This window comes from Salvelinus alpinus, chromosome 29 (genome assembly GCF_045679555.1).
Source record: "Salvelinus alpinus chromosome 29, SLU_Salpinus.1, whole genome shotgun sequence".
Classification (NCBI taxonomy): domain Eukaryota; kingdom Metazoa; phylum Chordata; class Actinopteri; order Salmoniformes; family Salmonidae; genus Salvelinus; species Salvelinus alpinus.
In genome coordinates this window covers 37,823,758-37,929,860 of record NC_092114.1, presented here as the reverse complement: position 1 = coordinate 37,929,860, position 106,103 = coordinate 37,823,758, and the positions used below count along the sequence as shown (strand labels likewise).

The following is a 106,103-nucleotide window of genomic DNA, read 5'->3' as shown; positions in this document are numbered from 1 at the left end:
TGAAGTGTTGATAAAACATGTTTACTGGAGAACTGAGACGAAGTAGAGACTCTGGACAGGGTGGATGAGGTTTAATTAAATGCAATTTATTCAGAGGTAAAGATATCTGAAATAGCGTGCACGGACCCTTTTCATCAAGCTCAAATGGAACTATCCGAAAGAAGCCCAGATAACAGAGTGCATATACATTTTATACAGTACAGAAAGTAGGTTGAGTCTGGAAGTTCTGGTCCTCTGGTTGGTTCTGATGAGTTGGGCGAGGTCTCCTTCAGGCCAGTATCACTGTCCCATTGGCTCTGAGTAGAGTTCTTTGTCTTCAGAAATGTTCAGCTAAAACAGGAGATTAGGTGTGTGCGTAGATGTTCCTATTTTGACATTTCTGTGTGTCTCTGTAAAATGTTCAGACTGAAGAGGAGTTTTTGTGTGTGCGAAGATGTTCCTGTCTTATCTGTGTTTATGAAAGGTTTACGTCAGCCCTCTGTCCTTGGGTATGTGTGTGTCTCAGTTTCTCGTGATATGCAGTACCAGGCACCACTTTTCTTATCAGTCTTTATGAAAAGGCCTGTGTCAGCCATCTGTCTCTGGGTGTGTGTGGGTCTCCGTATCTGCTATGAGTTTGTGAGAAACCCTGTTTGGAAAGAAGTTAGTTATAACAATGTATTAGCAAATATGCTTGTGTTATAATAAATGATATTTATTACAAATCCCCCTCTTCACGTCTCATAAGAGACGTGACAAACGCTAGGACAAAAGCTACAAGTGGCAAAAAATAGAGTAAACTTTATCAGAAGATAAAGTTTTGATTCCCCCTCTTCACGTCTCCAAAGAGACGTGACATAAACTTAGGTAAAAGTAAGAAAAGCAAAAGTAAACAACCAGGGAAACTTTCTCAGAGAGAAAGTTTTATTCCCCCTCTTCACGTCTCACAAGAGACGTGACATAACCTTAAGCGAATCCAGGCACAAGAAGGGAAACTTTTTCCAGAAGAAAAAGTTTCATATTCCCTCTCTTCACGTCTCCTAAGAGACGTGACATAAACTAGGTAAAAGTAAGAAAAGCAAAAGTAAACAACCAGGGAAACTTTCTCAGAGAGAAAGTTTTATTCCCCCTCTTCACGTCTCACAAGAGACGTGACATAACCTTAAGCGAATCCAGGCACAAGAAGGGAAACTTTTTCCAGAAGAAAAAGTTTCATATTCCCTCTCTTCACGTCTCCTAAGAGACGTGACATAAACTAGGTAAAAGTAAGAAAAGCAAAAGTAAACAACCAGGGAAACTTTCTCAGAGAGAAAGTTTTAATTCCCCCTCTTCACGTCTCACAAGAGACGTGACATAAACTATGTAAAAGTAAGAAAAGCAAAAGTAAACAACCAGGGAAACTTTCTCAGAGAGAAAGTTTTAATTCCCCCTCTTCACGTCTCACCAGAGACGTGACAAAAGCTATGAATGGCGTTTAATTAGTCATCAGTCCAATAGCCTGGCTCAGCATCCTCCAGGGCAAGCATAGGAAACATCTGTCCCTTCTCTGCCTGGTTGGGATCAATAGCAGTAGTTATGATCCTAGTGGTCAGCGTTCGAATACATGGAATGCAGCAGCATCCACAAAGCACCAGTATCGCAGTGAAGACAGATATAGATACCAGTATGGAGGAAACAAGCATCTTATATTTCCCAAACGCATCCATCCAAGAGTCCCACATAGAGGTGTCAACCCCGGAGTGGTGCTTCATCTTCTCATTAAGTATACGAAGACCCTCTAAGGCAACAGTAAGACTACCATCAGTTGCTGTGTTATTGGGAATGAAAGTACAACATTGCTCCCCGAACATGGCACAAACACCTCCGCGTTCAGCCAACAACATATCCACCGCGATTCTATTTTGTAATGCCATCAGGGATGTAGCTGCCAATTGTCCATGGACCGCCTCGAAACCTTGTTGAGTCCAATTACCTAATTTTTTAACCAAAAAACGAGAAAATGTTAAACCCTCAGGTCCATCCCTCTATACAACCTGTACCGGGTGGGCTCGTCGCCACCCGGGAACTTCAAACCTTCACAACAGGGAGGACAAACATCACTTTTTATTCATTCGACAACCTCTACTACAGCAAACCAAGGGTCCTCCTCTGTCAGGCCCACTCTCCTGCGAAAGCTTGATTCCGTATCAGCCTCTCCAACTGGAGCATCAAGCAACGGCATCATACCAGAGGTCCTTGCCCCATCTGTAACAGACTTCTTCAAACAAGGTATGATACAGGTAGCACAGCACATGAGCATAAGAAAAACAACAACTAGAGTCAGAAATCCAGTAACCATCATTGTAGTGCCAGTAACCATCATTGTAGTGCACTTACCAAACCAACCACCCAGCCAGGGGAACAGTCCACTCTCCTCCACACCTGCAAGACCCTCCATCTCCACCGATAACCTTGCCAACCCACTCAGAGCTTTTTGAAATGCTCCCATCCGGACTAGTATTGTTAGGGACAAACGTGCAACACTGTTCTCCAATCATTTTACATACACCTCCCTGGTTGGCCAGTATCATGTCTAGTGCTAGCCTATTCTGTCTAGCAGTTCGAGAGGTGGCATCCAATTGTTCAGCCATCCCCCTAAGTGCAGTGTGGGTGTAGTTGACAAATCATTGTTGATTATATTAAAGATAATTGATCCAGGCATTTTGTTTAGTATCACCAATAGCTGGGCCAATGGTGGGCATCAGATGCCACAGACCATCATTTCTGTTTAATGCCTGGAATTCGTGGGGGGACCCCTATTGGGACCCCCAACAGGTTGGTGTGGATGTTATCTGTACCCTCGGACCAAGGAGCGTCACGGCTCTGCCATCTCCTGGGTTGGTTCCGAGCCTCTGTGTCATGTGCAGCTCTCAGAAGTTGGTCAGCTGTAACCTCAATAATAGGCAATGGTGTTATCAGACTGGCCAAAGCACATGTGCCCTGACAATCTCCTTTCAAAATGGGGTCAATCGCCTGGCAGGTCCACACATCCACCATACATCAGCAACACCTCCAGTTAATAGTGGCATTGGTGATGCAGGTAGCAGTAGGGAGCCTCCCATAGTCTATACCCCTACCTGTACCAGTGTTACAGCTGTAATATCCCCCATATGCCTTAACCCCCCATGGTGTCTTCTGGGGAGGGACTTCTGTCCCAGATTGGAGAGCTTAGGTGGTGGTGTGGGACTTGGTCTTGAAGTGGTGGAGGAGGCCGGCTGAATCCCTGGTCCGTTGGAACTGGTGGTGGTTCTGGCAGCACTGTGATGGTAACATCCCCATCGTATCCTAAACAGACAGCTCAGGACCAGAAGCAGTCCTGTAAAGCCCCATCCTCTCCCAGAGAACACATCATCAGCTAGAGATCAAGCAACACTTTCACTTCTATGAACGTACACAGTGAGGAAAGGTCGGGGTCAGGGAATTCTTCATTAAGGAGTTGACCCCTGAGCTTTATTAGCAACAGTTCTTCTCCTTAACTCTGTGATCATTCGGCAGTGTCAGTGTGTCTCACCCTCCAAGTGCGATATGCCCCCAGGTCGAGTGAATCACCTTCTCCTTTAATTCATCTGTAACGCATAAAATCCTGGACATACAGGTTTGGTTAACCACCAGTTTCTCATTTGTTTTATCTGATTATATATTTAACTTCTATACCTATTTGTTAGCTATAATTATTATTATAATTTTTTTTATTTTTATAATTAGTTTATTATCCAATAGGCCCCATCCTATCCTAGACCACAATGTACCCATCCCCCTCTTGATACCTGGCTCTAGCCAGGTAACAACCTTACCTATTCTAAATAATGACTTAGATAAGAATAGTAAAATATTCTTATGTTCTACATTATCATGTAGGAGCGCCCCTTTCATGTCTCCATTCAGTAACTGTTATCTACCCATTCTGTTATCCATGTCCTGGCGCCCCTTCCGAAACTCCCCTCTCTGCTCTCAAACCTTCAAGGTCTCAGCAGTGTAGGGAGGGCCTGTCTGTCTGCCCTTTCCCTTATCTGTCTGTAACAACTGTTTTGTTTCCAAATTTTAACTAAATGTCTCACTGTTTGGCTTCATCTAAACTCATGGATTTTTAGAAAAACATGTCTATGGTGGCAATTTCTAGAGTCCTTACATATTAATTTACCTCAAAACCAGTATACCAAATGACCACAAATGCATTATCTACATGACCATCCCCCGAAGCTGATCAGACTTCAAGAGACAGCCATGATGCAGGTCAAAGGTTACAACACCCCCTTACATTCGTGTTCCATACCATGTCTAGACCTATTAAAGAACCCCTTATCTTTAAAAATTAAACATTTCCTTGTCTAATTAAAACTCAGAAAATAAAACTCTGAATATTCCATATATGAGTGTGCCCCTTTAAGATACCTTGTCTCTGGGAACATGTAAATCCCCTTAACCCAAACGTTTACTACAAACAAAACATAATTACATAGTTATACCTGTCACAAGAATTTAAAACATGGCCAAGAGGATTAAGTCCTCACCACATTAAAGCTCAGGCTTGGACTTAGGTACCGAGCGGCGACCAGTTAAAAAATAGTTATTAACCTGACCCGGATTTGCCAATTCAGCACGAGCTCCCGAATGATCAAGCTCAGTTTAATTCCGATGCTACCTAGAAGGGTGTCCGAGGCGTGTACGAGGTTGCCAACAACTTACATCTTCAACTTACACTAACTTCTAGTCCCGGACACTGATACAAACTTGAACAGACACTTCAATCTTATGGATACTCCTAGTTCTAGCAACTAGCCCCATTTCTAAGATGTGTCATTACTTCTCACTTATCTTACGGATACTCCTAGTTGCAACTAGCCCCGTTTCTAAGATATATCAGAATAAATGGCAGATATCTTTACACAAGTGCCTTCACATGTAAATACTTTATACCCTGCCATTGGACCTTGTGAATCTGTTTGGAGAGAGCTGCAGAAAGTTCCGTCAGTTTTCTCACATAGTCAGACATTGCAATTTGTTGTACATCAAGAGCGGGCATATGACCTCCCTCTCTTGGTGTACCACACATCTATCTTAGCCTTCAAAGTCTGATTGGCCCTCCCACGAGGTCTTGAGATTGGGGCCTGTACATTTATATTGTTCCTTTCCCCCTGCCCTGTCCTGTATTTTTTGTTCTAGGTATTCATTGAACTCTAGTTTTGGGCCATTAGCGGCTGCCATGGTAAATTTCAGGATCAGGTTTGACTATCTTAGTGCACTTAGCCCGTCACTGGCCGAGGCCAGCAATGTATTCTCGGTGCTGACACCGACTTATCTCTGGTGCCCCACACTCGTACACAAAGAATTATTTACAGCAGTTATTACTGTTAAACAGATTTTGTTAATCGAGTTGTTATATATTTTCCCAGAAGGTATCAGAATCGCCCTTCTGGAACAATATATCTACGAACTCAAGCGCTGCTAAAATAATTATCAATTCAATTATAGGAATTATTTTGCAAAAGTTATCAGCGTTTTTCAGTTTTTCGAGTTGTTATATATTTTCCCAGAAGGTATCAGAATCGCCCTTCGGGAACAATATATCAACGAACTCAAGCGCTGCTAAAATAATTATCAATTCAATTATATGAATTATTTTGCAAAGGTTATCAGCGTTTTTCAGTTTTCCGAGTTGCCATATATTTTCCCAGAAGGTATCAGAATCGCCCTTCGGGAACAATATATCTACGAACTCAAGCGCTGCTAAAATAATTATCAATTCAATTGTAGGAATTATTTTGCAAAAGTTATCAGCGTTTTTCAGTTTTTCGAGTTGTTATATATTTTCCCAGAAGGTATCAGAATCGCCCTTCGGGAACAATATATCTACGAACTCAAGCGCTGCTAAAATAATTATCAATTCAATTGTAGGAATTATTTTGCAAAAGTTATCAGCGTTTTTCAGTTTTTCGAGTTGTTATATATTTTCCCAGAAGGTATCAGAATCGCCCTTCAGGAACAATATATCTACGAACTCAAGCGCTGCTAAAATAATTATCAATTCAATTTTAGGAATTATGGAAATACCAACATCACAATAGAGGAAAAATACAAGTCAGTTTTCAGCTCGGCGGCTGCACCACGGGCCAAAAGAAAACTCAGCTGTCCTCCCAAAAGTTATCAACTAGTGAGTCTCGTGAAAAGGCCAATCTTACACAACATTTCAAATTAACATTTCCACATTTAGTTTTATTACATAACAACACTAACACATTGATCGCAGGTTAAGTTCTTCACAGTGCATTTAGTTAAGTGCCACGTCAACCATTTGCCCGACTATCTGAACTTGTATTTTTGTTTTATTTTGTTGATTCCCCCTAGGTAACTTCCAAGTGTTTTAACCAATCAAATGTTGTTAAGTCTGGGGAACCTTTTCTAGACTTGGATTCTCACGGAATTCTCACTCAACCCGACTGTCTGAATCTTTTTATCAAGTCAGTTACAATTATCTTCTACCCGACTATGTGGATTTATCACAACACCCATTTACTTAGATTCTCACGGCTTCTACCCGACTATATGAATCTGAGTCTCACGGCTTCTACCCGACTATGTGACTCTCTATATCTCAGATATCTTTACATGTTTACTTTTACATTTACAATAGACATTTATCATAAATTTGACAGTAACCCATACTCAACCTCAGTACTTCTGATCTTTAATTTGGATTTTCCTAATATACAATATGCAGATTTTTGATTTAACAGGTTTCTGCTTACCTTTGTTTTGTAGGCCTTATAGATCAGTTTCCTGAGGTGAGCTAGATTCCCGGCTGCTCCTTCGACAGGTCACCCTTCCTTTCTGATCCGTCTCTCACTTGTCTCTTTTCTCTATCAACTTTTTATGGACCGAATTCAGAGAAGAAAACCATCCTCTGCTACCATTTGTTGATAAAACATGTTTACTGGAGAACTGAGACGAAGTAGAGACTCTGGACAGGGTGGATGAGGTTTAATTAAATGCAATTTATTCAGAGGTAAAGATATCTGAAATAGCGTGCACGGACCCTTTTCATCAAGCTCAAATGGAACTATCCGAAAGAAGCCCAGATAACAGAGTGCATATACATTTTATACAGTACAGAAAGTAGGTTGAGTCTGGAAGTTCTGGTCCTCTGGTTGGTTCTGATGAGTTGGGCGAGGTCTCCTTCAGGCCAGTATCACTGTCCCATTGGCTCTGAGTAGAGTTCTTTGTCTTCAGAAATGTTCAGCTAAAACAGGAGATTAGGTGTGTGCGTAGATGTTCCTATTTTGACATTTCTGTGTGTCTCTGTAAAATGTTCAGACTGAAGAGGAGTTTTTGTGTGTGCGAAGATGTTCCTGTCTTATCTGTGTTTATGAAAGGTTTACGTCAGCCCTCTGTCCTTGGGTATGTGTGTGTCTCAGTTTCTCGTGATATGCAGTACCAGGCACCACTTTTCTTATCAGTCTTTATGAAAAGGCCTGTGTCAGCCATCTGTCTCTGGGTGTGTGTGGGTCTCCGTATCTGCTATGAGTTTGTGAGAAACCCTGTTTGGAAAGAAGTTAGTTATAACAATGTATTAGCAAATATGCTTGTGTTATAATAAATGATATTTATTACAGAAGCTAGCCATAATAAGGATTAGGGACAATAGTGGAATTTGCGGTTTGCTTTCAAGATAAAAGTATGTCATTGACAGTGAAGCAAATGAATACAAATAGAATTATGCCATACCTTTATTTTGAAGGCTAACCGCAGAGTTCACTATTGTGGCTAATCCTTATTGTCAATCAAATAAGAACTGTTTTATAAATTAGGGTTATTTTAGATGACACCTAGCTATATAGTTAGCTAGCTAATGATAGTTACTGAAACAGATTGTCGTTTTGCTATGTTTTCGGGAAAGAACATAAACTCAGCAAAAAAAGAAACGTACCTTTTTCAGGACCCTGTCTTTCAAAGATAATTTGTAAAAAATCAAATGACTTCACAGACTTTCATTCTAAAGGGTTTAAACACTGTTTCCCATGCTTAAGTTGCTGCAGGGGGTGCTGAGATGTTGGCCGGGATAGGGGTAGCCAGGTGGAAAGCATGGTCAGCCGTAGAAAAATGCATATCGAAATTATTGATTATCGTAGATTTATCGGTGGTGACAGTGTTTCCTATCCTCGGTGCAGCTGGGAGGAGGTGCTCTTATTCTCCATGGACTTTGCACATTTCTGTTTGAAAAGTTAGCCTTAGCTTTCCTAAGTGACTGAGTATATTGGTTCCTGACTTCCCTGAAAAGTTCCATATCGCGGGGGCTATTCGATGCTAATGCAGAATGCCGCAGGATGTTTTTGTGCTGGTCAAGGGCAGTCAAGTCTGGGGTGAACGAAGGGCTATATCTGTTCTTAGTTCAATTTTTTTTTAATGGGGCATGCTTATTTAAGATGGAGAGGAAAGCACTTTTGAAGAGCAACCAGGCATCCTCTACTGACGGGATGAGGTCAATATCCTTCCAGGATACTCGGGCCAGGTCGATTTAGAAAGGCCTGCTTGCAGAAGTATTTTAGGGAGCGTTTGACAGTGATGAGGGGTGGTCGTTTTACCGCGGACCCATTACATCGCTGAGATCATGGTTGAAGACAGCAGAGGTGTATTTAGAGGGCAAGTTGGTCAGGATGATATCTAAGAGCGTGCCCATGGTTACAGATTTAGGGTTGTACCTGTTAGGTTTCTTGATAATTTGTGTGAGATTGAGGGCATCTAGCTTAGATTGTAGGACGGCCGGGGTGTTAAGCATGTCCCAGTTTAGGTCACCTAACAGTACGATCTCTGAAGATAGATGGGTAGCGATCAATTCACATATGGTGTCCAGGGCACAGCTGGGAACTAAAGGGGGTCTATAACAAGCGGCAATGGTGAGAGACTTGTTTCTGGAAAGGTGGATTTTTAAAAGTAGAAGCTCGATTTGTTTGGGCACAGACCTGGATAGTATGACAGAACTCTGCAGGCTATCTTTGCAGTAGATTGCAACTCCACCCCCTTTGGCAGTTCTATCTTGTCAGAAAATGTTATAGTTAGGGATGGAAATTTAAGGAGTTTTGGTGGCCTTCCTAAGACAGGATTCAGAGGTGGATTCAGAGGTGGATTTTTTTTTTAGGACATCCGGGTTGGCAGATTGCGCTAAAGCAGTGAATAAAACAAATTTAGGGAGGAGGCTTCTGATGTTGACATGCATGAAACCAATGCTTTTACGGTTACAGAAGTCAACAATTGAGCGCGCCTGGGGAATGGGAGGGATGCTGGAGGCTGCAGGACCTGGGTTAACCTCTACATCAACAGAGGAGGAGTAGGATAAGAGTATGGCTAAAATAACTGGTCGTCTAGTGCTTTCGGAACAGAGAGTAAAAGGAGCAGATGTCTGGGCGCGGAAGAATAGATTCAAGGCATAATGTACAGACAAGGGTATGGTAGGATGTGAGTACTAGAGGTCGACAGATTAATCGGAATGGCCGATTTAATTAGGGCCGATTTCAAGTTTTCATAACAATCGGAAATTTGTATTTTTGGACACCGATTTGGCAGATTTTTAAATATGGACACTACGCTGACAGACACAGCAAACCTTCTTGCCACAGCTCGCATTGATGTGCCATCCTGGATGAGCTGCACTACCTGAGCCAATTGTGTGGGTTGTAGACTCCGTCTCATGCTACCACTAGAGTGAGAGCACCACCATTATTCAAAAGTGACCAAAACATCAGCCAGGAAGCATAGGAACTGGTATGTGGTCACCACCTGCAGAATCACTCCTTTATTGGGGGTGTCTTGCTAATTGCCTATAATTTCCACCTTTTGTCTATTCCATTTGCACAACAGCATGTGAAATTTATTGTCAATCAGTGTTGCTTCCTAAGTGGACAGTTTGATTTCACAGAAGTGTGATTGACTTGGAGTTACATTGTGTTGTTTAAGTGTTCCCTTTATTTTTTTGAGCAGTGTATATATTTTTTAACACCTTTATTTATCCTTTATTTAACTAGGCAAGTCAGTTAAGAACACATTCTTATTTTCAATGACGGCCTAGGAACGGTGGGTTAACTGCCTTGTTCAGGGGTAGAATGACAGCTTTTTACCTTGTCAGCTCGGGGATTCAATCTTGCAACCTTACAGTTAACTAGTCCAACGCTCTAACCACCTGATTACATTGCACTCCACGAGGAGACTGCCTGTTACGCGAATGCAGTAAGAAGCCAAGTTGCTAGCTAGCATTAAACTTATCTTTTAAAAAACAATCAATCAATCATAATCACTAGTTAACTACACATGGTTGATGATATTGCTAGTTTATCTAGCGTGTCCTGCGTTGCATATAATCGATGCGGTGCGTATTCGCGAAAAAGGACTGTCTTGCTCCAATGTGTACCTAACCATAAACATCAATGCCTTTCTTAAAATCAATACACAGAAGTATATATTTTTAAACCTGCATATTTTGCTGAAAGAAATCCACGTTAGCAGGCAATATTAACCAGGTGAAATTGTGTCACTTCTCTTGCGTTCATTGCACGCAGAGTCAGTGTATATGCAACAATTTGGGCCGCCTAATTTGCCAGAATTTTACGTAATTATGACATAACATTGAAGGCTGTGCAATGTAACAGGAATATTTAGACTTATGGATGCCACCCGATAGATAAAATACGGAACGGTTCCGTATTTCACTGAAAGAATAAAGGTCTTGTTTGAGATGATAGTTTCCGGATTCGACCATATTAATGACCTAAGGCTCGTATTTCTGTGTTATTATGTTATAATTAAGTCTATGATTTGATAGAGCAGTCTGACTGAGCGATGGTAGGCACCAGCAGGCTCGAAAGCATTTATTCAAACAGCACTTTCGTGCGTTTTGCCAGCAGCTCGTCGCTGTTCTTCAAGCATTGAGCTGTTTATGACTTTAAGCCCATCAACTCCCGAGATTAGGCTGGTGTAACCGATGTGAAATGGCTAGCTAGTTAGCGGAGTGCGCGCTAATAGCGTTTCAAACGTCACTCGCTCTGAGACTTGGAGTGGTTGTTCCCCTTGCTCTGCAAGGGCCGCGGCATTTGTGGAGCGATGGGTAACGCTGCTTCGAGGGTACTGGTTCGAGCCCAGGTTAGGGCGAGGAGAGGGACGGAAGCTATACTGTTACACTTGCAATACTAAAGTGCCTATAAGAACATCCAATAGTCAAAGGTATATGAAATACAAATCGTATAGAGAGAAATTGTCCTATAATTCCTATAATAACTACAACCTAAAACTTCTTACCTGGGAATATTGAAGACTTTTACTTCTCCAACACTTTGTTTTTGCATTATTAAACCAAATTGAACATGTTTCATTTTATTTGAGGCTAAATAGATTTTATTGGTGTATTATATTAAGTTAAAATAAGTGTTCATTCAGTATTGTTGTAATTGTCATTATTACAAATATATATATATTTTTAAATCGGCCGATTAATCGGTATCGGCGTTGAAAAATCATAATCGGTCGACCTCTAGTGAGTACAGTGGAGGTAAGCCTAGGCATTGAGTGACGATGAGAGGTTTTGTCTCTAGAGGCACCATTTAAGCCAGGTGAGGTCACCGCATGTGTGGGGGGTGGAACAAAAGGGCTAGCTTAGGCATATTGAGCAGGGCTAGAGGCTTTACAGTGAAATAAGACAAAAATCACTAACCAAAACAGCAATAGACAAGTCATATTGACATTAGGGGGAGGCATGTGTAGCCGAGTGATCATAGGGTCCAGTGAGTAGCTAGGCGAGCAGGAGGCACGGCGATTGACATCTAGCAGATGGGCCTCAGGGGGACGTCGCAACGGGAGAGCCTGTTGAAACCCCCTCGGACAGTTACGTCGGCAGACCAGTCGTGGTGGATCGGCGGGGCTCCGTGTCGGCAGCAAAGGGTCCAGGCCAATTTGCAAAAGAGTTATTGAAGCCCAGGAATTGTCTGATGGATCTCTTCGGGTCGTCGGGAGATGGGCCTAGCTCGAGGCTAACTGGTGCTTGCTTCGGGACAGAGACATTAGCCAGGAGTAGCCACTCGGATAGCAGCTAGCTAGCTGCGATGATCCAGAGTAAAGGTTCAGAGCTTGCGGTAGGAATCCGGGGATGTGGTAGAGAAAAGCAGTCCGATATGCTCTGGGTTGATATCGTGCTGTGCAGACTGGCAGGAATTGACCGGGCTGAGGCTGGCAGATGTCCGAGTTAACGGTGATGACCGCTAGCAGAGGCTAACTGACTAGTAGCTAGTTAGCTGGCTAGCTCCTGAAGGGGGTTCCGGTTCTAAACTATAAAAAAAATAGCAGATCCATACCACATTGGATGAGGTGGGTTGCAGGAGAGTATGTTCAGTCCGTAGATGGAAATTGAGATTAAAAATATAAAAAATGTATACGAAGAAAAACTATATATACACGGGACAAGACAATGAAAACAGACATCCCACTGCTACGCCATCTTGGGGTATTGTGTGTATTAAAAAAAGAAAAAGAAAGAAAAGTAATTTAGAATAAGGCTGTAAAGTAACAAAATGTGGAAACGGGAGGGGTCTGAATACTTTCCGAATGCACTGTAGTCACCTGTCATGAGATGTGAATGTCAGATACTGCTGCCTTGTTCCATGTCACTCTGTCTTCATGTTCAACAAGAAATCTCCAGGAGAGTCGCTTAGTGATTCAAATAACTTTTAAGTATTTTTTTGACAATCTTGTCACTAGTTGAAAGCCTTGTGATTACGACATCAGCTTAAACAGCTTTTAACACAGAAATTGCATTGAATATCAAGGTAGTATGGAGTTGTAGTAATCGGCTCTTTGAAATGATAAACCTGTTATCCAAACAGGAATGCAAACAGGAATGCAACTGTGCCAAGCATCATAATGAACAGATCAAGGGATGATTGACTGTTCACCCAGCACCAAATCTGTAATGGCAAGACCATGTCTCAGCATTTTATGCCAATATACCAATAATAAGTTGGTTTACAAGTTGGAGTGGTCAGAAGTATGTTGAATAAATGCAGTTTCTCTCCCTTAGAAGCCATTAAAAAGCAATCAATAGTCTTGTCTACAACGCCAATTTCAGTCAAATCGTTTTAGCAGATTTCTGGCTTTTGAACTATGTAGTCATTTTACAATCTCTATGGCATCTGGCTGCATTGCCCATTGTTCACTGGCAAACAAAACATGTTGGCACATATTTCCATATTTTCCCCTCCAATTTAATTTAGGATATATTTACTTTCACTAATTTTATGGAGACTAAATTGGCCATCGGAGACTAGACACAAACACACCTCTTCTCCAATTTGGTTCCTAGCAGCAGGTACAGCTACTCTTATCTGATGTTTTGGCTGCTGGAGAAGTGCCAGTTCCTCAGAACTGTGACAGCTGGCAGATGGTGACGATTGCCACAGACGAGATGAATAGACAGCTCTGTAATTAGGCAGAGGCAGATGCACCACTCCAGCTAAGCTCTGAGGGAAAAAACCCATCATCGCAGCACTGCTGCCTGCTGTGCCAGTTTTTCAGAAAGGTCATTTAGAATGCAGTGTTGATATCGCTCTAAAATTATGTTGTCTAGGTCTCACTGATACCTCTGAAATGAATGAAGTGGAGGACATTGGAGTGGCAGATTACATGTAGCCTTATGCTATTTCTCATGGAATATCTACTGGCTGCAGATTGCACAGATATCAATTTTGGAGTCATAGAAGTTTTGGGATATTTTCCCATCCTCCCAGTCTTTTTCCCCCATGAGTCAACAGAAATGAAATCAAACCATAAGCCTTTGTTGTGCCAGATGGTATTGTTTCCTCAGTCACTACCAACATGTTTATTATTGGTTTTAGAAAGGTAAAAGGCTCTGGACATTCATGTCTCATTTTTCACTCTCCCTCAAGCACTTTTCTTTCAGTCACAACATAAGTTTGTGGGTTCTATAGTCCACACTGAAAACCTGTTCTCTTTTATGAGCAGCTGTGCACTCATGAGCAGTTTGGCCTGCTGCTTTTGATTTAATAAGTAGGCTATTTCATGACATCAATTGTATTTCCATTCCCATTTAACTGCTTCAGTTGGGGGTCACCTCACCCTAGTCTTGAGTTACCCCTCCAGAAATAGCGCCCCAACCCCTCTGTCTCAAGGGAGCATCTTTGACCTATTCCAACCATGGTCACATATAGAGTTGTGAATCTGCTTAGCGCTGTGCTGGGGTTTGTGTGTTTGTTTTTAAAACCGAACTCTTAATGAAGGACCCAATTGGGGCTAACGGCATTTGTCTCCCTTAATTCACGCAGGATGCACCTGGCCACTGTCCCAGAGTGCAACCTGCTCTAGTGACCAAATGCAAACTCAATCTCTTTTATGAGACATGGAAATAAATCACCTTTCCATTCTGGACCCATGCTACTACTATCACAACCAGGGGTTGGAACCAAAATAATTTTTCAATCGCTTCGTTCTGAACAGAAACGTTATTTATTTTTTTGTTTCTGTTCCACTGTTTCCGAACAGCAAAATAAAGTTCTGAACTGGTTGGAACCCCAAAAAAGTACCTGGTTTATGTCGTTCCTTTTTTAAGTCTAAGCCTTTAGGGGGGACGGGACTTTCGTTTACGGTTTTGATTCTGTTACTCTAATAATTTTTATTTTCTGTTCCCTAAACCGGTTCCAAAACCTGACTACTGCTAATGAATGGGGGGGGAAACTACCGGTATATGATAAGAGTAATGGGAGTCGTGCATGCCTGTCCACATTCACTCCCACAAAACAGTTGACTGACTAGTAGTACAATAACCTCTAAACACATTTACTGAATATCCTACCCAAGAATTTGTTTCTCCCAAGACCATTGAATATTGGCACCTCTTGGCTAGAGCGGAGTTGTTCATTCAACGTTAGGCCTATACAGTGAATAATATGCTGGAAAGTTGGCAGAAACACCTCTGTGCCAAGCTTTTCGGGAAGAAAAAATTAGGGTGGATTAGGATCTGAAAGATCTCCCCAAGTGCACATAATTTTGCAAATAATTGTTTATGTTTTTGATGTTCTTGCCTTTCAGAGACGCAAGAGACTTCACCGCTTACTCAAGCTCAGATCAGATACGGTAAGATAAAAGCTGTCACTAAAATTATGAATAAAATGTTTTTTTGTACCATAGAGATATTTATAGCTCAAAAGTTTTCAGTGGGATCAGAGGTCTACCCTTCCGTAGCCACATTATACACCTTGGAAATGAGTCTCTAATTGTCTTATCAGCTTTGTTTCCCAGTCGCTCTACCCTAGTGCTATTTATCTTAAAATAACCAACAATATAGTGTGTGTGTGTGTGTGTGTAGGGAAATGTTTGAGTCAGCCATTGAAAATGACAGTCAGTGTCAGCTTTCGAACAGTGGTACTGAGCTAGTTTTTGCCAAGTTGTCTGACAGTATAGAAATTGTCAGTAGTACATTGCCCCCATAAACATACAGTACACGCAGGCACAAACAAGCATGTGGGAGTCACTTAGTGACAGGGTAGTGTCAGTCACTCGCATCACTCAACAGGAACATTCCTATTCACATGATGGAGACAACTCCCAAGACAGATTGATTTTAGCAGCAAACTATAAGAATATTTTTATTTTTAATATTATTTACAATTTTGCTTTCAGTGCTCCTACACAATGCAATCCCCTTCATTGGTTTTGGCTTCCTGGACAATGCCATCATGATTGCGGCAGTAAGTGGTATGACTTTTTTAGGTGGTTGAATTTACATATTGTTTAGTTTTAAATTAGCATTTGAAATGTATTTTGTATTTCACATTGTAGATGGTCTATGGGAGGATAAATGGGAGCATTGAGATTTGTTTTGTTTTTGAAAGTCAACATGAATATCTAACACCAAGAAACAATTGTCAATGTAATATTTCTGCTTTTGACTTTTAGGGAACCCAGATTGAGTTGTCTATAGGGGTCACCTTTGGACTATCGACCATGGCAGGTAAGACTGATTGTGATCTGAAACATTGAAATGTAGCAGCAGCTCCCTCAATGGACATTGGTCGACTTGGAATACTTCAACATTCTGAGTGGTGCAGCGGTGTAAGGCATTGCATCTCAGTATAAGAGGCGTCACTTCTGTCCCTGGTTCGAATCCAGGCTGTATCACATCCGGCCATGATTGGGAGTCCCAAAGGGTGGCGCACAATTGGCCCAGCATCGTCCGGGTTTGGCCGGGGTAGGCCGTCATTGTAAATAAGAATTTGTTTTTAACTGACTTGCCTAGTTAAATAAAGGTTAAATAAAATGTAAAAAAACAGCCTTACAGGGGTCAGTTATCTTACAGTATAACCAAAAGAGCAAAATAAACAGTCTAGACAGCCTCTTACCAACGGGGTACATTAACTGTTGCTATGGATACCACATCAAAAGATACCCCTATCCTGATTTCAGAGTGAAACCAGAAGTACATATTGGGTTACCATCTGATTTGGAAGGTGATGATGGTATACCCAGTCTAGTAAATTCCACATCCTGTGACAGTAGATGGCATTCATTTTACCCTCCACTGTGGGGCCTGATGGATTTTGTAGGCTCCTTTTTTGGAAGCATGTAGGCTACTGTCCCTGAATGGAGTTCTTCAAATGGCAAATACTTTTGTTTACTTGATGTCTGCTTTTTCCATTGAGGGCTACGGCAGCTATTACAATTGGGATAAAGTATCTCCGGAGAATTGTGGGATGCTTTTGTTTAGGCAGTAGACTAATATGTTTCCCTCATGCCAAATGAATCTGTATTTAACTGATTGAGCACATCTGATCAGTCCCAGACAACTGCTTTTGCAAGGCTTTGGATTCGTTAGCCTGAGATACTCACATTTTGCTTATGCTCCCCAAAAATACTTTTCAGTACACAAAAACAAATTTCGGGATGCAACACTAGTGTGTGGAACCGAATTCCTGGACCACTCTTGCACCTTGGGGTTCACTTTTGCATTATCACCACTATCCAAGAAATACGGTTCAATCAGTGAGTACAAGAACATATAGATTCTTGCCAAATCCAATTCTCATAGTCAGCGCTGTCTAATGCTGGCTCATGTTAATACATATCGATCTAGTTGAATGCATTGTGCTTGAAATTGGCTCATCTCATCCATAATTTACCAAGTGCTATTATATAGTGCCACTACACATCCTCACCACAGTGCAATTTATGGTTGCTCCTTATCCCAGTGTGATGCACAAGCTGCGTTTTCACGATGCTGTCAGGGTTTAAAGCAGCCAGATCTAAGTAGTTCCTTGGGCTGGTCAATATTGTGGCTGACTTTTGAGAGCTCCCTGATGCTAATGAAATGGAGTGATAATACAATTCAGTACACTGATCTAATTGCAAACTGTAGAGACAGTAGCTGAACTTTTTTAAGTGTCAACAGCCTCTCAGCATTGTTACATGTTTAAACAAAGATCAGAAGAACAGGAGCAGTTGTATTGAAAAAGATTGAACTGATTTTGAGAATCATTTGGTTGAAAGACTATGCATAAACCCGTTATTCCCCTTCTGTTACAGCTGCAGCTCTTGGGAACCTGGTTTCAGACCTGGCTGGACTTGGGTAAGAGGACCAACCACTCCTCCGTTAGTTCTATCACAGTCTAAATATTAGACCTATCAAAGCCGTGCAAGTACTTCAGGGGTGGGGGTCACACGTTACTGGGTAGACTGGTATGATTATGAAATTAGTGTGTGAATTTATTTTCCGTGAAAATTTGACCTTGAAATGGAAGGGTAATAAAAAAAAATGTACATGACTACCATAGCTGGGTTTCTTATATTGTCCTTCTGTTGGCAGTCTTGCAGGATACGTGGAAATCCTAGCTTCCAGGCTAGGGATGCAGGTTCCTGACTTGACCCCCAAGCAGGCAGACATGTGGCAGACCAGGGTTAGCTCCCACATGGTGAGTGTTTAGAAATGATCTTTATGGGCTGGCCTAGTACTGGACTAAAAATCTAAATCTGGTTATGAGAAACTGGCCATATATAAATTGAGATATTTAGAGGATGGCTGGGTTACTAGTTATCCATGTTCAAAGAGTTATGATAACCTAATAGACATGCATTCTTCTCAGGGAAAAGGCATTGGAGTCACAATCGGATGCATTCTCGGAATGTTCCCCCTGCTATTCCTAGGGGATGATGAAGATGAGCACAAGAAAAAAGAAGCACAAACAAACACCCCAAACTCTTAACAGCATGGTAACAATCTTTTTGGTCTCGAGTCAATTGCAACAAGCATCATCAGCATGATTTTAGTTGATCTCTATCTCTGAAAACCTTCTCTATTTCATTATATATGCCATTTACCAGACGCTTTTATCCAGTGACTTAGTCATGGGTGCATACATTTTACGTACGGATGGTCCCGGTAATCAAACCCACTATTCTGGCATTGCAAGCGCTATGCTCTACCAACTGAGCTACCAGATAATCTTCTGAAAATGTATTATGAGCCATTAGGCTTATAAAGTAGTTGCATTTGATGGCAAGGTATTTTCGCAGGATGGATTTCGTTGAACATTTGTTTGAGATTAAGTTAAATCAATGTACACTACCGGTCATAAGTTTTAGAACACCTACTCATTCAAAGGTTTTTATTTTTACTATTTTCTACATTGTAGAATAAGAGTGAAGACATCAAAACTATGAAATAACACATATGGAATCATGTGGTAACCAAAAAAGTGTTATATATTTTATATTTGAGATTCTTCAAAGTAGCCACCCTTTGCCTTGATGCACACTCTTGGCATTCTCTCAATCAGCTTCACAGTCTTGAAGGAGTTCCCAGATATGCTGAGCACATGTTGGCTGCTTTTCCTTCACTCTGCAGTCCGACTCATCCCAAACCATCTCAATTTGGTTTAGGTCAGGGGATTGTGGAGACCAGGTCATCTGATGCAGCACTCACTCCATCACTCTCGTTCTTGGTCAAATAACCCTTACACAGCTTAGAGGTGTGTTGGGTCATTGTCATGTTGAAAAACAAATGATAGTCCCACTAAGTCCAAACCAGATGGGATGGCGTATCGCTGCAGAATGCTGTGGCAGCCATGCTGATTTAGTGTGCCTTGATTTGTAAATAAATCACTGACAGTGTCACCAGCAAAGCCCCCCACATTATAACACCTCCTCCTCCATACTTTACAGTGGGAAATACACATGTGGAGATCATCCGTTCACCCACACCTCGTCTCACAAAGACACAGCGGTTGGAACCAAAAATCTCCAATTTAGACTTCAGACCAAAGGACACATTTCCACCGGTCTAATGTCCATTGCTCGTGTTTCTTGGCCCAAGCAAGTATTCTTCTTATTGATGTCCTTTTAGTAGTGGTTTTTCAATTTGACCATGAAGGCCTGATTCACACAGTCTCCTCTGAATTCTTGATGTTGAGATGTCTGTTACTTGTGACTGAAGCATTTATTTGGGCTGCAATTTCTGAGGCTGGTAATTCTAATGAACTTATCCTCTGCAGCAGAGGTAACTCTGGGTCTTCCATTCCTGTGGCGGTTCTCATGGGAGACAGTTTCATGATGGCTCTTGATGGGTTTTTGCGACTGCACTTGAAGAAACATTCAGTTCTTGACATTTTCCGTATTGACTGACCTACATGTCTTAAAGTAATTATGGACTGTCGTTTCTCTTTGCTTATTTGAGCTGTTCTTGCCATAATATGGATTTGGTCTTTTACCAAATAGGGCTATCTTCTGTATACCCCCCTACCTTGTCACAACACAAGTGATTGGCTTAAACGCATTTAGGAAAGAAATTCCACAAATTAACTTTTAATAAGGCACACCTGTTAATTTAAATGCATTCCAGGTGACAACCTCATGAAGCTGGTTGAGAGAATACCAAAAGTATGCAACGCTGTCATCAAGGAAAAGGGTGGCTACTTTGAAGAATCTAAAATCTATATTTTGATTTGTTTAACACTTTAGTGTTGATGTCTTCACTATTATTCTACAATGTAGAAAATAGTAAAAATAAAGAAAAACCCTTGAATGAGTAGGTGTTCTAAAACTTTTGACAGGTAGTGTATGTGATCATCATGAGTCATTGCAAGTTACTCATAGACTCGTCCCTGTTGGCCCACTGATGGACTACACTGCAGTCAATTGGTTTACATTTATCATGGAGTTGTATCATGGAGTTGGAAGCTGAAATGAAAACACAAATCATGTTGTCAGTCTTCAAGTTTCACAATTTTGGCAAAAGATAAAACCAAGGAACACGTAAACTGCTACCTCAATGGTATTTTATTTTTGTTCTGATTGAAACATCAACAGGTTGAACTAGCTTGTACATCAAAGGATACGTCTTTTGTTTTCTGTACAATATATGATTTATTGATTTTGTTTATCAACAAGGAAAAAGGGATTACTTTATCATTTGAAAATCAGGTCACGAATGCTGTTTTATAGCACTACTAACCCAGTTTTTCAGATGCAAAGTTGCAAACATACCTGTACTATACACACACTACATTGAGTATGCATAATGCCTTGGGTTCCTAGGATGTCAACATCTTAAATTGGCTATCTATTATGCTAACTATTGCTAACTAGCCTTCACAATTATTTTAGCAAAGCCTATACCTTTGAAGTGCCTCAAGTTTATTTTTATTTATTTTTTGACCTTTTTAAAAACAAGCACACAGATTTTATTTTGTGAAAAAGTATTTAACTTCATGTTTGAAAGCGTCATTTTTAGTATGTAAATGTTAATCTGCTTTATTTTGGAGAAATTAAGGAAACCGTTTCTGAAGAAAGCTGATCAATTAAGCGTAAATCTGCACTCACTACAGTATGTGTTCTAAAACAGGTTGGATTTATGTACACAGAAGACGAGCAATACAATGTTTCTTAAAATGCAATTACTGCACTTATTATTTTGTTGCCAATATTATAGACTTTTTGTAGGATAGCTACGAATTTGTTTATCTGAGACAACCATTTACTTATTGTGGCCTAAAATCAGATTTTTTTTAATAGATGTAATCAAACTAGTCATATTTGTGTGAAAGGATATTCTTTGTTTTCTGTCTATTTGAATATCGGTATTCGTTTTCTCAGTTTGCCTTTTCTGATTTCAGTAAATGTGGTACTTAAACTGGAATGCCCCTCACCACACTGCTGTATTTCCTCATGAATTGTAATGAATGTTCATAATGACCCGTATTATTTAAACTATTACTGCTGTTGTCAGCAATGTACTTCGATGTAAAAACACTGTTGCAGCACAACCAGACTAATAAGAAAGTGTGCACCAAGGTGTAACAAATGGTTTGACAGTTTTTGTTTGAAAGCAATGAATGTTGTGGGTGAGGTAGTATTTCTGCAGTTTGGGCTTGATCTCTCTACATCCTTCTCTTTAGCACTAATCGCCATGCACAATTTCCTCACCTCTGCCCTCTGGTGGCTGAAACATTTTTATTTGCCTCAGCTCATTCTCCCTACTGCTATTCCTCCTGGCGTTCTCTGGTCTTGCTTGTTGCACCAATTTCCCCTCCTGTGGAATCTTTGTGTTTGCCTGATTTCCATCAATTATCTGAACAGCCATCTCCCCGTCCTTGCTATCCAACTCTTCGCTCTCCCTTATTGGTTATTGCTCCACCATGATATCTCAGTAGATCTCTCCTCCTTGTATCATGTTTTTTTCTTTGTCCCCATTAATGAACATGCAAGAAAGTATCATGCTAATAAAAGAACTACCGGCATTCATTTAAACAAATATGGACTTATCATCCAATGCTCTTCCCCACTACCATGTGCATAAAATGTATCTATGCTGCCATGTTTGCATTTTAAAATGTATACTTATACCATTGAAGAGAAAATACTTGTGTAAAAAGACTGATTGCTCTTGTATTTTGCAACAATGATTTAATAAAACATGCAAGCAATGTTTTACGGTTCTATTACTTTTTATAAAACTGTTCTGTCCTGCCTCCCCCATCCCTGCTTTGTGCCTGTGGCCTGTGCAAATGCAGGCTAAAGGGGTAACACCTTGCGATCTTGTTAAGGAACATTTGGCGTAATGGCTAAGGGGTTGGGAGTAGCTGGACCTAAGTTTTAGTCCTGGTTGGGGCCACCCCCCGAATGCTCTACAGTATTTTACAGGTGCTTAGTCAATACAAATGAGAATAAAAATACTAACTTCTGTAATAACATTAAGTGAACAGGTCGCTAGACACGTGTTCCTTCAAAAATATACCTTTGCTAACCAAGTTTTTCTTTGAACTTGTATTTTGTTTTTACTAACAGTTCCTAACAATCTTTAGTTCATTGAACAGCTAGACGAGTTACTTAATTTCCCCCCCTTGTGTCACCAGGTTTTTCTTTCAACTAGTATTTTGTTTTTATTACTGGTGTTGCCAACAAGAACGCAGGCGCATCTGTCAATTGTCCCATTGGGTAAAGGAAAAGTTTAGAATCAACCAACTGCTAATATCAATTCACAAAGAAATTAGCAGGGGAGGGATGAGACTGAACAAGTATGTACAGTACACGGCAATAAATGTTGGTGTTCAAAATGGTGTCTGTGTGAAGTATAAGCGATACTAGAATGTTTGTGTGCCTGGTTTTCCTTCACGAGAAAGAGGTAAACATACTAAATGTTTTGTAGAGGATCTAAAGCCCTTTAAATACCTTTCCAGTGGGTTGTATTGTATCCTGTACATGTTGGGCATATTCCAAGACACAATTAAAACAAATACTGTACCAGTAAAATGTTGGCTGAAGCTCCTGATGACCGCTTGAGCCTCCAGGAACTCCTTTCCCCTTTTACTACCAATTTCATACACCAGCTTGTCCAGGTCCATGGGGGTTGTAGAGAAGGATGGATGATTCCACCCCCAATTTCTCAAGCTGGATGATCTTGATAGAAGCCAATGCGAATTAGACGATATATTGGGGTTGTAAAGAGAGAGGTTGCAGAAGTTAATGGATGTATTTCTTCTTTCTTCAAAACATGGGGTGTATAGAACAAATATAATGAATTGAAAGTATCTATGGACCTTTATAATATTTCACTGCACAGTGCCTGATGCGAGTCCCACCATATGTCGTCTCATATGTCGTCGTACACTTTCTCACCTTGATTTCATTATTCCTTTTACATTCATTTGTCTTTTTATTTTCATTGGTCTGTCCTTATCAAACTCCAGACTATTGTTGCACTGCTCTGCCTCCTTTCTCAATTCCTCTTTCTTATCTTCAGAAATGGTGGCCCATCTCCCTGCAATCTGTTGCAGACTTCCTGGCATGCAACATGAGAGATTGAAGTAGGCTACATTAATAATACCTGCACTACAATGCAATTATGTGCAATGTGAAAATATATATTCATATTCAATGTGGTCGTCATTTGAGTGAATGTTAACTTTTCGTAAAGGTAACTGGAGGTCTTGTACCAAAGGGCAACCACATTTGACATTTTTAGGATAAAAACACAAACCTCCTTGTTGCATGAAGTCACTCCAAAGGATATTGTAGGCTGTTAGTCTTTTACTCGTGTGCAACTTATTTTTGGTGCCAGTGTGCACAACGCTCCTGTGGTTACGGACCCAGTTCTGATACACAAGAACAAAATATTACACCTACTACAAATGCACAAAAAACATTTTTTACATGTGTAATATAAAACGCAATTAGTCTTATGGATAAAATAGTTCCACGTTAAAACCAAATAAACACAGCAATATTTCATTTTCTGTTCTGTCTTGTTGCATATGTATTGTTATTCCACAGTTTTGTTCAATGCACAATAGGTACCTCTACTACTGGCTGGCTTAGACCTGTGCCTCTCTTGCTTCCATAACCAAGGAGGACCCTCTGCTTGTCACCCCCCTCTGGACGAGGGCCAGTGAAGGGAAATCTTAACGCTACAGCATACAATGACATTCTAGCTGATTCTGTGCTTCCAACTTTGTGGCAAGAGTTTGGGGAATGCCCTTTCCTGTTTCAGCATCACAATGCCCCCGTGCACAAAGCGAGGTCCGTATAGAAATGGTTTGTCGAGATCGGTGTGGAAGAACTTAACTGGCCTGCACAAAGCCCTGACCTCAACGAACACCTTTGCGATTAATTGGAACGCCGACTGTGAGTCAGGCCTAATCGCCCAACATCAGTGCCTGACCTCACTAATGCTCTTGTGGCTGAATGTTCCAACATCTAGTGGAAAGCCTTCCCAGAAGAGTGGAGGCTTATATAGCAGCAAACGGGGGACCAACTCCATATTAATACCCATGATTTTGGAAAGAGATTTTCGATGAGCAGGTGTCCACATACTTTGGTAATGTAGAGTATATCGTGAATAAGTTCGAGATATGATTTTTAGGCCGTATCACCCAGCCTTACAATAGCCCTTGCTACCAAGACATTACAGGTGCTTGATCATAAAATTAAACAAGAAAATTAAAAAAAGACCAAACTCAAGCTCTAAACAACCATTTATCCATTGAACATTTAGACTTTGAATGAATTGACAAATATTCTGTAAATACATAGCCGACTCTAGTAGAACATATATCTTAACCTGTCTTTTAACCATAGCCTAATAAAAAAGAAAATCAGTCTGCAAGTTTTACATGTATTTAACTGACTCACATGAGCTTCAAAAACATGTATAAATAACTTATTAGCATATTACCTACACAAATAACAACAATCATGTTCAATCTTGTTACAAAGGACTTAAGCTCAGCTGTCTTGTAGAACATGTAGCAGGACCAATGAACATTTGAAAGTGACCAAATGGATATTTACCAGTATCAAAGGATATGGCCTTTGGGAAACAGCAAGTAATAATGCAAATAATGTATCTGGTATATACACTGACAAAAATATAACCGCAACATGTAAAGTTTTGGTACCATGTTTCATGAGCTGAATTAAAAGATTCCAGAAATGTTCCTTTCACACAAAAAGGTTATTTCTCTCAAATTTTGCACACAAATTTCTTTACATCCCTGTTAGTGAGTATTTCTCCTTTGCCAAGATAATCCATCCACCTGACAGGTGTGGCATATCAAGAAGCTGATTAAACAGCATGATCATTACACAGGTGCACCTGTGTAAAAGGCCACTCTAAAAGGTGCAGTTTTGTCACGACACAATGCCACAGATGTCTCAAGTTGAGGCAGCGTGCAATTGGCATGCTGACTGCAAGAATGTCCACCAGAACTGTTGCCAGAGAATTGAATGTTCATTTCTCTACCATAAGCCGCCTCCAACGTTGATTTAGAAAATCCGGCAGTACGTCCAACCGGTCTCACAACCATAGACCACGTGTAACCACGCCAGCCCAGGTCCTCCACATCCGGCTTCTTCTTTATTTCTGTCTGTAATAAAGCCCTTTTGTGGGGAAAACTCATTCTGATTGGCTGGACCTGGTTCCCCAGTGGGTGGGCCTATGCCCTCCCATGGCTGCGCCCCTGCCCAGTTGTGAAATCCATAGATTAGGGCCTAGTTTATTTATTTAAATTGACTGATTTCCTTATGAACTGTAACTCAGTAAAATCTTTGAAATTGTTGCATGTTGCGTTTATATTTTTGTTCAGTATAATTAGTTTTACTTATGATCTCTCCAACCATGTGTGTCTTTTATGACCAACTGAACACAATCATTACAGTTTCATCTCTCACTTGGTGTTCTACAGTTTGCATTGCATTTGGATTAGATTTATTCACTGTCAGTCATGTAGGCTAAAAGCAGGTTCATTTTCAGAAAGCAAAATAACGTTAAAAAATAACGTAAAACTGGGAGGTAAAATATGTCTAAAAAACACAATACATTTTCTGTTGCAAAATGTTTCGCTATGGTGTACTCAGGTGAAAACACACATGGGTTGTGTTCAAAGTGTTTCCACTGCTCTTTATTTTTCCTATTCTAGTAAAATGCTGCTTCTCTCTCTCAGTGAATAAGCAAATGGGTCCTTGTGAGAGAGGCAGCTGAAATATTCACTCAATGGGGGCATTGGTTTCCCATAGCATTGCGTGTGTTGGTAGAATCACAGGTTTGATGGACTAAAGTTCCAAACTGTTACTGAGGATATATCACTGTAATCATTTTTGTCAGCTTTACAAGAATGTAATGAAAAAAACTACAGCGCAAAGATCCAACACTGCAGATAATGGTTCATATGTTTTGTATAGTTACATAGCCTATGACTTAGGCTACAGTACATCTGTAACAAATGTGTTCCTCGACAAGTGTTTGAGTACAGTAAGGTAAGATATCCTGCAAAATGTACTCATCATACTGTATGTTGTAATGCTGGGAGAGCCTCTCAATGCATACAATCTGGAGCACTTCCGGGCTCTGGCTGGGCCACTCAAGGACATTCAGAGACTTGTCCCAAAGCCACTCCTGTGTTGTCTTGGCTGTGTGCTTAGGGTCGTTGTCCTGTTTGAAGGTGAACCTTCGCCCCAGTCTGAGGTCTTGAGTGCTCTGGAGCAAGTTTTCATCGAGGATCTCTCTCTGTCAGAGTGACCATCGGGTTCTTGGTCACCTCCCTGACCAAGGCCCTTTTCCCCCGATTGCTCAGTTTGGCCGGGAAGCCAGCTCTAGGAAGTCTCCACACTTCTTCCATTCCATTTAAGAATGATGGAGGCCACTGTGTTCTTAGGGAACTTCAATGCTGCAGAAATGTTTTGGTACCCTTCCCCAGATCTGTGCCTTGACATAATCCTGTCTCGGAACTCTACGTACAATTCCTTCGACCTCATGGCTTGGTTTTTGCTCTGACATGCACTGTCAACTGTGGGACCTTATATAGACCGGTGTGTTTTTCAAAATCACGTCCAATCAATTGAATTTACCACAGGTGGACTCCAATCTAGTTGTAAAAACATCTCAAGGATGAGTCTCATAGCAAACGGTCTGAATACTTATGTAAATAAGGTATTTCTGTTTTTTATTTTTAAGAAATTGGCAAAAATTTCTAAAAACCTGTTTTCGCTTTGTCATTATTGGGTAATATATTGTGTGTAGATTGATGAGGAAAATGTTTTATTTCAGAATAAGGCTGTAACATAATAAAATGTGGGGAAAGTACTTATCCCAAATACTTATCAAACTGTCCCTGTTCTATCTCTGTACCCCTTCACCCAGAGGGATTGGCTGAAGTTACATAAATTCTATATAAATAGTACCACTTTTTATATTTCATTTATCAATTATTTATATACAGTACATATCAATCACAAATACATTGATCATGCATAAAAGCCATTGCGATATCCTTGCGACAAGTTCCCCATTTGAACGTTGTGCAAAGTCCTGTGTGAAGTCTGCTTCCTCACTCACATGTTCAGTTCTCTAGTCAGACACACACAGCTGCCCCAGTCATAAAGGCTTTGAGGCTGGGAGAGTGTGAGCTGTTGAGGGTGACCGCCATGCTCCCAGAATATAGCATCACTATGGCCAGATGTTCTCCTGTCCCCAGAGAGTTTCAGTGAGCTTAGAGCACATGGCTTCAGTATTAGCAACATCATGAAGAGCAGTGTGGTTGTTACTGACCAGGAGCATATGCTTGAGCTCATTAACCACCACATCATTAAGACTCAGCCACGCCTCCTTGTCCATCCAACACTTCACTAATCTCCCTGCCCTTCTAACATGCTGACCAGACCGGATACGTCACGTGCACGAGCGTCGCAAAATAAATTTAGAAATCCATGTTATTCAATTATTGCACCCACACTGCTCGCGAGCGTCTGCGTTGCCAAGGGCTAAAATAGAACTCCTTTCTATTTCTGACGCAGATCGCGCTGAAAGTCCTGCCTCTCCCATCTCCTCATTGGTTTATAGAAGCAGGTACCCACGTGCCATCTCCTCATTGGTTATACCCACATGGGTAATTGAAAGACGAACTGTTTTCCCGGTAGTTGTGGTAATACTATGAAAGTTTAGATGCCGATCACCATATAAGTTCAATGATGAAAAAGCCTGGAAGGAGGAGAGATGACTAGAAACGATTCGGTTGGCAGTTTTATGTGTGGATTAATTTGTCGGAGTAGAGGACCTTGTGCAGTTCAGGTAAAATAACAACTCAATGTTTATATCCCAGGACAAATTAGCTAGCAAGTGCAAGCTAACTAGCTAAATTGCCATACATGTTTTAATGCTTTTCGACCTGTCCCCAAATTAATGTCATTGGTTCAGAGTTTGTTTTGATATTTTAACCTGCGTGTCGTGATCGCGTTTGGTGTGGGGGGACAAAATAAATGTATGCACGATAGCGCACGCCCAGTTTGGGTTCGGTGTGATGCAACTAGTCCTGATGCTCCTCCCTCTATTTCTCCCGCCCCGCTACACAGCTTCTCCCTGCAAGCGGTCACTGAGTCTGAGGTGAAAAAGGAGCTTCTTAAACTTCACCCTAATAAAAACATCTGGGTCAGATGGTTTAGATCCTTTCTTCTTTAAGGTTGCAGCCCATGTCACCACCGAGCCTCTCTCTCCTCTCTGGGGAGGTTCCCAGTGTTTCGAAGGCAGCCACAGTGCGTCCTTTATTTAAAGGGGAGATCAAGCTTTGATCCTAACTGTTATAGGCCAATTTCTATCTTGCCCTGTTTATCTAAAGTGTTGGAAAAACTCAATAAACAACTGACTGGCTTTCTTGGTGTCTATAGTATTCTCTCTGATATGCAATCTGGTTTCCGCTCTGGTTCTGGATGTGTCACTGCAACTTTAAAGATCCTAAATGATGTCACAACTGCCCTTGACTCTAAGGAATGTTGTGCTGCTATCTTTATTGACTAGGTCAAAGCTTTTGATATGGTAGACCATTCCATTCTTGTGGGTTGGTTAAGGAGTATTGGTGTCTCTGAGGGGTCTTTGGCCTGGTTTGCTAACTACCTCTAAAAGAGTGCAATGTGTAAAGTCAGAATCAAGCAATCAATCAATCAAATGTATTTATAAAGCCCTTCTTCTTACATCAGCCGATGTCACAAAGTGCTACACAGAAACCCAGCCTAAAACCCAAAGCAGCAAGCAATGCAGATGTAGAAGCATGGTGGCTAGGAACAACTCCTTAGAAAGGCAGGAACCTAGGAAGAAACCTAGAGAGGAACCAGGCTCTGAGGGGTGGCTAGTCTTCTGGCTGTGCCGGGTGGAGATTATAACAGTACATGGCCAAGATGTTCAAACATTCATAGATGACCAGCAGGGTCAAATAATAATAATCACAGTGGTTGTAGAGGGTGAAACAGGTCAGCACCTCAGGAGTAGGTAGGAGATACCTACTACAACCCTCATCCTACACATACAGCACCCGTTCTGCCAGTCACATTCTGATAAAGGTCCTCAAAGCACACACATTCCGGGGTCGCACGTCTTTTCAGTTCGCTGCAGCTAGCGACTGGAACAAGCTGCAAAAAAACATTCAAAACTGGACAGTTTTATCATCTCCATCTCACATTCAAAGACACAATCATGGACACTCTTGTTGACACTATCGCTCTTTGTAAAACTTCATTTCCCCAAACCACCAGATTTCATACAATAACCCTAGCCCAGCCTTAACGTATGGTGGGTCGCGACGTGTCAGAGTAAATTTATAATTATTTCATGAATTACTGGAATTGATTTGGCCAAGTGCTTCTGCGCTCTCTGTTTAGTGCGCTCTCTGCTTAGCTGCGGTCTCATCAGTTTGTTAGCGGTGCGCATATGAGGGAGATGTCCGTGTGCTTCCCGGTTTACCGGATCTTTTTCTTGAAGATCACTCCGCGACACACGCAATGTTGCCAACTTAGCGACTTTGTCGCTATATTTAGCAAGTATTCAGACCCCTCTAGCGACACATTTTCAAAACATCACCTAGCGACAAATCTAGCGACTTTTTCTGGTGTTATTGGAGAATGACGTGAAAGCTCAACGAGCAGCAGGTGCTGCCGTGGGCCCCACCTCCGACCCAAAGCACTCACAGGGGGCCCAGTCCTCGCGCAGCAGTCCCTCCCAGCTGCAGTCAGAGCAGGAGATGTTCACCCCTCCGCATCCAGACTGCAAATGAATCGTGGATGCGGGAAGCCGCCGCTGGCTGATCCCGCCCTGGCTTACATTCAGGGCGGGATGTAAATGTAAAATGTTCTTTGTCTAAAATAAATCACTGCACAAAAATAAATCACTGCATTTGACTCACACAGCCTCAGTCACTTACTCACCTTGTCCACTGTGTGTGTGCCTGAGTTCATTTGTAGTTCTAAACATATTTAGGGTGTTTTTTACTCACTATTTGTCTCTCCCACGACGTTATTCCTCTCTCCTACAACGTCCATCACAATTACATGCACAGGGCCAATTATGCAAATTAGGTGATAACGTCATTTAGCGACCTTTAGGACAGCCAATAATAGCTACTTTCCTTACAACACTGCACTTGACATTCCCACCTGCCGCTGTCATCAAATTGAGTCATGTTAGCCACAAGTTCTGACTGAGCTCAATTGTCATGAAACGAGTTTGGTAAACCCATGGAGTTCTATCAGAACCGGACAGAATGCTTCAGGAAACAGTGCTTCATCAGTGGAAAGGTAAGTCAGCTAGCAAGGCATTGTTGTCATTTTATAACAGGTGATGATAAGCACAAATAAGCAGCAACATATCTTTTAGGAGTAACACGTTACTGTCGCCATGATTGTTGATATGTTGACTCCTAATAATACTAATGATGATAATTAGAGTTATGGTTTTTGTTATCCTTCAGTGGAATGCCAGAAGACTTACTGCTAACGGTTAGGAGTTTAACAAATATGCAATTGATTCAGAGATCAAACCTGATGTGATATGTGTTCAAGTAACATGGCTTCACACCTCACACTGGCTTCTAACTATATTACATCTATGTGTGAAGGTAATGGAATTAATGATTCTACTGTTGGAAGTGATCATTTCCTGATTTGGTGTACCATGAACATTGATGCTACTATCATTGCTTAAAGTCTGTTGGAGAGTTGTCTTTAGAGAGGCCGGTTGATGTAAACTCAGCAAAAAAAGAAACGTCCTCTCACTGTCAACTGCATTTATTTTCAGCAAACTTAACGTGTAAATATTTGTATGAACATAAGATTCAACAACTCAGACGTAAACTGAACAAGTTCCACAGACATGTAACTAATAGAAATGGAATAATGTGTCCCTGATCAAAGGGAAGATCAAAATCAAAAGTAACAGTACTGCAGTGCATCTCCTCCTCATGGACTGCACCAGATTTGCCAGTTCTTGCTGTGAGATGTTACCCACTCTTCCACCAAGGCACCTGCAAGTTCCCAGACATTTCTGGGGGGAATGGCCCTCACCCTCCGATCCAACAGGTCTCAGACGTGCTCAATGGGTTTGAGATCCGGGCTCTTCGCTGGCCATGGCAGAACACTGACATTCCTGTCTTGCAGGAAATCATGCACAGAACGAGCAGTATGGCTGGTGGCATTGTCATGCTGGAGGGTCATGTCAGGATGAGCCTGTAGGAAGGGTACCACATGAGGGAGGAGGATGTCTTCCCTGTAACGCACAGCGTTGAGATTGCCTGCAATGACAACAGGCTCAGTCTGATGATGCTGCGACAAACCGCCCCACACCATGACGGACCCTCCACCTCCAAATCGATCCCACTCCAGAGTACAGGCCTCTGTGTAACACTCATTCCTTCTACGATAAAAGCAAATCCGACCATCACCCCTGGTGAGACAAAACCATGACTCGTCAGTGAAGAGCACTTTTTGCCAGTTTTGTCTGGTCCAGCAACGGTGGGTTTGTGCCCATAGGCGACATTGTTGACAGTGATGTCTGGTGAGGACCTGCCTTATAACAGGCCTACAAGCCCTCAGTCCAGCCTCTCTCAGCCTATTGCGGACAGTCTGAGCACTGATGGAGGGATTGTGCGTTCCTGGTGTAACTCGGGCAGTTGTTGTTGTCATCCTGTACCTGTCCCGCAGGTGTGATGTTCGCATGTACCGATCCTGTGCGGGAGTTGTTACACATGGTCTGCTACTGTGAGGACGATCAGCTGTCCGTCCTGTCTCCCTGTAGGGCTGTCGTAGGCGTCTCACAGTTCGGACATTGCAATTTATTGCCCTGGCCACATCTGCAGTCCTCATGCCTCCTTGCAGCATGCCTAAGGCACGTTCACGCAGATGAGCAGGGACCCTAGGCATCTTTCTTTTGGTGTTTTTCCCAGAGTCAGTAGAAAGGCCTCTTTAGTGTCCTAAGTTTTCATAACTGTGACATGAATTGCCTACCGCCTGTAAGCTGTTAGTGTCTTATAGACCATTCCACAGGTGCATGTTTATTAATTGTTTATGGTTCATTGAACAAGCATGGGAAACAGTGTTTAAACCCTTCACAATGAAGATCTGTGAAGTTATTTGGATTTGATGAGGTCATACATGTTCTCCTGGGATTATTTAATAAGATTTGGAGTGAGGGGGTTATACCTTCGGGTTGGAAACGTGCAGTAATATTACCTTTAGTGAAGCCTGGTAAGGACCCTTCATGTGCTGATAGTTATAGACCAATAGCACTGACCTCTAACTTGTGTAAACTGATGGAAAAGATGATTGTCATATTTCCTGGAACATGGAGATTTATTGAGTCAATGTCAAAGTGGATTCCGTAAAGGTAGATATACTTTGGATGCATTAGTAAAGGTGAGCAATGAAGTTGAAAAAACTCTGTTCATGAAAGAATGAATGGTTACTGTCTTTTTTTTGCCATTGAAAAGGCTTATGACACTATGTCGAGAGAAGGTCTACTGATTAAGATGGAAAGACTTGGTGTTGGTGGGAGATTATATAACTGGGTTTTGGCCTTCTTATTTAAATCGCTCTTTTCGAGTTAAAATAGAACCCATTTTATCTGATGCCTATGGAGTTGACAATGTTATTCCTCAAGGCATTGCTATCAGTCCTATTTTGTTCAACATTATGATTAATGATGTGTTTTCGAATGTAGGTAGGGGTATTGGGGCTTCCCTATGGAGCTATTTGGAAGAGCGGAAGGAATGTCATGTGATTAAATCTATTCAACAAGCTATAGTGGATGTTGAAAGATGGTTAATTGACTGGGGTTTTAAATTGTCTGTGGCGAAGTCTTCTTGTATGTTCTTCTCAAAGAAGAAAGTCGCTGATAATATACAGTTGTTTCTGTATGGACAGCCTATGGGGAGGGTTTCTGAGTACAAATACTTGGGTCTATGGTTCAATGAGCGATATACATGGAAAGATCATGTCATAAATGTTGAAACAAAGTGTAAGGAGGTGGTGAATGTTATACGCTCGGTCTCTGGTTATGAATGGGGTGCTGACAGACAATCGTTGATGGATATTTATAGATCTCTGATCAGGATGACAATTGATTTTGAGTGTATGGTTTATGGAACAACGGCAAAGACTTGGCTTCAGAGGCATCATCCAGTATCCAGTATCCAGTATCCAGCTTTAAGGATATGTATTAGTGCATTTAAATCAACATCTGTATGTGCCTTACTAGTGGAGGCAGGTGAGATGCCTTTGGATATACAGTACCAGTCATGTTTGGACACACCTACTCATTCAAGGGTTTTTCTTTACATTTACTATTTTCTACATTGTAGAATGCCAAAAGTGTGCAAAGCTGTCATCAAGTCAAAGGGTGGCTACTTTGAAGAAATTCAAATATAAAATATATTTTGATTTATTTAACACTTTTTTGGTTACTACATGATTCCATGTGTGTTATTTCATAGTTTTGATGTCTTCACTATTAATCTACAATGTAGAAAATAGTAAAAATAAAGAAAAACCCTGGAATGAAACTTTTGACTGGTACTGTACGGCATAAAAAAAATGTAATTAGCTTATTGGGTAAGGTTGAAAGGCTGTGAGGTTGTGCATCCCACTGCTACTGTTCTAGATGACTGTTGGGAATATACTAGTAGGCAAGACAGTGGTTTTGGTTGGACAGTTGGAAAGCTTGCTGATGAGAGTGGTTTGAGGGAGTTGGAAGATGGCCCTTCTGTGGTGATAGGGGACGTTCCTCCATGGTTACTCCTAGATCCTGTTGTTGATCTAACCTCGGTAGAGGAAAATAAAGATGGTCAGAAGTCAGTGATATAAGGAAACAGGTTGACAATTACATTGGTAAAAGTTATGTTTTTTTACTGCTTTTCCAGATAGTGGGCGCATAAGAGCAGTCATTTACATTCCTTGAATTGATGTTAATATATGTAGAAGACCAACAGATTAACTTTCAGTATACTCAGTTGAACTGTTGGTGATAGTAGTTTCCCTCCAGTGGGTGGAGGATGTACAACATGTTAGAATTATAGTATGCTCAGATTCTCTGTCATATTTGAATAGTTTATCATCTGGTAAATCTAATAGCAGTTACCTACTATTGGAGGTATTAATGTTATTATGGAGAATTGAGAGACTGGGTCTAGTAGTGAGATTCTGCTGGGTCCCAGCACATTCGGGTGTGGAAGGGAATGAAGTTGTAGACCATTTGGCCAAAATAGCTTTGAAACAAGATATAATTTACATGAATGTTCCACGGTGTAGAAGTGAGGCCAAATGTAAGATCAGAGCCATTTTGATAGATGTGTGGCAGAAGAGATGGGACTCTGAGCCCAAGGGCAGGCATTTATATGCCCTCCAAAGAAAGGTCAGTGGACCAATATTCAAAGGTCCGATTAGGAAGGAAGAGGTGGTGTTTGCTCGATTAGGACATTGTACATTAAACTTGTCATTACATCTGGTTGGCAAGCATGTTAATGTGTTTTGTCTGGAGTGTATGGTGGATTGAAACAGTGGAGCATGTGCAATATTGTTGTAAGTGTTGAAGAGAGGGAAAGATTGATGTTGGAAGGGATTTGGGGGAGGGTCTATTAGAAGTTAGTAGGGCTGTTTTTTATTTTATACTTCTGAGTTAAGTAGGAGGATTTAGAAATGTTGTAAACCGTGATTGACCACACACTCCAGCACAGTAGGTGTCGGCATACGCCTTGTTTGCGGACTGCCATTATATCATAGAAGAAGCCGTGTGGTCTGCCGAAAACTCACGCGAAGAAGAAGCTGCACGTTGTTAACGTGATAGTGTAGTAGCAGAGAATTTGTGACTACGTTTTAGACCGTAGCTCTGGCCACAACAATATAGCTGAAATTGATTGATTATACGATGGAAAGCGACACCGAGATGGAGGACTTCGATAGCAGCGAGGAGGGAAGCAATTGGTCTGATGATAGTTACCTTGCAGACGAAGACTTCAGCTTCGACTATCAGGAGGGAGTGGATCCACACGAGGACACGTAAGTAGGAATAATCACTCCCAGAGCGCATACTGTATGTACCCAGTCAACACACCGGGGGGCCGAAATCTCACCGAAACAGTCAGAACCATTTTACCACAGAGAGAACAATGAGAGATTTTACCCGATCTATACATGTGAAAGAATCCGCTTGGCATTTCCACTGGAAGCCAGTGGGAGAAGATCGATAAGGCCGCCGACATTCTGCACATTTTCTAATCGATTAAACATTTGATGCCAATACAGTTTTCTGTTCCCAAAACTATAATCTGTTACAAACAGTGTGGACTATGTTTAGTAGATTTGACCCTTTGCCATTGTTTAGAGTCGCGCAAAGGCAAATTGAGTTATTGCGCTCTTCAGAGTAGGCGTTCCCTAACAGAAATATGCAAACGTTTGTTAGAACGCGCCAATAGGATCTCGCTAGCTCGTGCTTGACTCTGCCCACCTCCTTGCCTGTTCTGCCCACTAGGATTAATTTGTTCACATTGGAAACGACAAACCATCTTGAGTAGGTGTGTCCAATCTTTTGCTGGTACTGTACATCAAAGGGAGATTTGCTTCCTTTGGAAGACCTGGAGAGAGAATTCCAACAGTCAACCATTTATGTTTGAGTCGTTGTGTGTATAGCAATCTATATAGCTTGGTAGCGTTAGCCAATTTGTCAGGCAATGTTTTTTTTGCATTGTCACTAAAGGATGGTTGGCAATTATGCAGGAATTTTGCAAACACCTTCCCATTCAATCAATCAATCAAATGTATTTATAAAGCTCTTCTTACATCAGCTGATGTCACAAAGTTCTGTACAGAAACCCAGCCTAAAACCCCAAACAGCAAGCAATATGCAGGTGTAGAAGCACGGTGGCTAGGAAAAACTCCCTAGAAAGGCCAGAACCTAGGAAGAAACCTAGAGAGGAACCAGGCTATGAGGGGTGGCCAGTCCTCTTCTGGCTGTGCCGGTTGGAGATTATAACAGAACATGGCCAAGATGTTAAAATGTTCATAGATGACCAGCAGGGTCAAATAATAATAATCACAGTGGTTGTAGAGGGTGCAACAGGTCAGCACCTCAGGAGTAAATGTCAGTTGGATTTTCATAGCCGATCATTCAGATTATCTCTACCCCTCCTGCGGTCTCTAGAGAGTTGAAAACAACAGGTCTGGGACAGGTAGCACGTCCGGTGAACAGGTCAGGGTTCCATAGCCGCAGGCAGAACAGTTGAAACTGGAGCAGCAGCACGACCAGGTGGACTGGGGACAGCAAGGAGTTATCAGGCAAGGTAGTCCTGAGGCATGGTCCTAGGGCTCAGGTCCTCCGAGAAAGAGAGAGAAAAAAATAGAAAATTAGAGAGAGCGTACTTAAATTCACACAGGACACCGAATAAGACAGGAGAAATACTCCAGATATAACAGACTGACCCTAGCCCACCGACACATAAACTATTGCAGCATAAATACTGGAGGCTGAGACAGGAGGGGTCGGGAGACACTATGGCCCCGTCCGATCATACCCACGGACAGGGCCAAACAGGCAGGTTATAACCCCACCCACTTTGCCAAAGCACAGCCCCCACACCACTAGAGGGATATCTTCAACCACCAACTTACCATCCTGAGACAAGGCTGAATATAGCCCACGAAGATATCCCCCACGGCACCCAAGGGGGTGGGCGCCATAAAAGTTGGAGACTTTTATCTCCCTCAACAACTTTAAAAATCTGCTATCCGAGCAGCTAACCGATCGCTGCAGCTGTACATAGTCCATCTGTAAACTACCCACCCAATTTACCTACCTCACCCCCCATACTGCTTTTATTTATTTACTTTTCTGCTCTTTTGCACACCAGTACCAGTATCTCTTCTTGCACATGATCATCTGATGATTTATCACTCCAGTGTTAATCTGCTAAATTGTAATTATTCGATTTATTGCCTACCTCATGCCTTTTGCACACATTGTATATAGATTCTCTTTTTTTCTACCATGTTATTGACTTGTTTATTGTTTACTCCATGTGTAACTCTGTGTTGTCTGTTCACACTGCTATGCTTTATCTTGGCCAGGTCGCAGTTGCAAATGAGAACTTGTTCTCAACTAGCCTACCTGGTTAAATAAAGGTGAAAAATAAATAAATAAAAAAATAAAAAAACCCGGACAGGAAGATCTTATCAGTGACGCACCCCTCCTAGGGACAGCATGGAAGAGCACCAGTAAGCCAGTGACTCAGCCCCTGTAATAGGGTTTGAGGCAGAGAATCCCAATGGAGAGAGGGGAACCGGCCAGGCAGAGACAGTAATGGCGGTTCTTTGCTCCAGTGCCTTTCCGTTCACCTTCACACTCCTGGGCCAGACAACACTCAATCATAGGACCTACTGAAGATATGAGTCTTCAATAAAGACTTGAAAGGTCAAGAACGAGTCTGCGTCTCTCACATGGATAGGCAGACCATTCCATAAAAATGGAGCTCTATAGGAGAAAGCCCTGCCTCCAGCTGTTTACTTAGAAATTCTAGGGACAGTAAGGAGGCCTGCGTCTTGTGACCGTAGCGTACCTGTAGGTATGTACGGCAGGACCAAAATCGGAAAGATGGGTAGGAGTAAGCCCATGTAATGCTTTGTAGGTTAGCAGTACAACCTTAATCAGCCCTTGCCTTAACAGGAAGCCAGTGTAGAGAGACTAGCAATGGAGTAATATGATCACATTTTTTTGGTTCTAGTCAGGATTCTAGCAGCCGTGTTTAGCACTAACTGAGGTTTATTTACAGCTTTATCCGGGTAGCCGGAAAGCAGCGCATTGCAGTAGTCTAACCTAGAAGTGACAAAAGCATGGATACATTTTTCTGTATCATTTTTGGAAAGAAAGTTTCTGATTTTTGCATTGTTACGTAGATGGAAAAAAGCTGTCCTTGAAACAGTCTTGATATGTTCGTCAAAAGAGAGATCAGGGTCCAGAATAACGCCGAGGTCCTTCACAGTTTTATTTGAGACGACTGTACAACCATCAAGATTAATTGTCATATTCAACAGAAAATCTCTTTGTTTCTTGGGACCTAGAACTTGCATCTCTGTTTTGTCCGAGTTTAAAAGTAGAGCATTTGCCACCATCCACTTCCTTATGTCTGAAACACAGGCTTCCAGGGAGGGCAATTTTGGGGCTTCACCATGTTTCATCGAAATGTACAGCTGTGTGTCTTCCGCAAAGCAGTGAAAGTTAACATGTTTCTGAATGACATCACCAAGAGGTAAAATATATAGTGAAAACAATAGTGGTCTTAAAACAGAGCCTTGAGGAACACCGAAATTTACAGTTGATTTGTCAGAGGATAAACTATACACAGAGACAAACTGATATCTTTCCGACAGATAAGATCTAAACCAGGCCAGAACTTGTCCGTGTAGACCAATTTGGGTTTCCAATCTCTCCAAAAGAATGTGGTGATCGATGGTATCAAAAGCAGCACTAAGGTCCAGGAGCACGAGGACAGATGCAGAGCCTCGGTCTGACGCCATTAAAAGGTAATTTACCACCTTCAAGTGCAGCCTCAGTGCTATGACGGGGTCTAAAACTTGACTGAAGTTATTCCATAAAAAATCTGCTGTTTCCATCTACAATAGTCATTTACAACATTAACAATGTCTACACTGTATTTCTGATCAATTTGATGTTATTTCAATGGGGGGGAAAATGTGCTTTTCTTTAAAAAACAAGGATATTTCTAAGTGACCCCAAACTTTTGAACGGTAGTGTATATTTTGCTCAAATATATGTTTTGTACTTTAGTGTGTGGACTTTGGTGTATTTATACCTGGAATATCGCTTTAACAGGAAAAGTAAAAACATCGCTGGAGTCTATTTATTTATGCCCTATGGGACTCCCAATCACGGACGGTTGTGATACAGCCTGGAATTTAACCAGGGTCTGTAGTGACGCCTCTAGCGCTGAGATGCAGTGCCTTAAACCGCTACGCCACTCGGGAGCCCCATTTTAAAAGAAGACAGACTGCGGATCTGACTTTTCTGGACCCCACTTCCCGGCGGCTGGGGCTTTTGCGCATGTGCAGGATTCTCTACTTTGCACATATTCTCTGCGCTATACGTAGAGAATCTCGCTAATTTCTCTCATTCAATCGTGATTTGTGAATGACGATTATTCAAATTTTTTCTGGTGAAACATGCAGCATCTGCATATCAACCAGATGATGTTAATAAACTGTAGCATAGTCTACCTGTATTTAGTTAGTTTAGTTTAAATCAAAGCACATCTTTTGCCTAGTGGAGTAGAGGATCCTGCACATGCGCAGAGGCTTCGGGAGCTTTAGCAGTCGGGAGGAAAGGTCCAGAAAAGTCAGATCCGCAGCCACTCCATTAAAAAGATCTGAAATCAAAATGACATACTTGAAAATTAATTCTCATTTCTCAGGTTTTTATTACATTTTTTAGAAACTATTTGACAGACATATTTCTCAGTTTGTAAACCTAACAGATTGATGTTAGACGGTGGGTGTCGGCCACATTGAATTGACATGAAATGTTGAATGTGGAACCATGTAGACGACAGCAGTAGGAGATGGTAAATTAATTGTGTTCTGTTGTCTAGTCCTAAGTAATAGTGTTGACTTAGTGAATTGCATTATTGTAAACATGTTCATATTTATCTTCATAGTCTTGATTGGGAAGAGGACTCAAATGAATCAGCAGGCGACACACCACCCAGAGTCACACCAAGGAAAGAAAGCCAATCTGAGAGCGGGGTAAAGTGTTCTGATTCTCCAGAAGAACCATGGTTACCATGCAAAGGTTCACAGTCAACAAGGACATCAAGGTATTTACAAACTTTCATAATCCATCAGTGTTTCCGCTATAGTCATTTAGCTGCAGTCATCGATATTTGACTCGCTGTATTTTTCTATTATCAAGACACCTGCTGATAACTCTTAACTTGTTAGGACAGGTCATGAGGTGTCCTAAGTATCTGTAGACTAGGTGTGACTCTTATGACTAAAGAGACTTCATGCATAGTTTTTATTTTTACCCATAAGAGTAGGAGTAAAATGTCTATTCTCAGCACTTACAACCAAAAATCTGAAATGGCCTGCCTGTGTAAATGAAGACAAATCTGAGACCATATTCAGCCTTAGGTGTCTTAGAGCCAATATGCCTATAGAAAGTCTACACCCCCTTTCAACATTTCACCGTTTGTTGCCGAATAGCCTGGAATTAAAATACTTTAAAATAGTGTTCCCATTGATCTACACATCCCACCCCACAACTTCCAAGTGAAACATATATTCATATATATATATATTTTTTTATCTATAAAAAACAAAAGACTGAAATAGCTTAGTATGATAAGTGTCCCCCCCTTGTCATAGTAATCCTACATTTTCTTGGGCGTAACCAATCACCTTCAAAATCACACACCAAGTTAACTGGCCTACACCTGTGTTAAATTGTAGTGATTCACATTATTTCAGGAGTTCCTGTATGTTCCTTCTGCTGGGTAGTGAATTGCAAAACAAACACTCAACCATGAGCACCAAGGAGCTTTTAATAGAACTCCAGGACAAAGTGGTGGAAAGGCACAGGTTCCTTGAATATCACTTGGAGCACGATCAAAACGATTATTAATAAATGGAAGGTGTGTGGCACCACCAAGACCCTGCGTAGATCAGGCCATGCCTCCAAAATGGATGACAGAGCAAGTAGGAAACTGATCAGAGAGACTACCAAGAGTCCAACGGCAACTTTGAAAGAGCTACAGGCTTTTATGGCCAAGATTGGTCACAGTGTGCATGTCAAATCAAATTTTGTTGGTCACATACACATATTTTGCAAATGTTATTGCGGGTGTAGCGAAATGCTTGTGTTCTTAGCTCCAATAGTGCAGTAGTATCTCACAATACACACATCTAAAAGTAAAATAACGTAATTAAGAAATATATAAATATTATATTGAGCAATGCCAGTGGCATTGACTAAAATACAGTAGAATAGAATACAGTATATACATATGAGATGAGTAAAGCAGTACGTAAACATATTAAAGTGACTAGTGTTCCATTATTAAAGTGGCCAGTGATGCCAACTCTATGTATATAGGGCAGCAGCCTCTAAGGTGCAGGGTTGCATAACCGGGTGGAAGCCGGCAAGTGAAGGCTGTTTAATAGTCTGATGGCCTTGAGATAGAAGCTGTTTTTCAGTCTCTCGGTCCCAGCTTTGATGCATCTGTACTAACCTCACCTTCTGGATGATAGCGGGGTGAGCAGGCTGTGGCTCGGGTGGTTGATGTCCTTGATGATCTTTTTGGCCTTCCTGTGACATCTGGTGCTGTAGGTGTCCTGGAGGACAGGTAGTTTGCCCCTGGTGATGCGTTGGGCAGACTGCACCATCCGTTGCGGGTGGTGCAGTTGCCGTACCAGGCGGTGATTCAGCCTGACAGGATGCTATCAATTGTGCATCTGTAAAAGTTTTAGGGGCCTAGCCAAATCTCTTCAAACTCGTGATTTGTAGAGGTGCTGTTGCATCTTCTTCACCACACTGTCTGTGTGGGTGGACCATTTCAGTCTGTCTGTGATGTGTACGCAGAGGAACTTTCCACCTTCTCCACTGCGGTCCCGTCGATGGGGATAGGGGGGTGCTCCCTCTGCTGTTTCCTGAAGTCCACGATCAGCTCCTTTGTTTTGTTGATGTTGAGAGGTTATTTTCCTTGCCCCACTCTGCCAGGGCCCTCACCTCCTCCCTGTAGGCTGTCTCGTCATTGTTGGTAATCAGGCCTACTACTTTTGTGTCGTCTGCAAACTTGATTATTGAGTTGGAGGCGTGCGTGGCCACGCAGTCATGGGTAAACAGGGAGTACAGGAGGGGGCTAATCACACACCCTTGTGGGGCCCCTGTGTTGAGGATCAGCGAAGTGGAGGCGTTGTTTCCTACCTTCACCACCTGGGGGTGGTCCGTCTGGAAGTTCAGGACCCAGTTGCACAGGGCGGGGTTCAGACCCAGGGCCCGGAGCTTAATAATGAGCTTGGAGCATACTTTGGTGTTGAATGCTGAGCTATAGTCAATGAACAGCATTCTTACATAGGTAGTCCTCTTGTCCAGTGCGATGGCGATTGCATCGTCTGTGGCTCTATTGGGGCGGTAAGCAAATTGAAGTGGGTCTAGGGTGTATGGTAGAGGTGATATGATCCTTAACTAGCCTCTCAAAGCACTTCATGATGACGTAAGTGAGTGCTATGGGGCAATAGTCATTTATTTCAGTTACCTTTGCTTTCTTGGGTACAGGAACAATGGTGGACATCTTGAAGCAAGTGGGGACAGCGGACTGGAATAGGGAAGAGATTGAATATGTACGTAAACACTAGTGATGCACTGATATGACATTTTTGTCCGATACCGATATCCAATATTGTCCTTGCCCCAAACAAAACGGTACCGATAACCAATATTTAACATTTTAGCAGCCTTTTTATGCATTCTAGTACAGTTAAATAGTTAAAACACACACATGGACGCAGTGGTCTAAGGCACTGCATCTTAGTGCAAGAGGCATCACTACAGTCTCTGGTTAGAATCCAGGCTGTATCACATCCGTCGTCCGGGGTAGGCCGTCATTGTAAATATGAATTTGTTCTTAACTGACTTGCCTAGTTAAATAAAGGTTACACACACACCACACTGACCAAAAAGTAATTTTGTTGGCATTTACATATGTCCCCATTACCAGTAAAAGATCATCAAAACCTATTTCTTTCACGTATTTGCTGTGCTGTTTCGTTGTTCAGTCGTTTCATTTCTATGGAACGCCGTTTGGGTCTTTGCATGTCAAAAAAGATACACGTCAAATAACACTATTTGTCATGTCAAATAAGCTTGTTGACCAATCAGGACCTGAATATTTTTTTACATAGTTATTACACATTGATTACACAATCACTCGTGTTTCATTTCTCACAACGATTCATCTATGTATGCTTTGATGCTGGTAAAGTTGTCTCGCGCGCCTACTGTGCTGGTCATAAAAAAGCTAGCTAGCTCATGGATGCAAACAATGTTCTTCCCAAAAAACATAGCAAAACGACATCTGTTTCAGTAGCTATAGTTAGCTAGCTAACTGTATAGCTAGGTGTCATCATCTAAAATAACCCTAATTTATAAGACAGTTCTTATTTGATTAATGGTGGTGGGACCCATCTATGTGAAGCTAGCCACAATAAGGATTATCCACAATAGTGGCCTTTGCGGTTAGCCTTCAAAATAAAAGTATGTAATTGACAGTGATGCAAATGAATACAAATAGTAGAATCATGCCATAATTTAATAGATCATGCTAAACGAGGTTGAAATGTTATATAAAATCAACAAAAGACAGTAATTTGTTAATTTGACAACCTGTTGAAATCACACTGGATGTATTATACTTTAGAATTGCGTTGTGGGCAAACTTATTTCACTGTACAGCCTTACCTATGGATTGTGGATCACTGACATGGGTATCAGTCTACTCAGTGACAACGAGAACATCAGCATTTTAGCTGTTATTGCGGGACTATGAAACAACTGTGAATTGAGCCACATTTATTGTCAACCTATGTGTATTGAACACTATTCCCGAGGAAAAACTGCATGGATGTTTTGGAGTCTGATAACTCTGAAGAGGGACAAATATAAATATATACTGCATGGATGTTTTGGATTCTGATAACTCTGAAGAGGAAAAAATATATTGGCTGTTGAGTAGACTGATACCCCATTTCATTGATCCTCAATCCTTAGGTAAAGCTGTACAGTGCGATATGAATGTCAATACACAGAAAAGGCTAAAGGATTTCACACAGTCACAGTCCCACGATAAGAGCTATAACTCTAATATTTGCGTAAACTCTTCACAGTTGTGTTCTGTGGGTGTCACCAAGTAGACTGATACCCCATTTCATTGCTTCACATTCCAACCCTGTTTAACATTATCTAGTCAAAATATGGTGTGATTCCAACAATTGTAACCTTCTGCATCACTTTCAAATAGGTACTTTTATTTTAAAGGCAAACCGTAAATTCCACTATTGTGCCTAATCCTTATTGGCTAGCTTCACAACCCGGTCAGGTCGAGCCTCACTAGCCAGATGAAGCTAGCTGGCCGCTTATAAGGTTAGCTTCGGGCAACAGGGTTAAGTAGCTGGCTGTTCAATTTCAAAAGGCGAACAACAAGTGACTACCTAGCTAATACTTAAAAGGATTCCTAAATCATTGCTAAGAATAGTGAAAATGACTGCAGTTTCTACTGGTCATTGTTTTCAGTCTGGTTGTATTGGTGCTATCTAGGTACCAAGCTTAAGCTAGTTAGCTACCCCAGAAATTGCGGTCGAACAAATAATGCTTTATTACCAACACGGTATTGTAAACACAGTTCATGGCCAGTGTTTGCTTGTTTGTAGACTCTTTTTGTACAGCTTTGACAGTGTTACTGATATTAGTGGTGGCGTTTGGCTTGGCTTGCACGTGCAAATTCAGAACACACAACATTCTATAATAGAAGTGTTATTTGATATGTCAAATTTAAAAGCGTATTTATCGCGTCAAATAGTGTTATCTTTTTTGACACGCAAAGATCCAAACGGCGTTCCATAGTATGTTGTGAAGCTAATAGCAGTGACGCTTTTACTGTGTAACTCCGGTAGGGCAACATCTGAACAATAGCGCACTTGGTAACGTTAGTGTGTACCGGTGCTCGACCAGTCGCTAAGGCCAACATCACCCATGACAGAGAAAGGGCAATGATTTCCATTATCTTGTCATTAATGGATTTCTCCTTTGAGTTGTCTTGATGCAATTTTCTTATGACTGCTTGACTTGTTGACTGCTCGATCCACACAGAAGACATTGTGGGCTAGGTTAGTAAGGCTGTGTTGCACATGTAGCGCTACATTTTACGTGGCATCATTAGTCATGTACCTAGTTTATATAGGTATGCATGTCAGCTTTGACATCGGTTTTTCACATCAGCGTTAAACTAGACATCGGGACGATACCGATGTTGGCATTTTTAGCTAATATCATCCAATTCCGATATGTTCACCGATATGTCGAGCATCACTAGTAAACACTCCAGCCAGCTGGTCTGCGCATGCTCTGAAGACGAGGCTTGGGATGCTGTCTGGGCCGGCAGCCTTGCGAGGGTTAATACGCTTAAATGTCTTACTCACGTCGGCCACCGAGAAGGAGAGCCCACAGTCCTTGTTAGCGGGCGGTTGCACGGCGTTATCCTCATAGCGGGCGAAGGTGTTTAGCTTGTCCGGATGCAAGACGTCGGTGTTCGCAAAGGGTTTCCCCTTTGTAGTCAATGATTGTCTGTAGACCCTGCCACATATGTCTCGTGTCTGAGCCGTTGAATTACGACTCCACTTTGTCTCTGTACTGACGTTTTGCCTGTTTGATTGCCTTACGAAGGGAATAACTACACTGTTTGTATTCGGCCGTATTCCCAGTCACCTTGACATGGTTAAATGCGGTGGTTCGCGCTTTCAGTTTTACGCGAATGCTGCCATCTATCCATGGTTTCTGGTTTGGGTAGGTTCTAATAGTCACATTGTACCCAGTCACCTATACACTTCCTGAGGAACTCAGTCACCGTATCTGTCGATGTTATTCGTATCTGTCGATGTTATTCTCGGGGGCTACCCGGAACAAATCCCAGTCCACGTGATCAAAACAATCTTGAAGCATGGATTCCGATTGGTCAGACCAGCGTTGAATAGACCTTAGCACGGGTACTTCCTCTGAGTTTCTGCCTATAGGAAGGGAGGAGTAAAATGGAGTCGTGATCAGATTTACCAAAGGGAGGGCGGGGGAGGGCCTTGTAGGCATTTAAAAAAAGTTGAGTAGCAGTTTTTCCAGAGCGAATACTACAGTCAATGTGTTGGTAGAACTTCGGTAGTGTTTTCCTCAAATTTGCTTTGTTAAAATTTCAAGCTACAATAAATGCTGCCTCAGGATATATGGTTTCCAGTTTGCATAAAGTCCAGTGGAGTTCTTTGAGGGCTGTCGTGGTATCAACTTGAGGGGGAATATACACGGCTGTGACTATAACCAAAGATAATTCTCTTGGGAGGTAATATGGTTGGCATTTGATTGTGAGGTATTCTAGGTCGGGTGAACAAAAGGACTGTATGTTGTCACAAACACACCATGAGTAGTTAATCATGAAACATACACCCCCTGCCTTTCTTCTTTCCGGTGAGTTCTTTATTCCTGTCTGCGTGATGTACAGAGAACCCAGCTGCCTGAATAGATTGGGACAGTATTGTCCCCTGGAAGGAGATCCTCACCCTGAGCTCGTCTACTTTATTATCCAGAGACTGAACATTAGCGAGTAATAGACTCGGAAGTGGTGGATGGTGTGCGCTAGGGCTGGGCGAAATGGCCAAAATCTCATATCCCGATATAGGTCATTCCATGTCACGATAACGGCACGTATCACGATATACACATTTTCTGTAAATTCAATGAATAAATAGTTTTATATAAAATTACCATGTGTAAAGGCCTATTTCTTATTACATTTTGAATTATACTCAACAAATAAAAGCTATTTTAATTTGGTACCTTGGGTCGAGTGTTAGCACCAACTCGAAACCCCCGCCATGTCTTTGCAGATGTAAGTTGTAACGCCAGCTGTTATCTCCTATCTTCGTGATTCTTTGCTATATGGTGTGCCGCGGGCAAAAGCCTCTTGCAACGTCTGAGTCGGGGGTTTATTTTGAGCTCTTGACTGTACTTTTGGGGTCTCATCCGTAGACTCTCTCCGTATTGTTTCACATGATTCTTGCATAGGTGGTAAAAGAGGTTAGTGGTGTTTGTGCCTGTTGTCGGGACCGGCCTGCGGCATATTTTGTAGAGGACGGTTTTCTGGTCCGTGTCAGACTTTTCATATCCAAACCACACCCATGCGACCGAAGTAGCCCCTCTTTTAGGTACGGTCTCCGTGCCACGTTTACTCTCCTCCATGTTTGTTTCTGTTGCAAATTTCCTTCCACACGTGAACGCAAAGCGATGTCCAATTGACAAAATATTAGCGTAAAGTGTGATTTGCGACACAACAAACTAAACGATAGATGTTTTTCTATCGTCACACGGTATACAGTTGAAGTCAAAGTTTACATACACCTTAGCCAAGTACATTTGAACTAAGTTTTTCACAATTTCTGACATTTAACCCTAGTAAAAATTCCCTGTCTTAGGTCAGTTAGGATCATCACTTTATTTTAAGAATGTGAAATGTCAGAATAATAGTAGAGAATTATTTATTTCAGCATTTATTTATTTCATCACATTCCCAGTGGGTCAGAAGTTTACATACTCAATTAGTATTTGGTAGCATTGCATTTAAATGGTTTAACCTGGGTCAAACGTTTCAGGTAGCCTTCCACAAGCTTCCCACAATAAGTTGGGTGAATTTTGGCCCATTCCTCCTGACAGAGCTGGTGTAACTGAGTCAGGTTTGTAGGCCTCCTTGCTCCGACACGCTTTTTCAGTTCTGACCACAAATTTTCAATAGGATTGAGGTCAGGGCTTTGTGATGGCCACTCCAATACCTTGACTTTGTTGTCCTTAAGCCATTTTGCCACAACTTTGGAAGTAAGCTTGGGGTCATTGTCCATTTGGAAGACCCATTTGCAACCAAGCTTTAACTTCCTGACTGATGTCTTGTGATGTTGCTTCAATATATCCACATAATTTTCCTGCCTCATGATGCCATCTATTTTTTGAAGTGCACCAGTCCCTCCTGCAGCAAAGCACCCCCACAACATGATGCTGCCACCCCCGTACTTCATGGTTGGATGGTGTTCTTCGGCTTGCAAGCCTCCCCCTTTTTCCTCCAAACATAACGATGGTCATTATGGCCAAACAGTTCAATTTTTGTTTCATCAGAGCAGAGGACATTTCTCCAAAAAGTACGATCTTTGTCCCCATGTGCAAGTTGCAAAACGTTGTCTGGCTTTCTTATGGCGGTTTGAGCAGTGGCTTCTTCCTTGCTGAGCGGCCTTTCAGGTTATGTCGATATAGGATTTGGTTTACTGTGGATATAGATACTTTTGTACCTGTTTCCTCCAGCATCTTCACAAGGTCCTTTGCTGTTGTTCTGGGATTGATTTGCACTTTTCGCACCAAAGTACGTTCATCTCTAGGAGACAGAACGTATCTCCATCCTAAGCTGTATGACGGCTGCGTGGTCCCATGGTGTTTATGAACGTGGTACCTTAAGGTGTTTGGAAATTGCTCCCAAGGATGAACCAGACTTGTGGAGGTCTACAATTTGGTTTTCTTATGATGTCAAGCAAAGAGGCACGGAGGTTGAAGGTAGGCATTGAAATACATCCACAGGTACACCTCCAATTGACTCAGGCTAATTGACATAATTTATCAGAAGTTTCTAAAGCCATGACATTTTCTGGAAATTTCCAAGCTGTTTAAAGGCACAGTAAACTTTGTGTATGTAAACTTCTGACCCACTGGAATTGTGATACAGTGAATTATAAGTGAAATAATCTGTCTTAACAATTGTTGGAAAAAATGTCTTGTCATGCATAAAGTAGATGTCCTAACCGACTTGCCAAAACTATAAGTTTGTTAACAAGAAATTTGTGGAGTGGTTGAAAAACAAGTTTTAATGACTCTAACCTAAGTGTATGTAAACTTCCGACTTCAACTGTATATTATCCAGCCCTAGTGTGCGCGCCTCTTGAGTCGACTAGAAGTCCACTCCGAATTCCTCTTCTCCACCGGCTGTGTTTTGGAGCAGCCTCTGAAATAAGTTCAATTGCCATGGGGGGTACGAACTAGAGGTCGACCGATTAATCGGAATGGCCGATTTAATTAGAGCCGATTTCAAGTTTTCATAACAATCGGAAATCTGTATTTTTGGATGCCGATTTGGCCGATATTTTGTTTTTACACCTTTATTTATCCTTTATTTAACTAGGCAAGTCAGTTAAGAACACATTCTTAATTTCAATGACGGCCTAGGAACGGTGGGTTAACTGCTTTGTTCAGGGGCAGAATGACAACTTTTTACCTTGTCAGCTCGGGGATTCAATCTTGCAACCTTACAGTTAACTAGTCCAACGCTCTAACCACCTGATTACATTGCACTCCACGAGGAGACTGCCTGTTACGCGAATGCAGTAAGAAGACAAGGTAAGTTGCTAGCTAGCATTAAACTTATCTTATAAAAATCAATCAATCATAATCACTAGTAAACGACACATGGTTGATATTACTAGTTTATTTAGCGTGTCCTGCGTTGCATATAATCGATGCGGTGCGTATTCGCAAAAAAGGACTGCCATTGCTCCAATGTGTACCTAACCATAAACATCAATGCATTTCTTAAAATCAATACACAGAAGTATATATTTTTAAACCTACATATTTAGCTAAAAGAAATCCAGGTTAGCAGGCAATATTAACCAGGTGAAATTGTGTCACTTCTCTTGCGTTCATTGCACGCAGAGTCAGTGTATATGCAGTATAACAGTTTGGGCCGCCTAATTTGCCAGACTTTTACGTAATTATGACATAACATTGAAGGTTGTCAAATCGAAAATTTGCTGTCCATCAACGCTCCCAAGGACTTTGACAGAGCTTGAACAGTTTTGTAAAAAATAATACATTGCCAAATCTAGGTGTGCAAAGCTGGTAGAGACCTTTCCCAACAGACTCACAGCTGTAACTGCTGCCAAAAGTACTTCCACCAAGTATTGACTTAGGGGGGTGGAGACTTATCCAAATATGATATTTGTATTCCCCCCCCCAAAAAAAGTTCCCTTAAGTGTGGAATATTGTGTGTAGATAAGTGGGAAAAAATCCCTATTTAAATGCATGAATCTCTGAGGCACTGACACAACAAAATTTGAAAAAAGTTTGTGGGTGTAGACTTTCTATAGGCACTGTGTAGCTAGTTCTTGTCTTTTTTAACCTTCAAGTTTTAAAGTGAATATAAGTCCAATACCGATGGCATAGCTGTCGCTCAATTGGAAGTGTTGTGCAAAACATGTTTGCTGAATTGATAATTACTAATGTTTATTTTCATAGTGTTAAAACTGATGAAGATGAAGCCCCACTGCTGAGCACCTTGCAGCCAGACCAACAGCGTAGCCCGTCGGTGAATTTGTCAACAAAGACCTATTCTCCACGTAAAAGAGTGCCGACCTCACCCTCATTAAAGTCCAAAGTACCACGTCTCTCAACCCCAAGAAAAACCTCTCACTTACCACACAGAACAACCGAGTCAGATCAGCCATGGAAAACAGAGAAACACCCTGATGAGGGTCCTCAACCTTTGAGATTTTGTCCAAGCAGACCTCCTGGACCTCAAGTAGATCCCTCAGCCATGTACTCACCGTTAGACTTATTTCAAATGTTTTTTACAAAAGTCACAGTCAGAACCCTCTGCGACAATACAAATAGACAAGCGGCTAGAAACATTGGTAGGGGCAAAAAGTTTAAGTGGATAGATATAACTGTGAAGGAGTTTTACAAATTCATTGGATTGGTCTTCTTTACTGCTCTGGTTAAGACAAAAGCTATCAGTGATTACTGGATAACAAACTCAATTTTCTCGATTCCGTTTCCAGCTACTGTGATGAACAGGGATAGATACAGAATCATATCATGGAACATTCACATGAGTGATCCTGATGAGGACGCTGTCAATGACAGTAAAAAGGGCACACCTGAATATGATAGGCTATTTCGTCTCAAACCATTAATGAATGACATTCGTCATGCCTGCATGTCCTGTTTCCACCCACATAGAAACCTGGCTGTAGATGAAAGGATGGTGGCATCAAAAGCAAGAAATGGGTTGATTGAATATATCAAGTCAAAGCCCACTAAATTTGGCTTTAAGATTTTTGTGTTAGCGGACTCCAGCAATGGCTATACAGTGGACTATGCTGTGTATATCGGCAAGAACACGTTTCCCGTTGGCTTTGGAATTTGTCACGATTCAGTGATGTCCCTCGTAAGGCCCTCTGTTCTTGGCTCAGGTTACCATGTGTACCTTGACAACTACTTCTCCAGCCCAAAATTATTCAAGGACTTATTTGATATGAAAATGGGAGCGTGTGGTACCATGAGGGAAGGCAGATTGGGCTTCCCAAGATCAGAAGAAAATGCGCTGACCAAGAAATCCCCAAGAGGATCTTTACGGTGGATAAGGGAGGGCTCCCTGCTCTTTGTGAAGTGGAAGGATGCCCGGGAAGTGTCGATGGGTACCACCATTCATCAAGCGTATGGAGGGGAGACAATAAAAAGGAAACGCAAGAATAAGGATGGCAAATGGTCTCATGAGTCAATTGCAGTACCCACCCCAATTCTAGAATACAATAAAAACATGGGAGGTGTTGACTTATCTGACCAACTGATTACTTACTTCTCAGCCCACCGCAAAACAATGAAGTGGTACCGAACATTGTTCTACCATTTTGTGGACATAGCGACTACTAACAGCTACATCATTCACAAGGATCTGTGTAAAGTGAACAAGATGCAGCCCATGACCCACAAAGAATTCACACAAGCGCTCGTGGCCCAGCTCTGCGAGGTGTCCATTGAGACTCAGTCCAAGCCGACGAACACTGGACATACACCTGTCCCGATCAAGCCTGTGGCGGACAAAAGCAAGAGAAGCTCTGCAGGACGAAAGCGCTGCGAACTCTGCAAGAAATCGGGACACTCCAAAGACACTCCCTGGAAGTGCAATGAGTGTGGCGTACCACTCTGTGTCATTCCAGACAGAAATTGCTTTCATGATTGGCACAACCTTGAGGGAATGGCCCCAGTTGAGTATCAGTCTTCTGACTCTTGAGTAAAGCTGTAAGACTTGTGCAGCTATATCCTATCCATCACAGATGAGGAGTGCTGTTAGACCTGTGCCTTATTGCAAATGTTTGTGCATTTGAACAAAATGCTGCTCATTTTCTATTTTTCTTTTGATAGAAGTAATACTTTTGTTGTTTTTCCAAGATAATGGATATCAGGCCATAAATTTGTCAATAGGGAAAAGGTTAAATATATGGTTTTTGGGATGTACTATTTGTAAATAACTTGTGTTATTAACTTGTGCTTCAGCAATATTGTGTTCTGGTATTCTAGTGTGTTCCGTTTGATCACAATTATCTTTATCAGATTACATGGCCTGACTTTTTCCACTCTTATGTAATAGCTCAATTTGAGTCAAGTGAAGGTGTTTTAAAATGTACTGTACTGGTCAATGATGTGGAGTTTAAACATATTGCAACCCTATGGCTCATAATGTGGTGAGGCTACTATGACTAACAATGTATTTTCAGACGTGAAAGAATCAACCTCAAAATAACCCAGCTTTTCTCCCTCTGTTTTACTGTCATATTTTTTTTTAAATGTACTTCATGCAAGAGTAGTTATTACAAGAAACTTCTATGATGAACCAACCTTGTATATTATTTGTTGAGTTTCCCTTTTCTACTGTGTAGTAATGGTTATTTTGTTTTACCAAAAGGTTCTACTCCAAAATACCACTCCATCCACGTGCACGCTTGCACGTAGATCAACGGAGTGAAGCTTGTAGTAAGCCTTTGGGAATCCCCGGTGTCTGATGCACGCCGTTTGGTGCTACGCAGACCCGGTGGCGATCGCGAGACAGAGGAGACCCTGTCTGTCCTTTTCAGTTTTGATGCAGAACATTTGCCTGATGAAGTCATGCTAGGAGGGAGATTCTGAGGTGTGAGAAGTGTGCAGGAGGGTATGGGTACAGCCATCACTGGTACAGAGTGACTGGAACAGTTTGTGTTTTAGTAAGGTTGGCTTCTTGGTGTTTATTGCTATGGTCATTAATTGTACCACACAGATGGAAAGGAAATCCCAGAAGATTGAATTGGTAGTAGGAGCAGCAGTAGAGAAGTTTTTGGGTATCAGAGATTTTAGTGCAGAAGAAGCTAGAGGTGGTTTTGAGAGAAGGGTGTAGGATCTGTTGGGGCCAAAGTAGTGGGAAGGGGTGGTGGGGTGTGTTGGGGATAGTGGTATTGTGTGTGTATAAGTGCTGTTAGATGGTGGTACAATCCCTCCCCCCATTTTCCTTGTATGTAATATTTTACAAATGTGCAATGCACTTTCCAAACTGAAAGGCAGCAATATGCAACAACGCGTCTAGTCTGCAGGAAAGCCACACGAAGAAAACAGAAATAGGAACAAAGAAATCAAGATGACCGTTCTCCTAGCAGCAGGATATTATGCTGGCAGCACAAGTGCGGTTTTCTTTTTTCCAAAATAAGAGTCCCCTGAAAAGGGGAGTCCCCACATGTTAAACTTGGGGAATATCGATTTATTTATGTTTTTGCACTCCAGTGCAGTAGAACGTTTTTCCCAAAACATTGCTACCACCTTTGGAAAAAATAAGTTGATCATTTGTTGAATTCATACCATTTCTTTAAAAAGTTAACACAAACACTGACTGGTATGTCGTGTAGGCTATATTTAAAGAAATACACTTTTGATAAAACACATGTTATTGGAATTACTCAATAGATACTGCAAAATTTTATTGGTCTCTGTATTAAATGGGTTTAATACAGTGTGCTGCTGGTGACTCCTTATTCCATTCCCTGCAGTGCAATACATGGTACATTATATGGGATACTTGTAATGCACTTTACTACTGGTCTCATAAATTGGGGTGGGAAATACTCAGTCGGGTCTTTACTAACCAAATATGGTCAGTTTTGGAGGGGGACTGTGTTGCATGGTCTGCTGCTGGCTTTTCACTCCGCACCCTCCATAGCCCCAATAAAATAAATAAACTGTACATGGGATACTTATTAGCTTGTAGAGAGAACTTTTCTACCTGTCTCCGATACAGTGGGGTGGGATATACTCAGTAGGCTCTCTACTAACCAAATGTGTAGTTTTTCAACAAATAGTTGAACTAAGTCATTTTTCAGACAGGTAGAAAAGGCCTCAATACAAGTCGATATGTGTCCCACGTAGTCTATTACAGTGTATATTGCATTGAGGACTATGGAGGGCAGGGTTTCCACGGGTCCTTGAAATCCTTGAAAGTTTGTGAATTTGAGAGAGAGAAAAATCAGGGCCTTGAGAAAGTTTTTGGAAATAGACATGGGTCGTTGAAAGTGCTTGAATTTATATATATAGTCGGTCACGCGTGCAAGAGTGAATGAAGTCGAATAAATCAGGTTAAACAGCTCAAGCTAACGTTAAGTGAACCTTCAGCTATGCCTGGAAAATGTAAATTCCTCGACTCGTGGCTCACCAAAAACTGTCTTGTTAAAGAACCGCAGGACATCCATATGGCCCGATGCAGAGCCTGCAGCAAATCAATAAAAGTTCACGCCATGGGCGAAGCAGCTCTGATGAGCCATGCTGCTAGAGCATCACACAGGCAGTGTTGCCAACTTAGTGACTTTGCCGCTATATTTAACGATTATTCAGACCCCTCTAGCGACACATTTTTAAAAAATCGACTAGTGACAAATCTAGCGACTTTTTCTGGTGTTATTGGAGACTTTTGGAGACTGACGTGATAGCATGTATAGTTCTTACTCTTTTCAACGAGCAGCGGATGCTACCGTGGGCCCCACCCCCTTCCCAAAACACTCACAGGCGGCCCAGTCCTCGCGCAGCAGTCCCTCCCAGCTGCAGTCAGAGCAGGAGATGTTCACCCCTCCGCGTCCAGAATGCAAATGAATCGCGCATGCGGGAAGCCGCCGCTGGCTGATACATTCAGGGCGGGATGTAAATGTAAAATCACTGCATTTGACTCACACAGCCTCAGTCACTTACGCACCTTAGTGCTGTAAAAAAACACATGACAACTCAAAAACATACTCAACAGGCAAAGCCTTATAACAGTTCCACCCAAAACAAGCTGCCATTTGTGGTTAATAAAATTGACTGAAAAAAGGCTGAGGCCACCATTAGCTATCGCTGAACACTGTTCCATGCTGGCATGTAATCACATTGGAGAAGCATGTAGAGCTGCTTTGTCAGACTCCACTGCTGCTACCCACTTCAAAATGCACAGGACAAAGTGCACAGAAATGATTAATGGTGTTCTAGCACCATACTTTCTGAAAAAGTTGGTCGCAGATGTGGGTGACTAGCGTTTCAGCCTCCTCGATGAGTCCACACATGTAAGTGTTTCTAAGTACCTGGGGGGTTGTGATAAGGTACTTTAGTGACACCAAGCAGACAATTGTATCAACATTTCTGGGGCTTGTTGAGTTGGAGGGAGGAGATGCCAAATCTATAGCCCGTGCTGTTGTGGCTTTCCTCGAAGTGTCATCTTAAAAAGAGAAACTCCTGGGGATAGGGACTGACAATGCCTCTGTTATGACGGGGATTAACAATGAGGTCCATAAGTGCTGAAGGAGGAGTATTGCCTCAAATATGTGGTCTTATTCGCTGTGTGTGCCACTCTCTGCAGCATGCTCATTTGTAGTTCTAAACATATATTTAGGGTATTTTTTACTCACTTTTTGTCTCTCCCACAACGTTATTCCTCTCCTACAGCGTCCATCACAATTACATGCACATGGCCAATTATGCAAATTAGGTGATGATGTCATTTTGCGACTTTTAGGACAGCCAATAGCTACTTTCCTTACTGAGGAGTTGGCAACACTGCACACAGGATGGCACTCCACAAATTAAAAGCAGGTAGGTGTAAGAAATTGAAATAGATACTGGAGACTAGTATAACAACATTCCAACATAGGCTATCCTTTGTACAAAATGAACCCACCCTCTCTTTGTCCTTAGGCACATGCCGATCTCATTAGATACTAACCTCAGACACACACACACCCCACTCAGGACAGGCCCCTGAAACATCATTTAGACATACACATTCTTTTCAAGGGTGTGACTCAAGACAAAGAACTATGTCAAGAGCCAATGGAATGTCGACACCTGGTCCGAACAGGACCACTCACGACCAAGATTGACCAAGAGGAAGGCCAGACGACAAGACCACCTACTTTGCTAGTTGCCTATATAATTTGAATGTACTGTTTAGAGCGGTCTCTTCTCCGACGATTTCATAAGAATCTGACAGAAAGGGGCCGTGCACGTTTTTGCCTGATATCTTTACACTTGAATAAAACGGCCTTATTATAAAATTATCCACCTCGTCCTATGTCTCCACTTGGTCTCCTGTCTCCAGTAAACGTTTTATCAACAGACTTGGTAGCAGAGGATGGTTATTAGACACCTTTGATTTCGGTCCATAGAAAGTTGATCAGACAGGAGGCGAGTGGGAGAAAGATTCAAGAAGGAGAGGTGACCCGCTCGAGGGAGACGTCGGCGATTCAACTCACCCAGGAAACTGATCAAAGAGCTCGAAAATATTAAGGTAAGCAGAGCCGGTTTAATCAAAATCTGCATATTGTATAATAGCCAATATCTAAATTATGATCAGGAGTACTGAGGTGAGTGTGAATTGTTGCTAAATTTATGTGGAATTGTCTAGAATTTAAGGCATGCTGTAAGGATATCTGCGTTAAAAATCCCATTCCAAGTAGTCTGATAACAGTGAGGAATTAGAATGTATTCCAAGTAGTCTGATAACAGTGAGGAATTAAATGAATTAACTGAATGTATTCCAAGTAGTCTGATAACAGTGAGGAATTAAATGAATTTTGTCTGAATGTATTCCAAGTAGTCTGATAACAGTGAGGAATTAACACTGAATGTATTCCAAGTAGTCTGATAACAGTGAGGAATTAAATATATTCCAAGTAGTCTGATAACAGTGAGGAATTGTGGTAATAGCGAACCTGAGCCTACTGGAGTTGGCATTCCAGTAGACAGAAGGCTATGCTGAATGTATTCCAAGTAGTCTGATAACAGTGAGGAATTAAATGCTGAAATGTATTCCAAGTAGTCTGATATACCAGTGAGGAATCGATGAAATAAGTTGCATGAGCAGAACCGAGACAAGTCGATAACGCCAAATCAATGTGAGTGATTGAACGTTCCACGAGGCCGATTGCTAATAATTAGCCATATGCTAAGTTGAGGCTGTGTTGGAAGTGACCGCCGGGTCAGAGAAGCAGCTATTTTCTGCTGATAAGTTGACCTGATTTTTCCCTCTCGTGCTGTTGATAAATCCTTAAGGGTTAGAATTAATTTGACAATTATTTTAGAAGCGCTTGATTTACTAGTATATTGTTCCCAAAGGAAATTTCTTGAATGTTTTGGCAAAGTATTTAATTAATCGAGAAAAAAACGAGTTCAAATTAATCGAAAAAGTTAAAAGTAATAATATCTTTCGAATAAAAGATCTTATAATTGCCATTCCAATTATATCAGGAGCGCCTGAATTCATTAGTATATTGTTCCCAAAGGAAACTTCTGAAATATTTTGCCAAAGTATTTAATTAATTGAATAAGCGAAAAGCAATAATATTTTTATTATAAGTACCTAAAACTGTCATTCCAATTATATCAGGAGCGCGTGAATATATTCGTATATTGTTTCAAAAAGATATAGCTGAAATATTGTTGGAAAACGAAAATAATTCATCGAATACACGGCAATAAAATTCTTTGTCCACGCGGGTCGGACACGAGACTAAGGGGGGTTAGAGAAAAAATACATCGCTGGTTTCGATCAGTGACGGGCTAAAGTATACAAAGATAATAATAGACCCAGACATAGCTTAACGACAAAATGACCACGACTATCGTCCCCAAACACAAATTCAACGAATATTTAGATCAGAGAATGAAAGACAGAGCAGGCGGGAGATTACATTACAAACCCGTTAAAAGAATTTGGGAAGAAGTGAGGCTGAAATGGACGCAAGCCGGTTTCCTTAGTGGAGTCTCCCCATCAAAAGGGCAGCTCCTCACTATGGAGAAAAAATTAGGGGAAGCAGTGAAGGAAAAGATAGAAAGTGAAGCTGAAAAGAATAAGAGTCACTTATTTAAAAAGGAAGGAACAAAGCAAAGGGAAAGAGCAGAGGCTGAGCTGAAAATAGGAATTTGGGCAATTGAAGAAATTAGAAGAGCACTCCCTTACAGGAAACCTGATACGATGGGGGTGGGCACTGGAGCACCAACTGACACCAAAGAGGGCAGGCCCAACAATAATGACGCCCCACCTACCACCACAGCAGCCCCATCGGCCCCAATCCATCTCAGGGGCACTGTGGGGTTAATGGCAATTCCCCAGGCTCAGTTCAACTCCCATGTGCATCACCACATCACCCAATACAATAAGGATAAGGGAGGGGCTGAACCACAAATCCAGTCCCTACAGGTACAACTTTTGAAACTACAATTGAAAGAGGCCCAGAAAGGAGAGAAACCCAAGAAACAGATGGTGGCTGAAGACCAACAAGAAATCTCACAAATTATTGAAAAAACTGTTTCCCGAATGATACAGCAACAACAACTACCCATCTTCACCCAGCAGGGACCAACTATACACCCACCCCAGGAGCAGCCATTCCAACTGCCGTATGCCTACCCGCTTCAGCCATACCCTTCGTCGGAACCACCACTACAACCCTACTACCCACTACCACAATCAAACTATTCACCCACATGGGGACAGCCCCAGAGGTACTCTGGATCTTATGGAAGCTGTCATAATTGTAAACAAGCTGGGCACATGGTGCGACAGTGTCCGCACCCAATAACCCCGGCCCAAAGCCAGTTTCTGGCCAAAAGGGGACGAGGATACGCCCCTAGACCAAGGGGGAGTCAGGCCAATGATGTATCAACCACGTGCGGCCCTTCAACCCGCATACAATCACCCCAATCCAGACCCGAATCAGCAATCACCTCCCCCTTTTCAGGGCATGGCTGACGAATATGCCCCATGGCCCTGAAGCTGCTCACCACTAACCTACACTCATCATTGTCCTGGACTACTGAAGCATCAAAGGCTTTTGCACTCTTGAAAACAGATCTCTAAGTGGCAGTAGCCCTAACAGCACCTGACTAAAAAAAAACAAGTTCCATCTGGATGTTTCTGAAAAGGAAGGATTTACATCATCCATCCTTTTCCAGAACCTAGAGGGGGAGAGTAGAGTGTTGAGGTATCACTCCTCCAAACTGGACCACATTGAAGAAGGGCAAACCACATGCTCCAGGTATGTGGCTGCAGTGGCAAAAGCTATTGGAAAAACAGCCCACATGATAATGTGCCATCCATTGGAAATCCACACCCACCATGGGGTTGCAGCATATCTGATGAGCAAAGAATTCACGTTCAGCGCTGAAAGGAAGTGGCTGCAAACCGAACTCATGTGTATTGTTTAATGACAAACGCTCCATGTACCAATAGGGTCGGATGTGTAAATGTCAACTGATTAATGGATGTTGTTTAATGATGGGGTTAGTGTACAGGCCACAATCTCATAAGTCTCGTGGAACGCGCCAATCAAATGTATGTGCAGGTTTGAAGTTGATTTGGGTTAAAGTCCTGCCCCTGGCGTTGCTGGCCATGATAGCCTCTCCAGGTGCAGGCACCCATCTCTCTCCTCATGAGACAATGGCTGGAGGAGTCATGCTGGGTTCACCAAGGGAGGGAGGTCATATGCCCGCCCTTGATGTATAACAAATTGTAATGTCTGATAATTGACGGAACTTTCTGCAGCTCTCTCCACACAGATTCACAAGGTCCAAATGGGGAAGCTGACAGAAGATCCGCCATCACTGAAGGTAAAAAATTGGTGACTGGGTGGGGTTAAAAGTCCACAAGAGAAAGTGGCTAGAACCCAGGTGGACTGGACTGTACGAAGTGAGGGAAGTTACTTCACACTCAGTCCAGGTCAAAGGTAAATCAGGCGCACCTTGGCACCACCTCACACATTGCACTCCAGCCCCAATCCCTTCTAGAACACTGACAGAAGTCAGAGCTGATTTAAACAGCTTAAATCCGATTCCAAATGAAGACATTCCTGACTCAGGGGATGCGGCATCAAACTCCGCCTCCCCTGAAAAAGGAACCTCGCCCATTTAGAGGGACATTTCTCCCTCCCTGGGCAAGACTAGGGATATCTGGCCCCTTATTTGTGATATTCCTCCACACACTCATAACTCTTAGAATAGTTTGGGGGTGGAGAGCTATACAGAGAATGGACAGAAGATGGCAGTATTGCAGCACTCAACGGTCTCCCAGGAGCCTGTTTGAGTGCTGGTGACAGAGAAAAAAACTTAAAACCAATTCGGAGTAGAGAGAATACGTTTAATAACTTATTCAGGTTAAATTTACAGACTAATGATATTATTGTTATGGATTGGGTGACATGCGAGATAAATTTAGCGAAGTATATGGTAAGTTTACACTTTGGAATGGAGAAAGTTGAGAAGTCGATTTTACTTATACGATAGTTTTGCTGCCAAACTTAGTTGGGGTAACTAGATGTTTTGCCTAGAGGCAGGAATAAGACAGTCATTTTTGGTATTATATTGGCTAGTTGCTGCGTTCTGAACACAGGTTGAGCGCTAGTAAACGCATATCTTTATTTGAACTATACTAATCTATTTGATAAAAGTACTAAACCTGTATATTTAACATTTGATAATGATTGGCAAATCCATATATTTAACCACAACTTTGAATTTAGCATTGAGTATTATAGGAGGAACGGGATAAAATGTGTACTTTCCCCACCGGGTGTGGCCGTATTAAATTATGCTAGAGAAAATTGGTTGTGTCATTTAGAGGGAAAATGTGTACATTATAGCTTTGAGATACTTTTCAAAAGTTGCTGAAAGTTATTGGTTTTTGTTTAGGTAACACCAGAGAATTCGAACAATAAGTAAACGTATTCTAAACGTGATCTGTTTTCATTATGGGGAACAATGAACGACTCGCAACCTGGTATGGCTGGCAGGGAGTTTTTAAAGGGACAGTACACGTTTATCACAGTTGTGTTACATGAAACATCGGGGAAATTTAGAACGAATGATTTAAGGGTATTATCATAATTATTAGGTTTTGTTTTTGTGGTAAACGTTTGGGTTAAGGGGTTTTCCGTGTTCCCAGAGACAAGATATCTTAAAAGAATACACTCATATTGGAATAGGAGTTTTACTTTCTGAGTTTTATTTAGGCAAGGGACTTTGAGAAGATGAAGGGTTCTTTTGGTATGCCTAGATATGGTATGGAACACGAATGTAGGTGTAACCTTTTTGACCTATTTTCATTGCATTTTCCGGTGACTTGATCACTCACGGGAGAATGTAGTGGGAATAATGAATTTGTGTCATTTGGGATACTAGTTTATAACTCTTGACCATAAGGTTAGCATTTGTTTTGGCCATTAGAAGATAGAGATAGGTTTATTAAGGTTATGTAAGGACTTTAGAGATTGACACTATAAGACATGTTGTTATTTTAAATCCATTTGGGATAGATAAAGTCAAAACAGTGAGACACTTAGTTAATATTGCAAAAGAACACATAGTTGTTATTGACTATTATTAGAAAAAGGCAGACAGATGGGTCTACCCCGCACTGTTGAGACTTTGAAGGTTTGAGAGTAGAGTGGGGAGGGTGGACCGGGAAATGAGCAAGGTAGGCTGTGAAATAAGAAAGGAGAGAAAGGGTTTAACATATATAAGCAGCACAGATACATTTTAAAGTAGATAAGTCACTTGACAGAGAATTGGAAAAAAAATAGATATGAATGTACGCCCAAGGGAGAATTGGATATGCGGCGAATGAATGGGACGTTTCTATATTATAATGTACTAAGTCATTATTTAGAGTAGGTAAGGTTGATACCTGGCCAGAGCCAGGTATCAAACGGGGGAGGGGTACATTGTGGTCTAGGATAGGATGGGGCCTATTGGAAAATAAACTAATGTAAAATTCAAAATTATAGCTAACAAATAGGTATAGAAGTTAAATATATAATCAGATAAAACAAATGAGAAACTGGTGGTTAACCAAATCTGTATGTCCAGGATTTTATGCGTTGCAGGTGAATTAAAGGAGAAGGTGATTCACTCGACCTGGGGGCATATCGCACTTGGAGGGTGAGACACACTGACACTGCCGAATGATCACAGAGTTAAGGAGAAGAACTGTTGCTAATAAAGCTCGGGGGTCAACTCCTTAATGAAAATTCCCTGACCCCGACCTTTCCTCACTGTGTACGTTCATAGAAGTGAAAGTGTTGTTTGACCTCTGGCTGATGATGTGTTCTTTGGGAGAGGGTGGGGTTTTACAGGACTGCTTGCAGTCCTGAGCTGTCTGATTAGGATACGATGGGGATGTTACCATCACAGTGTTGCCAGAACCACCACCAGTTCTAACGGACCAGGGTTCAGCCGGCCTCCTCCACCACTTCAAGACCAAGTCCCACGCCACCACCTAAGCTCTCTAATCTGGGACAGGTAATAAATATAAAAGACATCTAAGATAGTGAACAATTGGGGACTGAAACTGGTTATGAGGAAAGGGAGAATATGTGGTTGGCCTACAGAATACTTAATAGAAAGGACTGTGTCGTATGTGGACATGCCAGACCTATTCTGGCTGCTCACCCATTTGCCCTAAGTAATGTGGAAGGTTGGATGTGTATATTGGAAAGTTTAAGCCAAATTCAACCTTGTGTAAAACTCTTGAGTTTTGTGTTCCCAGAAGTACCTCCCCAGAAGGTACCGTGGGGAGTTAAGGCATATGGAGGATATTACAGCTGTAACACTGGTACAGGTAGAGGTAGAGACTATGGGAGGTTCCCTACTGCTGCCTGCATCACTAATGTCACTATTAACTAGAGGTGTTGCTGATGTATGGTGGATGTGTGGACCTGCCAGGCAGTTGACCCCCATTTTGAAAGGAAATTGTCGTTGCACATGTGTTTTGGCCAGTCTGATAACACCATTGCCTATTATTGAGGTTACAGCTAATCAACTTCTGGGAGCTGCACATGACACAGAGACTCGGTACCAACCCAGGAGACGGCAGAACCGTGACGCTCCTTGGTCCGAGGGTACAGATAACATGCACACCAACCTGTTGGGGTCCCAATAGGGGTCCCCCACGAATACCAGACATCAAACAGGAATGATGGCCTGTGGCATCTATTGCCCAGTTTGGCCCAGCTATTGTTGATGCTAAGCAGAATGCTTGGATCAATTATATCTACTATAATCAACAATGATTTGTTAAACTACACCCACACAGTACTTACGGGGATGGCTGAACGATTGGAGGCTACCTCTCAAACCAGTAGACAAAATAGACTAGAACTGGACATGATTCTGGCCAACCAGGGAGGTGTATGTAAAATGATTGGAGAACAGTGTTGCACGTTTGTCCCTAAACAATACTAGTCCGGATGGGAGCATTTCAAAAGCTCTGAGTGGGTTGGCAAGGTTATCAGTGGAGATGAAGGGTCTTGCAGGTGTGGAGGAGAGTGGACTGTTCTCTGGCTGGGTGGTTGGTTTGGTAAGTACACTACAATGATGATTACTGGATTTCTGACACTAGTTGTTGTTTTTCATTTTTGTGTTGCCTGTATCATACCTTGTTTGAAGTCTGTTACAGATGTGGAAAGGGCCTATGGTATGATGCCGCTGCTTGATGCTCCAGTTGGAGAGGCTGATACGAAAACAAGCTTCCGCAGGAAAGTGGGCTTGACAGAGGAGGACCCTTGGTTTGCTGTAGTTGATGTTGTCGAATGAATAAAAAGTGATGTTTGTCCTCCCTGTTGTGAAGGTTTGAAGTTCCCGGGTGGCGACGAGCCCACCTGGTACAGGTTGTATAGAGGGATGGACCTGAGGGTTTAACATATTCTCGTTTTTTGGGTTACTAATGTGTGGTTGGCCACTCCAGGTGTAGTTATTGGAGTGGTCTCCTTTTTGGTCCTTGCTTATTTACGACTCAACTTACATTGATGCTAGTGGTGTCCCTAGGGGGTGCCAGATGAATATAAACTGGTGGACTAAGTGACAGCTGGGTTTGAATCTTCTGTCTGTTGGTGGTGTACAGTTAATAAAAATGTGGACAGAATTAACTACATTCATTTTAATGTCCAGAAACTGGGCAATTGGACTCAACAAGGCTTCGAGGCGGTCCATGGACAATTGGCAGCTACGTCCCTGATGGCATTTCAAAATAGAATCGCGGTTGATATGTTATTGGCTGAACCGGGGGGGGGTCTGTGCCATGTTTGGTGAGCAGTGCTGTACTTTCATTCCCAACAATACAGCTACGGATGGGAGTCTGACTGAGGTATTGGAGGGACTCCGTACCCTTAATGGTAAGATGAAACAGCATTCTGGAGTGGACACGTCTATGTGGGACTCATGGATGGATGCTTTTGGGAAATATAAGACGCTGGTTTCCTCCATCCTAGTATCTATTTCCGTGTTTGCAGGCATTCTTGTACTTTGTGGATGCTGTTGCATTCCATGTGCGCGCACGCTTGCTAGTCGTGTTATCACTGCCGCCATAGACCCTAATCAGGAAAGGGCCCAAATGTTCCCATTGCTTGATGATGGGGAAGCTGGACCTGTCTATCTATTTGAGGACTAAGATATTTTTATGTCACGTCTCTTGTGAGACGTGTAGAGGGGGAATCAAAAATTTGTCTTCTGACAAATTTTATCTAGTTTATTCACGTCTAGAAGACGTGAAGAGGGGGATTTGTAAGAAATTGAAATAGATACTGGAGACTAGTATAACAACATTCCAACATAGGCTATCCTTTGTACAAAATGAACCCACCCTCTCTTTGTCCTTAGGCACATGCCGATCTCATTAGATACTAACCTCAGACACACACACACCCCACTCAGGACAGGCCCCTGAAACATCATTTAGACATACACATTCTTTTCAAGGGTGTGACTCAAGACAAAGAACTATGTCAAGAGCCAATGGAATGTCGACACCTGGTCCGAACAGGACCACTCACGACCAAGATTGACCAAGAGGAAGGCCAGACGACAAGACCACCTACTTTGCTAGTTGCCTATATAATTTGAATGTACTGTTTAGAGCGGTCTCTTCTCCGACGATTTCATAAGAATCTGACAGAAAGGGGCCGTGCACGTTTTTGCCTGATATCTTTACACTTGAATAAAACGGCCTTATTATAAAATTATCCACCTCGTCCTATGTCTCCACTTGGTCTCCTGTCTCCAGTAAACGTTTTATCAACATAGGTCCTACCCCTGGTAACATGTAGAGAGGAATACTACAACCATACTTAGTTACTAACGTTAATTATTTAGCTAGATTATTCCGTCTCTTCGTGCTTGGGTAAATTAACTTTAACATTACAGAATTATTCGATCAAATTAACGTTGGCTATGTTGTTGTTAGCTAATGTTATCTAGATGTCTCAGTCAGTTTTTCCACAGAATCACACCTGTCAATATAGTGCTAGCTAGCTAACGTTAGTAAACTTGCGGCAAACAGAGTTGGACAGTGAACATTTAAAAGTAAATGACAGTTTGCTAACGTTAGCTGAAAGTTTACATTTAGTTAAAGGACGTTCACTAGAGTTGTTAGTGACAATGTTTCATGACTAATGCTAGCTAACGTTAGCATGCTAGCTAGTCATTCATCAGACTTGGACACTTATTTTCTTCCGACTCTATTGAACTATGTGGAAAAGTCATCGTCATCTACATCACCACCTAGACAATCTTCTACAATTACTACATTCACCACCTCAAGACAGTCCGTCGTTACTTGCGTTCCCAAAGAGGAGTCTTACTACTCTTTCTTTCCACTGTAGTGGAGGCATGGCTGTGTGGCATGGTTAATAAACTGTCACCTGTAACATTAAATTATTTTTAGGAACATGTTATGTTTGATTTCATATTCTCTCTCTGTGATACAAACACACAGGCTAGAAACAAATAATAAGTGTTTGATTTCAATCTTTTTTTTATTTTACTCTTAGGTGTGCTGTTCTCAGCGATGTTCCCAGACAGTGCAATAGTCAAGACCTTTGCATGCGGGGCAACATAGTCCAGCTGTGTGCACACATGGCTTGGCTCCTCATTTCAAGCACTTGTTGTCCCAAAAAATTGTCCTCTGGGGAGGAGGACTATGTACGTCTCTTTGATGAGAGCCTTAACAGAAACAACAGTCAAAGCAGTGTGACTTTCACGTCCGTTTATCAAATCAAATTGTATTAGTGTCATGACGTTGCCTGTTTAGGTACATAAAGCCCATCCCCCTCTCCCTGCCACTCCCTGCCTCCCCCTTTCCTCCTTCAACCCATGCTGTGGTCACAGAGAGACGTCGTAAATGCCTGAGAATCTCCTCATGGCCAAACCGTATTAGAGAGAGGGTAAACTTTCAGGACAAAGGGATTTCTTCCACCTCACAGAACTTGAGGTACGAACAGATTTCATTTTCCGGAAAAAGTATAAAAGATTGGTGAAGATTTCAGCTATTAACTGGTCCGTTTGTCACAACTTGGGAAACTCATGGGAGACTGTGTGGCTACATTACCATACCGCTGTTTATATAATAGCCTCAGATATGAGGTTTACATCTAATTGTTGTAAGATGAATGAGTGAGTATGATACTGTTTGTATAATTGTGTAATATGATGTTGGACTGTTTAATTAAGAAAAATACAATTCCTTTTGATTTTAACTAAATCCGAGGACCCGCACCTGAGCCCAGTTGGGTCAGACATCCTGGGACAGCCCCTTTCTGCAATCCTAATAAAAACCCAACTCTGAGATATTATCACTAGACCATGTTTTTTCTCCATTAGGAGGGGACAAAGGTTGTGGACAATTGCTGAATCTTTAACCATACCACGTAAGAACAAGTCTTTGATATTGACTACTAGTCTGCAGCTAGGAATTCGGTATCATTGAACGCGAAGAACGACAACCGCCGAAACATCCATTCTATAACGAATGTCACTCTGAACTATCCACAATAACCAAGACAGAAAGACGGACGAAACTCTCCAACAGAAACTAACTTTTCTCCAGCGATCAAGACGACACACTGAGCGTAAATATATATATATTGATTGCAGTTGTTCCCGAATGAGTGAGCGTTCATGTGTAAAGGATTAGCATGTCAATTGTTATAATTATGAACTCTGTAGTGACTTCTTAGTCGACCCCCCCCCACACACATTTCCCCTTTGTCTAACAAGCCGCCATGCCGGTTCAGCCCACTAGGGCATATTTCTCCTATCATTTCATGTAACCATTTTAAGTTTGTTTGTTTGTTTATGCATTTCTGTGAATTACTTAGTTAGTAATAAATAAATGATTTAAGACAATTGATGTATGGATGACTCATAGTGAAGACTGGGTTCGTGCAGATAACCAACAATTTACGACGTTTGGAATGAGACTAACGTGAGGTTAAATAAATAAATCATTAATCAGAAGACTATTGATCAGATATGAAAATATCTGAAAGGTTATATTGGGAAATTATAACTTTGTAATCTGAATACATTCCCTGGTGCCCCAAATTCATAGTTAATTAGTTACGTTATTAATCAGTTGATCGCGTAATCCCTAATTACAGGAATCTTTTATATAAACTATAAGTCTTCAATTTAATGATAGCAAAGACACGACATTAGTCACATGCGCCGAATACGACAGGTGTAGATCTTGCAGTGAAATGCTTACTTACGAGCCCCTAACCGACAGTGCAGTTTCAAAAAATGCAGATAAGAATAAGAGATAAAAGTAACAAGTATTTAAAGAGGAGCAGTAAAAAATAACAATGCACTGGCACCCCCCTGTATATAGAGTCAATGTGCAGGGGCACCGGTTAGTTGAGGTAGTATGTACATGTAGGTAGAGTTAATTAAAGTGACTATGCATAGATGATAAACAGAGCGTGGCAGTGGAGGGGGGGGGGGGGGGGGGGGCAATGTGAATAGTCTCGGAAGCCATTTGACAAGATGTTCAGGAGTCTTATGGCTTGGGGGTAGAAGCTGTTAAGAAGCCTTTTGGTCCTAGACTTGGCGCTCCGGTACCGCTTGCCGTGCGGTAGCAGAGAGAACAGTCTATGACTTGGGTGACTGGAGTCTTTGACAATTTTTGGGGACTTCCTCTGACACCTCCTAGTATATAGGTCCTGGATGTCAGGAAGCTTGGCCCCAGTGATGTATTGGGCCGTACGCACTACCCTCTGTAGCGCCTTGCGGTCAGATGCCGAGCAGTTGCCATAACAGGCGGTGATGCAATCGGTCAGGATGGTCTCGATGGTGCAGCTGTAGAACTTTTAGACCCATGACACTTTTAGACCTATGTAGACGCATGACAAATCTTTTCAGTCTCCTGAGAGGGAAAACGTGTTGTCGTGCTCTCTTCGACTGTCTTGGTGTGTTTGGACCATGATAGTTCATTGGTGATGTGGATATATTGATTGGGCCTAACTTTTTTCAGCCAAAAAGTGTTAATGCGAAAATTATTGCATTAGCATGGTTATGCTCATCATTGCCTTAATTGTGTCTTTATTTTAAATCCAATGCATCCAAAGTGTGGTTTACAGCCTGTCCTGCCTCATAACATATTTTTTGGTCCCTTTCAGATCATAGCCACGTCAACAGTGGGCGTCAGGCTTGTAAGAGACATGAAATATATGTGAGCTTTGGTGACCTAGGCTGGATGGTGAGCTTCTGTCTCCCTTAACTACTCATTATAATGAATAGATAATATCATGAGCTAACATTGTGTCACCTTATTTGCTGTAACACACAGTTTGTATTTTTAAGGGAAGCAAGGCATTTGTGTAGTATGTGCATTTGTGTATGTTCTTTGCATGTTTTATGAAGTATTTCTGATTGAAATATAGTCTGTTCTAGTCATTCATCTAATCTTGTCATTCCATTTCTATAGTATTTCCCTCCGTTAAGACTGGGTCCTGGCTCCTACGGGTTACTGTGCCTTCTACTGTGATGGAGAATGCCTATACCCTCTGGGTTCCTGAATCAACACCACTAACCACGCTATGATCCAACTAGTGGTCAGTATGCACTACTACACCCTCTCTCACATGAATGCTAACATTGTTTTCAGTTGGAAAGATGCTAAATGGCTCAGACATTATGGAAATATGGCAAATTGAAACAAAAATACCCAAGATACCTGAGTCTACAATGGCAGACTCTTAATGTAGAGTACAGATAGTGAGAAGTTACATTCAAGACAGAAGCATTTGTGCCCTCTAGTGGTCGACTTTATACTATACCCGCTTTTTCCATGACAGACTGACCAGGTAAAAGCTATGATCCCTTACTGATGTCACTTGTTCAATCCACTTCAATCAGTGTAGATGAAGGGAAGGAGACAGGTCAACGAAAGATTTTTAAGCATTGAGACAATTGAGACATGGATTGTGTATGTGTGCCATTCAGAAGGTGAATGGGCAAGACAAAAGATTTAAGTGCCTTTGAATGGGGTATGGTGGTAGGTGTATAAAGAATGGTCCACCACTGTGGGAAGCACTGGAGTGAACATGGGCCAGCATCCCTGTGGACACCTTGTAGAGTTCATGTCTCGACAAATTGAGTCTGTTCTGAACAACAGGGGGTGCAACTCAATATTAGGAAGGTGTTCTTAATGTTTTGTAAACTCAGTGTATGTAGGCCTACATATTTTTAAATAGTACAGAATCACACATCACAATTCAAAGCCATAAAGTGTGGGCCAGTAGTACCTGTAAATCACCTAAACTTTGTTTTTCATTTCCATATGCAAAGAATAAAGCATAGTAGTTCATGTAATATTAGCCTCATAACTCCAGGAAGAGGAAATAGTGATGAAATAATCAAGTAAATGAAAAGACAGAGACAAATGCTTTTGAACTACTAGTTATTTTATTTAAAAATTTAAAATTCAGTGCAAAGTAATGTAGTGCATTTGTGTCTAGACCCCTGTTAGGTGGCAAAGTGTCACAAGAATCCTGTGGGAAAGAAAACAAGAGAATACATTCAATTAATGGGTGTTAACTAATCAGGGTTCAACAAAGCACTTCAAGTCCTCAATTCCTGAGAGAGAGAGAGAGAGAGAGAGAGGTGTGGCCTTCCAGATCTCTGCAGTAGGACTACATGCTGGCAATGAGGTTCTCCAGGTGGTACTCCAGGAGGCTGGAGAGCTCAGTGACCAGAGACACTGGGTTAAAGTACCAGGCCAGATGCTGCCCAAACATGTCATCTAGCAGAGTCATCAGCCCACCCTGAAGAGAACACCACACAACACATAGAAAATGGCTCTCAGTTACTAGCTTATCAAGAGCAGAGAGACAATGAGAGTTACTCCTCGTAAAACGGCATTGAAACCCTGTTATTCATGAAAAAGTAAAGAGGAAGTAAACTAGGAATAGGGAAGTAAACTCTTGAATCTTACATTGAGCAGCAGCAGGTATCTCTCGGCCTTTGGCTCAATGCTGGCAGCTACGGGCAGGAAGGAGTTCAGTAGAGCGTACAGACGCTCCATGAACCCACCAGGGTGCTAAAGGAAACAGAGGATAGAAGAGAAATTGAAGTGAAATTACAAATAGAGAGACATCAAAACATGTACCAGTGAGATGCTACTTACCACCATCAGGGACTTCTGAGCTGTCATCATCCCGAACATCACCAGTTCAAAGAGGACATCTATCAGGTTAACATGATGGATCTAGGACAAGAAAACACGTTTGGAGAAAATAGGAATGATTTCAAATAGATCAGCTACTGTGATGTATAAAAGACATGCATGAGGAAGAACTCAAGGTGAGACTTGAAAGAGTTAATGAACTCACCTTTGCCTCAGCCAGCTCCCTCTCAATGTCAATCTGCTTGGAGGGGTCACTCAGGTAGTCCACAAAGTCGTTATAGGCACGGATGAATTCGGCCTCGTCCTATCACAAAGCAAAGAGCATTGATGTTAGTGAACAGAACACATTTCCCACTGAGGACGCTCTCTTTCCCTAGAATGAATAATGAGTTAGTGAGCTACCATGTGGTGGGCCTGAACCAGTGCGCCCATTAGGACCTTTCCCGCCACAAACAGATGGTTCCTGCTCAGGGTGGAACCAAGCAGGGTCTAGAGAAGAGGGAAGAGTTAGGGTGAGACAGACAGAACAAGAAGACACAGAGAGAAAAGGAAAAAGGAGGTCCACTCACAGTGAAGGCCTGGCGCAGGGAGACGAGCCTCAGGGCGATGTCCTCCACTCTCTTGGTGGTAAGGTAGAGGCTGTGGGAGGGAGGGAATGGAGCATGTCAACCATTAGAGTCAATGGGGATAACAGCATGGTGACCACTATCCTTCAGCATCTGACAAGCCCAGACTACACAGACATTTAGAGGAACTCACTTTAGCAGAGGAACCTCCCTCTCCTCAGGCAGCAGGTCCTCCTCCCAGCCCTACAACAACAGAACAAACATTCAACATCAGTGACCAATGCAATGCCATGACAAACAATGGGTCAATGGAAGGATCTTAATGCTACTAGTCAATAGTATGTGTACTGTAGGTGTGTGTGTAACATCTGACCTCATAGCAGTTGTGGCCCTCAGGCTCTGGCTCAGTGAACTGCTGATTGGTGGGCGTAGAGACGGAGGCAGCCTCCGACCACGCCGAGGAGGTGAGCAGCCCATCCAGCCCCATGTGGAGAGTGGCGTACACCACCGAGACGTCAGTCTGCTGCTCCAAAAACACACACAACACACTTGTTTACCACACACACACACACACGTTATTGGTAAACAGAGCATATCTAATGGAAAAATGCCCAATAATTTTGGAAAAGGTTTATTTACCTGGTAGCAGCCAAGCGTCACGTCCACAGACGTCTCATGGCGGAGGTGAGAAGCATACTGGGTCACCCTGCCAGCCACATACTGACAGAGAGAGACGATATGTTAAGGCCAAATGGAATAAGTGAAGAAAAGCCTAATCTAATACTATTTCAGTAGTATTTACATCTTACCAGGATCCAAGTGACAGACTGCACCTTGGTGGCACAGTAGGGGATGCCCTCTGGACTAAGTCTGGCTGTCTCCCTGGAGATGGCCCACACCAGTTGAGTCTCCAGGCCTCGAACCCTACTCACATGGTGCATCCTCACCACCACCTGCTGTGGAGAGAAACAACATCAGCCATCGCTGTAACATATTTCCATCAAGATCACATGACTCTGACAATGTAGATTAGGACTAGGTAGTTACAAAGACACATACCTGGGATCCCCCACGCATGTAGGTGATAATGGGGCTGATGAACTGGAAAGTTCTCCAAGCTTTAGCCACCGGACCGGCATTGTTCTGCACAGGAGTGGGGTGACATTACAATACATTCAGGTTAGAAACAGCTAACATTGTAACAGTGATGTGTGTGTGTGTGTGTGTGTGGGTCTCTTACTCTGATCACAACAGGCCCACAGTACAGGGGGCTGAACCTAATCGGTATCAACTGCCAATTACCAGTGGCCTCCTAAAGCAGACAACAAAGATTTTTAGAATTAATATCTGGGATACTTTTCAAACATAAAACCAAAAACGTTCTGAAAATTGTACCTCAAGGATAGCAGCATCCTGGACATCAAGGATGACTGGCAGCAGTGGCACATCCAACTGGACCTCATCCAGTACATTTGATTCTAAAATTAGGAACAGGAATACAAACAATCAATTGTCAGGACGTAAAACATATCAAGCTAGCTAGTAACGTCACTACAAGTAAAAGTCCATCAGTGCTTCGCTTAGCAACAATTATTAAAGTTAACGTTAGCTTGCAAGTCTGTATTACAGAAATACACAACATTTCACAAATTACATTTTCAATGTTGAAAGTGGTAAAATAAGAAGTTTAAAACTCCACGTACCCTCTTCGAAGTCGCTGTCGCTGTCCACCTCCCGACGATCGCGAACCCTGCAAAACGGAAAAAGACAACAAAAACAACCCACAGATGAATTTAAACAACCTGTCGACGCAGTAGGCTGCCGACGTCCTCGCACTCTCTCCATCAATCTTGAAAAGCACCCAGGCATTTTCCAGTCGATTTTTCAATCTCAGGTCTCACAAATCAGTCAAGTTTGTTGTTGTTAAACAGCAAATTGAAGTTGTTCTTGTTTTCGAACAGAAAACGTTCAATAAATAGAACGCCGAGAACGTCAGATGTCTCTTGGCAACACATATTTTAGAAAATTGCTGTTTACAATTTTAAACACTGTGTTGTCATAGAAATGAGTTTGGAACTCTATGGTTAACATTAGAATCCTATAAAATTCCTGGTCATCATTGTAATTCTATTCTATGTTGTTGGAATAATATAAAACAAAAAGACCAAATGTTTTTTTAAAGTCACTAGCTAGGTCATTGGCCAATTGAAATGTTTTAGCTTGTTCATGGAAGTTGTTGTTGAACTTCTGAAAGTCTAGGCTTTGGCTCAGTGGGCTATAAAGACTTGTGGAGCACAGACAACCCGGGTTAAAACATATTGACCACATTCAGACAAGGGGGGCGAAGCCAAAGCCCACTGAGGTTGGAGAGCACTGTAGGATCTGCATAATAATAATTTATACCTCTTTTATAAACAGGATATTATTATCATTGATTATGTCAAAGTGTATGTATGAATAAGTCTGATTTAACTTTTTCATGGCAGGTTCACCTTCTGAAGCCGGGTGAGATTCCCAAAGTGTGCTGCGCACCCACCAAGCTCAGTCCCATCTCTAGACTCTTCTACGACGACAACAACAATGTGATCCTAAAGAAGCATGAAAACATGGTGGTCAAGACCTGTGTATGACTGTGACACCTGTGGTGGCCCATCTATTCTACATCATTTTAATAAACTTCACTACCATTGTTCCAAAAGATATACCTTGCAACCAGCAGTTAAAAGCAATAATCTGGCAATAAGCAGATAAATAGTATGTATCTACACTGAACATAAAAATTAATGCAACATGCAACAATTTCAACGATTTGACTGAGTTAAAGTTCATATAAGGCAATCAGTCAATTCAAATACATTCTTTAGGCCCTAATCTAGGGATTTCACATGACTGTGAATACAGATGTGCCTCTGTTGTTCACAGATACCTTTTTAAATGAAGACAGGGGCGGGAATCTGGGGCGGCAGGTAGCCTAGTGGTTAGTGTTGGGCCAGTAATCGAAAGATGCTGGATCCAATCCCCGAGCTGGCAAGGTAAAAATCTGTCATTCTGCCCCTGAACATGACAGTTAACCCACTGTTACCCGGGAAGGCTGTCATTGTAAGTAAGAATTTGTTCTTAACTGACTTGCCTAGTTAAAGGATAAAAAGCCTTCTACTGTGATGGAGAATGCCTATATCCTCTGGGTTCCTGCATGAACACCACTAACCCTGCTATGATCCAACTAGTGGTCAGTATGCACTACTACACCCTCTCCCACATGAACGCTAACATTGTTTTCAGTTGGAAAGATGCTAAATGGCTCAGACATTAATTGGAAATATGGCAAGTTGAAACAAAAATACCCAAGATACCTGAGTCTACAATGGCAGACTCTTAATGTAGAGTACAGATAGTGAGAAGTTACATTCAAGACAGAAGCATTTGTGCCCTCTAGTGATCAACTTTATACTATAGCCGCTCTTTCCATGACAGACTGACCAGGTAAATCCAGGTGAAAGCTATGATCCCTTACTGATGTCACTTGTTCAATCCACTTCAATCAGTGTAGATGAAGGGAAGGAGACAGGTTAAAGAAGAATTTTTAAGCATTGAGACAATTGAGACATGGATTGTGTATGTGTGCCATTCAGAGGGTGACTGGGCAAGACAATATATTTAAGTGCCTTTGAATGGGGTATGGTAGTAGGTGTATAAAGAATGGTCCACCACTGTGGGAAGCATTGGAGTGAACATGGGCCAGCATCCCTGTGGACACCTTGTAGAGTTCATGTCCCGACAAATTGAGTCTGTTCTGAACAACAGGGGGTGCAACTCAATATTAGGAAGGTGTTCTTAATGTTTTGTAAACTCAGTGTATGTAGGCCTACATATTTTTAAATAGTACAGAATCACACATCACAATTCAAAGCCATAAAGTGTGGGCCAGTAGTACCTGTAAATCACCTAAACTTTGTTTTTCATTTCCATATGCAAAGAATAAAGCATAATTGTTCATGTAATAATGTAATATTAGCCTCATAACTCCAGGAAGAGGAAATAGTGATGAAATAATCAAGTAAATGAAAAGACAGAGACAAATGCTTTTGAACTACTAGTTATTTTATTTAAAAATGTAAAATTCAGTGCAAAGTAATGTAGTGCATTTGTGTCTAGACCCCTGTGTGGTAGCAAAGTGTCACAAGAATCCTGTGGGAGAGAAAACAAGACAATACATTAATTCAATGGGTGGTAACTAATCAGGGTTCAACGAAGCACTTCAAGTCCTCAATTCCTGAGAGAGAGAAAGAGAGAGAGAGAAGTGTGGTGTTTCAGATCTCTGCAGTAGGACTACATGCTGGCCATGAGGTTCTCCAGGTGGTACTCCAGGAGGCTGGAGAGCTCAGTGACCAGAGACACTGGGTTAAAGTACCAGGCCAGCTGCTGCCCAAACATGTCATCTAGCAGAGCCATCAGCCCGCCCTGAAGAGAACACCACACAACACACAGAAAATGGCTCTGAGTTACTAGCTTAGCAAGAGCAGAGAGACAATGAGAGTTACTCCTCGTATAACGGCATTGAAACCCTGTTATTCATGAAAAAGTAAAGAGGAAGTAAACTAGGAATAGGGAAGTAAACTCTTGAATCTTACATTGAGCAGCAGCAGGTATCTCTCGGCCTTTGGCTCAATGCTGGCAGCTACGGGCAGGAAGGAGTTCAGTAGAGCGTACAGACGCTCCATGAACCCACCAGGGTGCTAAAGGAAACAGAGGATAGAAGAGAAATTGAAGTGAAATTACAAATAGAGAGACATCAAAACATGTACCAGTGAGATGCTACTTACCACCATCAGGGACTTCTGAGCTGTCATCATCCCGAACATCACCAGTTCAAAGAGGACATCTATCAGGTTAACATGATGGATCTAGGACAAGAAAACACGTTTGGAGAAAATAGGAATGATTTCAAATAGATCAGCTACTGTGATGTATAAAAGACATGCATGAGGAAGAACTCAAGGTGAGACTTGAAAGAGTTAATGAACTCACCTTTGCCTCAGCCAGCTCCCTCTCAATGTCAATCTGCTTGGAGGGGTCACTCAGGTAGTCCACAAAGTCGTTATAGGCACGGATGAATTCGGCCTCGTCCTATCACAAAGCAAAGAGCATTGATGTTAGTGAACAGAACACATTTCCCACTGAGGACGCTCTCTTTCCCTAGAATGAATAATGAGTTAGTGAGCTACCATGTGGTGGGCCTGAACCAGTGCGCCCATTAGGACCTTTCCCGCCACAAACAGATGGTTCCTGCTCAGGGTGGAACCAAGCAGGGTCTAGAGAAGAGGGAAGAGTTAGGGTGAGACAGACAGAACAAGAAGACACAGAGAGAAAAGGAAAAAGGAGGTCCACTCACAGTGAAGGCCTGGCGCAGGGAGACGAGCCTCAGGGCGATGTCCTCCACTCTCTTGGTGGTAAGGTAGAGGCTGTGGGAGGGAGGGAATGGAGCATGTCAACCATTAGAGTCAATGGGGATAACAGCATGGTGACCACTATCCTTCAGCATCTGACAAGCCCAGACTACACAGACATTTAGAGGAACTCACTTTAGCAGAGGAACCTCCCTCTCCTCAGGCAGCAGGTCCTCCTCCCAGCCCTACAACAACAGAACAAACATTCAACATCAGTGACCAATGCAATGCCATGACAAACAATGGGTCAATGGAAGGATCTTAATGCTACTAGTCAATAGTATGTGTACTGTAGGTGTGTGTGTAACATCTGACCTCATAGCAGTTGTGGCCCTCAGGCTCTGGCTCAGTGAACTGCTGATTGGTGGGCGTAGAGACGGAGGCAGCCTCCGACCACGCCGAGGAGGTGAGCAGCCCATCCAGCCCCATGTGGAGAGTGGCGTACACCACCGAGACGTCAGTTTGCTGCTCCAAAAACACACACAACACACTTGTTTACCACACACACACACACACGTTATTGGTAAACAGAGCATATCTAATGGAAAAATGCCCAATAATTTTGGAAAAGGTTTATTTACCTGGTAGCAGCCAAGCGTCACGTCCACAGACGTCTCATGGCGGAGGTGAGAAGGATACTGGGTCACCCTGCCAGCCACATACTGACAGAGAGAGACGATATGTTAAGGCCAAATGGAATAAGTGAAGAAAAGCCTAATCTAATACTATTTCAGTAGTATTTACATCTTACCAGGATCCAAGTGACGGACTGCACCTTGGTGGCACAGTAGGGGATGCCCTCTGGACTAAGTCTGGCTGTCTCCCTGGAGATGGCCCACACCAGTTGAGTCTCCAGGCCTCGAACCCTACTCACATGGTGCATCCTCACCACCACCTGCTGTGGAGAGAAACAACATCAGCCATCGCTGTAACATATTTCCATCAAGATCACATGACTCTGACAATGTAGATTAGGACTAGGTAGTTACAAAGACACATACCTGGGATCCCCCACGCATGTAGGTGATAATGGGGCTGATGAACTGGAAAGTTCTCCAAGCTTTAGCCACCGGACCGGCATTGTTCTGCACAGGAGTGGGGTGACATTACAATACATTCAGGTTAGAAACAGCTAACATTGTAACAGTGATGTGTGTGTGTGTGTGTGTGTGTGGGTCTCTTACTCTGATCACAACAGGCCCACAGTACAGGGGGCTGAACCTAATCGGTATCACAGAACAGGGCTCCGGGCAGCCGAGCGGAAATGGAGGAAAACTCGCCTCCCTGCGGACCTGGCATCCTTTCACTCCCTCCTCTCTACATTCTCCTCTTCTGTCTCTGCTGCTAAAGCCAATTTCTACCACTCTAAATTCCAAGCATCTGCCTCTAACCCTAGGAAGCTCTTTGCCACCTTCTCCTCCCTCCTGAATCCTCCTCCCCCTCCTCCCCCCTCCTCCCTCTCTGCTGATGACTTCGTCAACCATTTTGAAAAGAAGGTCGACGACATCCGATCCTCGTTTGCTAAGTCAAACGACACCGCTGGTTCTGCTCACACTGCCCTACCCTGTGCTTTGACCTCTTTCTCCCCTCTCTCTCCAGATGAAATCTCGCGTCTTGTGACGGCCGGCCGCCCAACAACCTGCCCGCTTGACCCTATCCCCTCCTCTCTTCTCCAGACCATTTCCGGAGACCTTCTCCCTTACCTCACCTCGCTCATCAACTCATCCTTGACCGCTGGCTACGTCCCTTCCGTCTTCAAGAGAGCGAGAGTTGCACCCTTTCTGAAAAAACCTACACTCGATCCCTCCGATGTCAACAACTACAGACCAGTATCCCTTCTTTCTTTTCTCTCCAAAACTCTTGAACGTGCCGTCCTTGGCCAGCTCTCCTGCTATCTCTCTCAGAATGACCTTCTTGATCCAAATCAGTCAGGTTTCAAGACTAGTCATTCAACTGAGACTGCTCTTCTCTGTGTCACGGAGGCGCTCCGCACTGCTAAAGCTAACTCTCTCTCCTCTGCTCTCATCCTTCTAGACCTATCGGCTGCCTTTGATACTGTGAACCATCAGATCCTCCTCTCCACCCTCTCCGAGCTGGGCATCTCCGGCGCGGCCCACGCTTGGATTGCGTCCTACCTGACAGGTCGCTCCTACCAGGTGGCGTGGCGAGAATCTGTCTCCGCACCACGTGCTCTCACCACTGGTGTCCCCCAGGGCTCTGTTCTAGGCCCTCTCCTATTCTCGCTATACACCAAGTCACTTGGCTCTGTCATATCCTCACATGGTCTCTCCTATCATTGCTATGCAGACGACACACAATTAATCTTCTCCTTTCCCCCCTCTGATAACCAGGTGGTGAATCGCATCTCTGCATGTCTGGCAGACATATCAGTGTGGATGACGGATCACCACCTCAAGCTGAACCTCGGCAAGACGGAGCTGCTCTTCCTCCCGGGGAAGGACTGCCCGTTCCATGATCTCGCCATCACGGTTGACAACTCCATTGTGTCCTCCTCCCAGAGTGCTAAGAACCTTGGCGTGATCCTGGACAACACCCTGTCGTTCTCAACTAATATCAAGGCGGTGACCCGTTCCAGTAGGTTCATGCTCTACAACATTCGCAGAGTACGACCCTGCCTCACGCAGGAAGCGGCGCAGGTCCTAATCCAGGCACTTGTCATCTCCCGTCTGGATTACTGCAACTCGCTGTTGGCTGGGCTCCCTGCCTGTGCCATTAAACCCCTACAACTCATCCAGAACGCCGCAGCCCGTCTGGTGTTCAACTTTCCCAAGTTCTCTCACGTCACCCCGCTCCTCCGCTCTCTCCACTGGCTTCCAGTTGAAGCTCGCATCCGCTACAAGACCATAGTGCTTGCCTACGGAGCTGTGAGGGGAACGGCACCTCCGTACCTTCAGGCTCTGATCAGGCCCTACACCCAAACAAGGGCACTGCGTTCATCCACCTCTGGCCTGCTCGCCTCCCTACCTCTGAGGAAGTACAGTTCCCGCTCAGCCCAGTCAAAACTGTTCGCTGCTCTGGCACCCCAATGGTGGAACAAACTCCCTCACGACGCCAGGTCAGCGGAGTCAATCACCACCTTCCGGAGACACCTGAAACCCCACCTCTTTAAGGAATACCTAGGATAGGATAAAGTAATCCTTCTAACCCCCCCCCCCCTTAAAAGAGTTAGATGCACTATTGTAAAGTGGTTGTTCCACTGGATATCATAAGGTGAATGCACCAATTTGTAAGTCGCTCTGGATAAGAGCGTCTGCTAAATGACTTAAATGTAAATGTAAATGTAAAATGTATCAACTGCCAATTACCAGTGGCCTCCTAAAGCAGACAACAAAGATTTTTAGAATTAATATCTGGGATACTTTTCAAACATAAAACCAAAAACGTTCTGAAAATTGTACCTCAAGGATAGCAGCATCCTGGACATCAAGGATGACTGGCAGCAGTGGCACATCCAACTGGACCTCATCCAGTACATTTGATTCTAAAATTAGGAACAGGAATACAAACAATCAATTGTCAGGACGTAAAACATATCAAGCTAGCTAGTAACGTCACTACAAGTAAAAGTCCATCAGTGCTTCGCTTAGCAACAATTATTAAAGTTAACGTTAGCTTGCAAGTCTGTATTACAGAAATACACAACATTTCACAAATTACATTTTCAATGTTGAAAGTGGTAAAATAAGAAGTTTAAAACTCCACGTACCCTCTTCGAAGTCGCTGTCGCTGTCCACCTCCCGACGATCGCAAACCTTGCAAAACGGAAAAAGACAACAAAAACAACCCACAGATGAATTTAAACAACCTGTCGACGCAGTAGGCTGCCGACGTCCTCGCACTCTCTCCATCAATCTTGAAAAGCACCCAGGCATTTTCCAGTCGATTTTTCAATCTCAGGTCTCACAAATCAGTCAAGTTTGTTGTTGTTAAACAGCAAATTGAAGTTGTTCTTGTTTTCGAACAGAAAACGTTCAATAAATAGAACGCCGAGAACGTCAGATGTCTCTTGGCAACACATATTTTAGAAAATTGCTGTTTACAATTTTAAACACTGTGTTGTCATAGAAATGAGTTTGGAACTCTATGGTTAACATTAGAATCCTATAAAATTCCTGGTCATCATTGTAATTCTATTCTATGTTGTTGGAATAATATAAAACAAAAAGACCAAATGTTTTTTTAAAGTCACTAGCTAGGTCATTGGCCCATTGAAATGTTTTAGCTTGTTCATGGAAGTTGTTGTTGAACTTCTGAAAGTCTAGGCTTTGGCTCAGTGGGCTATAAAGACTTGTGGAGCACAGACAACCCGGGTTAAAACATATTGACCACATTTACATTTACATTTACATTTAAGTCATTTAGCAGACGCTCTTATCCAGAGCGACTTACAAATTGGTGCATTCACCTTATGATATCCAGTGGAACAACCACTTTACAATAGTGCATCTAACTCTTTTAAGGGGGGGGGGGGGGTTAGAAGGATTACTTTATCCTATCCTAGGTATTCCTTAAAGAGGTGGGGTTTCAGGTGTCTCCGGAAGGTGGTGACTGACTCCGCTGACCTGGCGTCGTGAGGGAGTTTGTTCCACCATTGGGGTGCCAGAGCAGCGAACAGTTTTGACTGGGCTGAGCGGGAACTGTACTTCCTCAGAGGTAGGGAGGCGAGCAGGCCAGAGGTGGATGAACGCAGTGCCCTTGTTTGGGTGTAGGGCCTGATCAGAGCCTGAAGGTACGGAGGTGCCGTTCCCCTCACAGCTCCGTAGGCAAGCACCATGGTCTTGTAGCGGATGCGAGCTTCAACTGGAAGCCAGTGGAGAGAGCGGAGGAGCGGGGTGACGTGAGAGAACTTGGGAAAGTTGAACACCAGACGGGCTGCGGCGTTCTGGATGAGTTGTAGGGGTTTAATGGCACAGGCAGGGAGCCCAGCCAACAGCGAGTTGCAGTAATCCAGACGGGAGATGACAAGTGCCTGGATTAGGACCTGCGCCGCTTCCTGCGTGAGGCAGGGTCGTACTCTGCGAATGTTGTAGAGCATGAACCTACAGGAACGGGTCACCGCCTTGATGTTAGTTGAGAACGACAGGGTGTTGTCCAGGATCACGCCAAGGTTCTTAGCACTCTGGGAGGAGGACACAATGGAGTTGTCAACCGTGATGGCGAGATCATGGAACGGGCAGTCCTTCCCCGGGAGGAAGAGCAGCTCCGTCTTGCCGAGGTTCAGCTTGAGGTGGTGATCCGTCATCCACACTGATATGTCTGCCAGACATGCAGAGATGCGATTCACCACCTGGTTATCAGAGGGGGGAAAGGAGAAGATTAATTGTGTGTCGTCTGCATAGCAATGATAGGAGAGACCATGTGAGGATATGACAGAGCCAAGTGACTTGGTGTATAGCGAGAATAGGAGAGGGCCTAGAACAGAGCCCTGGGGGACACCAGTGGTGAGAGCACGTGGTGCGGAGACAGATTCTCGCCACGCCACCTGGTAGGAGCGACCTGTCAGGTAGGACGCAATCCAAGCGTGGGCCGCGCCGGAGATGCCCAGCTCGGAGAGGGTGGAGAGGAGGATCTGATGGTTCACAGTATCAAAGGCAGCCGATAGGTCTAGAAGGATGAGAGCAGAGGAGAGAGAGTTAGCTTTAGCAGTGCGGAGCGCCTCCGTGACACAGAGAAGAGCAGTCTCAGTTGAATGACTAGTCTTGAAACCTGACTGATTTGGATCAAGAAGGTCATTCTGAGAGAGATAGCAGGAGAGCTGGCCAAGGACGGCACGTTCAAGAGTTTTGGAGAGAAAAGAAAGAAGGGATACTGGTCTGTAGTTGTTGACATCGGAGGGATCGAGTGTAGGTTTTTTCAGAAGGGGTGCAACTCTCGCTCTCTTGAAGACGGAAGGGACGTAGCCAGCGGTCAAGGATGAGTTGATGAGCGAGGTGAGGTAAGGGAGAAGGTCTCCAGAAATGGTCTGGAGAAGAGAGGAGGGGATAGGGTCAAGCGGGCAGGTTGTTGGGCGGCCGGCCGTCACAAGACGCGAGATTTCATCTGGAGAGAGAGGGGAGAAAGAGGTCAAAGCACAGGGTAGGGCAGTGTGAGCAGAACCAGCGGTGTCGTTTGACTTAGCAAACGAGGATCGGATGTCGTCGACCTTCTTTTCAAAATGGTTGACGAAGTCATCAGCAGAGAGGGAGGAGGGGGGAGGAGGGGGAGGAGGATTCAGGAGGGAGGAGAAGGTGGCAAAGAGCTTCCTAGGGTTAGAGGCAGATGCTTGGAATTTAGAGTGGTAGAAATTGGCTTTAGCAGCAGAGACAGAAGAGGAGAATGTAGAGAGGAGGGAGTGAAAGGATGCCAGGTCCGCAGGGAGGCGAGTTTTCCTCCATTTCCGCTCGGCTGCCCGGAGCCCTGTTCTGTGAGCTCGCAATGAGTCGTCGAGCCACGGAGCAGGAGGGGAGGACCGAGCCGGCCTGGAGGATAGGGGACATAGAGAGTCAAAGGATGCAGAAAGGGAGGAGAGGAGGGTTGAGGAGGCAGAATCAGGAGATAGGTTGGAGAAGGTTTGATCAGAGGGAAGAGATGATAGGATGGAAGAGGAGAGAGTAGCGGGGGAGAGAGAGCGAAGGTTGGGACGACGCGATACCATCCGAGTAGGGGCAGTGTGGGAAGTGTTGGATGAGAGCGAGAGGGAAAAGGATACAAGGTAGTGGTCGGAGACTTGGAGGGGAGTTGCAATGAGATTAGTGGAAGAACAGCATCTAGTAAAGATGAGGTCAAGCGTATTGCCTGCCTTGTGAGTAGGGGGGGAAGGTGAGAGGGTGAGGTCAAAAGAGGAGAGGAGTGGAAAGAAGGAGGCAGAGAGGAATGAGTCAAAGGTAGACGTGGGGAGGTTAAAGTCACCCAGAACTGTGAGAGGTGAGCCATCCTCAGGAAAGGAACTTATCAGGGCGTCAAGCTCATTGATGAACTCTCCAAGGGAACCTGGAGGGCGATAAATTCAGACAAGGGGGGCGAAGCCAAAGCCCACTGAGGTTGGAGAGCACTGTAGGATCTGCATAATAATAATTGGTCAAGACCTGTGTATGACTGTGACACCTGTGGTGGCCCATCTATTCTACATCATTTTAATAAACTTCACTACCATTGTTCCAAAAGATATACCTTGCAACCAGCAGTTAAAAGCAATAATCTGGCAATAAGCAGATAAATAGTATGTATCTACACTGAACATAAAAATTAATGCAACATGCAACAATTTCAACGATTTGACTGAGTTAAAGTTCATATAAGGCAATCAGTCAATTCAAATACATTCTTTAGGCCCTAATCTAGGGATTTCACATGACTGTGAATACAGATGTGCCTCTGTTGTTCACAGATACCTTTTTAAATGAAGACAGGGGCGGGAATCTGGGGCGGCAGGTAGCCTAGTGGTTAGTGTTGGGCCAGTAATCGAAAGATGCTGGATCCAATCCCCGAGCTGGCAAGGTAAAAATCTGTCATTCTGCCCCTGAACATGACAGTTAACCCACTGTTACCCGGGAAGGCTGTCATTGTAAGTAAGAATTTGTTCTTAACTGACTTGCCTAGTTAAAGGATAAAAAGCCTTCTACTGTGATGGAGAATGCCTATATCCTCTGGGTTCCTGCATGAACACCACTAACCCTGCTATGATCCAACTAGTGGTCAGTATGCACTACTACACCCTCTCCCACATGAACGCTAACATTGTTTTCAGTTGGAAAGATGCTAAATGGCTCAGACATTAATTGGAAATATGGCAAGTTGAAACAAAAATACCCAAGATACCTGAGTCTACAATGGCAGACTCTTAATGTAGAGTACAGATAGTGAGAAGTTACATTCAAGACAGAAGCATTTGTGCCCTCTAGTGATCGACTTTATACTATAGCCGCTCTTTCCATGACAGACTGACCAGGTAAATCCAGGTGAAAGCTATGATCCCTTACTGATGTCACTTGTTCAATCCACTTCAATCAGTGTAGATGAAGGGAAGGAGACAGGTTAAAGAAGAATTTTTAAGCATTGAGACAATTGAGACATGGATTGTGTATGTGTGCCATTCAGAGGGTGACTGGGCAAGACAATAGATTTAAGTGCCTTTGAATGGGGTATGGTAGTAGGTGTATAAAGAATGGTCCACCACTGTGGGAAGCATTGGAGTGAACATGGGCCAGCATCCCTGTGGACACCTTGTAGAGTTCGACAAATTGAGTCTGTTCTGAACAACAGGGGGTGCAACTCAATATTAGGAAGGTGTTCTTAATGTTTTGTAAACTCAGTGTATGTAGGCCTACATATTTTTAAATAGTACAGAATCACACATCACAATTCAAAGCCATAAAGTGTGGGCCAGTAGTACCTGTAAATCACCTAAACTTTGTTTTTCATTTCCATATGCAAAGAATAAAGCATAATTGTTCATGTAATAATGTAATATTAGCCTCATAACTCCAGGAAGAGGAAATAGTGATGAAATAATCAAGTAAATGAAAAGACAGAGACAAATGCTTTTGAACTACTAGTTATTTTATTTAAAAATGTAAAATTCAGTGCAAAGTAATGTAGTGCATTTGTGTCTAGACCCCTGTGTGGTGGCAAAGTGTCACAAGAATCCTGTGGGAGAGAAAACAAGAGAATACATTAATTCAATGGGTGGTAACTAATCAGGGTTCAACGAAGCACTTCAAGTCCTCAATTCCTGAGAGAGAGAAAGAGAGAGAGAGAGAAGTGTGGTGTTTCAGATCTCTGCAGTAGGACTACATGCTGGCCATGAGGTTCTCCAGGTGGTACTCCAGGAGGCTGGAGAGCTCAGTGACCAGAGACACTGGGTTAAAGTACCAGGCCAGCTGCTGCCCAAACATGTCATCTAGCAGAGCCATCAGCCCGCCCTGAAGAGAACACCACACAACACACAGAAAATGGCTCTGAGTTACTAGCTTAGCAAGAGCAGAGAGACAATGAGAGTTACTCCTCGTATAACGGCATTGAAACCCTGTTATTCATGAAAAAGTAAAGAGGAAGTAAACTAGGAATAGGGAAGTAAACTCTTGAATCTTACATTGAGCAGCAGCAGGTATCTCTCGGCCTTTGGCTCAATGCTGGCAGCTACGGGCAGGAAGGAGTTCAGTAGAGCGTACAGACGCTCCATGAACCCACCAGGGTGCTAAAGGAAACAGAGGATAGAAGAGAAATTGAAGTGAAATTACAAATAGAGAGACATCAAAACATGTACCAGTGAGATGCTACTTACCACCATCAGGGACTTCTGAGCTGTCATCATCCCGAACATCACCAGTTCAAAGAGGACATCTATCAGGTTAACATGATGGATCTAGGACAAGAAAACACGTTTGGAGAAAATAGGAATGATTTCAAATAGATCAGCTACTGTGATGTATAAAAGACATGCATGAGGAAGAACTCAAGGTGAGACTTGAAAGAGTTAATGAACTCACCTTTGCCTCAGCCAGCTCCCTCTCAATGTCAATCTGCTTGGAGGGGTCACTCAGGTAGTCCACAAAGTCGTTATAGGCACGGATGAATTCGGCCTCGTCCTATCACAAAGCAAAGAGCATTGATGTTAGTGAACAGAACACATTTCCCACTGAGGACGCTCTCTTTCCCTAGAATGAATAATGAGTTAGTGAGCTACCATGTGGTGGGCCTGAACCAGTGCGCCCATTAGGACCTTTCCCGCCACAAACAGATGGTTCCTGCTCAGGGTGGAACCAAGCAGGGTCTAGAGAAGAGGGAAGAGTTAGGGTGAGACAGACAGAACAAGAAGACACAGAGAGAAAAGGAAAAAGGAGGTCCACTCACAGTGAAGGCCTGGCGCAGGGAGACGAGCCTCAGGGCGATGTCCTCCACTCTCTTGGTGGTAAGGTAGAGGCTGTGGGAGGGAGGGAATGGAGCATGTCAACCATTAGAGTCAATGGGGATAACAGCATGGTGACCACTATCCTTCAGCATCTGACAAGCCCAGACTACACAGACATTTAGAGGAACTCACTTTAGCAGAGGAACCTCCCTCTCCTCAGGCAGCAGGTCCTCCTCCCAGCCCTACAACAACAGAACAAACATTCAACATCAGTGACCAATGCAATGCCATGACAAACAATGGGTCAATGGAAGGATCTTAATGCTACTAGTCAATAGTATGTGTACTGTAAGTGTGTGTGTAACATCTGACCTCATAGCAGTTGTGGCCCTCAGGCTCTGGCTCAGTGAACTGCTGATTGGTGGGCGTAGAGACGGAGGCAGCCTCCGACCACGCCGAGGAAGTGAGCAGCCCATCCAGCCCCATGTGGAGAGTGGCGTACACCACCGAGACGTCAGTCTGCTGCTCCAAAAACACACACAACACACTTGTTTACCACACACACACACACACGTTATTGGTAAACAGAGCATATCTAATGGAAAAATGCCCAATAATTTTGGAAAAGGTTTATTTACCTGGTAGCAGCCAAGCGTCACGTCCACAGACGTCTCATGGCGGAGGTGAGAAGCATACTGGGTCACCCTGCCAGCCACATACTGACAGAGAGAGACGATATGTTAAGGCCAAATGGAATAAGTGAAGAAAAGCCTAATCTAATACTATTTCAGTAGTATTTACATCTTACCAGGATCCAAGTGACGGACTGCACCTTGGTGGCACAGTAGGGGATGCCCTCTGGACTAAGTCTGGCTGTCTCCCTGGAGATGGCCCACACCAGTTGAGTCTCCAGGCCTCGAACCCTACTCACATGGTGCATCCTCACCACCACCTGCTGTGGAGAGAAACAACATCAGCCATCGCTGTAACATATTTCCATCAAGATCACATGACTCTGACAATGTAGATTAGGACTAGGTAGTTACAAAGACACATACCTGGGATCCCCCACGCATGTAGGTGATAATGGGGCTGATGAACTGGAAAGTTCTCCAAGCTTTAGCCACCGGACCGGCATTGTTCTGCACAGGAGTGGGGTGACATTACAATACATTCAGGTTAGAAACAGCTAACATTGTAACAGTGATGTGTGTGTGTGTGTGTGTGTGTGTGGGTCTCTTACTCTGATCACAACAGGCCCACAGTACAGGGGGCTGAACCTAATCGGTATCAACTGCCAATTACCAGTGGCCTCCTAAAGCAGACAACAAAGATTTTTAGAATTAATATCTGGGATACTTTTCAAACATAAAACCAAAAACGTTCTGAAAATTGTACCTCAAGGATAGCAGCATCCTGGACATCAAGGATGACTGGCAGCAGTGGCACATCCAACTGGACCTCATCCAGTACATTTGATTCTAAAATTAGGAACAGGAATACAAACAATCAATTGTCAGGACGTAAAACATATCAAGCTAGCTAGTAACGTCACTACAAGTAAAAGTCCATCAGTGCTTCGCTTAGCAACAATTATTAAAGTTAACGTTAGCTTGCAAGTCTGTATTACAGAAATACACAACATTTCACAAATTACATTTTCAATGTTGAAAGTGGTAAAATAAGAAGTTTAAAACTCCACGTACCCTCTTCGAAGTCGCTGTCGCTGTCCACCTCCCGACGATCGCGAACCCTGCAAAACGGAAAAAGACAACAAAAACAACCCACAGATGAATTTAAACAACCTGTCGACGCAGTAGGCTGCCGACGTCCTCGCACTCTCTCCATCAATCTTGAAAAGCACCCAGGCATTTTCCAGTCGATTTTTCAATCTCAGGTCTCACAAATCAGTCAAGTTTGTTGTTGTTAAACAGCAAATTGAAGTTGTTCTTGTTTTCGAACAGAAAACGTTCAATAAATAGAACGCCGAGAACGTCAGATGTCTCTTGGCAACACATATTTTAGAAAATTGCTGTTTACAATTTTAAACACTGTGTTGTCATAGAAATGAGTTTGGAACTCTATGGTTAACATTAGAATCCTATAAAATTCCTGGTCATCATTGTAATTCTATTCTATGTTGTTGGAATAATATAAAACAAAAAGACCAAATGTTTTTTTAAAGTCACTAGCTAGGTCATTGGCCCATTGAAATGTTTTAGCTTGTTCATGGAAGTTGTTGTTGAACTTCTGAAAGTCTAGGCTTTGGCTCAGTGGGCTATAAAGACTTGTGGAGCACAGACAACCCGGGTTAAAACATATTGACCACATTCAGACAAGGGGGGCGAAGCCAAAGCCCACTGAGGTTGGAGAGCACTGTAGGATCTGCATAATAATAATTTATCCCTCTTTTATAAACAGGATATTATTATCATTGATTATGTCAAAGTGTATGTATGAATAAGTCTGATTCAACTTTTTCATGGCAGGTTCACCTTCTGAAGCCGGGTGAGATTCCCAAAGTGTGCTGCGCACCCACCAAGCTCAGTCCCATCTCTAGACTCTTCTACGACGACAACAACAATGTGATCCTAAAGAAGCATGAAAACATGGTGGTCAAGACCTGTGTATGACTGTGACACCTGTGGTGGCCCATCTATTCTACATCATTTTAATAAACTTCACTACCATTGTTCCAAAAGATATACCTTGCAACCAGCAGTTAAAAGCAATAATCTGGCAATAAGCAGATAAATAGTATGTATCTACACTGAACATAAAAATTAATGCAACATGCAACAATTTCAACGATTTGACTGAGTTAAAGTTCATATAAGGCAATCAGTCAATTCAAATACATTCTTTAGGCCCTAATCTAGGGATTTCACATGACTGTGAATACAGATGTGCCTCTGTTGTTCACAGATACCTTTTTAAATGAAGACAGGGGCGGGAATCTGGGGCGGCAGGTAGCCTAGTGGTTAGTGTTGGGCCAGTAATCGAAAGATGCTGGATCCAATCCCCGAGCTGGCAAGGTAAAAATCTGTCATTCTGCCCCTGAACATGACAGTTAACCCACTGTTACCCGGGAAGGCTGTCATTGTAAGTAAGAATTTGTTCTTAACTGACTTGCCTAGTTAAAGGATAAAAAGCCTTCTACTGTGATGGAGAATGCCTATATCCTCTGGGTTCCTGCATGAACACCACTAACCCTGCTATGATCCAACTAGTGGTCAGTATGCACTACTACACCCTCTCCCACATGAACGCTAACATTGTTTTCAGTTGGAAAGATGCTAAATGGCTCAGACATTAATTGGAAATATGGCAAGTTGAAACAAAAATACCCAAGATACCTGAGTCTACAATGGCAGACTCTTAATGTAGAGTACAGATAGTGAGAAGTTACATTCAAGACAGAAGCATTTGTGCCCTCTAGTGATCGACTTTATACTATAGCCGCTCTTTCCATGACAGACTGACCAGGTAAATCCAGGTGAAAGCTATGATCCCTTACTGATGTCACTTGTTCAATCCACTTCAATCAGTGTAGATGAAGGGAAGGAGACAGGTTAAAGAAGAATTTTTAAGCATTGAGACAATTGAGACATGGATTGTGTATGTGTGCCATTCAGAGGGTGACTGGGCAAGACAATAGATTTAAGTGCCTTTGAATGGGGTATGGTAGTAGGTGTATAAAGAATGGTCCACCACTGTGGGAAGCATTGGAGTGAACATGGGCCAGCATCCCTGTGGACACCTTGTAGAGTTCGACAAATTGAGTCTGTTCTGAACAACAGGGGGTGCAACTCAATATTAGGAAGGTGTTCTTAATGTTTTGTAAACTCAGTGTATGTAGGCCTACATATTTTTAAATAGTACAGAATCACACATCACAATTCAAAGCCATAAAGTGTGGGCCAGTAGTACCTGTAAATCACCTAAACTTTGTTTTTCATTTCCATATGCAAAGAATAAAGCATAATTGTTCATGTAATAATGTAATATTAGCCTCATAACTCCAGGAAGAGGAAATAGTGATGAAATAATCAAGTAAATGAAAAGACAGAGACAAATGCTTTTGAACTACTAGTTATTTTATTTAAAAATGTAAAATTCAGTGCAAAGTAATGTAGTGCATTTGTGTCTAGACCCCTGTGTGGTGGCAAAGTGTCACAAGAATCCTGTGGGAGAGAAAACAAGAGAATACATTAATTCAATGGGTGGTAACTAATCAGGGTTCAACGAAGCACTTCAAGTCCTCAATTCCTGAGAGAGAGAAAGAGAGAGAGAGAGAAGTGTGGTGTTTCAGATCTCTGCAGTAGGACTACATGCTGGCCATGAGGTTCTCCAGGTGGTACTCCAGGAGGCTGGAGAGCTCAGTGACCAGAGACACTGGGTTAAAGTACCAGGCCAGCTGCTGCCCAAACATGTCATCTAGCAGAGCCATCAGCCCGCCCTGAAGAGAACACCACACAACACACAGAAAATGGCTCTGAGTTACTAGCTTAGCAAGAGCAGAGAGACAATGAGAGTTACTCCTCGTATAACGGCATTGAAACCCTGTTATTCATGAAAAAGTAAAGAGGAAGTAAACTAGGAATAGGGAAGTAAACTCTTGAATCTTACATTGAGCAGCAGCAGGTATCTCTCGGCCTTTGGCTCAATGCTGGCAGCTACGGGCAGGAAGGAGTTCAGTAGAGCGTACAGACGCTCCATGAACCCACCAGGGTGCTAAAGGAAACAGAGGATAGAAGAGAAATTGAAGTGAAATTACAAATAGAGAGACATCAAAACATGTACCAGTGAGATGCTACTTACCACCATCAGGGACTTCTGAGCTGTCATCATCCCGAACATCACCAGTTCAAAGAGGACATCTATCAGGTTAACATGATGGATCTAGGACAAGAAAACACGTTTGGAGAAAATAGGAATGATTTCAAATAGATCAGCTACTGTGATGTATAAAAGACATGCATGAGGAAGAACTCAAGGTGAGACTTGAAAGAGTTAATGAACTCACCTTTGCCTCAGCCAGCTCCCTCTCAATGTCAATCTGCTTGGAGGGGTCACTCAGGTAGTCCACAAAGTCGTTATAGGCACGGATGAATTCGGCCTCGTCCTATCACAAAGCAAAGAGCATTGATGTTAGTGAACAGAACACATTTCCCACTGAGGACGCTCTCTTTCCCTAGAATGAATAATGAGTTAGTGAGCTACCATGTGGTGGGCCTGAACCAGTGCGCCCATTAGGACCTTTCCCGCCACAAACAGATGGTTCCTGCTCAGGGTGGAACCAAGCAGGGTCTAGAGAAGAGGGAAGAGTTAGGGTGAGACAGACAGAACAAGAAGACACAGAGAGAAAAGGAAAAAGGAGGTCCACTCACAGTGAAGGCCTGGCGCAGGGAGACGAGCCTCAGGGCGATGTCCTCCACTCTCTTGGTGGTAAGGTAGAGGCTGTGGGAGGGAGGGAATGGAGCATGTCAACCATTAGAGTCAATGGGGATAACAGCATGGTGACCACTATCCTTCAGCATCTGACAAGCCCAGACTACACAGACATTTAGAGGAACTCACTTTAGCAGAGGAACCTCCCTCTCCTCAGGCAGCAGGTCCTCCTCCCAGCCCTACAACAACAGAACAAACATTAAACATCAGTGACCAATGCAATGCCATGACAAACAATGGGTCAATGGAAGGATCTTAATGCTACTAGTCAATAGTATGTGTACTGTAGGTGTGTGTGTAACATCTGACCTCATAGCAGTTGTGGCCCTCAGGCTCTGGCTCAGTGAACTGCTGATTGGTGGGCGTAGAGACGGAGGCAGCCTCCGACCACGCCGAGGAGGTGAGCAGCCCATCCAGCCCCATGTGGAGAGTGGCGTACACCACCGAGACGTCAGTCTGCTGCTCCAAAAACACACACAACACACTTGTTTACCACACACACACACACACGTTATTGGTAAACAGAGCATATCTAATGGAAAAATGCCCAATAATTTTGGAAAAGGTTTATTTACCTGGTAGCAGCCAAGCGTCACGTCCACAGACGTCTCATGGCGGAGGTGAGAAGCATACTGGGTCACCCTGCCAGCCACATACTGACAGAGAGAGACGATATGTTAAGGCCAAATGGAATAAGTGAAGAAAAGCCTAATCTAATACTATTTCAGTAGTATTTACATCTTACCAGGATCCAAGTGACGGACTGCACCTTGGTGGCACAGTAGGGGATGCCCTCTGGACTAAGTCTGGCTGTCTCCCTGGAGATGGCCCACACCAGTTGAGTCTCCAGGCCTCGAACCCTACTCACATGGTGCATCCTCACCACCACCTGCTGTGGAGAGAAACAACATCAGCCATCGCTGTAACATATTTCCATCAAGATCACATGACTCTGACAATGTAGATTAGGACTAGGTAGTTACAAAGACACATACCTGGGATCCCCCACGCATGTAGGTGATAATGGGGCTGATGAACTGGAAAGTTCTCCAAGCTTTAGCCACCGGACCGGCATTGTTCTGCACAGGAGTGGGGTGACATTACAATACATTCAGGTTAGAAACAGCTAACATTGTAACAGTGATGTGTGTGTGTGGGTCTCTTACTCTGATCACAACAGGCCCACAGTACAGGGGGCTGAACCTAATCGGTATCAACTGCCAATTACCAGTGGCCTCCTAAAGCAGACAACAAAGATTTTTTAGAATTAATATCTGGGATACTTTTCAAACATAAAACCAAAAACGTTCTGAAAATTGTACCTCAAGGATAGTCGGCACATCTGGCACATCCTCAAGGATGATAGCAGCATCCTGGACATCAAGGATGACTGGCAGCAGTGGCACATCCAACTGGACCTCATCCAGTACATTTGATTCTAAAATTAGGAACAGGAATACAAACAAACAATTGTTGAGACATAAAACGTAGCAAGCTAGCTAGTACTACTAGCAAAAGTGCATCGCTTAGCAACAATTATTAAAGTTAACGTTAGCTTGCAAGTCTGGATTACAGAAATACACAGCATCTCACAAATTACATTTTCAAAGTTTAAAACTCCACATACCCTCTTCGAAGTCGCACAAAAACAACCCACAAATGAATTTGAACAACCAGGCGACACAGTAGGCCGCCGACGTCCTCGCACTCTCTCCATCAATCTTGAAAAGCACCCAGGCATTTGAATCAGAGAGGTGTGAATGAGGTGGCCGGAGAACAGTGGGTTAACTGCCTTGCTCAGGGGAGGAACGGCACTGTTGACAACGTTGACGTCAGCAAACCGCCAACCCATGTGACGCGGCATTCATCCTTGAAGCACTTCTTCAGCGTGCCAGTAGCCATTGAAGGTGAGTATTTTCCCACTGAAGTAAGTTACGATGCCGAACTGCAGTCAGGTCAAGACCCTGGTGAGTACGACGAGCACGCAGATGGGCTTCCCTGCGACGGTTTCTTACAGTTTGTGCAGAAATTCTTCAGTTGTGCAATCCCACAGTTTCTTCAGCTATCCGGGTGTCTGATCACAGATGATCCCGCAGGTGAAGAAGACAGATGTGGAGGTCCTGGGCGGGTATGGTTACACGTGGTCTGCTGTTGTGAGGCGGGTTGGACGTACTGCCAAATTCTCTAAAACAACATTGGTAGAGAAATTAACAATCAATTCTTTGGCAACAGCTCTGGTGGACATTCCAGCAGTAAGCACACCAACTCCACGCTCCATCAAAACTTGAGAAAAAACTGTGCCGTTGTGTGACAAAACGGCACATTTTAGAGTGGCCTGTTATTGTCCCCAGCACAACTTGCACTTGTGTAATGATCATGCTGTTTAATCAGTTTATTAATATACCACACCTATCAGGGGGATGGATTATCTTGGCAAAGGAGAAATGCTCACTAACAGGGATTTAAACAAATTTGGCACAAAATGAGAACTTTTTGTGCATATGAAACATTTCTGGAATATTTCATTTCAGCTTATGAAACATGGGAGCAACACTTTACATGTTGTGTTTATATTTTTGTTCAGTATAATATGTTGATTTTGAGTGAGAGAATGGTATATGAATAACACCCATTGCCTCCTTCATAAAGAAGGATCTTCTCATTTGACCTATAACCATAATTCTCTCTTGATTAAACTATTCAAATCTACAGTAATTCAGATAATTACATCACCCTTTGTCATATATTCTATGTATCCAATCAAAGCTGTAAAGTACTGTGACATAAGTGCAGTGCTACATTTCTACCCTTTTGATGGCTATGTTGTCTAGGTGATCCATGAATTTCTCATTGTTTCTTTTAGATGTACTACACATGGTTCAATTAAAAAGCAAAATATATGGACCATAAGTGCGTGGCAAAAATTAATACACATTTTTAGTTTTTTTGTGCATTTCTTTAATTATACTTTTAGCCAAAACAAGTTAGTAGCAATGGAAAATGTGATTTTTTTTTGTTGTTGCAGTTTTTCGAAGTACAGAGGAACCAATACACATGAATGTGTCATTGGAGGACTGTGTACTGCTATATTTGTAATGACAATAAATATTCTAATTTATTGAGATTGATTTGATGCAGACGTGAGAGTAAATACGAGTGAACACAGACCTCCAGAAACTGATCGACACTCTCATCCTAGACAGTGTCACCCCTCTTCAGCTACATAGCATTGCAGTGTATTGGAAATACATTTGAAAATACTTTTAAGTATGCATTTGTCTGGTATCAGTATAGACGGAATGGCGTTTAACTTGAATTTGGAAATAACACTTTTTCTACATACATAGGCATACGTATTCTCTCACACACACAAAACGTATTCACTGCTTTCCTTCAGAATGGATCAAATAGGCAGAGGAATGCTTTCATATACAGTACCAGTCAAACGTTTTAGAACACCTACTCATTCAAGGGTTTTTCTTTGTTTTTACTATTTTCTACATTGTAGAATAATAGTGAAGACATCAAAACTATGAAATAACACATATGGAATCATATAGTAATCAGAAAAGTGTTAAACAAATCAAAATAAATGTTATATTTGAGATTCTTCAAGTAGCCACCCTTTGCCTTGATGACAGCTTGGCATTCTCTCAACCAGTTAAGCCTGGAATGCTTTCCCAACAGTCTTAAATGAGTTCCCACATATACTGAGCACTTGTTGGCTGCTTTTCCTTCGCTCTGCGGTCCGACTCATCCCAAACCATCTCAATTTGGTTGAGGTCGGAGGATTGTGGAGGCCAGGTCATCTGATGCAGCACTCCATCACTCTTTTTCTTGGTAAAATAGCCCTTACACAGCCTGTAGGTGTAAGCCCAAACCAGATGGGATGGTGTATCGCTGCAGAATGCTGTCTTAGCCATGCTGGTTAAGTATGCCTTGAATTCTAAATAAATCACAGACAGTGTCACCAGCAATGAACCCTCACACCATAACACCACCTCCTCCATGCGTTACGGTGGGAAATACACATGCGGAGATAATTTGTTCACCCACACCGCGTCTCACAAAGACCCAGCGGTTGGAACCAAAAATGTCCAATTTGGACTCCCGACCAAAGGACAAATTTCCACCGGTATAATATCCATTGCTCATGTTTCTTGACCGAAGCAAGTCAGTTCTTGTTATTGGTGTCCTTTAGTAGTGTTTTTTTGTTGTTGCAGCAATTCGACCATGACGGCCAAGAGTGTGCAAAGCTGTCATCAGGGCAAAGGGTGGCTATTTGAAGAATCTCAAGTATAAAATATATTTTGATTTGTTTAACACTTTTTTGGTTACTATATGATTCCATATGTGTTATTTCATAGTTTTGATGCCTTCACTATTATTCTACAATGTAAACATTTGAAAAATAAAGAAAAACCCTTGAATGAGTAGCTGTTCTAAAACTTTTGACCGGTAGTGTACTTCAACAGACATAACAAGCCTGTCAAAACAGCCGTGGAAAACTGAGAAAAACCCTGATGAGGCTCCTGCCGATTTGACATTCCTGCCAGCCAAGCAGCCAGGAGTTTAACCAGAAGACCCCTCACCTGACAGCACTCCTCTGGACTTATTCAAACTGTTTTTCAGTGTGAACACTGTCAGAACCCTCTGCCTCCACACAAACAAACAAGCTGATTCAGACAAACAACATAACACGGAAAGGGAGAAAAGAGGAAAGCGTTGGTACAACCAAGTTTTATAATTTCATTGGAATGGTCATCCTCCTAGGTCAGCTGAAGTTTAGAAATATGATGGATTACAGGAGGGAAAATATCTTCTCAATGAGCTGTGCAAGAAGGATGGGACTGCACCCATGACCCACCAAGCATTCATAGAAGAGCTTACAAACCAGATTTGTGGGGTGTCTGTTGAGCTATTAGAACAGGTGAGAAATGCACAATTGAGGATGAGAACTACACACGTACCTGTCCCTGTCAAAACGCCTATCGCTGTCAAGAAAAAGGGTGTTGTAAAAAAGGTAATAAAGAGGTGACTGCAATGCAGGAAGAATGGAGTCACTATGGAATCTCGATTGAAGTGCCAACAGTGTCAGGTAGCACTCTGCGTCAGGCCTGACAGAAACTGCTTTCATGAAGCTCCTTTTGAGTTGAGCGGAGGACAGCAGTAAAAGAGAAACCGCTAATCTTATTTTAATAACAGATTGTCATTTTTTTTCCTGAGGTGGACAAAAGTATTTTGAATGTGCTAGTGGTGCATAAAACTGTCTCGAAGAGAAACTGACCAGACCGCACATTTACTACAGAGTATGGAAAGCGTACTACAGAGTATGGACATTCAGCGCCCCCTACGAAAATACTTTATTTGGAGCAAATAAACGTACCTCGGTGATGATAAATTGTTAACCACAAGCAGGGCAGGCTATGCCCAAACAAAGCTTTATGTGAAGGTTTAGTAAGTTTACTGATGGGATGTAAACATTTACTTAATAAAAATCACATTTGGTTAAGCATTGGAGCTATTTGTTGTGTAAAAGACCTTGTGTTAGCTGAGTATTGTAAATATGGAAGCAGGGGAAAGTAAGAACCTTGAACAAGTAAGCCTTGTCTGAGTCAGAAGGGCCCTGTAGTGAGAGGCAGCTTGATGTAGTCCTCCAAGTACACCCCTGGACAGGATGCGCAGGGCCTTACATCCCAATCACAATTCAATACGGAAGTGGTCAGATGATGCGGATGCTACGCTACAGGACTGTTATGCTAGCACAGAATGGAATATGTTCCTGGATTCATCCAATGGCATTGAGGAGTATACCAGCTCAGTCATCGGCTTCATCGATAAGTGCATCGACAACGTCACCCCCACAGTGACCGTTCGTACATATCCCAACCAGAAGCCATGATTTACAGGCAACATCTGCATCGAGCTAAAGGCTAGATCATTGTTATACTAATTTCCGCGACGCATATAAGGCCCTCCCCCGCCCCCCTTTCGGAAAAGCTGACCACGACTCCATTTTGTTGATTCCAGCCTACAAACAGAAACTAAAACAACAAGCTCCCGCGCTCAGGTCTGTTCAACGCTGGTCCGACCAATCTGAATCCACGCTTCAAGACTGCTTCGATCACGCGGATTGGAATATGTTCCGCATTGCGTCCAACAACAATATTGACGAATATGCTGATTCGGTGAGCGAGTTCATTAGGAAGTGCATTGACGATGTCGTACCCACAGCAACGATAAAAACATTCCCAAACCAGAAACCGTGGATTGACGGCAGCATTCGCGTGAAACTGAAAGCGCGAACCACTGCTTTTAACCAGGGCAAGGTGACCGGAAGCATGACCGAATACAAACAGTGTAGCTATTCTCTCCGCAAGGCAATCAAACAGGCTAAGTCCCAGTACAGAGACAAAATCGAGTCGCAATTCAACAGCTCAGACACAAGAGGTATGTGGCAGGGTCTACAGTCAATCACGGATTACAAAAAGAAAACCAGCCCCGTCGCGGACCAGGATGTCTTGCTCCCAGACAGGCTAAACAACTTTTTTGCCCGCTTTGAGGACAATACAGTGCCACTGACACGGCCCCCTACCAAAACCTGCGGGCTCTCCTTCACTGCAGCCGAGGTGAGTAAAACATTTAAACGTGTTAACCCTCGCAAGGCTGCAGGCCCAGACGGCATTCCCAGCCGCGTCCTCAGAGCATGCGCAGACCAGCTGGCTGGTGTGTTTACGGACATATTCAATCAATCCTTATCCCAGTCTGCTGTTCCCACATGCTTCAAGAGGGCCACCATTGTTCCTGTTCCCAAGAAAGCTAAGGTAACTGAGCTAAACGACTACCGCCCCGTAGCACTCACTTCCGTCATCATGAAGTGCTTTGAGAGACTAGTCAAGGACCATATCACCTCCACCCTACCGGACACCCTAGACCCACTCCAATTTGCTTACCGACCCAATAGGTCCACAGACGACGCAATCGCAACCACACTGCACACTGCCCTAACCCATCTGGACAAGAGGAATACCCATGTGAGAATGCTGTTCATCGATTACAGCTCAGCATTTAACACCATAGTACCCTCCAAACTCGTCATCAAGCTCGAGACCCTGGGTCTCGACCCCGCCCTGTGCAACTGGGTCCTGGACTTCCTGACGGGCCGCCCCCAGGTGGTGAGGGTAGGTAACAACATCTCCACCCCGCTGATCCTCAACACTGGGGCCCCACAAGGGTGCGTTCTGAGCCCTCTCCTGTACTCCCTGTTCACCCACGACTGCGTGGCCATGCACGCCTCCAACTCAATCATCAAGTTTGCGGATGACACTACAGTGGTAGGCTTGATTACCAACAACGACGAGACGGCCTACAGGGAGGAGGTGAGGGCCCTCGGAGTGTGGTGTCAGGAAAATAACCTCACACTCAACGTCAACAAAACAAAGGAGATGATTGTGGACTTCAGGAAACAGCAGAGGGAGCACCCCCCTATCCACATCGACGGGTCAGTAGTGGAGAAGGTGGAAAGTTTTAAGTTCCTCGGTGTACACATCACGGACAAACTGAATTGGTCCACCCACACAGACAGCGTTGTGAAGAAGGCGCAGCAGCGCCTCTTCAACCTCAGGAGGCTGAAGAAATTCGGCTTGTCACCAAAAGCACTCACAAACTTCTACAGATGCACAATCGAGAGCATCCTGTCGGGCTGTATCACCGCCTGGTACGGCAACTGCTCCGCCCACAACCGTAAGGCTCTCCAGAGGGTAGTGAGGTCTGCAGAACGCATCACCGGGGGCAAACTACCTGCCCTCCAGGACACCTACACCACCCGATGTCACAGGAAGGCCATAAAGATCATCAAGGACAACAACCACCCAAGCCACTGCCTGTTCACCCCGCTATCATCCAGAAGGCGAGGTCAGTACAGGTGCATCAAAGCAGGGACCGAGAGACTGAAAAACAGCTTCTATCTCAAGGCCATCAGACTGTTAAACAGCCACCACTAACATTTAGCGGCCGCTGCCAACATACTGACTCAACTCCAGCCACTTTAAAAATGGGAATTGATGGAAATTATGTAAAAATGTACCACTAGCCACTTTAAACAATGCCTCTTAATATAATGTTTACATACCCTACATTACCCATCTCATATGTATATACTGTACTCTATATCATCTACTGCATCTTGCCATCTTTATGTAATACATGTACCACTAGCCACTTTAAACTATGCCACTTTATGTTTACATACCCTACAGTACTCATCTCATATGTATATACCGTACTCTATACCATCTACTGCATCTTGCCATGCCGTTCTGTACCACCACTCATTCATATATCTTTATGTACATATTCTTTATCCCTTTACACTTGTGTGTGTGTATAAGGTAGTAGTTGTGGAATTGTTAGGTTAGATTACTTGTTGGTTATTACTGCATTGTCGGAACTAGAAGCACAAGCATTTCGCTACACTCGCATTAACATCTGCTAACCATGTGTATGTGACTAATAAAATTTGATTTGATTTGATTTGATTTGATTTAGAGCTGCCGCTTTCAAGAAGTTGGACACTAATCCGTATACTTATAAGAAATCCCGCTATGGCCTCAGACGAACCATCAAACAAGCAAATCGGCAATACAGGATTAAGATTGAATCCTACTACACCAACTCTGATGCTCGTTGGATGTGGCAGGGCTTGAAAACTATTACGGTCTACAAAGGGGAAACTAGACGCGAGCTGCCCAGTGACGCGAGCCTACCAGATGAGCTAAATGCCTTTTATGCTCACTTCAAGGCAAGCAACACTGAAGCGTGCATGAGAGCACCAACTGTTCTGGATGACTGTGTAATAACGCTCTCGGTAGCCGATGTGAGCAAGACCTTTAAACCGGTCAACATTCACAAAGCCACGGGGCCCGACGGATTACCAGGATGTGTACTCAAAGCATGCGTGGATCAACTGGCAAGTGTCTTCACTGACATTTTCAACCTCTCCCTGACCGAGTCTGTGATACCTACATGTTTCAAGCAAACCACCATAGTCCCTGTGCCCAAGGAAGCGAAGGTAACCTGCCTAAATGATTACCGCCCCGTAGCACTCACGTCGGTATCCATGAAGTGCTTTGAAAGGCTGGTCATAGCTCACATCAACAGCATCCTCCCGGATACCCTAGACCCACTCCAATTTGCATACCGGCCAAACAAAGCCACATATGATGCAATCTCTATCGCACTCCACACTGCTCTTTCCCACCTGGACAAAAGGAACACCTATGTGAGAATGCTGTTCATTAACTACAGCTCAGCGTTCAACACCATAGTGCCCACGAAGCTCATCACTAAGCTAAGGACCCTGGGACTAAACACCTCCCTCTGCAACTGGATCCTGGATCAGCTCCCAGGTGGTAAGGGTAGGCAACAACATGTCTGCCATGCTGTTCCTCAACACTGGGGCCCCTCAGGGGTGTGTACTTAGTCCCCTCCTGTACTCCCTGTTCACCTATGACTGCATGGCCAAACACCACTCATTACATTTACATTTAAGTCATTACATTTACATTTAAGTCATTTAGCAGACGCTCTTATCCAGAGCGACTTACAAATTGGAAATTCATACATATTCATCCTGGTCCCCCCGTGGGGAATGAACCCACAACCCTGGCGTTGCAAGCGCCATGCTCTACCAACTGAGCCACACGGGACCACATTTACATTTACATTTAAGTCATTTAGCAGACGCTCTTATCCAGAGCGACTTACAAATTGGTGCATTCACCTTATGATATCCAGTGGAACAACCACTTTACAATAGTGCATCTAACTCTAACACTATCATTACGTTTGCTGACGACACAACAGTGGTAGGCCTGATCACCGACAATGATGAGACAGCCTATAAGGAGGAGGTTAGAGACCTGGCAGTGTGGTGCCAGGACAACAACCTCTCCCTCAATGTGAGCAAGACAAAGGAGCTGATCGGGGACTACAGGAAAAGGCTGGTCGAACAGGCCCACCTTCAACCCTACCTCCATGTACAAATTACCTCGACTAACTTGTACCCCCTAATATTGACTCAGTACTGGTACCCCCTGTATATACCCTTTATTTGGTAAACATTTTCTTAACTCTTTCTTGAACTACACTGTTAAGGGCTTGTAAGTAAGCATTTCACTGTAAGGTCTACACTTGTTGTATTTGGTGCATGTGACAAATAAAGTTTGATCTGATTTGATCTCCTTAATGCTGAGTGCCAAGCAGAGGCGTGTCAGGTCCCATTTTTAGAGTCTTTGGTATGACTCGACCGGGGCTTGAACCCCCAGCCTGCCAAAAACCACAAGGATACGGAGTCTGGGGGCTATCAACAACATAGCTCAGGTAGTAGGAAGCTCTCTCATGCATTGATATGCAGATGATACAGTCTTATACTCAGCTGGCCCCTCCCCGGATTTTGCGTTAAATGCTCTATAACAAAGCTTTCTTAGTGTCCAGCAAGCTTTCTCTACCCTTAACCTTGTTCTGAACAGTTCCCAAGTTCCCCAAAGCTAACACATCCCTGGGTCGCTCGTCTTTTCAGTTCGCTGCAGCTAGCGACTGGAACGAGCTGCAACAAACACTCAAACTGGACAGTTTTATCTCAATCTCTTCATTCAAAGACTCAATCATGGACACTATTACTGACAGTTGTGGCTGCTTTGCGTGATGTATTGTTGTCTCTACCTTCTCGCCCTTTGTGATGTTGTCTGTGCCCAATAATGTTTGTACCATGTTGTGTTGCTACCATGCTGTGTTGCCATGTGTTGCTGCCCTGTGATGTTGTTGTCTTAGGTCTGTCTCTATGTAGTGTTGTGTTGTCTCTCTTGTCGTGATGTGTGTTTTGTCCTATATTTAAATTTCATATATTTATAACAAAAAATATTTTTAATCCCAGCCCCCGTCCCCACCTTTTGGTAGGCCGTCATTGTAAATAAGAATTTGTTCTTAACTGACTTGCCTAGTTAAATAAAGGTTAAATAAATACATTTAAAAAAAGTTTTGTTAAAGAAAGGCCTACAATGAGGAGGCAAATGGCTTCAGGTTCATTTGACACATTTTTTGGGAAGTCATGTCTTTGATCTACTGAATATATTCATAGTGGGCGTATTTTGTTTTGGGAATACAGATCTGCATCCTAGGGCTCGATTCAATCTGTAGCGCAAAATATGTGTTTGAAATTATATACGGTTGAAATTGAAAGGCAATTTCCGACTGAGCCGACTTATGCAGCGTTTAACGTTAATGCAGTCTCTTTGAATGCGGAAACATTGCCTTTAAATGTCAATCACGCTATAATATCAGCACTATGGCTTGAATCGGTGTTTGATCAGTCTATTGTTTTTAGTCAATGTGGCCTCGCTTTTGTGTTATTGTTTTGGATTGCTTACAAAATAACCTGACTGAGTGTTCATGTTGCTTGTCAACACACTTGTGAGCAGTACAGTCTTGAACTGTATAATTATTGGTTGTTAGAACCGTTTCCTAGTCATTGATTAGATATTGTTACATTTGATTACTTTTACTATTCATTGGTTATTGATATGTTTGTCCTATTTGACCTGTTAGTAACGTTTAAATTGTTATTTGGGTCCATGCAATCACTTATGAGAGATTTCCTAATTTCAGATTTCCTAATTTCATTATCATTGAATGCAATTTCTCTGTGGTCAACTCACTACACCAAAAATGCGTCTGCATAAAAACTCTTAGGCCGGAATTCCAATTGATCGCAGGTCCTAGGCATTGCGGATTTTTAAGTCAATGTTCCTGCGTTCGCGGAGATCCCATTCACCATAAACACTATGTCGGCTCTATCGGAAATTGCCTTTAAAAGCTTCAATGCCTGTAACCCGACATCGGATTGAATCCCGGCTCTACACTTACTCATCAATAAAAGATACAGAAGCTGTCATCTCTTTCTGCACTGCACAGTGCGCAATAGACCTCATGAGGGTGCCAAAGATCGGAGTTTAAAAAATGGGCATGTGGTTGCAACCCGAACCATTTCCTCTTTTGAATCCCTCACAAAATAGGGCTGTCATTCATCTCCAAGTATATAATCAGAATCAAATTCTTGACATAACATTTCACAGGACATTAGACTTGGCTAAAATGATTACATTTTTTCTTAAACACGTTTTAGAAACTTCACATGAACATGCTTGGAACATCAGAATCTGACAGCGCAAGGTATGGTTCTAAGCTAAATTAACCATGTGAATTAGCTATTTGGATTTTTATAAAAGAAAGCAATTTTAATGTATGTAAAAAAGACCAAGTTAAAAAACACGATTCACTGGACATGGTCCACTTGAAATAGTGTGATTTATTCATACCCTTAATCTTCACCTAGGGGCTGATTTCGATTTAGGAAATTACGCACTTCTCAGTAGTTGTTGGCTATTCAGGCTTACTTATGAAGGTGCATAACAGGCTTTGCAGGTGTGGTTCCCTTGCGCATGCTGAATAAATGTAATTCTCCTTCTTCGGGCAGCGTTTGGTGATGAGGTCACCGGCCTTCTAGCCATCACCGATCCACCTTTCATTTTCCATTGGTTTTTGTCTTGTCTTCCTCACACAAGTCCTGTCATCTCCTTCCTCTGCCCGGTCTCCCTACGGCCCTACAGACTGCGGAGGCCTTGTTTACGCATGTCTTCTGGCACTACGGGGTGCCTGAGGATATAGTGTCTGATCGAGGTCCCCAGTTCACGTCTAGGGTCTGGAAGGCATTCATGGAACGTCTGGGGGTCTCGGTCAGCCTTACTTCAGGGTTTCACCCCGAGAGTAATGGGCAGGTGGAGAGAGTAAACCAGGATGTGGGCAGGTTTCTGTGGTCTTATTGCCAGGACCGGCCGGGGGAGTGGGCGGCGCACAGAACTCGCTTAGCCACTCCTCCACTAACCTCTCTCCCTTCCAGTGCGTACTGGGGTACCAGCCGGTTCTGGCGCCTTGGCATCAGAGTCAGACCGAGAATCCTGCGGTGGACGACTGGTTCAGGCGCGCGGAGGAGACATGGGAAGCTGTCCGTGTTCACCTTCAGCGGGACGTGCTGCGCCAAAAAAAGAACGCAGACTGCCACCTCAGTGTGTTCGTACCGGGGACCGGGTCTGGCTCTCGACCCGAAACCTGCCCCTCCGCCTGCCCTGCCGGAAGCTGGGTCCGTGGTTTGTGGGGCCATTTAAAGTCCCGAGGAGAGTGAACGAGGTTTGTTATAGGTTACAGCTTCCCCCCGATTACCTCATTAACCCCTCGTTCCATGTGTCTCTCCTCAGGCCGGTGGTGGTTGGCCCGCTCCAGGAGTCTGAGGTGCGGGAGGTTCCTCCGCCCTCTCTGGACATCGAGGGGGATCCGGCGTACTCCGTTCGCTCCATCCTGGATTCGAGGCGTCGGGCGAGGGGCCTTCAGTACCTCGTGGAGTGGGAGGGGTACGGTCCGGAGGAGAGGTGCTGGGTTCTGGTCGAGGACGTGTTGGACCCTTCAATGCTGCAGGAGTTCCACCATCTTCGTCCGGATCGCCCTGCGCCTCGTCCTCCGGGTCGTTCCCGAGGCGTCGACGCGCAGTTGGAGCCGCGCGTCGGGGGGGGGGTACTGTCACGACTTCTGCCGAAGTTCGTCCCTCTCCTTGTTCGGGCGGTATTCGGCATCACCGGTCTTCTAGCCATCGCCGATCCACCTTTCATTTCCCATTGGTCTTGTCTTCCTCAGACCTGGTTCCAATTCCATCACATACACATGTTGTGTATTTAACCCTCTGTTTCCCCCCCCATGTCCTTGTCCGGAATTGTTTCTTGTAGTGTTTGTGCACATTATACTGGTGGATTACCGG

The 106,103-nt window shown here is 43.0% G+C and overlaps 5 protein-coding genes and 3 long non-coding RNA genes across 13 annotated transcripts in view; 3 read left to right on the top strand and 5 right to left on the bottom strand.

Moving 5' to 3' along the window:
* The window catches only part of LOC139558675 (transmembrane protein 65-like), a 25,290-nt gene extending 3,306 nt beyond the window's left edge, over positions 1-21,984 (top strand). The window contains exons 2-7 of the mRNA XM_071373973.1: positions 15,097-15,141; positions 15,688-15,755; positions 15,964-16,018; positions 17,587-17,629; positions 17,867-17,972; positions 18,144-21,984. Of these exons, the coding sequence (XP_071230074.1) occupies positions 15,097-15,141; positions 15,688-15,755; positions 15,964-16,018; positions 17,587-17,629; positions 17,867-17,972; positions 18,144-18,263 (437 nt within the window). The 3' untranslated portion in view covers positions 18,264-21,984. The remainder of the gene's footprint in view (positions 1-15,096; positions 15,142-15,687; positions 15,756-15,963; positions 16,019-17,586; positions 17,630-17,866; positions 17,973-18,143) is intronic.
* A 13,121-nt stretch (positions 21,985-35,105) lies between these two features.
* LOC139558674 (uncharacterized) lies at positions 35,106-74,191 on the top strand. 2 transcript variants are annotated; one of them, XR_011671618.1, is made up of 5 exons: positions 35,106-35,358; positions 40,023-40,181; positions 68,917-68,996; positions 69,225-69,351; positions 73,978-74,191. It is a non-coding gene; the product is annotated as an uncharacterized lncRNA (long non-coding RNA). The 2 variants fall into 2 exon arrangements; XR_011671619.1 differs by lacking the exon at positions 40,023-40,181.
* Positions 70,258-72,258, bottom strand: LOC139558672 (uncharacterized). Of its 3 annotated transcripts, XM_071373967.1 has the most exons (8): positions 72,131-72,258; positions 71,865-72,014; positions 71,685-71,734; positions 71,495-71,564; positions 71,328-71,414; positions 71,131-71,229; positions 70,926-71,006; positions 70,258-70,838 (listed from the first exon to the last, which is right to left on the bottom strand). In XM_071373967.1, the coding sequence occupies exons 2-8, from the start codon at positions 71,976-71,978 to the stop codon at positions 70,701-70,703; spliced, it is 639 nt and encodes a 212-aa protein (XP_071230068.1). In that variant the 5' UTR covers positions 71,979-72,014; positions 72,131-72,258; the 3' UTR covers positions 70,258-70,700. The 3 variants fall into 3 exon arrangements, with proteins under 3 accessions (XP_071230068.1, XP_071230070.1, XP_071230071.1); XM_071373969.1 differs by having other exon boundaries at positions 71,865-72,258; XM_071373970.1 differs by lacking the exon at positions 71,328-71,414.
* Positions 74,192-75,536: 1,345 nt separating the features above from the next.
* On the bottom strand, positions 75,537-77,388 carry LOC139558673 (uncharacterized). Of its 2 annotated transcripts, XM_071373971.1 has the most exons (7): positions 77,254-77,388; positions 77,074-77,123; positions 76,884-76,953; positions 76,717-76,803; positions 76,520-76,618; positions 76,315-76,395; positions 75,540-76,227 (listed from the first exon to the last, which is right to left on the bottom strand). In XM_071373971.1, the coding sequence occupies exons 1-7, from the start codon at positions 77,365-77,367 to the stop codon at positions 76,090-76,092; spliced, it is 639 nt and encodes a 212-aa protein (XP_071230072.1). In that variant the 5' UTR covers positions 77,368-77,388; the 3' UTR covers positions 75,540-76,089. The 2 variants fall into 2 exon arrangements, with proteins under 2 accessions (XP_071230073.1, XP_071230072.1); XM_071373972.1 differs by lacking the exon at positions 76,717-76,803 and having other exon boundaries at positions 75,537-76,227.
* Positions 77,389-77,539: 151 nt separating this feature from the next.
* LOC139559154 (uncharacterized) lies at positions 77,540-78,172 on the bottom strand. Its single transcript, XR_011671700.1, has 4 exons — positions 78,123-78,172; positions 77,940-78,023; positions 77,690-77,836; positions 77,540-77,600 (listed from the first exon to the last, which is right to left on the bottom strand). It is a non-coding gene; the product is annotated as an uncharacterized lncRNA (long non-coding RNA).
* A 5,847-nt stretch (positions 78,173-84,019) lies between these two features.
* LOC139558671 (uncharacterized) lies at positions 84,020-89,493 on the top strand. The gene is made up of 2 exons (XR_011671617.1): positions 84,020-84,632; positions 89,278-89,493. It is a non-coding gene; the product is annotated as an uncharacterized lncRNA (long non-coding RNA).
* LOC139558669 (uncharacterized) lies at positions 85,477-89,010 on the bottom strand. Its single transcript, XM_071373964.1, has 13 exons — positions 88,495-89,010; positions 88,187-88,269; positions 88,032-88,103; positions 87,847-87,930; positions 87,597-87,743; positions 87,427-87,507; positions 87,161-87,310; positions 86,981-87,030; positions 86,791-86,860; positions 86,624-86,710; positions 86,427-86,525; positions 86,222-86,302; positions 85,477-86,134 (listed from the first exon to the last, which is right to left on the bottom strand). The coding sequence occupies exons 1-13, from the start codon at positions 88,658-88,660 to the stop codon at positions 85,997-85,999; spliced, it is 1,308 nt and encodes a 435-aa protein (XP_071230065.1). The 5' UTR covers positions 88,661-89,010; the 3' UTR covers positions 85,477-85,996.
* Positions 89,494-90,872: 1,379 nt separating the features above from the next.
* On the bottom strand, positions 90,873-93,664 carry LOC139558670 (uncharacterized). 2 transcript variants are annotated; one of them, XM_071373965.1, is made up of 11 exons: positions 93,406-93,663; positions 93,235-93,318; positions 92,985-93,131; positions 92,815-92,895; positions 92,549-92,698; positions 92,369-92,418; positions 92,179-92,248; positions 92,012-92,098; positions 91,815-91,913; positions 91,610-91,690; positions 90,873-91,522 (listed from the first exon to the last, which is right to left on the bottom strand). In XM_071373965.1, exons 2-11 carry the CDS (start codon positions 93,250-93,252, stop codon positions 91,385-91,387), a joined length of 921 nt encoding a protein of 306 aa, XP_071230066.1. In that variant the 5' UTR covers positions 93,253-93,318; positions 93,406-93,663; the 3' UTR covers positions 90,873-91,384. The 2 variants fall into 2 exon arrangements, with proteins under 2 accessions (XP_071230066.1, XP_071230067.1); XM_071373966.1 differs by lacking the exon at positions 92,012-92,098 and having other exon boundaries at positions 93,406-93,664.
* Positions 93,665-106,103: the final 12,439 nt, after the last annotated feature.

Coding starts and splice junctions, on each gene's coding strand:
- LOC139558672 (XM_071373969.1), bottom strand. CDS start 71,978: ATGGGGCTGGATGGGCTGCTCACCTCCTCGGCGTGGTCGGAGGCTGCC. Junction 71,735..71,864: donor AGGGCCACAACTGCTATGAG/GTCAGATGTTAC, acceptor CTGTTGTTGTAG/GGCTGGGAGGAGGACCTGCT. Junction 71,007..71,130: donor GGGAGCTGGCTGAGGCAAAG/GTGAGTTCATTA, acceptor TTCTTGTCCTAG/ATCCATCATGTTAACCTGAT.
- LOC139558669 (XM_071373964.1), bottom strand. CDS start 88,660: ATGCCTGGGTGCTTTTCAAGATTGATGGAGAGAGTGCGAGGACGTCGG. Junction 88,104..88,186: donor AGGATGCTGCTATCCTTGAG/GTACAATTTTCA, acceptor TGTCTGCTTTAG/GAGGCCACTGGTAATTGGCA. Junction 86,526..86,623: donor TGGTTCAGGCCCACCACATG/GTAGCTCACTAA, acceptor GCTTTGTGATAG/GACGAGGCCGAATTCATCCG.
- LOC139558670 (XM_071373965.1), bottom strand. Junction 91,914..92,011: donor TGGTTCAGGCCCACCACATG/GTAGCTCACTAA, acceptor GCTTTGTGATAG/GACGAGGCCGAATTCATCCG. Junction 91,691..91,814: donor GGGAGCTGGCTGAGGCAAAG/GTGAGTTCATTA, acceptor TTCTTGTCCTAG/ATCCATCATGTTAACCTGAT.
- LOC139558673 (XM_071373971.1), bottom strand. CDS start 77,367: ATGGGGCTGGATGGGCTGCTCACCTCCTCGGCGTGGTCGGAGGCTGCC. Junction 76,954..77,073: donor AGGGAGGTTCCTCTGCTAAA/GTGAGTTCCTCT, acceptor TCCCTCCCACAG/CCTCTACCTTACCACCAAGA. Junction 76,228..76,314: donor CTCAGAAGTCCCTGATGGTG/GTAAGTAGCATC, acceptor TGTTTCCTTTAG/CACCCTGGTGGGTTCATGGA.